General features: G+C 47.5%; 1 protein-coding gene across 1 annotated transcript; it reads right to left on the minus strand.

The window, feature by feature from the left end:
- Window positions 1-10,453: 10,453 nt before the first annotated feature.
- Window positions 10,454-93,401, minus strand: zhx2a (zinc fingers and homeoboxes 2a). The gene is given in 15 exon segments (XM_038810325.1): window positions 10,454-10,550; window positions 10,553-10,626; window positions 10,629-10,695; window positions 10,697-11,106; window positions 11,109-11,141; window positions 11,144-11,525; window positions 11,527-11,885; window positions 11,888-11,955; window positions 11,957-12,140; window positions 12,143-12,522; window positions 12,524-12,947; window positions 12,950-13,052; window positions 13,055-13,277; window positions 22,762-22,850; window positions 93,086-93,401. Coding segments are annotated over 13 exon segments (2,622 nt in total). The 5' UTR covers window positions 13,097-13,277; window positions 22,762-22,850; window positions 93,086-93,401; the 3' UTR covers window position 10,454.
- Window positions 93,402-144,179: the final 50,778 nt, after the last annotated feature.

The raw sequence follows: 144,179 nt of genomic DNA on the forward strand, positions 1-144,179 counted from the left end.
CTGGTTTTCCTGAGGTTATTGAACTTAAAGACAGTGATTGACTGAGTGTGTGAAATGATTGCATTTTTTCAGGATTTGAAATTTAAAATTTATCTAAAGAAGGTGAGAAAAGTAGGGATAATACAAGCCATAGATCAGTATTTACATTTGTCAGACAGCCTAAATCATTAGAATGTTTCAATGACAAATGAAACAATTGGAAATGCAGGAGAAAGATGAACAGAAAGAAATAGATATGAAGTAATTGGAATTAGAAAGAGAGAGATCATCCATCATTATGAAGTGCTTCGAAAGGTTAGTCATGGCACAAATCAACTCCAGCCTCCCGGATTGCCTACCGCTGAAACAGGTCCACAGCAGACGCCACCTCCATGGCCCTGCACTCTACCCTGGAACACCTAGATAACAAAGACACCTATGTCAGACTCCTATTTATTGACTACAGCTCAGCCTTCAACACTATTATTCCGACGAAACTCATCTCCAAACTCCGTGGCCTGGGCCTCGGCTCCTCCCTCTACGACTGGATCCTGAACTTTCTAACCCACAGGCCACAATCAGTAAGTATAGGCAACAACACCACCTCCATGATCATCCTCAACACCAGTGCCCCACAAGGCTGTGCCCTCAGCCTCCTACTATACTCCTTATACACCTACAACTGTGTGGCTAAATTCGCCTCTAACTCTCATTTTCAAATTTGCTGATGACCCCACTGTAGTCAGTTAGATTTCAAACAATGACGAGACAGAGTACAGGAATAAGATAGAGAATCTGGTAAACTGGTGCGATGCTAATCATCTCTCCCTCAATGTCAAAAAAACGAAGGAGATGAAAATGAAAATCACTTATTGTCACGAGTAGGCTTCAATGAAGTTACTGTGAAAAGCCCCTGTCGCTACATTCCGGCGCCTGTCCGGGGAGGCTGGTACGGGAATCGAACTGTGCTGTTGGTCTTCTTTAAAAGCCAGCGATTTAGCCCTGTGCTAAACCAGCCCCTTAATTGTCATCGACTTCAGGAAGCTTAGAGGAGAACATGCCCCGTCTACATCAATGCAGGGGCTGTTTAGCACCGGGCTAAATCGCTGGCTTTGAAAGCAGACCAAGGCAGGCCAGCAGCACGGTTCAATTCCCGTATCAGCCTCCCCGAACAGGCGCCGGAATGTGGCGACTAGGGGCTTTTCACAGTAACTTCATTTGAAGCCTACTTGTGACAATAAGTCATTTTCATTTCATTTCAATGGGAACGAAGTAGAAAGGGTCGAGAGCTTCAGGTTTTTAGGTGTCCAGATTAACAACAACCTGGTCCCCCTCATGCCGACACTATAGTTAAGAAAGCCCACCAACGACTCTACTTTCTCAGAAGACTAAGGAAATTTGACATGTCAGCTACGACTCAACAACTTTTACAGATGCACCATTGAAAGCATTCTTTCTGATTGCAGCACAGCTCGGTATGGTTCTTACTCTGCCCAAGTCTGCAGGAAACTACAAAAGGTTGTGAATGTAGCCCAGTCCATCACGCAAACCAGCCTCCCATCCACTGACTCGGTCTATAATTCTCACTGCCTCGGAAAGGCAACCAGCAAAATTAAGGACCCCACGCAACCCGGACATACTCTCTTCCACCTTCTTCCGTCAGGAAAGATACAAAGGTTTGAGGTCACGTACCAACCGACTCAAGAACAGCTTCTTCCCAGGGCGGCTTGCGGCGCAGTGGATAGCACTGGGACTGCGGCGCTGAGGACTCGGGTTCGAATCCCAGCCCCGAGTCACCGTGTGGAGTTTGCATTCTCCCCATGTCTGCGTGGGTTTCACCCCCACAATCCAAAAGATGTGCAGGTTAGGTGGATTGGCCACGCTAAATTGCCCCTTAATTGGAAAAAAAAATAATTGGGTACTCTAAATTTATTTTTAAAAAGAAAAAAAACAGCTTTTTTCCTGCCATCAGACTGTTGAATGGACCTACCTCGTATTAATTTGATCATTTCCCTACACCCTAGCTATGACTGTATTATATTCTGCAGTCTCTCCTACCCGCCGTTGTATGCATTGTTTGTACAGCATGCAAGAAACAATACTTTTTACTGTATACTAATACATGTGACAATAATAAATCAAATCAAGAGAGAAGGAAGAAGGGAGGGCAGAAAAAGGAAAAAGAGGGCTTTGCAAAGGGAAATGGAAAAGAGGAAGACTGAGGCAGAAATGGAAAGATTAGCAAAGGAAGAAAGAGATAAGGAGAGAGAGAATTTGAACTTCGGAAACTGGCACTGCGGGGAGAACCTCAACTTTAAAAGGTTGGAGTTGAAGGCAGAAGCTGAGGAAGGCCAAAGGAAGAAGCAATACTTGCGAGTCAAAGGCCTAGTTGGGAGATGTTTAAGTATATTCAAGCATTGCCAGGATTTGATGAGAAAGTTGTGGAAGCCTTTTTCATCTCATTTTAGAAAGTGGCTAAACAATTGAATTGGCCAAAGACCATGTAGGTACTGTTGGTTCAAACAAAGTGGGTAGGTAGAGCTGGTGAATTGTTTGCCTCACTATTAGAAATAGTATTTAGGGATTATTATGATGTGAGGAAAATCATATTGAGGGCATATGAACTAGTGCCAGAAGCCTACAGACTGAAGTTTAGTAATCTAAGGAAATAACCAGATCAGACCTTTCTAGAATTCAAAAGAATTAAACAAAATAATTTTGATAGGTAGATAAGAGCATTAAACATCGACCAAACGTATGAAGCTATGAGGGACAAAATTATTTTGGATGAATTTAAAGATTTAATTCCCGCAGTATGCGGAAGAACAGAACAAATAATTAAAACTGCTAGACAGGCAGCAGAAACGGCACATGATTTTGAATTGATTCACAAAGCAAAGTTTAGTTTTCGACGTGAATTTCAATCTGCGAAGGATAGAAACAGGGAAATGAGAAATTCACAACAGGTCAATACAAAGGAGGTTTAGTAAGGAGAGTGTGCCTCAGAGTAGGAAGGAAACCTATGATAGTGGCAGAGAGGAAAGAAAACTTAAGTGTTTTCATTGCAATAAAATTGGACACATTAAGTTGCATTGTTGGTTACTTAAGCAAAGTACTGGGAAAACAGACTTGGTAAAACAGGATAAGCCAGTGGGGTTCATGAAAGGGGGAGGAAAAACCATTGTCCCAGTGGAAGAGGTGCAACAGTGTACACAGCCTGTTCAGAGGTTGGTGGATAGGTAAGTACCAGGACTGTTTAAGGATTTTATTTGAGAGTATTTGTGAGGGTACGGTTTACCTTGTGTGCAGCAGGTGGAGTGGGTAAGGAGATTAAGATCTTTAAAAAAAAATTTTTTTTTTTTTTTTTAAAAAGAGTACCCAATTACTTTTTTCCAATTAAGGGGCAATTTAGCGTGGCCAATCCATCTAGCCTGCACATCTTTGGGTTGTGGGGGCGAAACCCACGCAAACACGGGGAGAATGTGCAAACTCCACACGGACAGTGATCCAAGGTCGGGATCGAAGCCAGGTCCTTGGCGCAGTGAGGCAGCAGTGCTAACCACTGTGCCGCTCGGAAATTAAGATCTTAACAGAGACAGGAGAAAGTCAGTTTTTAATGTTGGGGGATAGACCTCTTAGCTGTAATGTTTCTTAATGGAAGTGCCTCCGGAAATCTAGTATATACATCCGTGTGCAGCATGGTAGCACTGTAGTTAGCGCTGTTGCTTCACGGCGCCAGAATCCCAGGGTCAATTCCCGCTTGGGTCACTCTCTGTGCGGAGTCTGCACGTTCTCCCAATGTCTGCGTGGGTTTCCTCCGGTTGCTCTGGTTTCGTCTCACAGGTCCTGAAAGACATGCTTTAGGTGAATTGGGCATTCCGAATTCACCATGCGTGTATCCGAACAGGCGCCAGAATGTGGCGACTCGGGTTTTTTCACAGTAACTTCATTGCAATGTTAATGTAAGCCTACGTGTGACAACAATAAAGATTATTTTTACTAGTATTGTTACCAATGGTAGGTGAACCATTAAAAGCAAGACTGAGTGGGCCTTATTAAATTGAAAGGAAATAGAGGGAGGAGAATTATTTGAAAAGAACACCAGACAGGGCAGCATGGTGGTGCAACCCTTAGCACTGCTGCCTCACGGCACGGAGGTCCCAGATTCGATCTCGGCCCCGGATCACTGTCCGTGTGGAGTTTGCACGTTTTCCCCGTGTCTGCGTGGGTCTCACCCCCACAACCCAAAGATGTGCAGGGTAGGTGGATTGGCCACGCTAATTGCCCCTTAATTGGAAAATATGAATTGGGTACTCTAATTTCTTTAACAAAAGAATACCAGACAGAAAAAAAACTCTGTCATGTTAATATGTTTAAAAGGTATTTCGATAGAGAAGGAAAGGAGGAGGAACTGTTAATCATTGTAACACAGGAGAGATGATCCAGACAATTGTGAACTTGACATTCTTCAAATTAAAATCGAATAATGAGGAAGTATTTAAAAAAATTGGGATAAATTATTGAGTTACCTTCCAGAGGAAAATTAAAATGACCTAAAAAAAATACAGTCACATAGAACTGTATGTGGGAATAAATTGGGAAGTACAAAAGTAAATGCTATTCCCATTAAACACATCCATACAGACTCAATCCACTAAGGTAGCACAGGTACAAATGCGATGATTGACAACATGCTTAAAATGACATAAGTCATTAAATTAAAAATGACGTGAGTTGCAGCAATCGAGCTCACTGAAATGTCATGGCTACCAAAACCGGATGGGACACAATGATTGTGAGTGGACTATAGAAAGCGTTCAACTCAGTTGCAAAGTCAGATTCGTACCCTATTCCTCATCTGGAAGATTGTATTGAAAAGGCGGACAAGCACGTTTTATGACCAACTTGACTTAATTAAAGGATATTGGCAAGTACCTTTATCAGACAGGGGGTGAAGCAAGTTTCAGCCTTTGTGATGCCAAATGGCCTTTATTAATTAAGTCATGCCAGTTGGAATGAAGAATGCACCAGCAACTTTCCAAAGATTAACCATCAAGGTAATCTTGGGGCCTAAACAATTGTTCAGTGTACATTGAGGATTAGGTGATGTTCAATGAAACACGGAAGGAGCATTTGGAGGATTGAAAAAATATTCGATCCATTAAAGAAGCTGGATTGATGGTAAATTTGGCTAAGAGTGAATGTACAAAAGCTCAAGTCACTTCTCTGGGCCATACTATTGCGACATGGTCAGATGGCTCCTTGGAATGTGAAGATGAAAGCTATTGGGGAATTTCCAATACCATCAACTAGGAGAGATATAGTACCGAGATTCTGGGCAGGAGTGATTTCTACCGGAAATTTGTGCAACTTTCAGCAGCGTGATTGCTCCCTGAACTTCTTTTTTTTTTTAAATGCAAAAACTTTCTTTGGCGTTGGAGTGTCAGGAGGCATTCGATAATCTGAAGACTGTATTAACCACGGCACCAGTGTTGATGACATGTAATTGTGCTGAACCATTTACGATGGCGATTGATGCAAGTGATGTGGGTGCTGGTTGCTGTACTGCTGTACAAAGACGACAAAGAAATCGGGTAGTTTTTTGGAAACCCCAATATTCACCAACGGAAATACTCGACTATCAAGAAGGAAACATCGAGTTGGTATTGGCGTTACAGCATTTTAACATTATGTTAGCAACAATTAATCTGACAATTGTATATATGGACCATAATCCATTAAAATTCTTAGACCAATTTAAAAGTCAAAATGCAAGACTATTCAATTAGTTTATTGCTACAATCGTTTAATTTACAAATTCTACATGTGGTAGGACGAGAGAATTGATTGCTGATATTTTATCACGACTGCACCATGTGCGAAGACTAAAATGGACTTTATTTATGTTGATGTTGGCCTATTTAAAAATGTAAAGTGATATATCATATAGGGTACAAGTTGTATGTAATCTTAAGAAATGTTTTAACGTTTAAAAGGATTTTAGAAAATGAAGTCTACGTTGCTGGGATTTTAAAGGGGAGGGGGAAAGAGGTCTAACGACTGGAAGACTTTAGGAACATTGGATTGGGCAATTTAAGAGTTTAAAAGCCTGGGTTAGAGCGTTGTTTGACTGCAGTGGTCATGTTTTTAAAAACAAATCTGTTTTGCAGCTTTTAGCAGACAAGGTAAAATTGACAACGGAATGTGTTTTTTCAATCTGGACTATTGGACTGTGGGTTGACTGGGAAAGTCCCTGGGGAGCTGACATGAATTTCCGGGTAGAGAAATCACTCAAGCCCAGAAATCTCAGTACTTCTCTCCTAGTTGATAGGTGTTGAAATTCTCCAATCGCTTACATCTTCACATTCAGAGGAGATCATTTGTTTTTTGTTGTTAGCTTGCAGAGATAATTTGTTTTTTTGGCTTGGGGAAGATGATTGTAATTACTGGGCGGAGTCAAGGAATGCCGAGAGGACATTATGAAAAGCTTTAGAGAGGCAGTTCTATGGAGAGAGGGGAGGTGACTTCTGATCTGCCTGATGCCGAATCCACAGTTCATCCACGGTAAAATGAGATTGAGGGCTTGTATGTTTATTTTCTATTGCTTAATGGGAAATTGAGTAGAGTGTTATGGGGTAATTGTAAGCTGTTATTTTTGGGTGTGAAGTTAAAAAATTTAGTATTGTCTCCATAATAAAGATCTGTTTAAAAATAACTGAGCCCCTATTTTACTCATGCAATCATTCTTCCTGCAATCTTTAAATATTGTAGTTTTGGTCCAGTATCCTGAGGCCACTGTGGGGTCTCATCTGGGATCGTAACAAAATCAGTGCAATACGGAGGCAATTGGTATGTGGAGGTCAGTACATACAGAGGGAACTGGAATGTGGAGGTTGAGTGGAATCTGTTTAATCTCTCGTTGTTTAGTATTAGACTAGTTTCTTCCTCCCTCTATTGAAGACGTTTATTTCTCTAATGGGCATGGTTCCATAGGCAATAACAGTCTTTCGTTGTCTCACACAATTGGCCATTTGAGCCAGGAGACACTTGGACCATCTAGGATGGCGACATCACAACGACGCACATTCCTATCCCCAACCTGCATCCTTATACCTCCTTGCCGGGTAAAGTTATCTGCAAGCATTTGCGAACAGGAACCAACGCCCCAAACCCCACGGTTCAAACCCACCAGGGTCAAATGCATGCAAGGAGAAGTGGGTGGGTCCATGAGTGAATGGAGAAATAGTGCGACATTTTGATGGAGTGAGATGAAGCAGGGTGGGAAGGGGTTTGTGTCAACCCAGGAACAGAGTACCTGGGCTAAATGGCCAGTTTGTGCTTTAATTTCGATACAATTGCTGGATGCCAGAATCATTCTTCAAAAGAAGAAATTTATTTCTGCAACAGGATTTTACCTTCCCACTATTAATAATGACCCAATGTTTCTTAGAGAAAGGGGCAGGCTTCTTCTATTGTATCTTTTTTGGAACACCACAATACACATTTGAAACTGCTATTCATAGACCTGGCAGATAGAATGAAAAGGGTCCAGATCATCACTGGATTGTACTGATCGGCAGAGAACCTTTAAGGTTTTGATTGTTAAAGGTGTTTCCTATTTCACCATGACAGCCAAGAAGCAAAGATTGCGATTCAACCTATACATTGAAGGGAAATCTCAAGAGGAGTTGCTGCGGCTGATGTTTTCTGTTCTGGGTTCCATTTGTCCGATTTGTTTTTGTGAAGTCCTACCCAAGGCGTTCTGGTGGAGGAGGGGAGCAGGTACCCAAACTATTGCTGGACTTGCATTCTATAGCACCTTCGATGACGAGAGGATGCATCAAAGTGCTTTACGCCCAATGCCAAACTTTCGAAGTGTAGTCACTGCTGTAATGTAGGGAAACACGGCAGCCAATTTACATACAGCAAGATCCCATAAACAGCAATGTGACGAGGAGCAGGTGATCTGTTCCTATGGGGTTGTTAAAAGGCTAAATATTAGCCAGGGTACAGAGCATAACCTCCAGTCCATTCTCTCCTTCCAAGTAGTGCCATACGAGGCCTGGGATTAACATCTCATTTGAAAGACGGCATCTCTTAACAGTGCAGCACTCCCTCAACCAGAACCGTTGTACTCAAAAGTCTCTGGAGTGGGTCCAGTACCCACAACCTTCCGACTCAAAGAGGTGAGAGAGTGTTGCTTGCTGAGCCACCGTCACCACCTTTCTCCCACCATATAATGAATGCCATGGTCAAAATATTCAAATTGCAGAACGACACTGAACATTTTTTGCAGAATGCACATACGGATCATATCGAAAGTTGAAATTGCAACATGTATTATGCAGGATAACCCAAGGGCTTAAATGTTTTTTTTGATGGTGTAACAATGCCGTGGTGCAATCTTTGTAAGGTGTCAAGCAGACAGAAAAATAATTTAACTCGTCCTTAAAAAAAGAGAGAAACATTACATTGTCCACACCCAGGTCTCCAATCGGACAACTCATTCCCCTTCCACCCCCGATAATGCTCCAGTGAAGCGCAATGGGGCATATACTAACTGTATAAATCTTGGTCTGAGGAATTGCCAGAAATCGGTCACTGCCGGATCAAAATCCTGAATGTCTTTGCTAACAGCAACGTGGATGTACCTATGTCATGTGGGCTCAAGGCGGCCACTCACCACCACCACCTTCCCAAGGGCAATAGGGATGGGTAACAAATGTAGACACCCACACCTCATGAGAACACAAAGAAAAAATGTCAACACAATTGATGAATATGGGATGACACTTCTCCTAAATGATTTTAGTTTTGGGCTTGGGGGTGACCTGCACCGGATTCAGTACCAATACAAGAGTGCCAAAACGTATTTTTTTGGAGGCGTATTCCAGCCTGCAAAGCAAGGAGTTGTTTGTCCGCTCCGTCTTTCCATGGATTCAAATCCAACGGCTATGTCGTTTTTAAAACCCTTTAAACTCTTCTGCCATTTGGTTCAACAGCTTGCTTCAAGCAATATTCAGATTTTAACGGAATGGGGATTCACACAAACTAAACAAATTGTACTCTGCGTACCATCGCTGGCAAAGGGTGGTGGTGGTGGGGGGGGGGGGGGCCGGCGCGACGACCAGAGGATCACAGATTTAATGTGATTGGTTAAAGAGCCAGAGGTGACATGGGGGAAGGCCACTTTTTTAATACAGGTAGAGGGAGCTACATACTGTCAGAAAGGGAAGTGGAAAACAGATTCAATAATAGCTTCCGAAAGCGAATTGGATCAATAGCAGAAGGCAGGAATTGTTACAGGGTTATGTAGGAAAGGGCAGGGGAGTGGGACAGGTCTCACTGTGCTACCAGAGAACCAATTCAGTCATGGTGGGCAGAACGCATGCCTCTGTGTTCTATGGTTCCGCGATGCAATACATGTCAGTGCAGCTCTCAAGGAGCTCATCGGCCAAGAGGTCCAAGACATTTATTTAAATCGCTCTTCATGCAGGTTTACCATCTACAATGCTGGGGCACCAAACCCTTCCGTCCCGGTCAAAAGAATTCCATTTTCAGTTTTAACCGATACACTCTGCCAAACAACAAGGATAATGCCAAAAAAAAAAAAATGAACTGGACTCACTGATGTCACCACAAATGCCATTTTGTAAAGAAAATGGTATGTAACCTTTATTATAGAGAGGTTAGAGTACAGGAGCAAAGTCTTGCTACAATTCTGGAGGGCTTTTGGTGAAACTACCCCTGTCCAATACGGTGTACCGCTATCCAATACTGTGCATCTATGGTCAGATCTCCTTGCCTGAGAGGGAGTGAAACAAAGGCTCAATGTGGAGATTATCCTACAGGAAGAGGTCGATAGAATGGGCTACATATTCCTTAAGAGTTTAGCAGAATGAGGGACGATCTCAGTAAAACATATAGAATTCCGAAGGGGCTTGACAGGGTAGATGCTGGGATAATGGTTCCATTCCCCCCCCGACAGGAAAACGGGGTTCACAATCAACAACCCTGCTAATTTTATTTCTGGTGGGTGTGGGGGTGATTTGGGCACGAGGGCCCTTTAAACATCAACTTAAAGGGGCCAACCTGCATCATGATTGCACAGCTCAGAGGGAACATTTGTCACATTCTCAGGATAAAGGGTCAGACAGAGAGGAAGGGAAATGTCTTCCTCAGAGGGCTGCGGACCCCTCTGCCCCAGGGAGCTGTGGATGTGGAGTATATTCCAGACCAAGATCAATTGATTCTCCAGACGCTAAGGGGATCAAGAGGTATGGGGAATAATGCAGGAACGTGGAGTTGAGGTAGAAGATTGACAATGACTTAACCGAATGACGGAGCAGGTGTGAAGGGCCAACGTCTACTCCTGTTCCTATCTCTTAACGTTCTCATTCATGCCACCTAGAGTCTCCACACACAATTCTACCCAGTGCTGGTGGATGGGAAATTAAATAATCAAGTCCGTTACCTTAGCTATATTGTGGAATTTTCAGCAGACATTCTTCAGAATCCAGTTCATTAAACTCAGTTGAGCCACATTGTGGTGTGTGCGCCCAGCTGCCCGTGTGTACTCAGAGACAACATTTTCATCTCTCTCACTGATGTCCTCTACCTCACCCCACTCCTCATCATCGTCACTATATGGCCGTCTCTGCTATTGCTCTCTGACGTGTCCATGGCATCCTCCGTTTGTTTTTCTGCAAACCAGTCCCCTGACCTGTTCGTAGCTCATGTTGGACTTTGAAACCAACTCATCAAGGTCTTCCTCCCTGAGCTGCCTGTGCCGCAAGTAATATTGGAAAAGGACGGTTTTACCGGCCCGGCTGTGCGTGGAGTGCCCTATTCCACCCCAAACTCCAGCTGTTTTATGTCCTTTGCTATTCCCCCGTCGCTCATTGCCATTGAGATTATTCTGGCCATTGTGACTTTCTGTGTTTGCTCTTTGGTAGTGGTCAAGCCATTTCAAGTTGCCGTTTTTAATTGCATATCTGTTGTCGCCAAACCAACGGACAATGTCATTTCTTGGCAGCCCGCTCTGCACCGCTAAACTGTCATATTGCTCTACCGATGGCCACTGCGTGCGCACAAACGCACTCTTTAGGATGTGCAGCTGCTCCTGACTTTTTTATGAGATTTGTCAATTGGACTTGTCGTTTAATATGCTGCAGTCCTGCGCTTGGCGGAGGGGTCCCAGACTTGACTGGACAATTTGCAACCAAAAGAGAAGTTTTTGTGTGGCTGGTGTCAGCTGCGTCTTGTGCTTCTGATTTTATGGTCTCTGGTTTCACATCCTGATAGAAGAACTGTTTGCTCGTTTCGACGAACGTTCCTTCCAGCGAGTCTCTCAGCTTCCTGCGCTCAGAGAACCAGGCGTCGATCTCCCTCCTGGTTAGTTTGGACTCTGACCGCAATCTTTCTTTCTCCTCGTCCGTGGGGAAGGAGCTAGATTGAAAGCTCTCCTCAAGCACCTTCAGCTGATCGGTACTTTTTTCTTTGAACTTCTGCGGCCCAAAATCAGAGAAGTTGTTCCATCCAGATTTTCCGATTCACGTGGCACGCCGCGGGAGGGTCCTGGGGGATGGTGACCACGATTTCATTGGCAGCGTGGCTGGAGTGGCCCCTCTGTGTGCGGTAGCGATTGTCACTGAACCACTTCTTGATCTCGGCCCGGGAGAGTTTGGTCACCTGCACCAGCCGGAAAACCTCTTCGTCGTCGGGGAACTGGCTGATGGCAAAGCTGGCTTTCAGTTCCCTCATTTGCTCCTTGGTCTTCTTCCGGCTCGTGTTGGCATCGGTGACACCCGGGGAAAACACAACGGAACTCCCCTGCGAGGCGAGCTGACAAACCTGGACAACGTTGGCGCGCTTCGGGTCTACGGCTACTTGTGAGGGTGGCAACTCCGCTTCTGAGACTGGGCTTGGCCTGCGCTGGCAGCTACCGTCAGGGTGATGGGAGAGCAGGACACTGTCCGATCCGTTTGTGACTTGTGTCCAGACGATACCAGTCTGACCAACCAGCTGGCACGGCACTCCTGTCTGGATAATCTGGTTCGTTGTGCCTTTGGTGGCCGATGGCATCGGTGCCGGCACAACGGTGATGGTTGGCGTCTGAATGGTGCCGTTAAACATCATTTTTCTGGCCTCCTCCACCTCCTCGGAGCCCAGCTGATGCCATGTTTAAGACGCTGGGTCGAGAACCACATTTTAATTTGTTCTTCCGGGTGCTTTGAGACAGCTGTTAGCCAAGAGAGTTCTGCCTGTGTAGGGTAAGGGAATTTATTGAAGGAACCGATGAGCCTTTTGTTGACATCCATAGCAGCGTTATATTTAGAGCCGTGCATGGGGATCATGACCTTGGGTATTAGGTTGATGTTTGGCGGTGGCTGTATAGATGGCATCACGTGAGGCACTCCATCCTTGAGCACAGTTTCTGGAATAAGTAACCCACCATTGGCATGATGGACGATGTCAGCGTTATTCCCTTCCGTCTTGCTTTCTTGTTGAGCATTATACTCATCTTTCACTCGTGCCAATACATGATTCTTTTGCCGTCTGCTTTGCTTTGATCATTTTCATGATTGGCGTTTTACTTATCGAGATTCCAGCAGGAGTTATTTCCTCTCTATCTGCATTCCCAATATTAGTGGGATCTTCAATTGTTTGTTCAAGGATAGTCTGATTATTGCGTTTTATCAACTTCAACTTGAAGTTACTTTCACCTTGATGATGCTTGCCATTATGATCAGTAAAGGTGTCGTACCTTTTGGTGGTAAAGTTACAAACTGCGCAGACATAAAATGGATTGAGAATAACATTTGGATGTATTGTATCAACATGTTCTGTAAACTCATTCAAGTCCTGTGATTCAAAGGTGCAGTATTTACATTCATAGCCTCCCTCTAGTTTCTTGGTCTGTTGATTGTCTAAGGCAGTTTTCTCTACAGTCTGATCCCCGTCGCTTACTCGTTATCCGCCGGCCAGCTTTCCTCCGACAACGGATGGGGAGACTGGTCGCCCTCGTTTCCATCCATCTCCAATTCTGGGTCCTGCTCCAAGACATCGGTGGCGCCCGAACCATGCAAGGGGTTGTTGACTTCCGTTTACTAGCCATGAGCGGTCCGATGGCGGGAGCAGCAGTTGGCTAGGGGCCTTCGTGAAACCTCAGTGGACCAGTGCCCTCCCTCAGGGAAAGCGTACCCAAATTTACTCCAGATTGCAGCAACTCCGATTTCACCGATTACCATCAGCTCCAGCCAGCAGCTTCATTGGCCCACATCACTGGAGAATTTTACCTGCAATACAGAAAAGTTGATTAGGAGCTTTAAAAAAAAAAAATACCCGTACAGCATTGAAAGACGGATCAGAAATAGGTCCAGCCCCACCAGCCGAAGGTAGTGAAAGTTTTAAAAAGCAACTTCTTTATTTTATTTTTTTAAAATTTAGATTACCCAATTATTTTTTCCAATTAAGGGGCAATTTAGCACGGCCAATCCACCTACTCTGCACATTTTTGGGTTGTGGGGGCGAAACCCACGCAGACACGCGGAGAATGTGCAAACTCCACACGGACAGTGACCCAGAGCCGGGATCGAATCTGGGACCTCAGCGCCGTGAGGCGGTTGTGCTAACCACTAGGCCACCGTGCTGCCCTGCAACTTCTTTATTAATGCCAACTGAATTTCCTCAGGACTATTTAAAGTTACATAGGTGCCAACTTTGATTGGCTTTCTTCTACTTTAAGTGGAGGCCAGCACTGAGGAATGGACACATATGGCCGGCCACCTGTCGTATGGGGGACACAAGTGGGGCAGAGTTAGCTGGAGAGTTTTGCATCCTCCGAACAGGCGCCGGAATGTGGCGACTAGGGCTTTTCCACAGTAACTTCATTTGAAGCCTACTTGTGACAATAAGCGGTTTTCATTCAGGGGCTGTTTAGCACAGGGTTAAATCGTTGGCTTTGAAAGCAGACCAAGCAGGCCAGCAGCACGGTTCGATTCCCGTAACAGCCTCCCCGAACAGGCGCTAGAATGTGGCGACTAGGGGCTTTTCACAGTAACTTCACTTGAAGCCTACTCGTGACAATAAGCGATTTTCATTTCATTCACACTTAAAACCTGCCCTAACCTCTATTTCAAAAGAACAATCTTCACCGTTGCGATATTCAGATTCATCAGCTGTTATATTTGTTGCCTGAGGAGGAAACTTGGCGAATTTTGTGACTTGAAATCAATCATACCCAATATACTGACTGAAATGTTCAAAATAAATTTGACATAACAGAATCAAACAGGATAAAACGGAGAGGAAATGCCTCCACTGGTGAGTGGTGGCCAAAACGTGGACACATAAAAACAGGGTCATTAATTCATTCGGGAATTCAGGAGACACCTCTGTGGGTACAGAGTGATGAGAACGTGGAACTCGCTACCTAGTTGAGGTGAATAGTAGAGCTACATTGACTGGAAAGTGGGATAAATACATGAGGAGGGAGAATTAGATGAGGATATTAGTAGAGCTATATAAAAGACACAGATGGCAGTGATGTAACCAGTTGTCAGAGTTGAATTTGAATCCACTTGCAATGTCGCAAGTACACTTGTACCAGCTGCTTTGCTGCATTCAAAAACATTAGGAGTCAATTCAGGTTGGATGTATCATCATTGACCCAGCATCACTTTTTTTTTTCTTTTACTTTAAAATTTTTTTTAGAGTACTCAATTAATTTTTTCCAATTAAGGGGCAATTTAGTGTGGCCAATCCACCTACCTGCACATGTTTGGGTTGTGGGGGCGAAACCCACGCAGACACGGGAAGAATGTACAAACTCCACACGGACAGTGACCCAGAGCCGGTATTGAACCACGTGACATGACGGAAATCTCGAAACATCAAAAGTAATTGATTTTGACTGTTAAGCGGGGAGGGGGGTTTCTTGAACCCAAAAAGAAAATGGTTTCAGATTCCAGGATCCACAGTAATTTGCTTTTATTTATGGGGGGGGGGGGGGGGGGTCCTATTGGGTGGAGCGTTATATATGTTGCGTGCGTTCTTTTAGTAAAATGTTGAAAATTGGAATAAAAATGCTTTTTATTTTAAAAAAAGTAATTCAACAAACTCTGGAAACACAGCTATGAGGAACTTTAACAGACACTAATTAGCACCCTGAATTTAAGATTAAAAGTTAAAACAAAGATCCCAAAAGGCCAAGTTCAATTGTAAAGTGTTCTACGAGTGTCCTGCTTCGGAGCCAATTATTTTGGAATGGCAGGGAACCAGTAATAAAGTATTAGGCCTCATTAGACGTTTTATCTTTGAATGCGTCGCAAATAATCTTTATTCTTTTTTAATAATATCCAATTATGGGACAATTTAGCGCAGCCATTCCACCTACCCTGCACATCTTTGGGTTGTGAGGGCGAGTCCCACACAGACACGAGGAGAATGTGAAAACTCCACACGGAGTGACCCGAGCCCAGGATCGAACCCGGGTCCTCGGTGCCGTGAGGCAGCAGTGCTAGCCACTGCGCCACCGTGTCGCCCTTAATTCTGCAAGTCTCCAATTAATCTTTAAATTTTCCAGTAGAGGGCAGCACGGTGGCGCAACGGTTAGCATTGCTGCCTACGGCGCTGAGGACCCGGGTTCGAATCCCGGCCCTGGGTCACTGTCCGTGTGGAGTTTGCACATTCTCCCCGTGTCGGCGTGGGTTTCACCCCCACAACCCAAAGAAGTGCAGGGTAGGTAGATTGGCCACTCTAAATTGCCCCTTATTTGGAAAAATAATTGGGTACTCTAAATTTATTTTAAAAAATAATAAATTTCCAGTAGCACTAGAAAACGAGATGACGAGAAATGTTCTTTAATGTCCTATTTTGGATCAAAGGCAGATCAACTGATTATTTTACTATTGCTAACTTTCACATTTAAATAGATTTGTTATTTGCTAGTTTGAAAAGGGGGGGGGGGGGGGGTGTGAGGGAAGAGAATATATTTTTACGGGTCTTGCGTTTGCAGTGAATCAGCTGCGAAGTTGCATTGCCCTGAAGCCAACAGTCAAGTCTGTAGCAGATGCAGCCAGCTTGAGCCAAATTGTAAAGAATCGCCACACTCGCGTGTGGCGGGACTGCCACTTTACATTTCATTTTCACTGAGCACGTCACAGAAAATAATCTTAACCTCGCCAAGCACAGCTCGAGCAAAATAAGGTTTTCCAAACTGCGGGATACATCAGAACACACAGTTAAGTGGGTGTTCACCAGAAACATACTGCGGAGTCACAGGAATAAGAAATAAGCTCCCACAAGAGGGAAGAGTTTGCATGTTATGAATTGCGGATTGCTTACTTGGGGGACCAAGAATGACAAAATAAGTCATTGGCTGGCTGACAGGCATCAATGTTAAAGTGGCCAAGCCACAGGTAGTTCATTTTTGTGCAAAGCACCGCTTGATGGCAGGGGAACTGCAACAGTCACACTATGAGAGTTACTTAGCATAACCTGCCAGTCTCAATAAGTGCCTTTCTTTATGCTTTTATTGAAGAGTGACAAGAATAAGAGGATGTCATTTGTGTCTGTCAGAAGGCAAAATAACCTGTTTCAGGATGATGTTCCAATGCAACAATGTAACAGAGAGGGTAAATCCAGAACACTCCCTCAGGTTAAGAATATAAAGCAAGGACTTACATTTACATTGAGCCTTTCATAACCGCAGGATTGTCAAAGAGCAATACCCGTACACAGCCTCCCCGGACAGGCGCCGGAATGTGGCGACTAGGGGCTTTTCACAGTAACTTCATTGAAGCCTACTCGTGACAATAAGCGATTTTCATTTTCAAGTGCTATGGACCTTTACTACATTATAAGACATTCATATAGATGGTGTTCTTCACAGCCAATTAAACATTTGAGGTGCAGTCACAGTTGCAACGCAGTGAACAGGGAAACCCATTTGCGCACAGGCAAGCTCCCACAAACAGCAATGTGAGAGTGACCAGATAATCTGTACATTGTTGGTGTGAGGGATAAAACATTCAGCCATCCATCAGGGAGATTTCTTCAACAGCAGCGTGAGATTTTTTACATCCAGTTACGGGACAGACGGAGCCCCTTGGTTTAAGTCTTGTCCCAGAGATGGCAGCACGGACAGTGCAGCGCTCCCTCAGTACTGACCCTCTGACAGTGCGGCACTCCCTCAGTACTGACCCTCTGACAGTGCAGCACTCCCTCAGTACTGACCCTCTGACAGTGCAGCGCTCCCTCAGTACTGACCCTCTGGCAGTGCAGCACTCCCTCAGTACTGACCCTCTGACAGTGCAGCGCTCCCTCCAGTACTGACCCTCTGGCAGTGCAGCACTCCCTCAGTACTGACCCTCTGACAGTGCAGCACTCCCTCAGTACTGACCCTCTGGCAGTGCAGCACTCCCTCAGTACTGACCCCTCTGACAGTGCAGCACTCCCTCAGTACTGACCCTCTGACAGTGCAGCACTCCCTCAGTACTGACCCTCTGACAGTGCAGCACTCCCTCAGTACTGACCCTCTGACAGTGCAGCGCTCCCTCAGTACTCAGGGTGAGCAAAAAAACGGCCGTTAAAAAAAACAGCTGAAGGTCCGTTGGGGAGTGGAAAGGTCACCTCTGGGTCACCAAGGAAAATGGAGGCTGGAGCACCAGGGGAGGCCGCATTGCTTACGGTTGAAGAAATGACTAAGGTGATGGCTGCAGAATTCGAAAGGCAGTTTACAAAACACCTGGAGGCAATGAGGAAGGAGATGAGGGAGGTTTTGAGTGTGCTGGTGGAGGAGGTGATTTCCCCAGTGAGGACGGCGGTGGCGAGCGCAGTGGCGGAGGTGTGGGAGCAAGGTGAGGCGCTGAAGGAAGTGGAGGAGACATTATTGCAGCATGGTGATTAACTTACCTCGATGGGGAATGAGATGCGGAAGGTGATGGAGATTAACAAGGATCTGCGAGGCAAAATGGAAGACCTGGAAAACAGATCCAGGCGACAGAATTTGAGGATTGTGGGGCTGCCCGAAGGAGTTGAAGGGCCGAGGCCGACGGAGTATTTTGCTGCGATGCTGGCGAAACTATTGGGGGAGGGGGAGGATCCCTCCCGATATGAACTGGATCGGGCTCATCAGTCGTGGAGGCCTGTACCAAAGGCGTGAGCCGCCAAGGGTAGTGACTCTGTGCTTCTGTAGGTACAGTGCGAAGGAGAAGGTCCTGTGCTGGGCCAAGCAGAAGCGGGTGGTGCAGAGGGCTGGAGCTGGTATACATGTATACCAGGACTTTACGGTGGAGCTGGCGAGGAGGTGGGCTGCTTTCAACCGGGTGAAGAGGGCACTGTACATTAGCAAGGTGCAGTGCGGCACTGTATATCCAGCGAAGCTGACGGTGACGTACAAGCTCAAGGACTTTTATTTTGGAACAGCGGAAGCAGCGGAGGAGTTTGCGAAGGCAGAAGGACTGTGGCAGAACTGAGAAATTGAGAAATGGCCATGTGCCGATGTAACCTCATGATTGTATTTTCTTTTTTGTTTCACTGTGTGCGGGTGTATGGGCTAAAGGAGCTGATGTTGATGTTGTATATATTTGGACAAGGGGAGTGATAGGAATTTCACTCGAAGTGAGGGCTCTTTGGGGTGTAGGTGGATATGCGGGGGTGTGCGTGCTAAAAGGGGATTTCTGGGCTTTCCTAGCACGGGCAAGAGGGAAAGGGACCCGGGCAGGGGCCTCCGCGCTGGCCGGTTTAAACTGGCCAGTGAACGGGAGTGAGGTGTGGGGGGGGGGGGGGGGGGGGGGGGGCTGCGGCCATCGGCGCCTGGCGGAACAGGGTCCCGAGTGGTCTAGCCGGGGTGGAAAGTTGGGGGGGGGGGGGGGGGGTTTACAAGAGGCAGTGGACAGGAGGAGTGGAGGAGGGGGGGGGGGGGGGGGAGTGGGTTTACAAATCTTGGCTATCATGTATGGTACTCCTGCAGAGGTTGGACGGCGTTGAGTGTGTGTGTGTGGGAGAGTTTGTTTTATTGGATGCTTATATTGACAGATGGGCCGTGGATTGGGGTGGTGGGAGGATGGGATTGTTGTTATTGTTAAGGGGATTGATTTTGTATTTGTTACCGTTTACTGTCTGTGGGTGGGGTGTAAATTTTGAAGGAAAATGTGAAAATGGAGAATAAAAACATTTAATTAAAAAAAATATAGGTCTTGTGGTAATGGTTAGAGGGGGTTGAGAATTATTAAGACGGTGGATTGTGGTCACTGGGAGCCAGGGTTGCTGCTCTCCTCCCATACCGGCATTAATTAGTTTATATTCGGCACCACTCAAATTGATACTTCTTTTAAATGACCCAAAATTGAAACCCATCAAACCATTTTTTCTTTCGACATCTGTATTGAGGTGTTCCCAAGAATAAACCAGCTACCCATTGTGCCTGCTGACCAGTATTGACATCTGGCCCAGCAACACCTCAGTTTAAAATTCTCAACACCTTGGTTTCCAATCCAATCCCCTCCCTCCTTGCCTCTGGTCTAGTTCTGTATTCTCCTCCAACCCCATGATCCTCCAAGATTTCTTTGCTTTGCCAATCCAGGCCTCTTGCTTTTAGTCACTCCACCTCTGGCACTGCCTTCAACTGCCTGGCTCGTAAACTCAGGAATTTCATCCTTAAACCACTCTCCCTTTCCCTCTGAGACTCCTTAAAATCTATTGCTTTGAAGTAGACTGGGAGCCGGTTTAGAGCAGTGGGCTAGACAGCTGGTTTGTGATGCAGAGCGAGGCCAGCAGCGTGGGTTCAATTCCCCGTACCGACTGAGGTTATTCATGAAGGCCCCACCTTCTCAACCTTGCCCCTCGCCTGAGGTGCGGTGACCCTCAGGTTAAATCACCACCAGTCAGGCCCGCCCCCCCCCCTCCTCAAAGGGGTAGGGGCTAGTTTAGCACAGGGCTAAATCGCTGGCTTGGAAAGCCCAAGGCAGGCCAGCAGCACGGTTCAATTCTCGTACCAGCCTCCCCGAACAGGCGCCGGAATGTGGCGACTAGGGGCTTTTTCACAGTAACTTCATTTGAAGCCTACTTGTGACAATAAGCGATTTTCGTTTCATTTTTCATTTCAGGGGCAAGCAGCACACCTCGGACTACAACAACTTTACTTTTTTTTTAAGTCTCTTTCTCTGACCAAAGTTTTGGTCACTCCTCCCAAGGTGATTCGATGTCAAAACTTGCATGATTAGGACGGAGTTGAGGAGAAATTTCTTCACCCAGAGAGTGGTCGGCCAGTAGAATTTGTTACCACAGAAAGCAGTTGAGGCCAAAATACTATGTTTTCAAGAAGCAGTTGTCCAGCGCACTGCTCTAAACCGGCTCCCAGTCTATTTCAAAGCAATAGATTTTAAGGAGCCTCAGAGGGAAAATGACGGAGTGGTTTAAGGATGAAATTCCTGAGTTTACGGGCCAGTAAACAGCACATGGGGCGCAGCGATATGGGGGAAAGGTGGGATTAGGCGATCGAGTTGGATGATCAGCCACGCTCGTAATGAATGGCGGAGCAGGCACGAAGGGCTGAATGGCCTCCGCCTGCTCCTATATTCCATGTTTTTAATGTCGATAACCCCCCTCCTGGGATGCTTTGCAGTGTTAGAGGTGCCGTATAAATGCAAGCTATTGTTGCAAATAGCTGAACTCAGCTTTCTGCCGAGGAGCGAATCAATGTCAGTTTGCATTTTTTCTTTGTTCAGTTCAGCCGAAGTGGACTCCACCAGATAGAACTCAGACCAGATGTGAACAATGGAACCCTCTGTGCCAAAAGCAAGACAATACTTGGACCCTGCTCTAACATCACCATCAGCTTTAGATTTCTTCACAAAATTGAAAATGTGCCCTCTTTAAAAAAAAAAAATCAGAAATGTGGCTGATTGGAACGTAGTTTCGACTTAGTCCAATAAACTTAGCTTAGCTGGTGTAGGCTCAGCATTTGACCATGTTTAACCCTCTACCCTGTGCAAGTCCTTTTCTTGAACTTAATAACTTTCCAGCTTGATATTTCATATTATGCTCTCAGCTCCTTGTAATGAGAGGTTTTGTACTGTCCCTCTTCTCGGTTTGGGGTTCCAGCATGTATTCCCAACAAAAATAATCTATTCTTCTGACTAGTGCAGCTCCTAGATTTATCCCAGGTCTTCACAAAACCCTCCAAATTGTTGAGAGTGGCAGAGGGGAGACCGAAACAAAATTTATTAAAACAGAAAGCAAACAACTGAACATCATTCGTACTACATCTCTACAGTCGTTATATTGACCTCCTTATGCAAGGAACAAATGGCCCTCTGTAGCGGAATTAAGATGACTCTGTAAAATCTTTGTACAGACAAATGAAGTTGTTATTTTAATAGTCTCGCTAACTTATGGTTAACTAATCCTCACCAGAAGGCTCTCTTCAGAGACTCCAGTTCCAACTCAAAGAGATTGTTCAACACCTCAACGTTAATAAGCATCCCCAAACACAGTTACTGCAGGCTTCGGGAATTAAATTGCCATCGCTTTAATTCAAAACCCTTTGCTAATTAGGCACATTTCTGAACCAGTCATGTAGCCTTGTTTATGTCTGGAATATGTGGTCGAGGACGATCCCTCAAAGAAATTCTCTCCCCTGGCAGGATACGGCAACTACATTTCTGCTTAGCACCACCCCCCCCCCCCCCACCCCCCCCCCCCCCCCCCCCCCCCCCCCCCCCCCCCCCCCCCCCCCCCCCCCCCCCCCCCCCCCCCCCCCCCCCCCCCCCCCCCCCACCCCCCACCCAATGTCAAACCACAAAACCATTTGGACCAGTGATCAAGGGGAAATCAACAATGTTTGTGTCGATTTAGGCGGGTTTGGGTTTTCTGTGAAAGCATTCTGTTCGTCACGGTTCTGGTGACGTTGAATAAAACCAGAGCTCGCAGCAGGATATAAATACGTTTAAAAAAAAAAGAAAATGCTTCAGTTTTCTCATTGCCCGCCTCCTTCAGCTACCGTACCCTTAAGTTGGCAAACACGGACTTACACTGGATTGGTCCATGATCATCCTTGCCCAAGTGCTGTCGCGGCCTTCTGCTGTACGGGTGGCCGGGAAATTGTCGTTCTTCCCGTTTGCCATCAGGCGGATTTAAAGGATTTACAGGATGACGATCAACCCGTTTGGCCACGTTATTAACACGCCTCCTGTGGTCCGCCAGGTCCTGAAATGGGACTTGAACCCGGGGCTTCTGGCCCGGGGGCTGTTTAGCACACTGGGCTAAATCACTGGCTTTTAAAGCAGACCAAGGCAGGCCAGCAGCACGGTTCGATTCCCGTAACAGCCTCCCCGAACAGGCGCCGGAATGAGGTGACTAAGGGCTTTTCACAGTAACTTCATTCAAGCCTACTCGTGACAATAAGTGATTTTCATTTTCATTTCAAGAGGTAGGGATACCACCTACCGTGCCACAAGACCCCCACTTGCTCATAGTGGGCTCATTCTAAGACATACGATTTTAAAAATTCCCTGCGCTAGAGAAAGTGTACATGCACCTCCCTGTCTGCCATTTTATGTTTTTTTTAAAATTTAGAGTACCGAATTATTCTTTTCCCCAATAGAGGGCAATTTAGCGTGGTCCAATCCACTACCCTGCACATCTTTGGGTTGTGGGGGCGAGGCCCACGCAGACACGGGGAGAATGTAGCCATTTTATGTTTATGACAGTAACAGTGTTTTAGACAAAGAAAGTAATCCATATTGGGACAATTAGACACCAATAAAAAAATCTTACCTGTTCATACTCTTAATCGGCTCTTCTCTCCAAGTCTGTGATGGAACCCGTTCCGTGTTATCAGCAGGAGATGACAGGACTCATAATTGCTAAGAGAAAGAAACCCAATTAATTGGGGGGGGAAACTTACATACAAGATGCAACTTTATATACATTAATTGAAATTAAATTCCAAAACCCATTTCTATTCTTCTGTCACAGTATACTGCTGAAAGCCATGGAGAAAGATTATAGGTTCACATACTAGTGTGTTCCAAGATTATTTCTTTCACCTCCCGTTTCCACCCTTACAGCTGCTGGTTAGAGGCAGACATTTTGGAGAGAACTTTGCTTGTTGCAACGTGGGCTCTCTGTGATCTCATGAATGGGAACAATGGGACGGTTGCACTACTTCACACTGCGGCTGTCACTGGAGCAGAACTTTGTTCAAGGGAAAGTTCTACTCTGAACACCTACTGTCTCATCAGAGGAGCCTCCTCGATGGAAGTTCCTGCAGCATTGGATGTGGTGCTTTGAAGCTGAAAGCTCCTAGACTTACTGAGCCTATTGGCCAAGATAGTGCCAAACACAGGAGCCACCATTCAAGACCCATCATGCTTGTGGCAGCTATCCCTCCTCCACTGTCCTGTGCATGTTTCATTTAAGTTTAGAGCCAATTAGCTTGCCATTGAACCTATTTTTGAAAAGTGGTGTTACTGTAATTGGTTATTTAGATATTTGGGTTTTATGGACTGGTACAGGGGCTATCATAGGTTCCAATAACCGAGAACATTGAAAGGATTATAGCCAGCACTGTGATCAGTGAGCTTAGTGGAATCAGCGAGTAATGCTCCTTCAGTCATCGGTTCTTGACAGGGAACACTAGGATATTGATTATGTTAGTGGACTAGTGACCCAGATGCTTGGACCAATGATCTGGAGAGCACGGGGCTCAAACCCCATCTTGGCAGCTGGGAAATTTAAATTCAATTAATGAACTAAATCACGAATGAAAATCTATCAGTAATGGTGACCACACAACTACCAGATTGTCAAATATACCCATTGGTTTTAACAGTAACAAAGTTTATAAGATTGTTAGCTGACGGTAAAATGGAGGACTAAAGTAGTTTGCTTCAAATTGCACCCAATAATAAGCCTCCGCAGTTTTGTTGATGAAAGTCAATTAAAGGGGGCCCAGGTCATCTTACTGGGAAGAAGGTGCAAGACGTTTACCGCCACAGACAATGGTAGCAGCTAACGGTGGATCGACTTAAGTTTCCAATTCTGCCAGGGAGCTGTCAGGTTTTATAAATGGTTATACTTTGAACTGCCTGTGTAATCCCAAGTTAGAATGGAGTGGGGGGGGGGGAGAGAGGTCTAGGGGATCGCACTTCCACCTGCACACATGGCTCATTTGATTCACGTTACCATGGAGATAAGGTAAGGGAAGAGTCCATAGCCAGCCATTATTGTTATTGGATCACAGGGATTTGAGTGTTTCAGGGGTATCTTAGAAACTGTCTGCAGCTGAGAGACAGATACCGAGATAGAGGCAGCCAGTCCTGCACATTAAGCAGAGAAAATGTTGATTCTTTTGGTCACTGCACAGAATGCAAATGAGGGATGAAGTTTAAAATGACGAGATCACTTTCCTGGGGATTTAAGGGCTAGAAGGCTTGCCTAGCTTGGGCTAGAGGGAAGCAATTGCCACAATAACCCTCAGTGAAAGTCAGTTCTGGGATTAGAGGTTACTTACCTGGGAAAGGACAAATGAAGCAAGCCAGTGGGAACGGAGACTAATTTTAGGCAGTTTCCTGGAGAATCAAGTGGCAACTTAAGGGACACTAATGTATAACCGTAGCGGGAGATTTTCAGTCACGATGTAAATTAAAGGGGAAATTATTTTCTATTGTTTAGAGTAAATTGCTGACAAAATAGCATTCAGTCACGGTTGCTTATAGTTTGTTTGTTGCAGTAAAAGTCTTAAAACCCCAAATCTTGTTGCGTGGTTCTTTTAGTCAGTCACTTTTTAAAGGATATTGGTCTCTATAGAGATAGCAACATCACTAATGTCCTATAGGGAAGAAAATTTGCTGTCTTAGTCCGGTCTGTCCAATACGGGACTCCAGACACGCAAAGGCACTCTAAAATGGCCTAGCAAGCCAATCAGTTACGGGCAAGTAGGAATGGTTAATAAACGCGGGCCGCAGCAGCAATCCAATGACCACAAGTAGATCAGCTTTTCTGCTGAAATGTTTTTTTTGAGCTGGATCAATTTAGCAATATCATTCCGCTTGCATTTTATATAGTCGTCCATAAATAACACACAGCACACTCTTTAGTATCCTCCTCAAAATTGGCTCCACTGTATCTTGTAACAGACCTTGTAAAATGTTCCCAATACTCTGTTTTGAAAATCTGAGCACTGTCCCTCAAAGCACAGTTGTGCTTTTGTCTCACAGCGACTAGCATTATTCATGCTACTGCCAAATGAAATAGAAGGCAGCTGCAAGATGCCAATATTGGTGGCGACAATCGAGTAGGAGATAAATTAAAGAAGCCTTTGCCCTTACACGTGTTTACCGGATAGTGGATTAGAGTGGCAGTGTTTAAAGGCGCAAACATATCTGGAGCTGTTTCTCCCCTCAATCTTACAGCCCTGAATTTATGATCTCAGGGAAGGGAGTTGGTAACGGTACTGACTAGATTAAAGTGCACTGCCCACATTTTCAGACGCAAGATAAGCAAAATAAGCAGCTTCAGACTGGATGGACAAAAGTCTTGCTTCTTTATTCAAAATTACTCAAATGATACTTAAACGCCACTCTGGAGCAGTAAATTCCTGCTTTGCTGATAAATTATCGGATAGTTCAATTTCACCCCCCCCCCCCCCCCCATGCAAAGAAAAGTACTTAAAACCATCAGGTCTAGATTGCACTAGCAATCTGGTTTCTTTAAATATATAATCACAGAAAGCTGAATTGAATTTCTCTCAATTAAGGAGGGTAGCATTTTGCCCTAGTAGTCGTGTCTCTAAAATAGGGAACGTTCCAGATCCAGCGTAGTACAAAAGCCAAGCTTTCCAAAAACTTTGAAACTTTTCCTAACCTCTATCCACATTAGTGACCATTTAAAAGCCATGACCTCCTGCCATTGAATCCCCAACTAGTGGAAATTTCATTCAGGGTCTGTGTTGAATTTAACCACGTGAGCAGATGTCAATGATTAGCCTCAAATTCCTGAGCGAAAAGACACCGGGAAAGAGGAAGAATTCACCAGCGTTAAGAAAGAGGGGGGGTGGGGTTAGGCCATTCAGCCCTTCGAGTTTTCTCCACCATTCAAGATCTTGGCTGATCTTCACTACCCTCCCGAGTGAAGAAATGTTTCTTCATCGGAGTCTTGATGTTCAACCCCCTTTATCCTGCGACTGTGACCCGATGTTCTAGGTCCCTCGGTCAAGGGAAAGTCTCCCAGGATCCACCCTACCAAGCATATATGTTTGATTGAGACAACTTCGCATTCTCCTAAACTCTAGGGAACATAGACCCAGTCTACTCAATTTCTCCTCAGAACCATCGCAGGAACGGGTCTAATCAACGTTTTGTTGCAACCCTTCAAGGCAAGTACCTTGTCCCTTGGATAAAGGGACCAGAACGGTGCACAGCGAGGTTCTTAATCCCGATTGCTTAACACTGACTTCCACTGTGAAAGCGTGTGGAGGCTAGGGGAGGATTGGATCACCTCAGCTTTCTGTGGATGGAAACCCCGCCTGGGGTCAATGGGGCAAGACATCAGAGGATTTCCAGTAAGAGTCAGGAGAGGCAAGATGTTCACACAAAAAAAAAACTTTGTGAGAAATTGAAATGGCTGTGAATTAATGTTGCCCTCTCTGATACGAGTGATTACCTGATTCATCTCGACAACGGTGGTAATCAGTCCCATGCAAATTACTGTCAGGTCTCGGATTACAGCCTAGACACAATATTTTCACTTGCAATGTCAACTTGTAACTGGAATCATAAAGGAGAAACCGGAGACAAGGGGCTATTACCGCTGGGATACAGAAGGCAAGAAGATTTAATACAAGTTTTTAAAATTACAAAGATATGGATTGAAGAGGGAACATTTATTTTCTCCGGTTGGGGATCCAATGGCAGGAGGTCACGTGCTTTAAATGGTCCCGAATGTGGATAGAGGTTAGGAAAAGTTTTAAAACTTTTTGGAAACTGGAAACTTTTTTTAAAAGACAAATCTCTTACAGCACAGAAACAGGCAATTTGGGCCAATCAATCCATACTGTTGCTTATACCTCACTCGAATCCCCTTCTCTCTTGCATTATATAACTGTTAGTATATCATTCTATTCCCTTCTCCTTCATATGCTTCCCCTGAAATGCATTTATACTATTTGACTCAATAGCTCGCTGTGGCAGTGTCAGGTAGAGAGGTTACACCTAAATTCCCTTTGAGACCGTCTTGGCCCAGAGCATGGCCGAATCAAAGAGCTTTTCACATTAAATATCTAATCCGAGCCAGTAAATACTGTAGCCAAAAGAGGTGATCAGAGGCGGGAAATTCGCAGAGGGTAACTCACCACCTGATTCCCCAAAGCTTGTCCACCTTGTCCTTGTCCACAAGGCAGTCAGGAGTGTAATGGAACACCCTCCACTTGCTTGGATGAGTGAAGCTCCAACAACACTTGACACCATCCAGGACAAATTTGGCCTTTACCTCCTCCACCACCACCACACTGTGGCGACCGTGGGCACCATCTACAAGATGTACTGCAGCAACTCACCAAGGCTCCTTCGACAGCACCTTCCAAACCCGTGACCTCTACAATCTAGAGGAACAATGGCAGCAGATGCATGGGAACACCACCACTTCGCATGTTCCCCAAAAGACTCACACCATCCAAGACTTGGAAACAAATTCACTGTCGCTGGTGTCAAATTCTGGAACTTCCTCGGAGCACTGTAGGTATACCTACATCACATGGACTGTAGCGGCTCAAGGCAGCAGCACACCACCACCTTTTCAAAGGCATTTAGGAATGGGCAATAAGTGCTAGCCCAGCCAGGGAAGCCCAGATCCCTTGAACGAATTAACGACAAAATAAAAGAAAGGAAGATAAAGGCCAAGGGCAGGGAGTTTGGGGCATTTAACCTTGAGATTGCCCGAGTGAAGAGCTAGCACAACAATAGTGGACCGAATGACCTCCAACTGCACTGCAAAACTGCACAGGTCTGTTTCCATTTGTGAATGCTTTGATATGACTGTTGCAAGAGTGGTCACTGCATGCAGTAATAAAAACAGAGTTGGCTTAATACTGGATGTCTATAATTAAATAGAATTCACCGCTTCAACTTTTGTTAACAGCAGAAGCATTTGTATTTTTTTGTACTTTATCACAAATGGAAGATGTAGCGTGTAAAAACAGCAAGGCAAATGGTCAGCAAGAATCCCTAAAAATCAGAAGAAAACAATCATTTCACCGTGAAATCAATATCCTGTTCCCCATTTCAATAAGATCACAGCTTTTCTACATCTACGTCATCCCCCTTAACATCCAAAAATCTCTCGACTGCTGTCGTGAATCGACTCAATGACTGTGCATCCACAGTTCTCTGGAGTTGTCAATAGCTTCCCTTTAAAATAAAAATTGGGTTATAGCATTCGGGATGGGGGATCAATCAAGTACAAAAAACAGCAACCAGTGGAGGTACACAGCAGATCAAACGAAACATTAAATCGAGTTTTCTTCAGATCTCACGGGTAGCTGTACAAGGTCCCAAAGCACTACTGTGAAAACAACAGGGGAGTTCTTCCCAGAGCGTCGGCGTTCAATCAGCATCACTAAAACACATTATCTGGTCTTAATCACACTGATGTTTGTAGGAGTTCACTGTACACTGTTGACCTGCTGTTTTTACTATGTGGTGATAACCACCACACTACTACATTGGCTGGAAAGTGCTTTGGGACATCGCAAAGTCATCAAAGACGCTATAGAAATGCAAGTCGTTCTTTATCTGTAAAGAAAAAGGAGGCGCTAATGTTGCGGGTCTAGGTCCTTCTATTTTTTTCAAAGAAATGTACAGACAGATGTAGAGATACCTGCTGTTGGGGGGGGGGCCTTCAATTCCCAAAGATAGGTGCAGTCACAGGGCAGTTTGTGATGCAGAACAAGGCCAGCAGCGTGGGTTCAATTCTCGTACCAGCTGAGAATTCTGAATTCTCCCTCTGTGTACCCGAACAGGCACCGGAATGTGGTGACTAGCGGCTTTTCACAGTAACTTCATTGCAGTGTTAATGTAAACCGACTTGTGACAATAAAAGATTATGATATTATGCTGGTTTCTAGTTGAGAGCTGTCCGTTAAGTAGGAAACATGTTGAAAAGTGTTTGAAAAACATGCCTTTCAGGAAAACCCTACTGCCAGGTTTCATATCCAACTGTCCCACCCTCCTCATGATTGTCTTTTCCTGCCCCACCCACCCTCTCCTAATTGGCCCATCTACTTCCTTTGGGAACTCTTGCAGTTTTATGAATGTGATTCATTTTTATTATTGCTGGTGTAGAATCATAGAATTTACAGCGCAGGAGGCCATTCGGCCCATTGGGTCTGCACCGGCCCTTAGAAAGAGCACCCCACCCAAGCCCAGATCTCCACCCCATCCCAGTAACACCACCTAACCTTTGTTTTGTACACGAAGGGCAATTTATCATGACCAATCCACCTAACCTGCATTATCCGATAATAATCTTTATTAATAATCTTTATTGTCATAAGTAGGCTTACATTAACACTACAATGAAGCTACCGTGAAAATCCCCCAGTTGCCACATTCCGGCGCCTGTTCGGGTACACAGAGGGCGAATTCAGGATGTCCAAATTACCTAACAAGCACGTCTTGAGGGGCTGGTTTAGCTCTCTCAGCTAAATCGCTGGCTTATAAAGCAGACCAAGCAGGCCAGCAGCACGGTTCGATTCCCGTACCAGCCTCCCCGGACAGGCGCCGGAATGTGGCGACTAGGGGCTTTTCACAGTAACTTCATTGAAGCCTACTCGTGACAATAAGCGATTTTCATTTCATTTCATTTCATTTCTTGCGGGACTTGTGGGAGGAAACCAGAGCACCCGGAGGAAACCGCACGCAGATATGGGGAGAACGTGCAGACTCCGCACAGACAGTGACCCAAGCCGGGAATCGAACCTGGGACCCTGGAGCTGTGAAGCAACTGCGCTAACCACTGTGCTACCGTGCTGCCCAGTACTCAAGAATTATTGAAAGGTGAGACATGGGGCGACACAGTGGTTCGCACTGTGCTTCAGCGCCAGGGACTCGGGTTCAATTCCAGCCTTGGGAGACAGTCTGTGCGGAGTCTGCACGTTCTCCCCGTGCCTGTGTGGGTTTCCTCCGGGTGCTCAGGTTCCCTCCCACAGTCCAAAGCTGTGCAGGAGAGGTAAGGTTACAGGCATAGGGCGGGGGAGTGGGCCTAAGTGGGGTGCACTTTCAGAGGGTCGGTGTAGGCTTGATGGGCCAAATGGCCTCCTTCTACACTGCAGGGATTCTATGATTACAAAGTTTTCATCTTGCACTCATCATGACCAATGAAAGAATGTCAACAATCACAATTTGTACACTGGGAAAAAGGGATGTTGATTGGTTGTCGATTGATTTATTCATATACGGGGACCCGTTCTCTCAAAGAAATGATATATGCCCAAACCATGCACCTTTCTTAAATTACCCAGATGCTTGGGGAACACAGCCCCTTTCTCCATGTCAACTTCTCAGCACTTTTCCTAATGCAGTATAAATTGTGATCACCTGAAATTTGGCATTTGTGCATTTGTCCTGAAGAATGCACGATTTAATGCATCAGCAACATGTCTCTCTTTTCAGCAATATTCACGGAATTCACCACAATGTGTCACGGTTAAGCAGCGGGTTTATAAACATCGCCACAGACGCAGCCAGTTACACGAGACTTAAGAATGACGTTCGTCATATCGCAGCGTGGTGACAATATATTGGCGGGGATTTTGTAATGGCGCCGACTGGAAACTTTCACCCCTCACAACTTCACTGAAACTGGACAGAAGTCTTTGGAGTCCGCTTATGTGCAGAACAACACAGAAATTCAGAAGTTATTATTGGTGATTTCAAGCTTCCCCAGAGGTTGCGCTGTTGAGGCACCTTCCCCACATAACCCACACCTCCCCACAATCTCTCCCCACCCTCAAACGGCAATCAGTGAGAAATCAATTGAATTGGATAAATTTCCACTCGCGTTCCGTTAGTCTCACTGTAAAAACCTTAGAAAATGCCCTTGAATAGGGTCGAACTGGGTTTCTAACCGTGCACTATTTTCATAATTACAGCTTAACACCTTCACTGGCCCTGATGTTTTATTTGTAGGATGTCAAATTTCTCCATTGTGATAAAGTGCATATTTTAAAAAAAAGTTTATCTTTCCTTTAGCTTTACCGTAATCCAATAACATGCATTTATTTTGTCACTTGAAAATATTCTTCACTGTAATTGAAAAGTTTTTGCCTTCCTGCTTTGCTGTCTGTGAGAATACTTCGGTGTTACTGGCTGTTGATGGACTTGATGACACCACTGGTGACTTGACGTAGTGCCAGATTTAAACCAATGTTGGGATAGGGGAATTCCGCACCACAGAAATCTTTGTGGGAAGCTTTCTTTGAGGTTATTGGCTGCACTACAGACTGTCAAATCTGGCTGAATGTATTTTTAATGCTCAGAGCTCTCAATTTTCATTCATTTTCCATTGCTACTGGTGGTCTCCCACCTAAGGGAGCCCCTCCCCTCCTTTTCCTCCCACCCCCCCCAGTTGCTGCTGCTGCTGACCCAGTTCCCTATCGTTGAGCCAGAAAGTCGAGGAAAGGTTGCCACTGCCTAAAGAACCCTTTGTACTGATCCTCTCGGGGCGAATTTGACCTTCACCAGCTTAATAAAACCCGCCATGTCATTGATCCAGGTCTCCACGCTTGGGGGTCTCGCATCCTTCCACTGTAGCAAGATCCTCCGCCGGGCTACTAGGGATGCAAAGGCCAAAACACCGGCCTCTCTTGCCTCCTGCACTCCCGGCTCATCTTGCAGCAATGTTAACTGACCAATTTCTCTCGAGTTTTGTAAAAGTCAAGTTTTGCTCAATTCCGCTGTCAGTAATATTGCCAGCAGCAGTGGGCTACATTTCAGGCAGCTTTTCCAAAATTAATTCCAATTCTAAGTCTTATCGTGCGATAAAACTAACAGCAACATCACCACTGCCCACAGCACAGAAAGAGGCTATTCAACCTGCTGCCTCCCCTCTTCCGTCTATCCCATCAACACTTCCTTCCATTTCTTTCCCCCTCGTGTGTTTTTCCAGGTTCCCCTTAAGTGGACCAATGCTACTCACTTCACCTCAAATACTCCCTATGGTAGCACGATCCACATTCTCATCATCCTGTGGGGAAGGAAGTTTCTCCTGAATTGCCTATTGGATTCATGGATGATCATCTTATGTTCATGGATGATCATCTTATGTTTGTGGCCATAATGTTCTGGTCTCCACCACCGCGATAAACATTTTCGCTCTGCCTATCTGCTTACAAACACTTTTGTAATTTAAAGACCTCTGTTAGGTCACCCCTGCACCTTCTCCTTGCTCGAGATGTGGAGATGCCGGCGTTGGTATGGGGTGGGCGGGCACAGTAAGGACTCTTACAACACCAGGTTAAAGTCCAACAGGTTTATTTGGAATCACTAGCTTTTGGAATGTAGCTCCTTCATCAGGTGAGTGAAGAGGTAGGTTACACAAACACAGCATATAACGACAAAGTCAATGATGCAAGGTGATACTTTGAATGCGAGTCTTTGCAGGCAATTAAGTCTTTACAGGTCCAGACAGAGCGACTGGAGAGGGGAATAATCACAGGCTAAAGAGGTGTGAATTGTCTCAAGCCAGGACAGTTGGTAGGATTTTGCAAACCCAGGCTCTTTGCTAGAGAAGAAAGGCTCAACCTGTTTAATCTTTCCTGGCAAGTATAACACCTCATTTTTTATATCATCCTAGTATATTAATTCACGATATCCTTTTTTAAAATAACATGGAGACCAGAACAGTCCACAATACTCTTGGCGAGGTCTAACCACAGCTATGTGCTAGTTTCTGCAACTTTTCAATTCCATCTCTGTTCAACTTTCAGTGATACGTGTATCTGTAGCCCAAATCCTCCTGCTCCTTCACCCCATTTAGATACTTATTTTCCAGATGGATCTGTATTCCTACGACCAAGTGGTATCGTTTCACATTAATCTACATTTGCAGATCGATGAGGTGACCTGCACTTATCCTACATTAGCATTATGTCACCTGCAATTAAAAATGATTTTCATCTCCACTTAGCCATCAATTAAATCCCAATCCTTAAACAAATAAATAAAAAAAAATTCCCCAAAGCACTTGAAGGTAATGATTTTAAAATTTCTGTAAATGGTGTCCCTGGACAGTCAAGCTTTTGAAATTAGACCCACATATTTGCTTTTACTCATGCATCCCAACACATGGTTTGAAAACAAACCCAGCCCAATAGTTTGCATGTGCGTTTGTTTGCATTCTGTCACACTCTCTCCTTTTAGGTTCTTAAGAATCATACTTACAGGTTGGGGCTAGAAACTGCTAGGAGTCCATTTGATTCGAGTAGAATGTACACTTTTGGATCAATTTGATAATGCAGGTAAGCTAGTTCGTTCCAGATCAGAACTGGCTGAATGTAAGGAAACACCAGAAAGAAAATAAAATGCTACCCATAAACGGTACTGGATTTTAAACATCCATCAACTAACTGCCAGGTCCAAGCTTGTTAAGGGCACGTTATGCCATCCTAACGTAGCAAATTATTATCGAGACATGTGCAGCCGTTGCGCTGGGAAAATGAACGGCCTCGAGCCTTCAGAGCAACAACAGGCATAATGACCTTTTCCCCCCACCCTCAATGTCACGCCATCTTATGTCAAGTCAGGTTTCGCTCCCCGCGACAATTCATTACCAGTTAACAGTCCCCGCAGGGAAAATGCAGGTTATGGAGCACTTTAGAACAACCACAATTGGTCAGGACAGGGTGCTGTCACGCGACACAGTTTTCTTCACCCTTTCGCCACCCCCCCCCCTTCCTCAAATCATATTGTGCGGAGCTGCCAAATTATGTCCAGCAGCCTCCTTGGGGTTGGGGATGGGGTGGGTGTTGATGGAAATACGTGAAGCTAGAGAATCACTTTGGGTTTCTGAGGATGTATGTGTTAGAAGACCTTAAGCTGTAGGAGCAGAATTAGGCCACTCGGCCCATCGGGTCTGCTCCGCCATTCAATCATGGCTGATTTTTTCTCTCATCCCCATTCTCCTGCCTTCTCCCCATAACCCCTGATCCTCTTATTTAAAAAAATAAATACATTTAGAGTGCCCAATTCATTTTTTTCCGATTAAGGGGCAATTTAGCGTGGCCAATCCACCTAGCCTGCACATCTTTGGGTTGTGGGGGTGAAACCCACGCAAGCACGGGGAGAATGTGCAAACTCCACACAGACAGTGACCCAGAGCCGTAATCGAACCTGGGACCTCGGCGGCGTGAGGCAGTAGTGCTATCCACTGCACACCATGCTGCCCTCTGATCCCCTTATTAATCAAGAACGTATCTATCTCCGTCTTAAAGACAATCAAGAGTGATTTGGCCTCCACTACCTTCTGCGGCAAAGAGTTCCACAGATTCACCACCCTCTGGCTGAAGAAATTTCTGTTTTACAGGATCGTCCCTTTAGTCTGAGATGGTGTCCTCTGGTTCTAGTTTTTCCTACAAGTTTTTCCTCTCCACGTCCACTCTATCCAGGCCTCGCAGTCTACTACAAGTTTCAATAAGATCTCCCCTCATCCTTCTAAACTCCGAGGACAGATCCAGAATCCTCAACCGTTCCTCATACAACAAGCTCTTCATTCCAGGAATCATTCTTGTGAACTTCCTCCGGACCCTTTCCAAGATGTGGGTGGCATGGAAGAATATAGGTCACAAACGTAGCAAAGTTTGTTCACGTAACAAAATAGAATCTATAGCACAGAACCCTAAACTCAAAGTCAACCAAAAGAACTGACTTAACACAAACTACACTGGTGAATCATTTATCATTTACAATCCACACATAGATACAGAAACCAATTTTCAGGAAGAGAGCGAGTATGTGGAAGGAGTGGCCTGAAAGGGTGATCGGATGAGATTCAATAGGAATTTTGAATAGGGAACTGGACAAATCCTGCAGGAGGAAACATTAGCAGGGCCATGGGAAGGAGCAGGGGAGTGGGACGAATTGGATAACTTTTCCAAAGAGCTAGCGCGGACACGATGGGCCAAATGATCATCTTTAGTGTTGCATCATTATGATTTATTTCTGTTGATCACCAAAACGCTGGACAAAACACTGTCAAAATTTTTTCAGGAGGGGGTTTATAAAAAACATTGTGGAAAACCTTTTTACCCTTATAATACAGGACGAGTTCTGTATCGAAGCTAGCTTGTCCTTCAGTTGCCTGCTGCACCCTTCTACAGATATTATGTTGATTATACTATGGGATCTTGTCATGGTGTTACAGTTAAATAAAGGTAATTACGAGGGCATGAGAGAGGAACTGGCGAAAATCGACTGGAAGCAGACCCTAGTGGGGAAGACAGTAGAGCAAAAATGGCAGGAGTTTGTATGCATAATTGAGGACACTGTACAGAGGTTCATCCCCAAGAAAAGAAAGATTATCCGGGGAGGGATTAGACAGCCATGGCTGACAAAGGAGGTCAGGAAATGTATCAAAGAAAAAGAGAGATCCTATAAAGTGGCCAAAAGCACTGGGAAATCAGAAGATTGGGAAGGCTACAAAAACAAACAGAGGTTAACAAAGAGACAAATAAGGAAGGAGAGGATCAAATATGAAGGCAGGCTAGCCAGTAATATAAGAAATGATAGTAAAAGTTTCTTTCAATACATAAGAAACAAACGACAGGCCAAAGTAGACATTGGGCCAATTCAAACTGATTCCGGAAGGCTAGTGATGGGAGACGAGGAAATGGCTGGAGAACTTAATAAGTACTTTGCGTCTGTCTTCACAGTGGAAGACATGCGCAATATCCCAAAAATTATAGAGGGTCAGGGGGCTGAGTTGAGTATGGTTGCCATTACAAAAAAGAGATGGTGCTAAAAAAGCTAAAAGGTCTTAAAATTGACAAATCTCCTGGCCCCGATGGGCTACACCCTAGAGTTCTGAGAGAGGTGGCTGAAGAAATAGCGGAAGCGTTGGTTGAGATCTTTCAAAATCACTGGAGTCAGGGAAAGTCCCAGATGATTGGAAGATCGCTGTTGTAACCCCCTTGTTCAAGAAAGGATCAAGACAAAAGATGGAAAATTATAGGCCAATTAGCCTAACCTCGGTTGTTGGTAAAATTCTAGAATCGATCGTTAAGGATGAGTTTTCTAAATTCTTGGAAGAGCAGGGTCGGATTAGAACAAGTCAACATGGATTTAGTAAGGGGAGGTCGTGCCTGACGAACCTGTTAGAATTCTTTGAGGAGGTGACAAGTAGGTTAGACCAGGGAAACCCAGTGGATGTGGTCTATCTGGATTTCCAAAAGGCCTTTGATAAGGTGCCACACAGGAGGCTGCTGAGTAAGGTGAGGGCCCATGGTGTTCGAGGTGAGCTACTGGCATGGGTTGAGGATTGGCTGTCTGACAGAAGGCAGAGAGTTGGGATAAAAGGTTATTTTTCGGAATGGCAGCCGGTGACCAGCGGTGTCCCACAGGGTTCAGTGTTGGGGCCGCAGCTGTTCACCATATATATTAATGATCTGGATGAAGGGACTGGGGGCATTCTAGCAAAGTTTGCCGATGATACGAAGTTAGGTGGTCAGGCAGGTAGTGCTGAGGAAGTGGGGAGGCTGCAGAAGGATCTAGACAGTTTGGGAGAGTGGTGCAGGAAATGGCTGATGCAATTCAACGTGAGAAAATGTGAGGTCTTGCACTTTGGAAAAAAGAATCCAAGCATAGACTACTTTCTAAACGGTGAGAAAATTCATAATGCCAAAGTACAAAGGGATCTGGGAGTGCTAGTCGAGGATTCCCTAAAGGTAAACATGCAGGTTGAATCTGTGATTAAGAAAGCGAATGCAATGTTGTCATTTATCTCAAGAGGGTTGGAATATAAAAGCAGCGATGTGCTACTGAGCCTTTATAAGGCTCTGGTTAGGCCCCATTTGGAGTACTGTGTCCAGTTTTGGGCCCCACATCTCAGGAAGGACATACTGGCACTGGAGCGTGTCCAGCGGAGATTCACACGGATGATCCCTGGAATGGCGGGTCTAACATATGATGAACGGCTGAGGATCCTGGGATTGTATTCATTGGAGTTTAGCAGGTTAAGGGGAGATCTAATAGAAACTTACAAGATAATACATGGCTTAGAAAGGGTGGACGCAAAGAAACTGTTTCCGTTAGGCGAGGAGACGAGGACCCGTGGGCACAGCCTTAGAATTAGAGGGGGTAAATTCAGAACAGAAATGCGGAGACATTTCTTCAGCCAGAGAGTGGTGGGCCTGTGGAATTCATTGCCGCAGAGTGCAGTGGAGGCCGGGACGCTAAATGGCTTCAAGGCAGAGATAGATAAATTCTTGATGTCGCGAGGAATTAAGGGCTACGGGGAGAATGCTGGTAGGTGGAGTTGAAATGCCCATCAGCCATGATTGAATGGCGGAGTGGACTCGATGGGCCGAATGGCCTTACTTCCACTCCTATGTCTTATGGTCTTATGGACTTGAAGCATTAGCTCCCTTCTCCCCTCACAGATGCTGTGAGACCTGCCGAGATTGTCCAGCATTCTGTGTTTCTGTTTCAGGTTCCAGCACCCGCAGTAATTTGCTTTAAACCTCAACACCATTGTTCTCCATGCCTTCAGCTGCCTGGGCCCAAGGCTCCGGGTCTCCCTCCCGAAACTCTCTCCACCTGCGTCTCCTTAAAACCTTCCTCTTTGACCAAACGTTGTGCCATTTGTGCAAGTATCTCCTTACATGTTGCGGTGTAAAATTACATTTGACGACGATCCTGGGACTTTTTACGATGTTAAAGGTGCGACATAAATGCAAGCTGTTGCTGCCTCATTACAGAAAATAACTTAAGAACACTTGCAATGCGCCAACCCAGACATTCAAGTGTAACGCCTCTTACCAGGTTTATTCATTCATTCATTCAAGGTCCACATGCAAAGGGCTTTGGCACAGCGATGTTATCTGCTATGAGGCTGATTTCCACTCCAGGGTGCTGAGCTACAGACTCTGCCCTCTCAGCACCGTACTGGACCTTGCCATGGGCAGCTCGGCTGTTGCATTCATAGAAACAAACAGCGGGGACCAAGATTACCATGATTTGCAGGCAAGGTGAATTGGCCATGATAAATTGCCCTAAGTGTCCAAAAAGGTTAGGTGGGGTTACGGAGATGGAGTGGGCTTAAGTGGGGTGCTCTTTCCAAGGAAGGTGCAGACTCGATGAGCCGAGTGGCCTCCTTCTGCACTATAAATTCTATGATTCTAGAACGTATTGCCCGTGTCAGCGTGGGTTTCCTCCGTTTTCTCCAACAGTCCAAAGATGTGCAGGTTAGATGGACTGGCCATGATAAATTACTCTCAAGTGTCCAAAAAGGTTGGATTGGGTTACGGGGATAGGGTGGAGGGCGTGGGCTTAAGTGGGGTGCTCTTTCCAGGGGCTGGTGCCATCTCGATGGGCCGAATGGTCTCCTTCTGCACTGTAAATTCTATGAAATTCTATGAACACGGAAATATGTCGCCTGTTATAGACGTTACACATTGCGTTTTCTCAACGGGGCTGGATCATTCCACTCAACTAACAGCAGGCAATCATTTATTTGTAGATTTGTGAAGTTGAAAAGCACAGCCAATCTAGAGTTTGGAACAGTACGAATATTTGCCCTCCAGCATTGGAAATTTTGATGGTTATTTTTGGCAGATTCCTACATACGAACACATGAATCAAAGGCAGGTGTACACAGTTTGGTTCTTCAGGTCTGCTCAATAAGATCATGGCTGATCGGAATGTGGGCTCAATTCCCATCCTTCCTGCCCCCAAGACTCCCTTCTCAATCAAGAATCTATCTAACTCAGCCTTGAACCTATTCAATGAACAAGTCTCCATTGCTCTCTGACGAAGAGAGAGTTCCACAGACTCGTGACCCTCAGAAGCAAGTTCTCCTCTGTGACCTAAAGGGGAAACATCCTGTCTGTTTCCACTCCGTCAAGTCCCCTCAGAATCTGGTGTTTCAATAAGATCACCTCTCAATCTTCTGAACTCCAATGGACACTGGCTCAACCTGTCCAATCTTTCCTCATACAATAGCACCCCCTCCCCTAATCCCCGGGCATCAGTCAAGTGAACATTCTCTGGACTGCTTCTTTTAAAAAAAAATAAGTTTAGGGTACCCAATTATTTATTTTTTCCAATTAAGGGGCAAGGAAACCGGAGCACCCGGAGGAAACCCATACACACACACAAGGAGAACGTGCAGACAGAGAGTGACCCAAACCGGGAATCGAACCTGGGACCCTGGCGGTGTGAAGCCGCAGTGCTAACCACTGTGCTACCGTGTCACCCATAATAAACATTATTATTATACCTCTTAAATTCAGAAACCATAACTCAACACCGTACTCCAGACGCAGTCTCAGCAATAATACCCTGTACAGCTGGAGCAAAACATCCCTGCTTTATATTCCTTTCCCCTTGCAGACAATGACAACATTCAGAGATTGCTGTCCTGGTCTCTTATTTCAGAAGTGTTTTTATCTCAAGTAAATTGTTATCCATTACAAGTGAAAATGATGGTGGGTGGCAATAGCCACTGTACAATATATAAAATGCTCAATGCTCATATGAATGAGCTTTATTGCTCTTACTCTCTCAACCGGGGACAACGATGCCTAACCTGCAGTTACTGGGGGATTCGCTTCTACAGGACGGATTTAGAAAGAGAAAATGTGTTGAAAAACAGCTCTTAGCTTGTCGGTTTCACCCTGTAACCTTCAGAATATGGACCGAAGCTTTACCGCGTTAACCTCATCAGCTCTAAGCCAAGCAAACCGACTACAAGATCGGAGGGAAATGATTCTCAAACACACACGCAAGCCATAGTTTAAAGATAAGAGGCCTCCCATTTACTAGAAAGGCGAGCAGGATTTTTTTTCTTTGCATTTCTCTTCCTCAGGACAGTGGAGGCTGGTTTATTAAATGTATTCCAGGCTGAGTTAGACAGGTTTCCGATCGTCAAGGGAGTCGAGGGCCATGGGGAACAGGCCGGAAACTGGTGCTAAGTACACAGCCAGATAAGCCATGATCATATTGAATGAGAGAGTAGGCTTGATGGGCCGAATGGTCTACTCCTGCTCCTATTTCTTATGAAATGCATAAAATGCAAAATCCAGCACGCTCCCAAATAACTTTTGCAAGGCTCGTAATACAAATTTCAATAATCTACAAGGCTCTTCCACATAATCAACTAATTTATAATTGAACATTATACACCTAGTCCCATTATGACCTACGGTGACATATTACGCAGGACAATGGATAGAATCATTGAATACAACATCCAAAACGCTTGAAATCATTCAGAAAATTCCCTGTAATGGAAACAAAATTTGATGGGCAGCACTGGCTGAACGATCCTGAGTGAGCTCAGCTACACTAACAACAAATTTCTAAAACTCATGACATGGTTAATTTACAGTTCCTCGAAGTGTAATACATTGATAGGAGAGATCCATTCTGTGCAACAACAACAAATGTTCAAGCCTTGTGCCTTTTTTGGTGAATTACCCGGGAGCCTGTGCAGCCTATAGTTCCCTGTCGCTTTCTTCATGGCAAACCCAGAGAGTCAACTTGCCAACAATCAGCACCTATTTCCCCCCCGTAGTATAAATTGTTGTGTTAATAACTGCAGCTAAACTGGCCCTAAATTACATTTATGCAATGGGAAATTTCTGGATTAGAAATAAAAATATATATTTTTTTACAAATTTCCAATTAAGGGGTGATTTAATGTGGCCAATCCACCTACCCTGCACATGTGTGTGTTGCAGGGGTAAGACCTACACAGACACGGGGAGAATGTGCGAACTGCATGTGGACAGTGACACGGGGCCGGGAACGAACCCAGGTCCCCAGTGCCGTGAGGCAGCAGTGCTAGTCGCTGTACCGCCATGCTGCCCTTAAAAATGCCAGTTTTAAAGTATATATTATGGTTAATGATTTTTAAAAATAATAATTGAGTGTACCCAATTTGTTTTTACCAACTACGGGGCAATTTAGCGTGGCCAGTCTACCTACCCTGCGCATCTTTGGGTTGTGGGGTCGAAACCCACGCAGACACGGGAAGAATGTGCAAAACTCCACACGGACAGTGACCCAGGGTTGGGATCGAACCTGGGACCTCGGCGCAGTGAGGCAGCAGGGCTAACCCACTGTACCACCGTGCTGCCTTTAGTTTATGATATTTTAGCTTCTATCTTAATCCAATCACAATTATTTATTTTGTTCTCTGAAAATGTGACAGGATAATCAATGGTTTTAAATTTCAGGTTTGCAGTCTGTGAGAATACTTCAGGGTGATCAGCTGCTTACCCTGTTTGATGACGTCACTGCTGATACATGCCTAGAGATCCCCTCGACCTGGCACCAGATTCAAATCCAAACCATGAAATTGAGAAACTCAGGCCACAGAGATTGCAAGATCCTCGCGGGAACCTTTATTCGAGGTCAGCGGCGAGTTTCAATCCTTCGTCACCGACTGTGAAATCCAGCCCCACATCGATAGGACTGGAGGAAGAGAAGGGGGAAAATAATATTGGCGAGCTTCCGCGATGGCTTCAATCGGTAACGGTGGGCCATAAAGGCAAGGCCCAAAGTAGGCCCTGGGTTTCCTCTGGCCCCAGGACGAACTAAATTAAAACGTGTGGCAGAAGCACTGCTCAACAACAAGCCAAAGCCATCCCAAAGCATAGGCTGGAAAGCTAGTCCACTGGGTTTCCACTCATGAATCAATCTTTGTACTCAAACGTTCACTGAAAAGAAGGTTGGGAGGAGGTTCGACAGAGGTGTTCAAACTCACCATGGTTCCGAAATAGCAGACAGCGGGAGGCGGGGGAGGGAAAACTGTTCCCGACTCTTTCGTCAATGGGAACAGAGAGCGTTGATTTAAAGGTGCCAAGGGCGAAATGAGGGAAATTATCTTTTTTAAAACGCGAGTGGTTAGGATCCGGAAGTCACTGCCCAAAGGCGCAATCGAAGCCGAATCAATTGTTACTTTCAAAGGGAAATTGGATGATTATCTGAAGAGCAAACATTTGAAGAGTTAAGGAAAAAGTGCAGGGGGAGAGGGACTCGTCAACTTGCTCTTGCAGGCAGTTAGCATGGACACAATGGGCCAAATGGCCTCCTTTAATGCTGTAACCACTCTATGATTCAATAATGCCCCAGCAAGGGGTAAATAAAATTGGGTCAGGAAGAGGAGAGAGGAAGACCTGTTGAAAAGCAAAGTTCAAAGGAAAGGCTGGTGGGATTAAATAAACTGTGAAACATCTTCATTTGCGAAAATCAGGTTTTGAAAACCGTCTCATCTTCACACCAGCTAACACAGTACTGGAAACAGCTGAATCTTCAGAGTCCCATGCACTTGACAGCCTGCACTCCAGGTTAATTAAAGCGTCACCTAGCAGTAACAGGAAGATCGATAATGGGTGCATGAATATGATCAGCATGGAAAAGGTGACACGGTAACACAGTGGTTAGCACTGCTGCTTCACAGTGCCAGGGTCCCAGGTTCGATTCCCGGCATGGGTTACTGTCTGTGCAGAGTCTGCACGTTCTCCCTCCGTGTCTGCGTGGGTTTCCTCCGGGTGCTCCGGTTTCCTCCCACGAGTCCTGAAAGACGTGCTTGTTTGGTGAATTGGACATCCTGAATTCTCCCTCTGTGTACCCGAACAGGCGCCGGAGTGTGGCAATTAGGGGCTTTTCACAGTAACTTCATTGCAGTGTAAATGTAAGCCAACTTGTGATAATAATAAAGATTATTATTAATAACAATAAACGTGAATGTGAGCTGAAGAGAGAAAAATAATTGAGAGGGGGTGAGAACAAAGCTATTAAAAAGAAACATTTGCAATGGCAAGGAGACAAAATCTTTTCCGTCTGAGGGTCAAGAGTCTTTGCTTCGACCACCTTTCCAGGAACAGAGTTTCAGAGTCTTTGGCCATTTTTTAAGGTGGAGATAAACAAGTTCCTGGTAGGAAAGGGTGTGTGAAAGGTTATCAGGAGGGGGCAGGTTGCAGATTTGAGGTTACTATCGGATTAGTTGTGATCTTATTGAATGGCGGGGCAGGCTCGAGGAGATGAATGGTTTGCTCCTGTTCCTCGTTTATATGCACGTATGCTCTGTAGCAGCTTTCATGAATTCAGCGCGTCCCAAATCACCTTCAAATGAAGTACTTTTGAATGAAGTACTCTTGAAGTGTTAAATTGTAGGATACTCGTCAGCCAATTTGTGCGCAGCACAATCCCACAAACAGCAATGTGATTTTGGTGACACCGGAGAGAACTCCCCTGGCTCTCCTTCAAAATAGTGCCATTGGATCCTTTTTTATCCAAATTAGTTCTTTCATGGGATGTGGCGGCAGAGCAAGCATTTGCTGCCCATCACTAATTGTCCTTGAATGGAGCGGCTTGTTCGGCCATCTCGGAGGAGTCATTGCCTTTGGTCTGGAATCACAGATTGGCCAGACCAGGTAAGCACAGCAGGTTCGTGAAGCAGGTGGCTTTTTTTTAAAAAACAGTCAATGATAGTCTCATGGTCACCATTACGGAGATCACCTTTATAATTTCAGGTTTTATTAACTGAATTTAAATCCCACCAGCTCCCGTGGTGGGATTTGAAGCCATGTCTCGAGCATTAGCCTGGGCCTCTGGATTACAGAGAACATAGAACATACAGAAGGAGGCCATTTGGCCCATCGAGTCTGCACCGACCCACTTAAGCCCACCCTATCCCTGTAACCCAATAACCTCTCCTAACCTTTTTGGTCACTATGGGCAATTTTAGCTTGGTCAATCCACCTAACGTACACGTCTTTGGACTGTGGGAGGAAACCGGAGCACCCGGAGGAAACCCACGCAGACACGGGGAGAACGTGCAGACGCCGCACAGACAGTGACCCAGCAGAGAATCGAACCTAGGACCGTGGCGCTGTGAAGCCACAGTGCTAGCCACTTGTGCTACCGTGCTGCCTAGCGACATTACCACTACATCACCATCTTTTACACCTAACCAAGACAGACGGACGGCTAGGGCAGCACGGTGGCCTAGTGGTTAGCACAGCTGCCTCACGGCGCCGAGGTCCCAGGTTCGATCCCGGCTCTGGGTCACTGTCCGTGTGGAGTTTGCACATTCTCCCCGTGTCTGCGCGGGTTTCGCCCCCACAACCCAAAAATGTGCAGAGTAGGTGGATTGGCCACACTAAATTGCCCCCTTAATTGGAAAAAATAATTGGATAATCTAAATTTATTTAAAAAAAGACAGACGGCTCTCCAAAGTCTCATTGGAAAGGAGACATCTCCCTCAGTGCAGCACACTTAAGAGTTTCAGTGTTGACGTATCTTCAAGTCCCGGAACAAACTCACAACTTTCTGACTCATAGGCAAGAGAGGGCCAGCCACTAAACCACGGGTGACACTGATTAAACAAAAACAACCTTGATAATAAAACAGTTGTTTTACATATAGAGGTGAGGATAAGAAAACAAAGGAAGTATCTCAAATGGCAGCATTGCTCACGGTTATGTTTAACTGAAATCTTAGTGACCCCCTTGCACACTTCCACCTCCGATTGACCGCGAGTGTTCTATCTTGTGCAAACTGGATGTTATCCAAAATTCTGCTGCCCATTGCCACAACCCATATCACTTCCAGCTCAACTCTGTTCTTGCTAACCTACATGGGCTCTTGGTTAAGCAAGGCCTCCATGTTAAAGTTGTTACCCTTGTTTCCAAATTCCTCTGTGTACTCCCCTGCCACCAGGTTCAAAGGGCCGAATGGCCTACTCCTGCTCCCAAGTCCTTTGTCCCACTTTTCCTATAATGCTTTGAGGCCTGGTGTTAACTTTTTTTTAAAAAGGCCTTCAAAGCGTCTGGAGACATTTCATTACGTGAAAGAAGCTACACCAGTTCAGGCAGCTGTAGTTGGTGTTTTGTTCTTGGTAAGTAGGGCAGGATCCAGAATGTAATCTTAAATTGACGGATATTGGTAGAATCATAAAATCCCTATGTGCACGAGGCCATTCGGCCCATAGAGTCTGCACCAGTCCTCTGAAAGAGCCATTCGCCCATGCTCACTCCCCCGCCCTATCCCATTAACTCCTTAATCTAACCTACACATCCTTTTGGACACTATGGGACAATTTATCATGGCCAATCCACCATGGGGAGAATGTGCAAACTCCACACAGACAGTCACCCGAGACCGGGTCCCTGGCATTGTGAGGCAGCGGTGCTAACCACTGTGCCACTGCACCGCCCAAATTGTCAAAGAATAAAGCAACTATAGTACATAGCTGTTTCGCAGGTGCCAAAACATTCAACATACTCGAGAATCACCTACTGCAAAAAATCAGGTAAATCAATTCTATGCATCTCCATGTTGAGACAAAATCAAAAAGATATGAAAAATAATTTTTGAAAGAAATTTCACCGAGGCATCTAACTCGCGCAGTTTTACAATGAAAATTTCATTTGCACCATTTAAAAAAAAAGCTTGGGCAAGAAACATTCAATTCAGAAAAACACAAATGTCAAAAAGCAATCATTGAACAAACACATTTAGGTTTCAACATGCACAGCAATAACTAAAAGTTACGGTTCTCGGACTTAAGGATATCCATATTCTGAAATATTCCAAAATGCAAAAATGTCAAATATTGACCACTAAAAGTGCAAATAGGTTTACTCACAACTAGCTCGGATTCGGTGCCTTTGAACTTCTGCCCAACGTTGGATTTGGAGTACATCTTTATCCTTTATTTATACATTATTTAGTTTGTCAGGGACCCATTAATTCCTAACCTTAGGAGTGGAAGGAAGTCTAAATCTAATATGACAAAAACCATCTTTACCTACTTGAATGGAATACTTTGGACTAGAATGGCAGGATTAGATACGCCATACAGTGAGACTTACAGACAAAATTAATGAACCACGAAAAAATCCACTAGTCAGGTCAAGGCTTGCAAAGATGACTCTTAAGTGACAGATACTGACACTGATTGACAACAAAAAGCCTTAAGGTTGGTTCCCTGCCAAGACGCGCACAAAACCAACCATTTTTAAAAACAAAATTCTTAACTCCGTAGAGACACAGTACAGTTGTAAATCAAAAAAGATAGCTTACATTTGAACATTGCTCAAAAGACTAACCTATTCTTCCACTTTTCAGTCTTCAGCTCAAAGGGGGTTGCTTTTCGGATTGTGTCCTGTTACAAGTGTGAGGTTTGTAGGGTTACGATGTTTTAGGACTGTCACTTTTGGTTTGTAAGTGTTATAATCGGAGACTGTATCTTCAAATGCAGGTTGACGAAAGGAGTTGTGCGACTCGAGCTAGAAATCTGTCTGACAGTAAACCTGGGTGAGCCGATGGTTAGATCAAAAGGAGAGTCACATTGTGTTATTGAAAGGGAGGTGCCAAATGTTAACACCTGGGGACAATGACAGCTGTTTCTAAATCCACCACGAGAAGACCCAAAGTCTCCACACACACACGCACACACAAAGAAAACCCACGCAAGGTGTCACCGGTCTCAGGTTGTAAACAATTGTACTGGAACCTTTTGTTTCTAGTCTGGAGAGCTGCGGCGTTCAGAGATAGTTGGTTGACATCGCTACTTAGATACAAGGCTAGTGTGTTTCCCGTTGCCATGGAGAGGAGGGCAGAGGGAACCATTCGGAGATCAGGTTGCACGCTTTACTGTAAACCCAGGGATATCACAGACAGACGGGCAAGTTGCAGTTTTTGGTCTTTGCACACTGCAGCCGGCTGGTGGTCAGGGAGCAAAAGGATGAATGTGAATGTACTCCATCCCCCCCCCCCCACCAGAGACAATGCTGGCTCTATCGTTCATCATTTGGAGGTGGGTGGGTGGGGGCTCACGTGCAGTTTGAAGACCACATTTGTGAGGCGTTAACCTACATGTAGTTTGAGTAAGAATTCTCACTGAAAACTCTCAATGTTGGAGACAGTATTGGGAAAGGAAACTAACAGAAGTAAACCCTTGGGAACTGCTACTTAAGGAACCTATTAATGTAACAGTATTGGGGCTTTTGGCTATCATTAAAAGCAGGAACTGGCAAATTCTGTTTTAAAGTATAAATTGCCCACAGAAAGTTAATAGTGTTTAATTAATAGTGTTTTACCTGATCAATTTCAAGTTCCTAACTTAGAACTACATCGCCAATTGTTTACTGTCGCTAGCTCGAAATCCTGGAGCTCCCTCTCTAACAGCACTGTGGATATATCTACACCACACAGATTACAACAAATCAACGCGTTTCACCACCATCTTCTTGAGGGCAATAAATGCTGGCCTTGGCAGAGATGTGAATGGAAATCCTATGCATATCCATCCATATTTGATATTCAACCAAATGCAACACATCCGCATGCTTATACTGTGGCCGGCGATTCAAAGAAACTTGCCTCATCATGTAAACATCCTTGTTCTTTCTGCCTCAAATATTCATCTACAAAAACGTTTATAAACGTTCAGCCCCGAGCCGCGCTGTTAATCGCTCGTGCAGTCCATAAGAGTTTTAGCAAAGATGAACCGACTTTGACCCAAGATTCTGTAGTAATAGTGACAATGAAACTCTCAGCACTATTATTCCTGTGAAACTAACAACTGGAATCCACGTGTGCAGTTAAAAATGCAGAAATCCAGAATATAATAATCATCTTTATAAGTGTCACAAGTAGGCTCACATTAACACTGTAATGAAGTTACTGTGAAAAGCCCCTAGTCGCCACATTCCGGCACCTGTTCGGGTACACAGAGGACGAATTCAGAATGTCCAATTCACCTAACAAGCACGTCTTTCGGGACTTGTGGGAGGAAACCGGAGCACCCGGAGGAAACCCATTCAGACACTGGGAGAACGTGCAGGCTCCGAACAGACAGTGACCCAAGCCGGGAATCGAACTCGGGTCCGTGGCACTGTGAAGCAACAGTGCTAACCACTGTGCTACCGTGCCGCCCATATGCTGCCAGTGATTCGAGGCTTCTCAACTAGGGGGACTTTGGTATTGCCCTCGAACTGCAATAGAGTAAAAAACAAAATCACAGAACTGGCAAGAACGTACATACCCAAGCCCCAGGGACTGCAGTGGTGCAAGGTAGCTCACCACCTTCTCATGGGCAACTAGGGATGGGAAATAAATGCGGACCTAGCCAGCGACGCTCACATCCTGTAAATCAAACAAAACTTGTCCTTGTATTTGCTAGTCTTGCTGAAACAAAATGTGAACCGTTACACCTTGTATAGTGATGTGTAACTGTACTAACTTCAATTACTCAACAGCCTCAACTGACTGTACAAAAAAACTAAATGTCAAATTTCTCTAAAATGATAAAATAATGAATATTTTAAATATAACCTTTTTTTTTTGTTAAGGGTCCACGACATTCAGCTTCCACTATCATCCCACATGTATGCCCCAATCGTTTATTTCGCTCCCTGAAAATTTTCAATTTGAAGTGCACCTGACTTCCTGGTTTGATGTCTATGAGAATGCTTCAATGCAATTGGCTGCCGACCCCGCTTGATGACAGGTGCCCTCGAATTGGCACCAGGTTTCAGCTGATGCTGGACAAGGGGAAATCCACACCACAGAGGTTGCTGAATCTTGGTCGCAACCATGAAATCTCGGCCAGTTTAACACTTTTGGCATTCTTCTGGTATTGATTTTGAGCAGTATTACTGCCTTGTCCGGTGCCAAAAGAGGATTCGGGCCTGATCTAATTCCAAGGTGTTACAGCACACCTCCAATGGTGGGTAACGAAAACGTTGAATCTTGCAATGTTTTCTCAATCAATCAAAATACTTGTACATGATGGTTTCCGATAAAGCAGAATTGTGACAAAATAGGAACACAATGTTGTGGCTAACTACAGGGAGTGATTTTCATGGCTTAACCGTAATGATTCACCACAAGAATCATAGCAAATATGCAGAGAGCTTTGTGAATAATGACTACCCATGCAAGCCTGTCTAGACATTTCAAACCTTACATGGATTTCTTTTCATATAAAAAGGCGGTTGCTTAAATGGTGACAGATTTTTAAAAAGATTAAATTTGCGCAAAAGCAAGATCAAACCAAGTCAAGGTAAAGCACTACAATCCGTCACTGCCACCACGGAATGTATCATTAATAATAGGAATAATGTCATAAAGTGTAATTTTTATAACGTTACTTTCGTATCGTGATAAGAGTTCTTTATTCTCCTCTGCCCTTTCTTCAACAGGGGAAGCTTTGTTTTGGTTTTCAGATGACAACCCAATATTTCTTGCGGGGGGGGGGGGGGGGAGAGAGAAACAATGCACTCTTAAGGACCATGTAATTAAACAAAAGGGATTTTCTCTGCCAGTGAGGCTGGTGCATACGGCCACGTTGCTCCTTGGGGATTACAAAGGATTGCTCACTTCCAAAAGTATTTTGTTCTTGTGCGCGTTGTCTCACCCCACTCACCAAGCCAAATTTCAAATGTCAGGTGCAGTGGCTTTCAGTGACCCTCGCGCTGAAGGAATTTGGGGGCTTGGGAGGGGCGATCAAACCACGAGAGCCACATCCCTGCATGTCAAAATTAGAGGATCTTTAAGAAAGGACAGGTTCGTTGAAACAACCAGTCGGCTCAGTTTTTTTTTGTTAAAGTAATTCTGCCCCTCCCTTGGCTTCGAACCTCCACAACTTCTTTCGACTGGGTAATGGAGTAATGGTTACATCACCCCGATGACAGTAGGGGTGGTGTTTTCACCCCACCCGTGTCGCCAGCCCTGCCTCAAGCTCTCTCCAGCTTCTGAACTAACCTAGCCAGCCCCCAAACCCCAACTAACCTACCCAACCTCTCTAACCCTGCAACCTCTCCCCCTGCCCACCCACACCCCTTCCAACACCTCCCCCCTGAATCAAAACCAACTTGTCCTCATTGTATAACACTGGGGTATGGAACTGGTGGGCACAGGTCTGTCACTGTATAACACTGGGCTACAGTACTGCTGGGGACAGTTTTTAAAATGGTTACGTAGAACATACAGTGCAGGAGGCCATTGGGCCCATCGAGTCTGCACCAACCCACTTAAGCCCTCCCCCCCCCCCCCCCCCATCACCCCATCCTAACCTTTTTGGTCACCAAGGGCAATTTATCATGGTCAATCCACCTAACCTGCACATCTTTGGACTGTGGGAGGAAACCGGAGCACCCGTAGGAAACCCACGCAGACACAGGGAGAACGTGCAGACTCCGCACAGACAGTGATCCAGTGGGGAATCGAACCTGGGACCCTGGCACTGTGAAGCCACAGTGATATCCACATGTGCTACCGTGCTGCCCCGTTCTGTCACTGTATAACACTGGATACAGTCCTGGTGTGGTCAGGTCTGTCACTGTATAAAACTGGGGTACAGTACTGGTGGCCACAGGTCTGTCTCTAACTACAATCAAATCCCCTGCAACATGCAATCCTCCAAACCGCCCCCTCCAACCTATTCCCAATCTCCTGCTAACCAACCTCCAAATCCTAATCTCCCCAACCCCAAACAGCCCCCACCGAAACACACCAGTCACCGTTCTGGCCCTTGACCCACTGCGAAAGGGCAGCATGAATACATCAGTCTATCGTCAAGTTAGATGTATCTTTCCTCCATTTGCCACAAGTACATACAGTACATCCAAGCCTTTGCAAAGGAAATGACAAATGTTAAAAAATAATAAAAATGTTCTGGGTGGAATCTTCCTGAGCTCTATACACATTGTGTGTTAATATTGTTTGGTAACAACGATGTACATTCATATAGCACCTTTAATGTGAAGAAAATCCCCCAAGGCTCTTCATTCACAGGTGTTCTACAACATAAAATACAGGACCAAGCCACTAAGATCAGATAATGACCAAAGTTGGAGGCAGACGGGTTTAGGGCGAGTATGTCAGAGATTCGGATCCCGCAGCTGAAGGTAATCTTTTCTGATAGAGCAGTGACAACCAGACATGTCCAAGAGGCCAGAATTATATTAACTCAAAGGGTTCTGGGGCTGGAGGGGATTACAGAGATTGGGGGGGGGGGGTTTGGATTGTTGGCAAGAGTGAGGGATTTTAAAATCAAGGGACTGGTTTAGCACACTGGGCTAAATCGCTGGCTTTTAAAGAAGACCAAGGCAGGCCAGCAGCACGGTTCAATTCCCGCACCAGCCTCCCAGAACAGGCGCCGGAATGTGGCGACTAGGGGCTTTTCACAGTAACGTCACTGAAGCCTACTTGTGACAATAAGCGATTTTCATTTCATTTCAGCATTTTAAAATCAAGGTGTTGCTACACAGGGAGCCAAATTAGGTTAGCGAGCTCAGGGGTAATAAGGGAAAAAGACACAATACAGTAATAATAATAATAATCTTTATGGTCACAAGTAGGTTTACATTAACACTGCAAATGAAGTTACTGTGAAAAGCTCCTAGTTGCCACATTCCAGCGCCTGTTTGGGTACACAGAGGGAGAATTCAGAATGTCCAACTTACCCAACAGCACGTCTTTCCGGACTTGTGCGAGGAAACCGGAGCACCCGGAGGAAACCCATGCGAAACGGGGAGAACGTGCAGATTCCGCACAGACAGTGACCCAAGCCGGGAATTGATCCTGGGACCCTGGTGCTGTGAAGCAACAGTGCTAACCACTGTGCTAACCACTGTGCTACCGTGCCGCCCGTAAGTGCGAGGTTTGGACACAGGCAGTGGAGTTTAGGTGGAGGTCAAGTTTACATGGTGGCAGAGCAGCCAGGAGTGCATCGGAATAATCAAATCTAGAGGTATCAATGACAATGATGAGTGTCTCAACGACAGATGAACTAAAACAGGGACAAAGCCAGGCAATATTATGGAGGTGTTAATAGGCGCAATAAATGGAGTCCTCTCGTGTTAAATGTAACTACCATTAATTTGATTATATTGATGTATAACGTTCATCAAATGTTAATCTGGCAAAGGGATCAAGAAGGCATTTCTGCTTTAATTTTAGCCTTGCTTGAGGCTTTAGACATACTCTTGTGCGAGCATTCAAAGGCAGCAGGAAATAGGGCCAGAGTTAAAGCTTTGTAGTTGACATATGATCGCTGAAGCCAGGTTGAACAAATGGAACTTCAAAGCACTCAATCCTCCATTACAGCTCTATTCATCCATCCTTTAAAACCCCAACTCATATAATAGTCAATGGAGGTTACGCATGGTTAGAAACTATTAACAATAATAGCACAATTTAGCAAAGAAAGGCTCATTTTGCACACCGATTGCAATTTTTAATATCGCCAATCAATGTCCTGATTGCAAATTGCGCAAAATGATTTTACTCTGAAAAGTTTTATAATCTTGTCAATTAAACTGCATCTTACAACTGCATAATCAATTTGCTAAAGAAATGTTAGGCTTGGAAGGAATGACAGTAAAACAGGAATGAATTGCTAGAATTCCAAGCTATTGAATGAACATTGGAATAGACCCATCTGCATGTAAAAGAAAATAAAAGTTTGCAATCTACAATACTAATTAGCCTGAAGTAACAGTCATTTGATTTTGGTACTTAGGCAACAGTGTTGAAATCATAATTTATTCATCGGTACCAAATGTGGGCAATGGCCCAAAATAATAAACGCGAATGTTTTTGCCTGCAATAGGAGAGAATGCGTTTTAAAATGTATTTTCTCCTGTATCACTGGTTTAAATTTGGCTGCTGCCTTCTGCCACTGTTCCCCTAGTTTCACAAGTGGAGAGCACGTGGTGGAGCTTGCGCAAACATCCATGACGCTGTGTACGATCGAAAATGGCAGAGATGGGCCTGGTCATGCCAGCTTTATCCCTCCTCCACCCTCCCTACCCCCAAACAGAGGGAACTGAACGGCTTTCTGCAATAACAAGTTCCATTTAAATCGCCCGGCCGGGAAACTGGCAGAAGGTTTGCTTTCTTTGTGGGGGACGTCAGTCAAGGCTGGAATTTGAACTCCGGCATTGTGGCTGGGATTCCAGCAACATTTTGCTAAGGCTGCCCAGCACAATGCTTCGCTTGACAATGTGTCTGTTTCCCACGTAGCGCAGTTCAGACAACAAATGCAGCCACCTTAGGAAACCGACCCTCACGCCTGGGGGGGGGGGGGGGGGGGGAAAGCATTTCCATAAATGAGACATTTCTTCCCCATTTTCTTAAAACGTGGGGTACAATGGCATAATAGTCATTCTGTTGCTTTATTAGTCCAGAGACCCGCACCAGTCATCTGGAGAAATTAGTTTGAATCCCAACACAGCAGCTGGAGATTTTTAATTCTTTTTTTAAAATATAAATTTAGAGTACCCAATTAATTTTTTCCAATTAAGGGGGCAATTTAGCGTGGCCAATCCACCTACCTTGCACATCTTTGGGTTGTGGGGGCGAAACCCACGCAGACACGGGGAGAATATGCGAACTCCACACGGACAGTGACCCAGAGCCGGGATCGAACCTGGGACCTCGGTGCCGTGAGACGGCAGTGCTAACCACTGTGCCGCTGTGCTGCCCTGGAGATTTTAAATTCAATTCGTTGAATAAACTCGAGTAAAAAGCTGGTTTCAGTAATGGTGACCGCAAAACTAGCAAATTGTTGCAAACACCCATCTGGTTGAATAATGTCCTTTAGGGAAGGGAGTCGGCCATCTGCATCCCACCTGATGACTCCAGACCCACTGCAAAGTGTTTGGCTCTTTAACTGCACTTTGAAATGGTCTAGCGATCCACTCAGTTGTACCAAACCACTGTAAATATCTATAATGATTCTCTATCCAACAGCACCATGGGAATGTCTATACACCACGGGCTGGAGTGGTCCATGTCAGCGGCTCACCGCCATTTTCTCAAGGGCAATTAGGGATGGGTAAGAATGCGTGAAAGTGAAGAAGCAAAATGGTACAGGACAGAGGCTGGTAGATAACTTTCAGAACAGATTTGTCTACAGAAAACAAATGTGCAAGAGTAAAAAAAAAGGTAGACACATGAAAAAATCATCAGAAAATAGAATGCTAAGAGGTGAATTAATGGAATTTCATCGTAACTTTAGAATTCTAAGCACAAGCAGAAAGATAGAACATAGAACATTACAGCGCAGTACAGGCCCTTCGGCCCTCGATGTTGCGCCGACCTGTGAAAGCCCTCTAAAGCCCATCTACACTATTCCCTTATCATCCATATGTTTATCCAATGACCATTTGAATGCGTTTAGTGTTGGCGAGTCCACTACTGTTGCAGGCAGGGCATTCCACGCCCTTACTACTCTCTGAGTAAAGAACCTACCATTGTTTCCATTTATGGGGGGAAAGGGGGAAAGACAAAAACCAGAGGTCATAAATACAATACTCAAACCTAATAGAGAATTCAGGAGAAACCTCTTCACTCGGAGTGTGGAACTCACTATCAAAGGCAGGGATGGAGGCGAAAGCAGATGCAGAAGTAAAATTGGACAGATTCATAGAAACCCGACAGTGCAGAAGGAGGCCATTCGACCCATCGAGTCTGTACTGACCCTTCGAAAGGGTCCACACCCATGTCCACTCCCCCATCCACCCCTCCCCTATCCCCATAACCTGCACACCCCTGGACACGAAGTGGCAATTTAGCATGGCCAATCCACCTAATCTGCACTTCTTTGGACTGCAGGAGGAAACCGGAGCACCCGGAGGAAACCCACGCAGACACGGGGAGAGAAAGTGCAGACTCCGCACAGGCAGTGACCCAAGGCGGGAATTGAACCCGGGTCCCTGGCCTCTTGAGGCAGCAGTGCTAGCCATTGTGCTGGATAGAAGGATGTGCTGACAGAGTTTGATTAAGGAGAGTAGGAGGAAGGGAAGAGAGTGGAGCATAAATTATGGCACTCATCAGTTAGACCAAATAGTCTGTTTCTTTTCTGTGAATTCTGTGCAAAACAAAAACACAAGATGAGCTAAAGCTGCAGGTGTCATGGAAGGATTTCTGCCTCCAGTTATTCCCTCTTTGTTTCAACCAGGTGAAGAGTTATTTGGGGGGGGCGCTCCCTGAATATTCGACCAGTTAATTCAATTAATTTAATAAAATAAAAGCAAATTACTGTGGATGCTGAAATCTGAAACCAAAAGAGCAAATGCTGGAAATTCTCAGCAGGTCTGGCAGCATCTCATCTGTAGGGGAGAAAAGAGCTAACGTTGAGTCCAGATGACTCTTTGTCAAAGTTAGTAGTTGAGCTGTACAGGCAAATACCACAGGTTCAAACCCAGTTCTTGGTTGACTTAATAATCTCAGCTAAGACAGCAATAAGTGACACCACAATGTTCTGGGCTCATTAGGGAAACGTAGCTTGGGTATTAGCTCCTGGTTGACATTCACCAGCCGCTGCTGGAAGTGCAAGTCTGGTGATTCGGGAGTGGCTCAGATGCATGTTGCATTATTACAACATTCTCAATGCTGGAAAATTGGCCAATTCCTGAAGGTCCTGTTCGGTATTTGCTGAGAAGATGGGAATGATTACGCACAAAAAAAGCTTCCAACCCCAGAGGAGAATGCTTCAAACCGAGCTGGCGGACTGACCATTAGAGCGTCAATAATCGGATTCAAAAAGATTCAAAAAAACTACAGCAGATCGGTGGAGGGAAAGGTAACAATAAAACATTTATGATCTACCTTTAAGGATCAATGGTTTCCAGAGGTATCAATCAGAATGTACCACCTTTGATTAACTTTGGTACATTCATTACCATCATTAAACTGGCTATGACTTGATGCAAGCTTTTTTTTGGTGCACACTCTTAGAACAACACAGCACAAAGTGGGGGCCTTACGGCCCATAGCGTTTGTGTTGGCTCTTTGAAAAGACGATCCATTAGTGCCACACCCCTGCTCTGCCTCCCACTGCCCTTTTCATGTATTTACCCCGTTCCCTTTTGAAAATCATTGAATTTTTTCAGGCAGCACATTGCAGATCACAAAATTTACCGCGTGTGGGGGTGTGGGGGGGGGGGGGAGAGAAAGTTTCCCCATGCCACTCCTGGTACTTCTGTCAAGTTTCCTTAAATCTGTGACCTCTGGTTGATGAAAATGGCTTCTCCTTATTTACACTTTTCGAGATTCTAAACACCTGTATTGAATCTTCTGTCAGCTTCTCTGCAGTTCTCCACATCCCCGGTGCCATCGCAGTCAATCTCCTCAGCACCCTCCCAAGGACTTGACATCCTTCCCTAAAGTGCGATGCTCAGAACTGAACACAATCCTCCAAGGCTTCAAAAAAGGTTTTGCTGCAGCTTCTTTGTATTTGTTCGCCATTCCTCCATTCATAAAACTGAAGATCCCATCTGCTTTATTTTAGAACAAGCAAGAAAAGGCTTCTCAATCTCGCCACCGTCTCCCCCCCGCACAAAAAAACAAATCCTCGCGCACAGACACACACCAACGGTACTACCACCAATCCTCTCCGTTACTTCAAATAACTCAATCGTTAAACACTCATTTCCCTTTAAAAACAAATCTGAGCTGTGTTTCATTTATTTGCTCATAGAATCAAGAATTTAGTGCTGAAGGCGGCCATTCGGCCCATCGAGTCTACAACGGACCCTGAAAGAGCAGTGCACCCAAGCCCACACCTCCACCCTATCCCCGTAACCCAGCAACCTCATCTAACTTATAGACTCTAAGGGGCAATTTAGCATGGCCAATCACCTAACCCGCACATCTTTGGACTTGTGGGAGGAAACCGGAGCGCCCGGAGGAAACCCACGAAGACACGGTGAGAATGTGCAGACTCCGCACAGACAGTGACCCAAGCCGGGAATCGAACTTGGGACCCTGGAGCTGTGAAGCAACTGTGCTAACCACTGTGCTACCATGCCGCCAATTATTGTCTCTGGGTTTCCCTGCCACCGACATTAGGGGCTGATCGAAGAGTCAAAAATGGTAGACCTTCACCACCAACCCGCCCAACAGGGAGAGCTGCTTGACGCATCAGAATTCTATCGTCAGTTTTGGAGTATGGGTTGTTCTTCGACAGGTCTCGACTGTTTCGTTGAATACACGAGCAAACTGAAGTATCGCAAGTGCGTTAATTTGACTGGGAAACAGGCAAGTAGTTCACAAATTCTCGCTTCGGGGTGGGGGGGGCGGCGGGAGGAGTAACGCCAGGTTAATTCTTATGTTGAACAGTGTTACAGCAAGTTAAAGAATCGCTTTATCGCAAGAAATCACTTTGCCAGTGACGCATCCTTTGGATTGTATCGTACCACACAGTTTATCTTCATATTTACAAAGCTTCAGAGTTTCCGGCAAGCCAGCCAAAAATCAAAGTTTTGAGAATCTAACGCCATCAGCAGTGAAGGAGGAGGAGGAGGAGAATGGGGCTTTCAGCTTTCAAAATTATTACCATCGGGACCGTCTGTTATCACCTGATAGCGTATCCTTCGCAAGCCTTTAAAACGCACCAAGATATCTCCTCACAGCGGCCAGATTTTGTAGCTATATTTGTGACCATAAAACACAACCTCTAAGGCACCCAGCGTTTGGAGGACTGAGGGCCGAGAGATGCTTTTGGTTCAAAGTTCTCAATTCAATGGAAAAATTTGAGAAGGTTGAAAAGGTGCTGGACAGGGTACAGCAAGGGCCACCGGGGAATCAACTGGCTCGGAAACATAATCCTGCATTTGGTTTAAATAAGGGACTAGGCTTCTCCTCCTTATAGGTATTTCTGTCTTTCTTACCAATTTTGCCCCCCCCCCATCCCAAATGAAATACATGTGGGGTGGCACAGTGGTTAGCACTGCTGCCTCAGTGCCAGGGACCCGGGTTCAATTCCAGCCTTGGGTCACTGCCTGCGCGGAGTCGGCACGTTCTCCTCCGGGTGCTCCAGTTTCTTCCCACAGTCCAAAGATGTGCAGGTTAGGTGGGGGGGTGGGGGGGGGTTCGGTTCACAGTAGACGAACTTTGTTTTTCTGCGCTGGAGTTTGCAAAGTTAAGGTCCTGTTTCCCATGCAGCACAATCCCTACCCCCATGCCCCCCCCAATTGTGATTTCTTAATGTTTTTCATACTTGGGCCGAGGAAAGTCTACCTTTTGGTGCGACCGTAACCCGTTTCACCAATACTGCCTGTTTTAAAACACCCCCCCCCCCCACCTTCATACCTCTGCACTAGTACAAAGCTGCTTTAATGGTACCTCAAGTTTATCCGAGCGAGCCTTAAAAAGATCAGTCGGGGACAAGATGGTGCAGTGGGCTAGGAGGCATCTTTTTCACCACTGGAACTGGTATCTACATACATACATTTCATTCTGATTAAAGAAAGACCTGTGTTTGTCTGGTGCATTCCATGATTACCAGACATTTTGAAGCACTCAAAGTCAATGAAATACTTTTTGAAGTGCAGTCACTGCTATAATGTAGGAAATGCAATAGCCAATATGTGCACAGCAAGATCCCGTAAGCAGGGTGATAATGACCCTGGAATGGGACTTGAACCGAGAACCTTCGTGACTCAAAGGCGAGAGTGCTACCAACTGAGCTGACAGATGATGGGGTAAAAGTATCCTCTCCTGGGTCACTGTCAGTGTGGAGTTTGCACATTCTCCCCATGTCTGCGTGAGTTTCACCCCCACAACCCAAAGATGTGCTGGCTAGGTGGACTGGCCACGCTAAATTGCTCCTTAATGGAAAAAAAAGTAATTGGGTACTCTAAATTTTTTTTGTTTTTAAAGTTTCCTCTTGTTGTTGTCTTGTCAGGTCCTGTGTGGAAATACCTTTGGCACTCAATTCAGACTTATGCCGTTCCTAGCAGGGGTGGGCAAAATTAACTGCTGTCAGGGGTGTTACAAATGGAAAAACATCACACCGGTACAATATATAGAGCTCTACATCAGTCAGGGTTGAAGAACATCATTAACGAGGTTCAATGATTTTCACTCGAAAGCTAACTGGACTCGGCCTGACTGGACAATACACAAGTTTTCAGAAAAACCATGCTTAAAAATCTTCGAAAGGTGATGGGAGTTATTTTACATAAACCTTTGCACCTCCCACAAAGATCATGCACAAAACAGGCTCTTTGGAAGGTAGTTTCTCCCCCCTCAACCTACCCAACTAATAACTTCAGTGCTCCAGTGTTAAAGAGTGTGTTTAATTTAGTGAAGTTAGCTGCAAAATGAGACTACATTGCAGTACTTCTAAGTTGCACCCACTGTGCAGACTTCGTAGCCAAGGTTTGCTTTTCCTGTAAAAGCAGTTCATTTGTCTTGGAACTTTGCCAGAGAGCAAAGACTCAACTCTGAAAACTCCTGTGGTGCAGAAGTGTAGCTTCTGCTCAAATCAAGTTCAAGGCACAAAACAAAAACACACCAATGCCTGCAAAAAGAAAAATTAATAATCCTGGTCCTATTTCCCTCGTCTTGCTCTACCAATATACTCCATTCAAATTGAGCTGCCAAAAATGTTAAAATACCAGGTCTACAGTCGAGAACAGACTGACCTGAACTCGCTGCAGTATTCAACCATTTTATTTGCAATGCTTAATAAGTAACTATCTCCTCTTTCCATCAAAGCTCTGCTCAAAAGGACAAAATTTGCTAAAACGATGGGCTTTTTGAAAACCTGGCATTTCAATGTTTGAGTTAACCAATTAATTAAAGCAATGGAAACCAAGTCTGCACTGCCTGCCCTATTCCAAAGTACTCCAAAGTACAAGGATTGAAACTTGCAACAGTAAAAAGGGTCTTTTGTTTAGAAGTAGCTATGAATTCCATTTTGGGACCCTCAATCCTGTTACCCATAACATTAATAATAATCATTATTATTGACACATGTAGGCTGACATTAACACTGCAATTAAGTTACTGTGAAAATCCCCTAGTTGCCACACTCCGGCGCCTGTTCGGGTGCACAGACGGAGAATTCAGAATGTCCAATTCACCTAACAAGCACGTCTTTCGGGACTTATGGGAGTAAACCGGACCACCCGGAGGAAACCCACACAGACACGGAGAGTCAATATGAGCCAATGTACATCTCAAAACTCTCATTACAAAAATGTAAAATATCCATGAAAAATGGATGATGTCATAAGACATCTTTATGGTGGGGGTGAGCACGTGGAGGCGTGTTGGTTTAATAATGCAATTTATTACTGAAGAAAAAATACATTAATGGCATCAAGGCAACTAATTAGATCTATTGATCTATTCAGTTAATTCAATCAGTTTAACAAGGCAGCATTTGAACAAGTATAATAGCAGTTAGGGCGGCGCAGTGGTTAGCACTTTTGCATAACGCACCGAGGTCCCAGGTTCCATCAGGCCCTGGGTCACTGTCAGTGTGAAGTTTGCACATTCTCCCCATGTCTGCGTGAGTCTCACCCCCCACAACCCAAAGATGTGCAGGGTAGGGGTGGATTGGCCACACTGAATTGCCCCTTAATTGGGGGGGGGGGGGGGGGGGGGGAGAATTGGGTACTCTAACTTATTTTCAAAAAGTATAATAGCAGTTGCAGCAAAACCTGGGGTCAATAAAGGTCAAGGGGAAACCCCTTGACACAAGCAATATTGTTTGTGGTTTGTGAATACCACTCATTGTAGCACAACACTGCAGGAATTCGGAGATTCCTTTTTGGATAACCGTCTTAAACCACTTCATCATTCCTCTGCCAGGAAGACACGAGGTAGGAATATTCGTTGATTATTCTTGTTCATGTCCATTCTCGACTCCTTCCGCAAAGAAGCAGCCCATGAAGGCAGGAACTAGACCAGTCATTTTCAAAGTCGGGGTCTTGACCCGTGGTTGGTTCGCGGCGGGGTGTCGGGGAACCATACGTCACGGCGTTCCTGATCACAGAAATTACCGCGCAACGGCCGCAGCAGCCGGCTTTTAAAAATGTCAGCAAGGGCAGCACGGTGGCGCAGTGGGTTAGCACTGCTGCCTCACGGCGCCGAGGTCCCAGGTTCGATCCCGGCTCTGGGTCACTGTCCGTGTGGAGTTTGCACATTCTCCCCGTATTTGCGTGGGTCTCACCCCCACAACCCAAAGATATGCAGGGTAGGTAAATTAGCCACGCTAAATTGCTCCTTAACTGGAAAAAAAATGAATTGGGTACTCAATATATATTTTTAAAATGTTGGCTGCAAGCGTTTTAGAAATGACGGCCGCGACAAGCTTTCAGAATGCGTGCGCGCTGCGCATGCGTGCCCGCTCATCAGTGCATATGCCCAGAGCCCGTCTCCTCCTGACATCAGCACGCAATTCAATCAGTCTTCTTGCCTGAAGCGAGGCAGAGAGCAGTTCACGCGCCTCGAAAGCTGACGTCACGTGATCTGGGCACGATAGTGAATCCTCCATTTTGCCAGCAGCGAACAAGCAACAGGACCGAAATTTTTTTTAATGGATTATTTTGTAATAAGAAAGAGAAGTCCAGAGACACAAACAGGCCAGGATCCCAGAACTAAACCTGGAGAGAGTGGCTCAGGAGAGTCCACAACAGGACAAAGCAGTGGTGGTGTGAGCTCCAGGACCTCTGATGAATAACCCATGCAGAAATGTACCATTGAATGTCAAAAAGTGAGATCGTGAGGACCAAGCAGGCTCTCCTGTCGCATAAAAGGTCAGCGAAAACGGCGGGTCATGAAGTTTGGGCGGCGTGGGTCGCGAAGGTCAGCTGGCGTGGCTCCCAAAAGTTGGCCAGTCGGTAAAAATGGGTCCCCGGAAAGAAAGTTTGAAAAACACTGACCTAGACAATATTTGGACTTGCCCCTGACAAATGTTAGATAACATTTAAGTTACGGGTCAGGTAATGGCCATCTCAAACAGAAGGAGGTCCATTCATTTCCCCCCCCCCCCCCCCCCCCCCCCCCTAAATTCCCCACCAACACATCATTCTTTGGTTACAACTGAAAAGGTTGAACTGGTCAAGCCATATGGACAGGAGATAGGCACTCAACAGCTGTGCTCTCCCAGACTCCTCAAAGCTTCCTCGCTTTCTACGAGGCCAAAATCAGAAAATGCACCACTTGCCTGAATGGGTATAGCACAAGATGCACGACAACATAGGGCAGCACGGTAGCATGGTGGTTAGCATAAATGCTTCACAGCTCCAGGGTCCCAGGTTCGATTCCCAGCTTGGGTCACTGTCTGTGTGGAGTCTGCACGTCCTCCCCGTGTGTGCGTGTGTTTCCTCCGGGTGCTCCGGTTTCCTCCCACAGTCCAAAGATGTGCGGGTTAGGTGGATTGGCCATGCTAAATTGCCCATAGTGTCCTAAAAAGTAAGGTTAAGGGGGGGGGGGGGTTGTTGGGTTACGGGTATAGGGTGGATACGTGGGTTTGAGAAGGGTGATCATTGCTCGGCACAACATCGAGGGGCGAAGGGCCTGTTCTGTGCTGTACTGTTCTATGTTCTAACAGCCAGGACAGAACAGTTTCCTCAATTTGTTCCTCTGTCACTCAACTTAATATCCACCCTTCCAGTACCAGGCACACCTGTAGGTTCAGCATGTTCAATCTCTGCAGCAACCCACCAAGATTACGTTGCCAGCAATGTTCACCACTTATGACCTCTACCGACAAGTACAGCAGCAGCAATGTTGTGGGAGCTCCGTCACTTTCAGCTTCCCCCTCAGAGTCACGCACGCATAGCCTGATTTGCACAAATATCTGGGTTTGTCCAAAGTCCGTGGATCAAAAGGTTGGGAGTTCCCAACCCAACAGCATTGTTGGATCACCATCGTCGGAGGACCGCAGCGGTTCAAGTGAAAGACCCATCACCACCTTCTATGATTAGACAACAAATCTGCCTGTGACGGCATAACTCAAATCCGAGGAAAGGCGAAGAAAACTTACACTGCAGAGCGAGCCCTCTAAATAGGTGACAGGAGGATTTCGGACATATACCGGGTGATGCAGGAGGTAGACGAGGCCTCGGTGGAGGAACTGAAGGGTAAATGGGAAGAGGAGCTGTGTGAGGAGATTGAGGGGGGGACGTGGGCGGATGCCCTGGAGAGAGTGAATTCCTCCTCTTCCTGTGCGAGGCTTAGCCTCATACAGTTCAAGGTGCTGCATAGGGCCCACATGACTGGGACGAGGATGAGTAGGTTTTTCGGGGGCGAGGACAGGTGTGCTAGGTGCTCGGGGAGCCCAGCGAACCACGCCCATATGTTTTGGGCGTGCCCAGCGCTGGGGGAGTTTTGGAAGGGGGTAGCAAGGACGGTGTCGAGGGTGGTGGGATCCAGAGTCAAGCCAGGCTGGGGACTCGCAATTTTTGGGGTTGCAGTGCAGCCGGGAGTGCAGGAGGCGAAAGAGGCCGGTGTTCTGGCCTTTGCGTCCCTAGTAGCCCAGCGGAGGATTTTGCTTCAGTGGAAGGATGCGAGGCCCCCAAGCGTGGAGGCCTGGATCAATGATATGGCGGGGTTCATTAAATTGGAGAAGGTGAAATTTGCCCTGAGGGGATCAGTACAAGGGTTCTTTAGGCGGTGGCAGTCTTTCCTGGACTTCCTAGCGGAACGGTAGGGAAATAGGCCGGCAGCAGCAGCAACCCGGGGGGAGGGAGGTTTGGATCGGTGGGAGGGAGAACTGTGTACATGGGTTTGTGGGATGTGGCGGGTGTAATCTCTTTCCCTTTTGTTGTTTGGGTGTTATTTTGTTTTTTTCTTTTGTTTGTAGTTGCTTTTGAAGTTGGGTGGGTATTGTTCTTGGGGTGTTACCGCGGTTGTTTTGTTAATAGAGTTGAGATGTTTATATTTTGTAAAAATTTCAATAAAAATTTTTTTTTTTTTTAAAGACAGGACTGTGCACCTGGCATTTGATCTGGGTGTGCATTTTTGAACATATTTAACATGTGCCACCAGGTTAGCGAAACATCGCAGATTTCATTAACACCTGATGAAGCTGCCAAGTGAAAATGCATCCCAGTCATTGGAGGGGGGAGTGACTCACCAGAATATTTTAATTCATTGAGAATATTATATGCAAATACAATAAGAAACATGTAAGCACAAATCATTATCCAGAGGCGCCAGTTAATGCTGACTGAATATGCTAACCTCGATTTTCACAACAAAGGGTAGTGGGATTTTGAAGCATTATTTCGGGAGGTGGATGCCACAACTCTGTCCATGTGTAGTCTGTAAATCATACGATCAATGGCTTAAATCCTGGTAATTTCTGAATGGCTGCCCACCTGCAGCAATTTGGCTGGCTGGTTTCATTCTATTTTTTAATGTGTAATACAAAACTGATTTAGAGTCATGACTCAATAATTTCAAGAGGGGGGCGGGGATAAAATCTTGTTGTTCGAGGTGTACCTGGAGCACACAGACAAAGCCAGCAATACAGTCAAACGGGTTACGCTAGCTTTTGACACTTAAAAGCTAACTTTTGCTTCGGTGTCAACTCCGCTTCCTGCTCTGCTCCACGGGTACCGTTGGTAGGTGGGGTGGCTGGGGTGGAATACCGGCCCGCGCTGTATTTACCCTGCGGGAGGCTGGCCAGTCAAATTCATCCAAACCATCAGAGGAGCGGAGTGGGTGAGCAGAGTGGGAGAGTGAGCGTGAGTGAGCGTGAGTGAGCGAGAGTGAGCGAGAGTGAGCGAGAGTGAGCGAGAGTGAGCGAGAGTGAGCGAGAGTGAGCGAGAGTGAGCGAGAGTGAGCAAGAGTGAGCAAGAGTGAGCAAGAGTGAGCAAGAGTGAGCAAGAGTGAGCAAGAGTGAGCAAGAGTGAGCGCCCGGTCTTCCTTTTCCAACCACCATGGAAGTTGGGAGAAGCATAAAAGTCCAAAAACAAAAAAAGACCGTTTTCCAGCTGCAGGTGAACTCGCACCACAGTTTTTAAGTTGAGTAGAAAAGGGAAATGTGGAGGGGGAGAAGGCAGGCTGGAAGCAAAGGCTACTTCAGGAAATATGCCTCAAGACTCCCAAATTTGATTACCCGATAATCTGTGTCACCTGTAACATTGTTCAGGGCCTCAACAATGACGTGGAGAAGGGTTCTGGAATTCGCTTCCTCTCACATCGTTCTAATCCAGCCACATTATAACACTGATGGGAAACAGTGGTGAAGAGGAAAATGGTTAATCAAGATGATTAGATGGGTAGCACAAGTGGCTAGCACTGTGGCTTCACAGCGCCAGGGTCTCAGGTTCGATTCCCCACTGGGTCACTGTCTGTGTGGAGTCTGCACCTTCTCCCCGTGTGTACATGGGTTTCCTCCGGGTGCTCCGGTTTCCTCCCACAGTCCAAAGGTTAGGTGGATTGGCCATGATAAATTGCCCTTGGTGTCCAAAAAAAGGTTAGGAGGGGTTATTGGATTACGGGGATAGGGTGGAAGTGAGGGCTTAAGTGGGTCGGTGCAGACTCGATGGGCCGAATGGCCTCCTTCTGCACTGTATGTTCTATGATTCAGTGTCTGATTGAACCATACAAGCTCAGGGGATTTCATGCCCGCATTCAGTCTGAATGACCTCTCAGCATCCACGCGAGAGGGGGACAATTGTACAGCTGCCCTGATTAGGAAGAATCGGGCTTCACTGATTCGCCTCCTGATTCTCTATATCAAGGATCACAATAAATGAAGGCAACTCCACATCACCAACTGGTGTGCAACGGAAACTTACACAGGAACAGGAGGAGGCCATTCAGCCTGTCCAAATCTGTTCCACCATTCATGAGATCATGGTTGAAATGCAACCCAACTCCAAAGATCTACCTTGACACATATCCTTCAATACCTTTGGCTAACAAAACTCTCATCAATCGGAGGTTTAAAATTAACAATCGATCTAGTGTCAGTTCCCATTTGCAGAAGGGCTCCAAGTTTCTACACCCTTTGTGTAAAGTGTTTCCTAATTTTACTCCTGGCAGGTCTGGCTCTAATGCCCCAGGGTGCGAGACGCCCCAACTGTGGTGGGCTTAGTTTTCTCCAATTTTCCCTACCCATTCCCCTTAAAAAACCTTCAACCAATTCATCCCTTTATCTTCTAGAATTCAGCAAATATAACCCTAGCTGGTGTAATCGTTACTCCTAAATGACCTCTTATGGACTGCTCAGATTAATGCTACCCTCCTGTATGCCTCGCCCGATGCTGGTGACTATGTATTTACATTGTGTACCTTGTGTTGCCCCATTACGTATTTTCTTTTCATGTACTAAATGATCTGTTTGACCTGCACGCAGAAAAATACTTTACACTGTGCCTCGGTACAATAAACAAACCCAATCCAATCCTCAAAGGAAACTTGGTGTGCACTTGGATTTCCAAAAGGCATTTGATAAGGTTCCACGGAGTTTATGACAAAAGGTAATAATGGCACATGGTGCAGGGGATAACACAGTAGCATGGACAGAGGATTGGTTGGCTAACAGGAAGCAGAGAGTATGGATAAATGGGTCATTTTCAGGTGGGCAAGCCATAGCTAGTGGGGTGCCACAGAGATCAGTGCTGGGGCTATTTACAATCTATATGAATGACTTTGATGAAGGGACCGAATAGGTGGATGATGCAATGATAGATTGTGATGTGTTGGGTACTCTGGATCTGTGGAGACTCCGTTTACCTTAGCAGTAACACATACAGGCTACCAACACTTGAAATAGTACAACAAAAGGGGCAGCACGGTAGCATGGTGGTTAGCATAAATGCTTCACAGCTCCAGGGTCCCAGGTTCGATTCCCGGCTGGGTCACTGTCTGTGCGGAGTCTGCACGTCCTCCCCGTGTGTGCGTGGGTTTCCTCCGGGTGCTCCGGTTTCCTCCCACAGTCCAAAGATGTGCGGGTTAGGTGGATTGGCCATGATAAATTGCCCGTAGTGTCCTAAAATGTAAGGTTAAAGGGGGGGTTGTTGGGTTACGGGTATAGGGTGGATACATGGGTTTGAGTAGGGTGATCATTGCTCGGCACAACATCGAGGGCCGAAGGGCCTGTTCTGTGCTGTACTGTTCTATGTTCTAACACTATTTTGTTAAGCTAGAAACTCTTGAACATACTTTCACTGTGGGTCGACACTATGTTAGATTAGCCTGAAGACCTATGCCTATCCTAACCAGTCGAGACTATCAGCACATGGTGAAGATCTGTGCTACAAGCTGTGAGTTCTGTCCTTCTCAGAGGCTGCATCCCGAATGAGTGGGAAAACTAGTGCCCTCTGGCTTTATATTGAGCGTGCTCTAACTGGTGATTGGCTGCTGTATTGTGAGTGTTGATTGGTCTTGCAGTGTGTGTCTGCACCATTATATACTGGTGTGTATATTATGACAGATTGGAAAGTAAATTGTGAGGACGACATGCGAGTTTACAAAGAGATTTAGATAAGCTAGTGGGGAAAATAAAAGGAAAAATGACATATAGGTTATAACATGCGAAATGTGGCCACTTTGGCAGAACAAACGAAAAAGCAGCATATTATTTTTAAATGGAGAAAGATTGCAGAACCTTTGCGGTCCAGAGGGACCGTGGCGTCCTTCTCCATGAATCACAAACAGTTTGTATGCAGCTACAGCAAGTGATCAGGAAGACAAATGAATACTGTCGTTGACTGCAAGGGAATATAAAAGCAGGGCGGTTTTGCTACAGTTGAACAGGGTGTTGATGAACCCACAGCTAGAGGACATGGCACAGGTTTTGGTTCCCCTTACTTGAGAAAGGATGATAGCAGTTCAGGAGGTTCACTTGACCGACTCCTGGCTTGGGGTGGTTATGCTATGAGGAAAGGATGGACAGGTTGGTGGCCTGTATCCATTGGGGTTTCGGAGAATGAGAGCTGATCTTATTGAAACATACAAGACCCCGAGGAAACGTTACAGGATGGATGCCGAAAAGATTTGTCCCCGCGTGGGAGAGACTAGAACTTGGGGACACAATGTAAAAATAATGGGTCTCCCATTTAAGATGCAGATGAGGAGAATTTTATTTTCTCTCGAGGGGTTGTTAGTCTGTGGAACTCTCTTTCACGAACAGTTTTGGAGGCTCGGTCATCGAATATTTTTAAGGTTAAGTTAGACAAATTCTTGATTGACAAGGGAGTCAAAGGTGATCGGGGGGGTGGACAGGAAGGCCAAGTTGAGACCAAAATACGATCAGCCACGATCTTGTCAAATGGCGGAGAAGACTCGAAAACCCCATTCCTGCTCGTAATTTGAATGTTTATCATTTAAGCAGGGGTTGTCTACTGAGTCAGTATGGGCGGAAGTCAGAAACAAGAAAGGAGTAGTCACTTTATTGGGCGTTTTCTATAGACCCCCCCAATAGCAGCAGAGAGATAGAGGAACTGATTGAGCGGCAGATCTTGGGAAAAGTGCAGAAGTAACAGAGTTTTTTTATAGAACTAACAGCACAGAACAGGCCCTTCGGCCCTCAATGTTGTGCTGAGCCATGATCACCCTACTCAAACCCACGTATCCACCCTATACCCGTAACCCAACAACCCCCCCCCTTAACCTTACTTTTATTAGGACACTACGGGCAATTTAGCATGGCCAAGCCACCTAACCCGCACATCTTTGGACTGTGGGAGGAAACCGGAGCACCCGGAGGAAACCCACGCACACACGGGGGAGGACGTGCAGACTCCACACAGACAGTGACCCAGCCGGGAATCGAACCTGGGACCCTGGAGCTGTGAAGCATTTATGCTAACCATCATGCTACCCTGCTGCCATGAGTTGTTGTCATGGGTGACTTCAACTTCCCTAATATCGACTGGAACCTCCTTAGTGCAAATGGTTTGGATGGAGCAGATTTTGTCAGGCGTGTGCAGGAAGGATTCCTGACTCAATATGTAGGAAGGCCAACTAGGGAGGAGGCCATATTGGACTTGGTGCTCGGCAACGAACCAGGCCAGGTGTCAGATGTCTCGGTGGGAGAGCATTTCGGTGACAGTGACCACAACTCCTTGACCTTTACCATCGTCATGGAAAGGGATAGGAACAGACAGTATGGGAAGGTATTTAATTGGGGGAGGGGAAATTATACTGCTATTAGACAGGAGCTGAGGAGCATAAAGTGGGAACAACTGTTCTTAGGGAAATGCACAGGTCGAATTTGAATGCTGAATACAGGGTTAAAAGCAGGATTCTTGGAAGTGTGGAGGAACAGAGGGATCTTGGGGTCCACGTACAGAGATCCCTCAAAGTTGCCACCCAGGTTGATAGGGTTGTTAAGAAGGTGTATGGTGTGTTGGCTTTCATTAACAGGGAGATTGAGTTTAAGAGCCACAAGGCTTTGTTGCAGCTTTAGAAAACTCTAGTTAGACCACACTTGGAATATTATGTCCAGTTCTGGTCGCCCCATTATAGGAAGGATGTGGATGCTTTGGAGAGGATACAGAGGAGATTTACCAGGATGCTGCCTGGACTGGAGGGCATGTCTTATGAAGAAAGGTTGAGGGAGCTAGGGCTTTTCTCACTGGAACGAAGAAGGCAGAGAAGTGACTTGATAGAGGTGTACAAGGTGATGGGAGGCATGGATAGAGTGGATAGCCAGAGACTTTCCCCCAGGGTGGAAATGGCTAACTCCAGGTGTAATCTAGTGAAGGGCAGCACGGTAGCACAGTGGTTAGCACAGTTCGTTCACAGCTCTAGGGTCCCAGGTTCGATTCCCGGCTTGGGTCACTGCCTGCGCGGAGTCTGCACATTTCTCCCCGTGTCTGCGTGGGTTTCCTCCGGGTGCTCCGGTTTCCTCCCACAGTCCAAAGATGTGCAGGTTAGGTGGATTGGCCGTGCTAAATTGCCCCTTAGTGTCCAAAAAGGTGGGGTGTGGTTACTGGGTTACAGGGATAGGGTGGAAGTGTTGACCTTGGGTAGGGTGCTCTTTCCAAGGGCCGGTGCAGACTAGATGGACCGAATGGCCTCCTTCTGCACTGTAAATTCTATGATTCGAACGAGGGCTTTTTATAGTTGAAGCAGGACATCCACCCCTTCCAACCTTGTCCTCTGGATATATAGGTCAGTATTCCATTAACTTTTCTGTTTTTGAAATAAATTTAGTGCATCCAATTCATTTTTTCCATTAAGGGGCAATTTAGCGTGGCCAATCCACCTACCCTGCATATCTTTGGGTTGTGGGGGCGAAACCCACGCAAACACGGGGAGAATGTGCAAACTCCACACGGACAGTGACCCAGAGCCGGGATCGAACCTGGGACCTCAGCGCCGCGAGGCAGCGGGGCTAACCCACTGCGCCACCGTGCTGCCCTCCATTAGCTTTTCTGGTTAGCTTCTGCCACGTTCCATGACATGTTAATGATCACCTGGAGTCCGATGTCCCTTTTGAAATGGATTGCGATAAGACCACAAGCAGGTCCCAGTCCCCTTACCGGCTGGCAGCTTAACTGCTCTCCAATTGGCTTGCAAAGTCGACACATTAAACATTACAGATGGAGTAAATCAACACTTTTATAAAAGTGAGAAATCGCATTTAAAGAGAATATTTTAATTGGAATGTTGCAAACATTTTTTTTTTTTAAATGGCTCAACTTCAAAAAGGTAGCAACCTCATATTTGAGGCGATGCTTTTGGGGGTGGGCAACAGTGGGTTTACAATATTACTGGGGGTTTGGTTGGGCCGGGAAAATAATGAGGCAAAAATCCACTTTTGTGGGTGAAACATTACCAGCAGCGCACTCCAGGCACTGATCCAAATCAAGATAACTAGGTAAACGAGATTGGAGCCGCATTTAGCTATTCAAAAAACAGGATTACAAATGTTGAAGAAAATTTGGTTTGCAAAATTTAAAAGTGCAAAGATGACAGTTTTCCCCCCCTCCCACCCCCGTTAGTCCTGCAATTTGTCTGCAATCACAGGGCAAACACTTGATCATCAGTTAGTTGGGGGGGGGAACAGAAGTAAAACTGGCCTAGTCAGCTGAAATTTAAATTGTACAGTAAATTGTTCTGCCGGTTTCTATCTAATCATTTTCACTCATTTTTTAAAAATAAATTTAGAGTATCCAGTTCATTTTTTCCAATTAAGGGGCAATTTTAGTGTGGCCAATCCATCTACCCTGCACATCTTTTGGGTTGTGGGGGCGAAACCCACGCAAACACGGGGAGAATGTGCAAACTCCACACGGACAGTGGCCCAGAGCCGGGATCGAACCTGGGACCTCGGCGCCGTGAGGCAGCAGGGCTAACCCACTGCGCCACCGTGCCGCCCAACCATTTTCACTCATGACTGTTTCAATAAAGCCACCACTCGCGTTCCTGCTTCGGGAACAAGAGCTCGTTACTATCTACACAGGTCCAGCTTCATCTCCTCATCAGCTGCCGTTGCTTTCTTTTCCAAAAACGGTGCAAAGAAAAAGACACCGCGGTTAATAAACATTAAAAGAGGAAATAAATTATTCCGCCCACAGTTTAAAAAAAAGGACACACACACGGGAAGAAAGGTTGGCAGACCTATAATTAATGAAACAGCGACAAGAGCCAGAGGTTTACTTTACATTTCAAATGTTGAAAAGGACTTCAGATTCCTTGTTTACAGAAATATGAAAGAACATCAGACAAAAGATCCCCAGCCGTTCCAAATTCACACCAACAATTTGTATTTGTATAGCACCTTCAACAGGTCAAGATATCCCAAGGTGCTTCACAAGAGGCAGGCATTGTAAAATAAATGACAGCAAGGTGATATTAGGCGGATGAGCGAGTTTGGTCACGGGTAGGTTACACGGGGCAGCTTAGTGGGGGGAAAGCGAGGCAGGGACGTGGCGAGGTTTAGGGAGGGAGTCCCGGAGCCTAGACACTTGGCGGTTGAAGGTGGGGCGAGCGATGGTGGTGATTAAAATCAGGATGATCAAAGAGCTGGAATTAGAGGAGCGCAGGAAGAGGGTCGAAAGGCTGGTTGGGGGAGGGTGGTGAATTTGAAAACAATAAGAATTTGAAAATGGAGGCACTGTTAAATCGGTGTACAATGTACCTGTGGGTCGCAGGGTACACTGTCTTTTCAGCACCAAAATGCATATTTAAGAAATAAATGTTTCAGGTCATAGAATTTACAGTGCAGAAGGAGGCCATTCGGCCCATCGAGTCTGCACTGGCTCTTGGAAAGAGCACCCTACCCAAGGTCAACACCTTCACCCCATCCCCATAACCCAGCAACCCCACCCAACACTAAGGGCAATTTTGAACACCAAGGGCAATTTATCATGGCCAATCCACCTAACCTGCACATCTTTGGACTGTGGGAGGAAACCGGAGCACCCGGAGGAAACCCACGCACACACGGGGGAGGATGTGCAGACTCCGCACAGACAGTGACCCAAGCCAGAATCGAACCTGGGACCCTGGAGCTGTGAAGCGATTGTGCTATCCACAATGCTACCGTGCTGCTCTCCTTTTAAGACGTGCCACTGAACAGACCGCACGTAGCGGCCAATGAACAGAAATGGTCAGTCCTGCAGCAACACCCGCGTTGTGTTTTATACTCGGCATAAAAGCCGACCCCTGTTTTTGGGGGAATTAATTCCCAGCTTCATTGGTTGGCTTGTATGCACGGTTGTCGATAGGTGAGAATTCGCAGGGGTGATGGATGAACAGCATTTGGGGAGAGCTTGGATATCCTCAAATCCACGGAAGGTAAGACATGGCTGTCTGGCCAGGGTTGCGTTAGAATAATCAAGTCAGGGCGGCACGGTGGCACAATGGTTAGCATTGCTGCCTACGGCACTGAGGACCCGGGTTCGAATCCCGGCCCTGGGTCACTGTCTGTGAGGAGTTTGCACATTCTCCCCGTGTCTACATGGGTTTCGCCCCCACAACCCAAAGATGTGCAGGTTAGGTGGATTGGAGATGCTAAGTTGCCCCTTCATTGGAAAAAATGAATTGGATATTCTAAATTAAAAAAAAAAGAATAATCAAGTCTGGCGGTGCAATGGTTAGCACTGCTGCCTCACGGCTTGAGGACCTGGGTTCGATCCCAGCCCTAGGTCACTCTTCCGTGTGGAGTTTGCACACTCTTCCCCCTGTCTGCGTGGGTCTCACCCCCCACAACCCAAAGACGTGCAGGGTAGGTGGATTGGAGACGCTAAGTTGCCCCTTCATTGGAAAAAAATATGAATTGAGTACTCTAAGTTTATAAAAAGATAGAATAATCAGGTCTGGAGGCAACAACAGCAAGGATGTGGGTTTCAGCAGCTGAGGACTAAGGCAGAAATCGGTCACATTACGTGCAAAGATATACAATTTAAATGGATTGTGCGCCATAACTCGAAAATCCATCCATGAGCTCAAACCTATTGCCTGTACGGATCTGTTCTACATCACTATTATATATATTCAATTATTGATTGAAAATTGACAATTAGCATCACAAACAGCAGACCCTCTTGTTAAAAGCAAGCACACGTCTGTACGTTTCTATGTAAAGCACTGTCGTTGCAGGCACAGAATATTCTGGGGCAGATTCTCCACTGGTGGGATTCTCCGTTTTGCCGTCACCCGGGGGTTTTCCGATGGCGTGGGGCTGTCCCATAATGGGAAACCCCCACTGACCAGCTGGCGTAACGGAGAGTCCCGCCGGCGGGTCGAGGCAGAAAAGTGGCAGGGCGGAGAATCCAGCCCACTGGATCTATTAAAAAGGTCATAAATGGCAACTTTGATTTCTATTTTTGTTTGCATGAATCCTTGTCCCTCGAAACATCACGGTTGAAAGAAGAGTGATTATAAATCCCACGTTCCAAGGGTGCATGTTTCTAGCCCTTCCTAGAAGCGGATAGTGAATCTGTGGAATTCTTTCCCACAGAGAGCTGTGGAGGATGGGTTGCTAAGTGTGTTCAAGGCTGCGACAGATTTTTAATCAGCAAAGGAATCAAGGGTTCTGGGACGGGAAAGTGGAGTTGAGGATGATCAGGTCAGTCACAATCTCATTGAATGGCGGGGATGGGGTCGAATGGCATCCTCCTTTTCCCACGTCTTGTAAATTCCACATTTTAGAAGGTGGTTGCTTTTGCCCCATCTAGAAATATACTTTTTTGAAAAATAAATTTAGAGTATCCAATTCATTTTTTCCAATTAAGGGGGCAATTTAATGTGGCCAATCCACCTAACCTGCACATCTTGGGGCTGTGGGGTCGAAACCCACGCAGACACGGGGAGAATGTGCAAACTCCACACGGAACAGTGACCCAGAGCCGGGATCGAACCTGGGACCTCAGCGCCGTAGGCAGCAATGCTAACCACTGCGCCACTGTGTTTTTAGTCTTTGTTTCCTCTCTTCACCTGTTGCTTATGGGTGACAGAACAAACAGGACACTTGGGACACAAGGTAAGCAAGAGGCCATCCAGCCAGGCCATGGTTAATTGGTACCATTGACAATTGAATCATTTGTCTATCATTTGCTGTCCTTACCTAATAAAAATCTATCAATCGCTGTTTTGAAATTTTCAATGTTTCTTTTCATTTTAAAACAGTGTGATCAAGTCACCCCTCAAACCTTCTCAACTAACGGAAAGGCAAGCTAGGCTGGTGCAAACATTTTCATAATTTAACCCTTTAAGCCCCCAATACCTTTCTGGTGGTATCGGCTGCTGGACCCAATCTCAAGCCAATATATCCTTCCTGAGGTGTGATACCCTGAGGTAAATGTAATGCTCCAGTTAGCGTCTGATCAAGGCTCTGTTCAGGTGAAGCATAACTTTCTCCCCCTTGTCTATCCCTTGCGACAAAGGCTAACATCCCATTAGCTTTCTGATTACTTTTTGTACTTGTGCACTGACTGTACTTGTGCACTGACTTCAGCGATTGGTGTACATCAATTCCCAAAATCGCTCTGCTCCTCCACAATTCCTGAATTTCTCACCATTTTTTAAAATTTGGTTTCAATTAAGGGGCAATTTAGCGTGGCCAATCCACCTAACCTGCACATCTTTGGGTTGTGGGGGGTAAAACAAACGCAAACACGGGTAGAATGTGCAGACACGGGTAGAATGTGCAGACACGGGCAGAATGTGCAAACTCCACACGGACAGTGACCCGGGGCCGGGATCGAACCCGGGAACTTTCTCACCATTAAGAAAATATTCCGACCTCTTCATTCAATCCAAGTGGACGACCTCAGGCTGAAATTCATCTGCCACCGTACCCCAATCCCCAAGTCCGTCTCTCTGTCCTTCGTAACTTCTCACTCCCATCTGCACAATTTTGTGCGTCTTTTAAACTTGAACGTTCAACTCCACCCCATCACTTCCAGCATTCTCTATGTCAGTGACAGTGACGAAAAGCTGAAGCCCCAGTACCGATCCCCCGGTGGCACCACTTGTGGCATCCCGTCAATGAACATGTTCACTTCAGCCTTACTGACTCCCTCCCGACTCCAGTCGCAAGGTTGCATCTAATTCCCATTTGTTTTCATTTTTTTGCTGGCCTGTTTTCCTCCTCTCTATATGGACTTAGAGATGTTTGATTTTTGATGTCCTGTGGGGTGCGGGCACCAGTGGCAGAGCCAGCATTGGGTGCCCATTCTTAATTACCCTTGAACTGAGCGGCTTGCTGGGCCAGTTCAGAGGGCAGCTCAGAGTCAACAACGTTGCTATGGGTCTGGAGTCACGTGTCGGCCAGACCGGGCAACGACGGCAGATTTCCTTCCTTAAAAAAGGAGCATGAGTGAACGAGATGGGTTTTTGACGACGATCGATGATCAGGCCACCATTACTGCGATTAGCTTTCAATTCCAGATTTCTAGCAGCTGGCATTTTGAAACCCAAGCCCTAAAGTATTAGACTGAGACCCTGGATTACTAATCCAGTGACATTACCTCTACCCCACCAACTTTACGCACCATGTAAGCGTCCAATGCACGCTCCAGATATTAGGGGCATCTCCAGACTCTCTGACCACTTTGCTGGGTATACGAAAAGGCAAACCTAATTGGAAGCTCATGCTCTTCATTATTCCCCCATTTCTCCTGAAGTTAAGCTTTAACATTAAACAAGGTTTAAACCCAGGCCTCATTAAATTCAACAGGCTGCTCCTCTGGTCTCAGCAACCCCCATCTGATGTTAAAAAAAAGTTTTATTTTCCACAAACTTTTATGCCCCCCCCCCCCGCCAGAGAAACGCAACCCTCCGATGCTAACATTTGAATTTTGTGACGTGCAGGAATGGGCACAGCAGAATGGAAGTCCCTAACGGAATAATTAACATGCATTTTAAACTCAAACCGTTTCTACAAAAGTATTTTGCGTCTTTTAGTTATCTGCACCCCGAAGAGGCATCAAAGCCACACTTTTAAAAAGGTGTAAAACACTTGCATATTGGACATTAGAGTGAATGATGTAGTCTTCTTTTTTTTTATAAATTTAAAATACCCAATTCTTCCCCCCCCCCCCTTTTAATAAAAGGGGCAATTCAGCATGGCCAATTCACCTACCCGTCACATCTTTTTGGGTTATGGCAGTGAGACCCACGCAGTCATGGGGAGAATATGCAAACTGCACACGGACAATGACCCGGGGCGGGGATCGAATCCGGGCCCTCAGTGCCGTGAGGCAGCAGTGCTAACCACTGCGCCTCCGTGCTGCCCTATGCTGTTGTTTTCATAAGCTCACCACCAGTTTCCATGTCTAACATTGCCAGACACTGCCCCTTCATCAACTCATCTGTCACTGAAACACTCATACGTGCTTTTGTTACTTCTAGACTTAAAGACTCCAATGGCAACTCGCACAAACTCTTATTCAACCATCACCCCTCCTGCCAACGGAGCTATACTGGCTCCCGGTTAAGCAATATCACAAATTAAAACATTCTCAATCTTGTTTTCATATCCTTCTGTTCCCTTCTGCAATTTCCTCAGATTTTAAATCCACGATTTTAAAACGACTCCACAATTGGTGGCTCTCTCCACTTCTCTCTCTCTCTCTCTCTCTCTCTCTCTCTCTCCCCCCCCCCCCCCCCCCCCCCCCCCCCACCCCAAATCTCTGGCTCCCTAAACCACTCTACCCCATTCCTCCTTGAATACACTTCATAAAATTTTACTCTTTGGGTGGCGCAGTAGTTAGCACTGCTGCCTCGCGGTGCCGAGGGTTCGATCCCAGCCTCGGGTTACTGTCCGTGTGGAGTTTTTACATTCTCCCGTGTTTGCGTGGGTTTCGCTCCCACTAGCCCAAAGATGTGCAGGGTAGGTGGATTGGCCAGGCTAAATTGCCCCTTAATTGGAAAAATTAATTGGGTACTTTTAAATTTATAAACAAAAAATGTTACTCTTTGACCATGGTTTTTGTCACCTGCCCTAATGTCTTATGTGTCTAGGTGTAACATTCTGTCTTACAACGCTGCTGCGTCTTGGGACATTTTATTAATTTAAAGGAGTGGCTGTTGTCATTATAAACTGGAATAACACATGATGGGGCAAACCCGCGTGCACCTTCCCCCCTCCCCCCTCCATCTCCGAGCTCCGTAACCAATGCAGACAAACCCTCTCCCTTTATCTCTGTGTAGCACTGTGAAAGCCTGCGCGTGCACGTCACCTGCAAGTGCAACTCCGAATTGGGGCTCTATCAACACGTCTCAGTAATCGTGCTACCAACCTAAAAAATAAATACTTAAACCCTCCATTACCCTTTCCAATCAAGTGGCAAGGCTCTCCAATCTAAACTACAAAATCCAAATGCGCCTCCCTGTCACTTGTCTTTCTTGCCCATTGATAATTTATTGTAACCTTTCCTCTGACAGCTGAAAGTCAGTACAGCAAATACAAAAAATTGATTTTGTAAAAAAAAACACAGATCTAACACACCTGTTGCGATTTTCTTAACATCTAGTGTTCCAACCAAACACGGACAATCATTTTTTTTCCATCATGACAATTTTGTATATATATATTTTTTTAAATGGTTGGCGAAGGAATGTGACCCAAATCACTTCGGGAATAAATGTATAGGGCAGAGAAATAAAACCTTCACACCAAAAAAAAAATGATAAATGTACTGGAGAAGATTGGCAGACCGCACTGCCTCTTGCCTGGTGGCATTGGAATAAAGACAGTTGGACATTTCTCTTTCACAATCAAGGTTTAAAAGGCTGAGAGCTTGTTGAAGTTCGGAGTTTCTCTCTCTTAAATCAACTTCAATGGAATACATTAAAAGATCCAACTAGCAGTCGCTGTACACTTTGACTAATTGTGACTTGGCTGCAAGTGCCACTTTTTTTTTTAAGTGACTAATAAATCAACATGAAACAGAAGACACTACTATTTAATGACCTATAAAATACGACAACTTTAAAAAACAAAAAGATACGGTTGGACTATTTAAGATGAGAGGTAAGCAAACACAGAAGGAGCACTGACTTCTTAATAGCACATTTTGCAGCATATTACATAATTACATCTATTTCGTTGTTCCTCTGAATTGTTAAGCCAATTTTCTCCCTAATGCATGGGTATTGAAAAAATTTATTTCCACAATCATGCAGTCATAAACATCTGACAACTTGTACCACATCTTAATGAAGCCATTTACATCCAAGTGTACAATCTCAAAGATCTGTGTCACGGTGCTCGACATGAATTATGCTTGCCTGATGCTTAAACCATGTGGGATGATGCTGGCACAACACAATGAGAACAGGTTCATCTTGGCTTCTAAAATCAGTCCGCTCAGTAGAATGTTGTCTTTTATCATTAATTTTTAGGCCATGAACTTGGGGAGCAGATAGAGGACGGGACTTGGGCAGATGCCTTGGAGAGAGTCAACTCTTCCTCTTCATGTGCGAGGCTTAGTCTCATCCAATTTAAGGTGCTGCACCAGGCCCACATGTCTGTGACTAGGATGAGTAGGTTCTTTGGGGGTGAGGACAGATGCACCAGATGTTCGGGGAGTCCAGCGAATCATGCCCATATGTTCTGGGCATGCCCAGCACTGGAAGAATTCTGGAAGGGGGTGGCGGGGACGGTGTCGAGGGTGGTTGGATCCAGGGTCAAACCGTGGGGGGGACTCGCGATTTTCAGAGTTGCGGTGGAGTCGGGAGTGCAGGAGGCGAAAGAGGCCGGTGTCCTGGCCTTTGCGTCCCTAGTAGCCCGTCAAAGGATTCTGCTGCAGTGGAAGGATGCGAGGCCCCCAAGTGTGTAGACCTGGGTCAATGACATGGCGGGATTTATAAAGTTGGAAAGGGTCAAATTTGCCCTGAGAGGATCGGTACGAGGGTCCTTTAGGCAGTGGCAACCTTGTCTGGACTTCCTGGCTCAAAGATAGGTATCTTGGTCAATAGCAGCAGCAACCGGGGGGGGGGGGGGGGGGGGGGTTCCTTATTATAGTTTTATAGTTTCTATTTTTTTTTTCTCTTGTTACGTATATGTAACTTACCATTGTGTTAATTTAAGTTGTTGCTAATATGTTGGGTTGTTCATTGAGGAGGGGCGAAGGTTCATGATTGTTGTCATTATTGTTATTGTTGGTATTTTAGTATGGTTTGATGTTGTTGGATAAATTCAACATTTTTCAATAAAAATTATTTTTAAAAGAAAATAAATAAATGTTTAGGCCATGGGTAGCGCTGGTGAGGGTGCATTTTATTACCTGTCCCTACTTGCCTCGAGAAGACGAGCTTTCTCTTCAAACTACTGCAGGCCCCTTCAATGGCGGTCCACTCACGGTGCTATTAGGAAGCAAATACAAGTGCATTTATTCACTGATGGGATGGCAATGATGTGTGTCCAAGTCAGAGACTTGGGAGGGGAATCTGGAGGTGATGGTTTTCCTCAAGAGCATTGCTGCTCTTGCCCTTCTTGCTGGAAGGGTTCACAGGAGGAGGAGGATTCTGTGGATGTAACCTTGGTACTTTGTTACAGTGCACATGATAGATCGCATGATTATTGGCTATCCCTCACCAGTCAGAATGATCGTCTTTCACAATTCTGATGATTGCTGATGAGACCAATTCCGGATCTGCAGATTTTCTGTCACGTCAGGCATTTGTTGTCATGTCGGATGTCTGGTTGTACATGGTCAGTTTGGGTGGTGGAATGTTCTTTTTGCCGCTTTTGTTTCCTCTCCGTTTTCGACACATCCTTGAAGTGCTTCTGTCCTCCTCCGGTGCCTGGCCTGACTGAGCTCGGATAAAACCAACTGCTTTGGGAGCCTTGCACCCCACATCCGAACTGTGTGACCTGCCCAACGAAAGTGATGCCGGATGATCATAGCCTCAATGTGTGTGGTGCCTGCTGGTGAAAGGGCACTGATCTTGGTGCATCTGTCTCCCCCCCCCCCCCCCCCCCCCACTTAATACGCAAAATCTTCCGCAGGCTAGTGGTCAAAGGATTGTTATGCAGTCCAGAGGCACTGAGGTCAAATCGTGAGAACTGCTCTGTCCAGGATGGTGATTAACTTGCGTTGTTGTGGTTCCCATCCAGGCATCTAGTGATAATTTCAACGCAGCCCAGACAAGCCTTACAGATGGTAGAAAATTAGGTGAGCTACTCGGGGTGTACACTTTGGTGTGAAAAACAGAAAGGAGAGTATTCTATAATTGGTGGTATTTTGGGACGTGTGGATATACAAAGGGATCTGGGTGTCCTTGTACATCAGTCATTAAAGTGGGGAGGCAGATGTAGCAAGCAATTAGGAAGGCAAATGGCATGTTGGCCTTTTGTAAGAGGATCTCAGTTCAGAAGTAGGGACGTCTTATTGCAGTTATGCTGTGAGACCACAGCTGGAGTAGTGTGTGCAGTGTGCAGAGTTGGTCTCACTACCCAAGAAAGGATATACCTGCCATAGAGGGAGCGCAGCAAAGGTTCACTGGGCTCATACCGGGGTTGGCGGGACGGTCCTATGAGGCGAGATTGGTTAGACTGGGCCTCTATTCACTGGAGTTGAGAAGGATGAGAGGAGATCTGATCGAAACTTTAAAATTCTAACAGGGCTGGAGAGACTAGATGCCGGGAGTATGTTTTTCCTGGTTGGGGAATCTAGAACCAGGGACACAGTCTCAGGATACGAGGTAGACCATTTAGGATTGAGATGCAGAAACATTTCTTCACTCAGAGGGTGGCGAACCTGTGGAATTCTCTGGCACAGAAGGCCGTGGAGGCCGAGTCGCTGAGTGTATTCAAGAAAGAGACAATTTTTGAGATTTTAGCGGAATCAAGAGGCATGGAGAGAAAGTGGGAATTATGGCAAGAAAGCGGGAATATGGCATCGAGATCGAGGATTAGTCATGATTGTATCGAATGATGGGGCAGGCTCGAAGGACCGAATGGCCTCCTCCTAATCCTAGTTTCTATGTATGTAGACTCTGCCCCAAACACAGCCATGGCGCTGATTTGACTTGGTCCAATTAAGTTTTTGATTAGTGGTGGCCCCCAAGGAGTTGAATGTTCGTGCTGGCTGCTACTATTGAAGATCGGGGGAGGCGGCGGCTGGGTTTTTTTTCTGTTGAAGATGGTGATTACCGCAGCACTTTGTTGGCATAAACAATACATGGCAACTACTCAGCCCAATCTGGGCTTCTATCCAGGTTCTGTTAGAAGCTGTCAGAGACTCTCAGCCAAACTATTCATGGATCCGAACGCTCGTACTGTCAGCGAAGAATTTCACTTTTGGCGAAGATGCTCACGCAAAAGGACATTTCTCAAATTAATCCAAAGCCACCGGGGCACCTTCCCTCCACCACAAGGTCAGAAGTGGGGATTGCACAATGTTCAGCACCACTATCAACCCCACAGATACTGAAGCTGTCCATGTCGCCGTGCAGAAAGGCCTGGACAACGTTCCGGCTTGGGACTAGGACTTGGTTATTCCTTGGCACAAGGGAGAATCTAACCGTCTGCTCTTGACATTCTGAATTCCCCGCCATCAACATCCTGGGTCAGAAACTGAGCTGGAGCTGCCACACAAAATACTGTGCCCAAATGAACAAATTCAGAGGCTGGGAATTCTGCGGTGAGTAACTCACCTCCCGACTCCCCAAAGCCTGTCCACCATCTACAAATGTGATTGCAGAGGATTTTAGGAATATTGGATTCCACCCACCACCCATGCACAGAGGCAACTATGTGTACCGTCGACAAGTTGCATTGCAGCCACTCACCAAAGCTCCGATGAGAGCACGTTCTAAACCTACTACCACTACTGCCTAGAAGGACAAGGGGAACAGACATGGGCGGCACAGCAGCTACCGCCGCTGCCTCACAGCGGCTACCACCGTGGCCTCACAGCGGCTACCACCGCGGCCTCACAGCGGCAGAGACCCGGTTTCAATTCCGGCCTTGGGTGACTGTGTGGACTTTGCACATTCTCCGGGTGCTCTGGTTTCCTCCCACAATCAAAGGTTAGGTAGACTGGCCATGCTACATTGCTCCTTAGTTTCCACAGATGTGCAAGTTAGGTGGGGTTCTGGGGTTAAGGGGATGGGGGGGGGGGGGGGGGGGGGGAGAAAGAGTAGGCCTAGGTAGGGTGCTCTTTCAGAGGGTTGGTGCAGACTCGAGGGGCCAAATGGCCTCCTTCTGACACGTACGGATTCTATGATTCTATGGACACATTGGAACACCAATGCTGTCCACCAAGCCACACACCATCCTGACGTGGATCCATATTGTTGTTCCTTCACTGTTGTGGCGTTAAATCCTGGAACTCCCTCGCCAGGAACGCCGTGGGTGTACCTGTATCAGGTGGATTGCAGCGGTTCAAGGAAGTGGCTCATCACATTTTCAAGGGGAATAAAAGTTGGCTTTGCCAGTAATACTTAAAATCCCCAAAACTAATATTTTAAAAATCTACTTCTGGGCAGCACGGTGGCATAGTGGTTAGCACAGCTGCCTCACGGCGCTGAGGTCCCAGGTTCGATCACGGCTCTGGACCACTGTCCGTGTGGAGTTTGCACATTCTCCCAGTGTCTGCGTGGGTTTCGCCCCCACAACCCAAAAAATGTGCAGAGTAGGTGGATTGGCTGCGCTAAATTGCCCCTTAATTGGAAAAAATAATTGGGTAATCTAAATTAATATTTTTTTTTTTTTAAATCTACTTCTTGAGCCATCTTGCTTTGCATCTGCAACAAAGAAGTTGAGAAAACTGGTTGCTCCCTGCTATTTTTCAGACCTTGGGGGAGAAGAGATGAAGATTTACAAGCAGTTGCTATGCTATAGAATCCCTCACTATCATCACCATTATAGTTGTCATTGATCAGGAGCTGAACTGGACCAACCGCATAAATACTATAGCGCCAAGCAGAGGTCAGAGACGGGGAATCCTGCGCGGAGTAACTCACCTCCTGACTCCCCAAAGCCTGTCCACCATCTACAAGGCACAAGTCAGGAGTGTGATGGAACACCCTCCACTCGCTTGGATGAGCGCGGCTCCAACAACACTCGAGAAGCTCCACACCATCCAGGACAAAGCAGCCCCGCTCGATTGGCACCCCTTCCACAAACATTCACTCCCTCCACCACCGGTGCACAGTAGCAGCCGTGTGCACCATCAACAAGATGCGCGGCAGTGACTCACCGAGGCTCCTTAAGCAGCACCTTCCAAACCCACAACCTCCATCACTTAGAAAGACAAGGACATCAGGCACCTGGGAACACCACTGCCTACAGGTTCCCCTACCAGCCACACACCTGCAAATATATCACTGTTGCGTCACGGCCACAGGATCAAAATCCTATGACTCACTGCCTAACAGCACCACGGGTGTACCTACACCATACAGACTGCAAGGATTCAAGAAGGTGGTTCACAACACCTCAAGGATATTATGGATGGGCAAAAAAAGTTGGCCGCACCAATGACACCCACAACCCATAAAATAATTTTAAAAAACGGATAGACCAAGTTCTAAGCTGGAACAAAATTTAAAAAGCATTATTTTTTAAACGGTCACGTCCTTAGACTGGCCATGAAGGAGATCCACTTCCCAAATAAATTCAGTATTGTGTGTGACTTATTCAAGCCATCATTCATAGATAACCCTTGCCCTGAACATTACATCATCATGTCCTGAGCCTTGCCCCGAACATTACATCATCATGTCCTGAACCCTTGCCCCGAACATTACATCATCACGTCTTGAACCCTTGCCCCGAACATTACATCATCACGTCTTGAACCCTTGCCCCGAACATTACATCATCACGTCTTGAACCCTTGCCCCGAACATTACATCATCACGTCCTGAGCCTTGCCCCGAACATTACATCATCATGTCCTGAACCCTTGCCCCGAACATTACATCATCACATCCTGAGCCCTTGCCCCAAACATTACTTCATCACGTCTTGAACCCTTGCCCTGAACATTACATCATCACGTCCTGAACCCTTGCGCTGAACATTACATCATCACGTCTTGAACCCTTGCCCCGAACATTACATCATCACGTCCTGAGCCTTGCCCCGAACATTACATCATCACATCCTGAACCCTTGCGCTGAACATTACATCATCACGTCCTGAACGAGCCTCATTAAAGATGGGGACCTATTGGAATTAAATTGGTTTCCAAATGCCACGATAAGCTTTTTTGTCAAGCAGTTGTTTAACCGACTTGACGGACCGGTGCTCACGTGGTTTCTGCAGGGGGGAAAAAAAGTCGCTCTATTCAACGTCTGACTCTGCCCCAAGCACAAAGCAATTCGACCTTGGATTTCATTCGAGGTTCCAGGCAAACCCTATGGGTAAAAAGGCGAAACAGCATCAGGAGGCCGCAAAAATAAATTTGCGATGTGATAACAGGGCAAGCCATGGGATAAACTCACAAACGCAATCCTATCTTTCAAGAATCAACTTATAATAAACCTTTACGGCGCAAATTACGGAGCTTGGAATGTGAAAGAAGAGTTCAACTCGGGCCATGCTCGCCCGGTATTGTAAACACAGAACACGGGGGTAGAGTGACACTCTGCAAATCGTCAAAAATAAGTATAATTGTGAGAGCAACAACCTGAGCAATGTTTTGTTATGAAAATAAGAACACAAGCAGTGAGGTTTTAGTGCGACTGTTTCCAAGGCAACAGTACATGCACTGTAATGTGAAACTATCCAAAACTCTCATAACTGAGCGCACACGATCCCCTTTTCATTCACTGGCCTCCTTAGAACTCCAGGCGAACAACAGTAAACCTGAATGTTAATTTGTATTTACTCCCCCGCCAAATCGTGAAAACTTTTGAACTTGTTTTAAATAGTTGGCAAAGATTTTTGTTTTTTAATTTAATTTTTTTTTTAAATTTAGCGTACCCAATTCATTTTTTCCCCCCCAATTAAGGGGCAATTTAGCGTGGCCAATCCACCCACCCTACACATCTTTAGGTTGTGGGGGTGAGACCCACGCAAACACGGGGAGAATGTGTAAACTCCACACGGACAGTGACCCAGAGCCGGGACCGAACCTGGGACCTCGGCGCCGTAAGGCAGCAATGCTAACCACTGTGCCACCGTGCTGCCTGCAAATAGTCGACAAAGGTATCGATCAAATGATTTTGGGTGGCTCTGGCTTCTGTCAAATCTACAACATTAAATATAAATGGTACATTAAACGTGTCCACACCAAGTGTGCATCTATGCAAATTAATGGAAGTTGACAGTTCTTACTGGTACAAATGATGATGTGAAAGAGTTGTACGTAAGCACGCCATTTCCTAGATTCAGGCAGGTGATTGGAGGGAAACTCTTATAGCAGCACAGAATATTTTTTGAAGTCTATGTAGATCTAAAGTTGTGAGGCCCATGAACAGATTGGGTGAAACTGAAGCAGGAAAGTGGTGAATTTTTAAAAAGTATATCATTCCCAGGATGGGGCGTGACCATCTAAGTCAGCATTTATTGCTGTGGAGGTGAGCTGCTTTCTTGAACTGCTGCAGTCCCCAAGGTGTAGGTACACCCGCAGTGCTGTTAGGCAGGGATTTCACGGATTTTGATCCAGCAACAGTGCAGGCACGGCGATATATTTCCAAGACAGGGTGGCATGTGGCTTGGAGGGGGAGCTTCCATGTGGTGGTGTTCCCATGCATCGGCTGCCCTTGCCCTTCTAGGTGGCAGAGGTCACAGGTTTGAAAGATGCTGTCAAAAGAACCTTGGTGAGTGGCTGCAGTGCATCTAGCAGATGGCACACACAGCAGTCACTTGGTGCATTGGTGGTGGAAGGAGCGAATGTTGAAATAGGTGGATGCCATGCCAATCAAATGGCTTGCTTTGTCCCAGGTGGTGTCAAGCTTCCTTTGAGTGTTGCTGGTGATGCACTCACACAGACAGGTGAAGAGCATTTCAGCACGCTCCTGGCTGGTGCCAGGTAGATGGCGGACCAGCTTTGGGGAGTTAGAGGGTGAATTACTCGCTGCAGAATTCCCAGCTCTTTGTAGCCACAGTATTTATGCATCTAATTCAGTTACATTTCTGGCCAATGATGACCCCAGGATACTGATGGTGGGGAATTCGACCAAGTTAATGTCCTTGAATGTCAACGGAAGGCTTCCCAGCTTGGCTGTCCAATCTTTGTGTGACAGCTTTTGATCCATTTAAAACTTGACACCTGGCCCAGTGCGGCCATGATGGATTAGATCAGTTGTTAGCCCCGGGAACCAAAAAGAATCAGCCGAGACACAGCGAGTGCAGTGAAATAAATAGCTATACAGTACTGGGTGGGCAGGAAGACAGAGAACGCATGTAAACATTTTTTTCAACCACTTGAAAGCCGGATAATCTTTTCCGCTTTTATACTGAAACCACAAGCTTCTCGATCACACACACCTCTGCAGAAAGCCTTGCTGAATGTTTCTCATATTAGCTTTCATCGTTGAAAGAAAGAAAGACACCAAAATTATTTCACATTCAAATGCAATGTCACTACTGTTGTTAAATAACTTCTTTGCCTTGCTTTCAACAAAAGCATGGCAAGCTCATGACGTGCCATGGCTAGTCAGTCATTCTCACAGTTACTCATGATTGCCATATTGGAGTATTAAATAATAAAAAGATCACAGGCAAATACTGCTTAGAGGCACAGGGCAGCAAGCATTTTTAAAAGTGGGGATAGGAGGGAATGAGAGGAATGCCATTGCAGACTCCCCTCAATGCGCAGCAAGTCTGCAAATCGAGATTCACATTATGCACGTTATAGAGAGAAGAACACAGCCATTTTTTTTTTTTAAAAGGCAGTGGAAATTATGACACCAAACAATCTTTTACACAAGATAAATGGCCGAGGCGGTGTTTAAAGTGTTGTGCGGAATGACTTCAAAAGCTTATTTTAAAATGGGGTGGCACGGTGGCACACAGCAGTTAGTGCTGCTGCCTCATGGCACCAAGGACCCGGGTTCGAACTTGGCCCCGGGTCACTGATGTGTGAAGTTTGCACATTCTCCCCGTGTCTGCGTGGGTCTCACCACCACAACCCAAAAAGATGTGAGGTTAGGTGAATTGGCCACGCTAAATTGCCCCTTAATTGGAAAAAAAAAAGAATTGGGTACTCTAAATTTATTTTTTTAATAATTATTTTAAAAAGAAGTTTGTTGCTCAGAACTTTGGGTTTCCAGCTTTTGCAAAAGTTGACATCAGCACGCCGACGACCTTTTCTGAGCTCCACTGAATTCACACAAATCATCCCATTTCGGCAGGAAGTGTTAGTCACTGAGCATCACGGAGATGAAGAAACAATTGTAACAGTTTTCTTCAGAAGACGGGGCAACGTTTCGCAAGTTGTAAGTTGCCACATTCATTATGAAATAACATTTATTTTCCCCCTCCCCCCAAAAAAAGGTAAATTGCAGGTGAGGAAAAGAAAAAAAAAGCTCATCTCGCAACCCATTATGTTGCCTTGGTTTCAATCTATTTGCCAACCCTCAAAAAAACCTCAGTTCACACAGTAACCAGGTCACAATTTTTGTCACAACAAAATCTGCTACTTTAAAGATAGCCAAACAACAACAATAAACACAAAGTCATAACGTGCCACATGTAAATTACAAGACGTCTTGCAGTTGTTGTTCAGAAAGCTACAAACTTATTTCAGTCAGGACTTGAACCAAACTCCAAATCACATTACACAGCGACTCCGTCATCTTGCGAATGCACAGCCAATTTGTAATAAAATTCAAAATTAAATGCGATTTTTAAAAAGCTCATAGAAGAACATAATGCCTATAAAAGCAATAAATAATACATATAAATCTAATCCAGTTTCAAAGAAAAAAATTAAGGAAAGCGCTACACAAGTTTAATTGGTAATCTAATGCTACCTGGCACACAAATTGACCGGGGACTGCAAACACGAGATGGGTGCATTAAGTGCAGATTGCCCCTAATCAGACACGAATGCTTAGTAGTTAAGATTCAGATTGTTACATGCAGCGCCAGGAATTCCTAAAATGACAATATTCACTTACATTTGCTCACAACTAGTCATTTGAGCAGAAAAAGTGATATACTAGCAAAAGCTGTAAAATTCAATTCATTGTTGCCTGGCCATTTAGCATTTAGAATATTGCAATTCTCTGCATCACAAACTGTGCATTTCGTTCAGGTACGAGATATTTTAATCACGCTACTTCACTAATTGGCACCAGCAATATTTTATTTTGCTTCTGAACATCAGATTTTCCTGTCGTTCAGCAGTAAAAAGATTAGAAAGAGAAAATGTTAATCAAACTTGCATCAGGTTTAAGGAACCTTCAAATTCCAAGACCCTGCCCCCAAGTTACAACTCCCCTGGATTGACTCATCACCCATTGGTTTGCTCTTCTTTCTTCCTTTAAAACCAAAAAACCCAAGTAACTTGGAAAAACAAAGTAACGTGTCCCAGCTCTCGGTGTGGATCCCAATGTTACATCGGCCAGCATTTGCCTTTTATTTTAAAACTTTTGAAATTCCAATCCACATTCTTTAACATCACTGACTAGTTATCCAGAGGCCTGGGCCTCATGGGCTCCATGGACACGGGTCAAAACCCACCACGGCAGCTGGTGGAATTGGAATTCTATTAATAAATCCGGAATTGAAAGTTAGTCGCCCTAATGTTGACTGTGAAACCATCATTGATTGTTTGAAAAACCTTCACTAATGTAATAATAATAATAATCTTTATTAGTGTCACAAGTAGGCTTACATTAACACTGCAAAGAAGTTACTGTGACAATCCCCTAGTTGCCACATTCCGGCGCCTGTTCGGGTACACAGAGGGAGAAATCAGAACGTCCAATTCACCCAACAAGCATGTCTTTTGGGACATGCGGGAGAAAACCGGAGCACCTGGAGGAAACCCACGCAGACACGGGGTGAACGTGCAGACTCCGCACAGACAGTGACCCAAGCCGGGAATCGAATCTGGGACCCTGGAGCTGTGAAGCAACAGTGCTAACCACTGCGCTACCATTCCTCCCCCTTTGGCAAAGGAAATCTGCCATCGTAACCTGGTCTGGCCGTCATGCTCTTCACTGCCCCTCTGAAGGCCAAGCAAGCCAGGCAAATTAAGGATGAGCAAAGATTGGCCTCACCAGCAGCAACCACATCCCAATAATTAATAAAGATCGTCTCGCAGAAAAATAGATGATGTAGTTAAATCGCACGTCCAGAGCTACAGCAACATATTCAACAAAGGCTCCTCACCTTCAAAACCAAATGCTTGTTTATTTAAATGTAAAAACTCAATTTAACACAGCTATCCTGCCAACCTTTGTACTCATCCACATAAAGATAGTGTGGGTTGTCAATAAATTTAATCCAGCCCCTGTGTAACAACAGGGTAAACCAGGCCAGGGAAGTGTGCAATGCTCAGGTGGTTCAACTCCAAGGTCCCTTACAAACACAACCAAGGAGCACAACATATTTTTTGAATTAATTTTTGGTAAAAACATGCAGTGCCTTTTCTTAAAAACAGAATTTAATTTTGGCAGAACTGCACCTTAAAATGGCCAAGAAGACGCTGTAAATTCAACATTAATGTTTACACTCAATGCACCCTGCACTTGGGGGAGTTAGTATGCATTGCCAAAATACAGGGTAGAAGGGAAGCTGTATAAAAAGCTGCTCTGCAGATGGGGGCAGCGATCTGATACAAGTTTTTTTGCTCTGCACATTCATGACTTCACAATAGTTTTGTTCTGATTGACTGCTCATTAGTTTATGTTTTGTGTAATTATTGTTGTACAACATAATTTTGGGCTGCTAAAATTCGTGACGAAGCAAGTGAGGTAAAAAGAACAATGGTGCTATATCGCCACAGGGTTCATATAATTTTGAAATTGTCTTTTTAAAAAGTATATTTAAAAAGTCTGCACATTACCAGACTGACCGGACCCCCCACCCCCGTTTCCATTAAGATTCATAGTTTTCACGAAGGACTCACTCATGGCAAAACTCTGTCCTCTCTTGGCAACAAAAGAGAGCCCTCTCCCTATTTCAGTGTTCTCCAAAACCTTGCAAAACACCGACATTAGCTTTACAAACACAGCTCATTTCTCTACACGCAAGGTTGCCAAAGGGCCCGAACAAGAAGATTTTAAGAGTCTCATGTTAAGTAACCCATACATACTTGCACATTATACGGATACAATGGCAGAACCATTTCAGAAAAGCACACAAAATGACTCGCCTTTTGTGAATAATTATGAGCCAGAAAAGACCGGATAAAATCAGACATTTAAAGTAAGGAATTTACCCTCTTTCACCAAAAGCAACTGGGTTTGATGATTCTGGCAATACTGAAATAAATAAGTCAATTCTGAAGCACAGGGGTGAAGGAAGAGATTATGAGGGGAGGGGGGCTTAGCTGCCTCCCAGTACAGTTAGGAGGGGGAGGAGGTGCTTCTCTTTAAGCAGAAGTTTGGGAAATTTAAATCACAATCTAACAAAAGACAGATTCCCCAAACCCGTCTTTCCAAGTTTCAAACCCATGGTGGCCCTTGGTGCAGAAAGAAAATGACGGACCGCTTACTATCTCTGGGAAATCGAGCCCAGTCATTCCAGCTCAGGATCAATTATTTAATTAAAAAAGCCCAACACACAAAAAAACAGGAACATGAGGTCTGAGTAAGCTGCGTCCATCTCCACAGCAACCAGCAGCAACGTCCCTCCCCTCGCCCCCTCTCTTCCCTTGGAGCCTCCACCCCCCCCCCCCCAGCACCCCACCCCCGCTCAGCACCCCCCCCCCCCCCCAGCACCCCTCCCCCTCCCCGCCTCAGCACCCCTCCCCCTCCCCACCTCAGCACCGCTCCCCCTCCCCGCCTCAGCACCCCTCCCCCTCCCCGCCTCAGCACCCCTCCCCCTCCCCGCCTCAGCACCCCTCCCCCTCCCCGCCTCAGCACCCCTCCCCCTCCCCGCCTCAGCACCCCTCCCCCTCCCCGCCTCAGCACCCCTCCCCCTCCCCGCCTCAGCACCCCTCCCCCTCCCCTCCTCAGCACCCCTCCCCCTCCCCGCCTCAGCACCCCTCCCCCTCCCCGCCTCAGCACCCCTCCCCCTCCCCGCCTCAGCACCCCTCCCCGCCTCAGCACCCCTCCCCCTCCCCGCCTCAGCACCCCTCCCCCTCCCCGCCTCAGCACCCCAACCCCTCCCCGCCTCAGCACCCCTCCCCCTCCCCGCCTCAGCACCCCAACCCCTCCCCCCGCCTCAGCGCCCCAACCCCCCCCATAGTGCCCCAATCCCCTCCCCAGCACCCCAGCCCATCCCCACCTCAGCACCCCCAACCCCCCTCAACACCCCAACTTCCCCCCTCAGCACCTCAACCTACCCCCTCAGCACCTCAACCCCCCCGCCCTCAACCGCACCTTCCTCACCATGGCACCTCAACCCCCTCCCTCCCGTCAGCACCTCAATCCCCCTCCCTCACCTCAACATCCCAACCGCTCCTCCCTCGCCTCAGCACCCCATCCCCTCCCAGCACCTGATCCCTCCCCCCTCAGAACCCTAACCCCCCCTGCCCTCAACTGCACCTTCCTCCCCTTAGCAACCCAAACCGTCTCCAGTCAGCACCTCAATCCCCCTCCCTCACTTCAGCACCCCAACCGCATCCCAACCCCTCCCTCAGCACCCCAATCCCTCCCCGCCTCAGCGCCCCAACCCCTCCCCGCCTCAGCGCCCCAACCCCTCCCCGCCTCAGCGCCCCAACCCCTCCCCCGCCTCAGCACCCCAACCCCTCCCCCGCCTCAGCGCCTCTACCCTCCCCCCTCAGCGCCTCTACCCTCCCTCCCTCAGCGCCTCTACCCTCCCTCCGCACCTCAACCCTCCCTCCCTCAGCACCTCAACCCTCCCTCCCTCAGCACCTCAACCCTCCCTCCCTCAGCACCTCAACCCTCCCTCCCTCAGCACCTCAACCCTCCCTCCCTCAGCACCTCAACCCTCCCTCAGCACCTCAACCCACCCTCCCTCAGCACCTCAACCCACCCTCCCTCAGCACCTCAACCCACCCTCCCTCAGCACCTCAACCCACCCTCCCTCAGCACCTCAACTCACCCTCCCTCAGCACCTCAACCCACCCTCCCTCAGCACCTCAACCCACCCTCCCTCAGCACCTCCTCACCTCAGAACGCACAGCCCGCCAAATGACCACCAAATCTGCACCCCCCCCCCCCCCCCCCCAAAAAAAATCTCCTCATAATTACCGCCAAATGTCTCCCGCCCGGATCCCCGCCGCAGCTCCGGCTGAACTGCGCCGGTCTCTCCCCTCCGCCGGATCCGCACATTTCCTGCTCGCAAGTCGGCGGCCCCATTTGCACCAACGCACACTCGCTGCTCACACTCACTCAGTGTTTGTGTTCACCTTCCACTTTTGTTTGTTACCCGGGAGAAGGGGGAGGGGGTAGAAACGCCGGCTGATTGCAACAAAAATCCCTCGCCGAAAATTAAATATAAAAGAGAGAGAGAAACAAGAGGGACAAACACACTTTTTTTGCTGTAAAACAACAGCTGACAGATGGGGGGGGGGGGAGCCGCCGCCATGTTTCGCTCTACTTACGATATGGGAGACATGTTTAAGTTGGATTTGATTGCTGGCTCCCCGGGCGGAGGGGGTTAACATCTCCTTACCTGTGGCTGTGAGGAGGGGATACCGGCCCCAGCCGCCGCCACACTGTAACTCTTTCTTGGCTACAATGAATCCAGCAGCGAAATGTAGCGAAGGCCGGCCCGGAGGCACAGGGAACCCTCCACAGGGGCACATCCACCACAACACATGATCGCCAACGTCAGCAGCTGCTATTTGCATACGATACCACAAGCACTTTTCCACCCCCCCGTGTCTGGGATTCTGTCTCCCCCTCCTTTGGGTGCGGGTAGGGGGTAGGTGCAATTCCTGTCCCAAGCTCTCTCCCCTGAACTCCATCCACCACCACGTGTGCTGGGTCCTTCCTCTTGGAGTAAATAATGAAAAACAAGCGATCAGGTCTCATCTCACCCCATGGGGTGGGGGTGGGGGGGGGTGGTATTAGGGGAAGGGGTGTTGGGGGGCGGGGGGCAAGGGATGTGGGTGTTGGGGAGGGATGTGGGTGTTGGGGAGGGACGAGGGATGTGGGTGTTGGGGGTGACTGGAGAAGGGGTGTATTAGGGGTGAGTGGGGTGTTGGTGGATGAGGGGGTGTTAGTGGGTGAGGGTGTGTTGGTGGGTGAGGGTGTGTTGGTGGGTGAGGGAGTGTTGGTGGGTGAGGGAGGTGTTGGTGGGTGAGGGGGTGACTGGTGAAGGGGTGGATTAGGGGGTGAGGGGGGTGTTGGTGGGTGAGGGGGTGACTGGAGAAGGGGTGGCTTAGGGGTGAGTGGGGTGTTAGTGGTTGAGGGGGTGTTGGTGGGTGAGGGAGTGTAGGGGGGTGTTGGTGGATGAGGGGGTGACTGGAGAAGGGGTGGCTTAGGGGTGAGTGGGGCGTTGGTGGGTGAGGGGGTGACTGGTGAAGGTGGATTAGGGGGTGAGGGGGTGTTGGGTGAGCGGGTCACTGGAGAAGGGGTGGATTAGGGAGTGAGGAGGTGGTGGGTGAGGAGGTGTTGGTGGGTGAGGGGGTGACTGGCGAAGGGGTGGATTAGGGAGTGAGGGGGTATTGGTGGGTGAGGGGGTGTTGGTGGGTGAGGGGGTGACTGGCAAAGGGGTGGATTAGGGAGTGGGGGTGTTGGTGGGTGAGGGAGTGTTGGTGGGTGAGGGGGTGTTGGTGGGTGAGGGGGTGACTGGAGAAGGGGTGGCTTAGGGGTGAGTGGGGTGTTAGTGGTTGAGGGAGTGTTGGTGGGTGAGGGAGTGTTGGTGGGTGAGGGAGTGTTGGTGGGTGTTGGTGGGTGAGGGGGTGTTGGTGGATGAGGGGGTGACTGGAGAAGGGCTGGCTTAGGGGTGAGTGGGGCGTTAGTGCGTGAGGGGGTGTTGGTGGGTGAGGGGGTGACTGGAGAAGGGGTGGCTTAGGGGTGAGTCAGGTGTTGGTGGGTGAGGGGGTGACTGGTGAAGGTGTATTAGGGGGTGAGGGGGTGTTGGTGGGTGAGGGGGTGCCTGCGAAGGGGTGGATTAGGGAGTGAGGGGGTGTTGGTGGGTGAGGGAGTGTTGGTGGGTGAGGGGGTGTTGGTGGGTGAGGGGGTGACTGGAGAAGGGGTGGCTTAGGGGTGAGTGGGGCGTTAGTGCGTGAGGGGGTGTTGGTGGGTGAGGGGGTGACTGGCGAAGGGGTGGATTAGGGAGTGAGGGGGTGTTGGTGGGTGAGGGGGTGTTGGTGGGTGAGGGGGTGTTGGTGGGTGAGGGGGTGACTGGTGAAGGTGGATTAGGGGGTGAGGGGGTGTTGGTGGGTGAGGGGGTGACTGGCGAAGGGGTGGATTAGGGAGTGAGGGGGTGTTGGTGGGTGAGGGGGTGTTGGTGGGTGAGGGGCAGTTGGTGGGTGAGGTGGTGACTGGCGAAGGGGTGGATTAGGGAGTGAGGGGGTGTTGGTGGGTGAGGGGGTGAAAAAGGGATTTGGGTATTAATCCTAAATTTCTCTGGACAAAATCAGAGGTGGTCTCATATAAACTATTTTAGATTCTCTAAGAGGTGATGCTAAGAGATTGTTTCTGCTGGGTGGGGGAAATCAAACACGTTGGATAAGTGTCTGGATAAGGGACTGACTGGTCATTTAGGACTGAAATGAGGAGAAATTTCTTCACTCAAGAGGGTTGTGAATCTTTGGAACTCTTTACCCAGAGGGTTGTGGATGCAGCTTCGTTGGATACATTTAAGGGATATGGGGAGCTGGCAGGAACGTGCAAGGGGCTGGTTTAGCTCACTCAGCTAAATCGCTGGCTTTTAAAGCAGACCAAGCAGGCCAACAGCACGGTTCAATTCCCGTACCAGCCTCCCCGACAGGTGCCGGAATGTGGCGACTAGGGGCTTTTCACAGTAACTTCATTGAAGCCTACTCGTGACAATAAGCGATTTTCATTTCATTTCATGTATAGAACCCATACAATTCCTACAGTGCAGAACGAGGCCATCCGGCCCTTCGAGTCTGCATCGACCCTCTGAAAGAGCATCCGAACCTAGGCCCACCCCTCGCCATAACCCCACCTAACCTTTGGGCACAAAGGGACAATTTATTGTGGCCACTCCACCTAACCTGCACATCTTTGGACTGTGGGAGGAAACCGGATCACCCGGAGGAAACCCACGCACACACGGGGAGAAAGTTCAAACTCCACACAGACAGTGACCCAATCCGGGAATCGAACCCGGGTCCCTGGTGCTGTGAAGCAGCAGTGTTAACCACTGTGCCACCGTACTGTCTAAGATCAGCTATGATCTTACTGATTGGCGGAGCAGGCTTAACAGCCCAACTGGTCTACTCCTGCCCCTACTTTTGTGTTCGTGCGAACAGATGAACATAAGAAATAGGAGCTGGAGTTAGTGATGACAATCAACATTACCATAAAAAAAGTCCTGTCCGGTCTTTTAACAAAGATTTAAAATGGCCCTTTTTTCAACCTACTTGTTCTATCAAACCCTGTGTAATATTGTTTATTAACCACTGCATTTATAGATCACCTTGCCAGACACCCCAAAGCCTCATAACCAGTGAAATTCTCTTTTTGATGTGCAGTCATCACAGACAGTGACACATCACAAGCCAATTTGCTCACAGGGAATTCCCACAATCGAATAATGACCAAATCATCTGGGTTTTTAAAAAAATTCCAGTCAAGGGGCAATTTGGTGTGGCCAATCCACTTACCCTGCACATCTTTTGGGTTGTGGGGGTGAGACCCACGCAGACACGGGAAGAATGTGCAAACTCCACACAGCCCACATATGGGCAGCATGCACAGTGGTTAGCACAATGGCTTCACAGCGTCAGGGTCCCAGGTTCGATTCCTGGCTTGGGTCACTGTCTGCGCGGAGTCTGCATGTTCTCCCCGTGTCTGCGTGGGTTTCCTCCAGGTGCTCCGGTTTCCTCTCACAAGTCCCGGAAGACATGCAGGTTAAGTGGATTGGCCATAATAAATTGCCCTTAGTGACCAAAAAGGTTAGGAGGGGTTATTAGGTTACTGGGATAGGGTGGAAGTGAGGGCTTAAGTGGGTCGATGCAGACTTGATGGGCCAAATGGCCTCCTTCTGCACTGTATGTTCTATGTTCTATGACGTGCTTGTTAGGTGAATTGGACATTCTGAATTCTCCCTCTGTGTACCCGAACAGGCGCCGGAGTGTGGCGACTTGGGGATTTTCACAGTAACTTTATTACAGTGTTAATGTAAGCCTACTTGTGATAATAAACGATTATAAAGATGTTGCTCGATGTAATAAATATTGGCCATGGTACCACAAATAATCGCCTTTGCTCTTCTTCAAAATAGCACCATGGGATCTTCTGCATCCAGCAGAGGGGACAGGTTACGGTCTTACCTGAACTCAGCAAGGAGTGAGGTTCACTCAGTACACCCACTGGGTTTGCTACCCTCCCTGGAGTGGAATTGTACTCAAATTGCTTTTATTTTAGGGGCTGGTTTAGCACAAGGCTGAAGAGCTGGCTTTTAAAGCAGTCCAGGCCAGCAGCGTGGGTTCAATTCCCGTACCAGCCTCCCCGAACAGGCGCCGGAATGTGGCGACTAAGGGCTTTTCACAGTAACTTCATTTGAAGCCTACTTGTGACAATAAGCGATTTTCATTTCATTTCATTTTACCCATTGCACATCTGTGCCCCAGATTCACCCCCAAGTGTTAATAGAGGTTAGGGTACTGCATAATCGGTCTAAATTGGTTTAAAAGGTTTGTTGAACCGGACCCCAAAGTGTTGGGACATTCATTTCCTCCCCCCCCCCCCCCCCCATCCCCTTTCACTGCTCCTCTTCCGGGTCCAGCATTTGGGGGGTACAAATGAAACGTTCTTCATTTCGATTTAAAATGCAGCTTAGATGGTTGAAAAGGTGCAACATTCGGCATTTACAATCCGATTTAAGACTCCGGCCGCCCAGAACCTGGTCTAATGCAACATTGCAAAATAACTTAAAGAGCTGACTTGAAGATGCAATGTGCCGAGGTTTCCTGCAGAGTTGGGATGACTGATTCCCCCCCCCCCCCCCCGTCCGATAGGGTGAACTTTCCCAGTTCACTGCACTCCGAAAAAACCAAGTGGCCTTTTCAATTCCTGCAGCTCTGCTCACTGGATGTGACATCAAGGCTGATGTGCCGAGAGATTGGAGTGAGATGTACAGTCGGGGGAAGCCCTGTAGTTAGAGAAACTCACACAGGGGATTTCTCATGACGGGGAGGAAATGACACACATCGTCAAACAGCCCCAACACCGGCCTCACAGTCACACCCACACCACCCTTACACATCTCAGTGGTAAAGCGGCACAAATTACAACATTTAAAGGGACTTTCATTTTCATCGTTTTAACCCAAACCTGCCGTAAGGAACCCCTCCCCCACCTTTGGGGCGGAAAGGCAGGACTTTTTTTTTCATAAAGGTAAATCAACTCGTTTGCAAGTGCATAATGCAGGCAGTCACCGTATACATGTGTGCACAGTGAGATCCCACAATGACCGGATCACCTGGGGTTTGGGTCTTTTCACAGTAACTTCATTGCAGCGTTAATGTAAGCCTACTTGTGACAGTAATACAGATGAGTATTATTATGATTATGCGAGGGGCAGCACGGTGGCGCAGTGGGTTAGCACTGCGGCCTCACGGCGCTGAGGTCCCAGGTTCGATCCCGGCTCTGGGTCACTGTTCGTGTGGAGTTTGCACGTTCTCCCCGTGTTTGCGTGGGTTTCACCCCCACAACCTAAAAACGTGCAAGCTAGGTGGATTGGTCACTCTAAATTGCACCTTAATTGGAAAAATGATTGGGTACACTAAATTAAAAAAAAAATAAAAAAAAATTATGATTATGCGAGAGAAACTTGCTACTCCAAATGATAAGCCACAGGGAATGCACCTTCGGAAACCTCTTGCTTCACCCCCCCCCCCCCCCCCCCCCAGTGAACCATAAATGAATCACGGTCCTGCAATGTTTCAGGACTTTTGTCACCAGAGAAGCAAGTGTGACAGTAATTTTCTTTTTTTTAAAATAAATTTAGAGTACCCAATTATTTTTTCCCCCCAATTAAGGGGTAATTTAGCGTGGCCAATCCACCTAACCTGCACATCTGTGGGTTGTGGGGGTGAAACCCACGCAGACACGGGGAGAACGTGCAAACTCCAGACGGACAGTGACCCAGGGCCGGGATTCGAACCCGAGTCCTCAGCGCCGCAGTCCCAGTGCTAACCACTGCGCCACATGTAACCGACGGTGATTTCCTTTAAGCACTAAATGCATGTCACCTCTTCTGTAATCATCTTCTCTAATATGAATGTCTGGCTATGTGAGCGAGTGCGGTTGCAAATACATTTCACGTATTGAGTAACAAACTTTTTTCTAAAACTTACATGGAAACATGTCATTTGCACATAAGTAACAATCACAGCACTTAAAACACTTTTTGTCCTTTTCAGAGCACATCTGTCTTCGTCAGTCAAGGGGTGGGAAAAGGGGGCATCATCTTACCATCTCTCCCCTGTCTGTAACAATGGATATCAGATAAGCTGGGATCAGACTTGACTGACATGGTCCCTTACATTTAACTTTCTGTTAACACTCACTATCAAAACTGATTTTCTCAATGCCCATTTCTCAGAGGAATGCCATCATTCATGGGACCATAATACCATAGTAAAGAGTTAGCACATATAGGAGGGGAGAGGCTAATAATAATAATAACCTTTATTATTGTCACAAGTAGGCTTACATTAACACTGCAATGAAGTTACTGTGAAAATCCCCTAGTCGCCTGTTCGGGTACACTGGGGGAGAATTCAGATTGTCCAAATTACCTAACAAGCACGTCAAGACAGGAGACTTAAAGCAGTCAACAAGTCGATGCTTAATAAATGGGAACCCCACCATCTTTATGCTCCTCTCCAAGACACACACCATCCAGACTTGGAAATATATTGGCCAGTTCCTTCACTTTTGTTGGGTCAAAATCTGGGAACTCCCTCCCTAACAGCACAATGGGTGTACCTACACCTGCAGGACTGCAGCGGTTCAAGAAGGCAGCTCGCCACTGTGATGAGTGCAGACATTTCTGATATATTGATGTATTTGCTGCAGTAAGGGTTAAAAACCTGGGATAGTGGTGTTTGTAAAAATCCTGGTTTGCAAGGCAGCTTGGCTTTTTGGGAGCCAGAGGTGTAATTAAAGCATCGTAAAAGCTGAGGCTAATGGGTATTTGTTTGGATTAGGAGGGTTCCCTGTGGAGTAGTTCATTAGAGACATTGGGCACGATCAAAGAGCTCCATCGTGTCTGACTCAAGGCGCAACGAGGCGATTAGAGATGCTCAAGATGCCTCGCAAGATCTTACAAGATCTCACGAAACGTCGCGATCTGGATCTCGCCCTCAGTGGGCGGATCCAAATTTGCATATTTAAGTGAGCAGTTAGGTGTCTCCTAACGCTTGGCATTGAATGCCTGCACACTGTGATTCCACAAATGTCGGCAGCATGGTAACACAGTGGTTAGCACAATTTCTTCACAGCTCCAGGGTCCCAGGTTCGATTCCCGGTTTGGGTCACTCTCTCTGCGGAGTCTGCACGTTCTCCCTGTGTGTGCGTGGGTTTCCTCCGGGTGCTCCGGTTTCCTCCCACAGTCCAAAGATGTGCAGGTTAGGTGGATTGGCCATGATAAATTGCCCTTCGTGTCCAGAATTGCCCTTAGTGTTGGGTTGTGTTCCTAGGTTATGGGGGTAGGGTGGCGATGTGGGCTTGGGTAAGGTGCTCTTTCCAAGAGCCGGTGCAGACTCAATAGGCCGAATGGTCTCCTTCTACACTGTAAATTCCATGAAATCTATGAAACAGCACCTAAAGGGTTCGCCCAGGCCATCGGAGGCCCCCGGGTGTTCAGGCTCTGGGCAGGGTGGTACCCTGGCACTCCTGCTTCCACCTGGGCACATTTGCAGTGCCAGGGTGCCTGCGTGGGACTGAGAGGCTGGCAGGGGCACCCCAGAGTGCAGCGAGGGCTGAGACATTTAATATATTCAAGGCTGAATTTGACAGGTGGCCTAGTTAGCACTGCTGCCTCACAGCGCCAGGGACCCAGGTTCAATTCCGTCCTCGGTTGACTGTGTGGAGATTTCACTTTCCTCCCATGTCTGTGTGGGTTTCCTCTGGGTGCTCCAGTTTCCCCACACAATCCAAAGGTGTCCAGGTTAGGTGGATCGGCCATCATCAATGCCGGGCTGGGGCGAGGAAGTGAGCCCAGTTGGAGTGCTCTTTCGGAGCGTCGGTGCAGACTCAATGGGCTGAATGGCCTCTATGGAAACAGAATTTGGATCGTCAAAACTATGGGTACAGACAGGAAAGTAGAGATAAGACCACATCAGATCATCCATGATCTTAGTGAATAGCAGAGCAGGCTCGATGGGCCGAATGGCCTACTCCTGTTCCTATTTTGTGTGTTCTTAAAACCTTGCTGGTGACATTTTGCATTGTGACTTAACCCTCTCAATTTACTTTCTTCATCATCCTTCTTCAAAAGTTAAATGGCTGTCACCTTGAAAGTCTGCTAAAGCAATTGTATTTATTAATGAGATGACCTGGGAATTTAAATATTAAAATTGCGCAGTTATCTCATTATTGAATGTGGTCTGCTTCAACAGTGAGTCATGGAGTTAGCATAAAAGGCAGGTTCATGACTTGATATAAACACATTCAAAATAATTAAATATCCATTAACATTCACTGTATGTCAAGGCAGGGAAATAAAATCAGTGCTTATTACTCCAGTACCATTCAGTAGCCAGCAAGACAAGAAGCTACGTGATAAACCTGCTGTAGTCTACGTTCCTTTGATGGCCGTAACGCAGCACTTTATGACAGGGAATAAATGCACTGAATTACAAAACATGATGATGAATTGAAACGGATATTGAATCAAAAGGAAACATATTAGATCAATGAAAAGCAAAAAAAAAGTTTGTATTACTGGTCTACTGGTAAACTTAAACCACACTTAATACCAGCATGGTCCAGTGATACCTAATTTGGGTGATTTAGGCCTGGAACTATCTCCTCTCCTGCTGGCTGGTGAGGGGGAACTCAAAACCTAACAGTGTGAACTTGCCCTGGTCTGTGTTACTAAATAAATAATTTATTCCTTCATTTTAAATTTATTTTAGGCTTCTCATTGAGTCATAGATGTTTACAGCATGGAAACAGGCCCTTTGGCCCAGCTTGTCCATGCTGCCCAGTTTCTATCACTAAGCTAGTCCCACTTGCCCTGCATTTGGCCCATATCCCTCTATACCCGCCCTGCCCATGTAACTGTCTAACTGCTTTTTATTAAAATAAATTTTGAGTACCCAATTAATTTTTTCCAATTAAGGGGCAATTTAGTGTGACCAATCCTCCTACCCAGCATATCTTTGGGTTGTGGGGGTGAGACCCACGCAGACACAGGGAGAATGTGCAAACTCCACACGGACAGTGACCCAGAGCCGGGATCGAACCTGGGACCTCGGCGCCGTGAGGCAGCAGGGCTAACTCACTGCGCCACCGTGTTGCCCATCCAACTGCTTTTTAAAGGACAAAATTGTACCCACCACTATCACTGCCTCTGGCAGCCCGTTCCAGATGCTCACCACCCTCTGTCTATGTGAAGAAATTTCCTCTCTGGTCGTTTTTGTATCTCTCCCCTCTCATCATAAACCTACGCCCTCTAGTTCTAGACTCCTCTACCTTTGGGAAAAGATGTCTACTATCTATCTCATCAATGCCGCTGATTATTTAATACAGCGTTCTTCAAAAAATTTTTTCGGGAACCCATTTTTACCAACTGGCCAACCATTGGGACCCAACCCGGCCGACCTTCGTGACCCACGCCGGCCGAACTTCGCGACCCACCATTTTCTCTTACCTTGTTTGCTGCTGACAAAAATGGAGGAAGTGGTTTTGGGTCCCTTTGGCCCTCGTACACGCTCCTCCAATGGAACCTGTCGGATGAAGGTGAAGCCTCCCTGTGTCGGAAAGTATGGAGTCTCCATCTGTCCAAAGTTCTGCATTTTTTTCCTGTAATATTTGTCAAATAAAACCCCTCCGAACTTGTAAAAAAAAATAAAATGATTAAAATAAATTTAAAAAATAAAAATTAAATGAATAAAATAAATGAATAAATCCCCCCCCCCCCCGAACTTGTAAAACGAAAAGCTGTGACTGTTTAAAATAAAAGCGGCCGCTCTGCGCATGCGTGCCTGATCATTGGCGTGCAAGTGCATAGTTTTGCGCATGTGCGCCGATGATCTGGCACGCATGTGCAGTTCGGCCGCATTTGTTTTACATGTTTGCGGCCATTTTGAAGGCTGCTTGCAGCTGCCGTTCTTAACAGCCGGCTGCTGTGGCTGCTGCGCGCAGATTTGCTCCGCGACTCTCCCGACACCCACCCGCGGGTCCCACCCCCGAGTTTGACAATGCCTGATTTAATAGATCTCTATAAGATCACACCGAAGCCTCCTCGGTTCCAGGGAAAAAGTCCCAGCCTATCCAGCCTTTCCTTATAACTCAGACCATCAAGTCCTGGTAGCATCCTCGTGAATCTCTTCTGCACTCTTTCTGGTTTAACAAAATCCTTCCTATAATAGGGTGGCCAGAGCTGAACACAGTATTCATAGAACATAGAACAGTACAGCCCCTTCGGCCCTCAATGTTGTGCCGAGCCATGATCACCCTACTCAAACCCACGTATCCACCCTATACCCGTAACCCAACAACCCCCCCTTAACCTTACTTTTATTAGGACACTACGGGCAATTTAGCATGGCCAATCCACCTAACCCGCACATCTTTGGACTGTGGGAGGAAACCGGAGCACCCAGAGGAAACCCACGCACACAGGGGGAGGACGTGTAGACTCCACACAGACAGTGACCCAGCCGGGAATCGAACCTGGGACCCTGGAGCTGTGAAGCATTTATGCTAACCACCATGCTACCCTGCTGCATTCCATGTGTGGTCTTACCAATGTCTTGTACAACTTAGTAAGAAGTCTTACAATACCAGGTTAAAGTCCAACAGGTTTGATTCAAACCTCAAAGTGCTCACCCCAGTCCAACGCCGGCATCTCCACATCATTGTACAACTTTAACAATGATGTGGAGATGCCGGCGTTGGACTGGGGTGAGCACAGTAAGAAGTCTTACAACACCAGGTTAAAGTCCAACAGGTTTGTTTCAAACACGAGCTTTCGGAGCACGGCTCCTTCACCTGAAGAAGGAGCCGTGCTCCGAAAGCTCGTGTTTGAAACAAACCTGTTGGACTTTAACCTGGTGTTGTAAGACAACTTTAACAAGGCATCCCAACTCCTGTATTCAATATTCTGACCAATAAAACCTAGCATGCTGAATGCCTTCTTCACCACCCTGTCCACCTTCAAGGAGCTATGAACCTGTACCCCTAGATCTCTTTGTTCCATACTCTCCTCAACTCCCTACCATTAACTGAGTGGGTCCTGCCCTGATTTGATCGACCAAAATGCATCACCTCACATTTATCCAAATTAAACTCCATCTGCAATTCATCGGCCCACTGGCCCAATTGGTCAAGATCCTGTTGCAATCTTATATAACGTTCTTCACTGTCCACTTTATGTGTCATCTGCAAACTTACCAACCATCTGTACATTAATTGGATGTAAGCCAGATAGTGAAGTATGAAACCAGACCATTTTTTGATAGTAGGTTTATTCACAGAACCCAGCATTGTTTTTAACATATTTTATTACAAACATGTATCAAAGCAGGTTACAGTGAATAAACACCCTGGGAAACATACTTCCCAACAATCAACTATATAGACTGTACAGATTTTTCCCTTTTTCACCCCCACTTCCCCCATCACCCAACCCCCCCAACACCCTGCGACAAATAGCTCCTTAATCACAGTCACAAACATCCCCCGCCTTTTCCCAAACGCCCCTCCTGAGCCCCTTAACTCATACTTTGTCTTCTCTAACCGCAGGAAGTCGTACAGGTCACCCAACCATGCTGCTACCCCCAGTGGCGATGCCGACCGCCACTCCAGTAAAATTCGCTGCCGTGCAATCAGAGAGGCGAAGGCCAAGACATCGGCCTTCCTCCTCTACATGAGCTCCGGCTTCTCTGAAACCCCAAATATCGCCACCAAAGGGTCCGGGTCCACCTCCTTCTCCACTATCCTGGCTAAGACCTCAAACACTCCCGCCCAGAATCTTCCCAATTTTTTGCAACCCCAAAACATATGCGCATGATTCGCTGCCACCCCCCACACCTCTCATACTCATCTGCTACCCCCTGAAAGAATGCATTAATTCTCGCCCGAGTCATATGCATCCTGTGCACCACCTTAAACTGTATCAGGCTCATCCTTGCACAAGAGGAGGTCCGGACCCATTTACCCTTCGCAGTGCCTCACTCCATACTCCCCAATTGATCTCCATTCCCAACTCCGCTTCCCATTTCTCCTTGATCTTCACCACCCGCTCGCCTCCCTGCTCCCTCAGCCACTTGTATATATTCCCAATTCTTCCCTCCCCTTCCACATCCGGAAGCAGCAGTCGCTCCAGCAGGGTGTATCCCGGCAATCTAGGGAACCCCCTCCAGACCTTTCGTGCAAAGTCCGTAACCTGTAGATACCTGAACTCACTCCCCCTTGGCAGCTCTACCCTCTCCCTTGACTCCTCCAGACTGGCGAACCCTTCCTCCAAATACAAATCCCTCACCTTGACCCAGCCCCACTTCCCTCCACCTCCTGTATACACTATCCAACCCCCCCCCCCCGGCTCAAACCCATGATTCTCGCACAGCGGCGTTAGCACCGACATCCTTTCCACCCTAAAATGCCTCCTCAGCTGATTCCATATCTTCACCGTGGATTGCACCACTGGGCTCCCTGACTACCTACTCAGAGCCATTGGCAATGCTGCCCTCAAACTAGACTCCTTACAAGATTCCTCACAGAACGCAGCATTACACATCTCTGCCTCCCGCTGTCCAACACCGGAGTGGCCCAGCCGCCGCTTATTATCGCCTTTTAATCAAGCACTTTAAACAAAAATGGCAGCCTCGGGCGGGGCACCGTAACTAAAACAAAACGTCAATGGAAATGTAGCTAATTAAACTAAAATATAATTTCTGTGTGCACCCCAGCCTCCTGCCACACCTACCAGTTACAGTGTGTGCTCAAGTTATGGAATCAATTAATACCCTCCAACTGTTCTTCCTCAATCTTGACAATGCAATTAACATAACATTCACCAAGGGCAGCACGGTGGCCTAGTGGTTAGCACAACCACCTCACGGCGCTGAGGTCCCAGGTTCGATGCCGGCTCTGGGTCACTGTCTGTGTGGAGTTTGCACATTCTCCCCGTGTCTGCGTGGGTTTCGCCCCCACAACCCAAAAATGTGCAGAGTAGGTGGATTGGCCACGCTAAATTGCCCCTTAATTGGAAAAAATAATTGGGTAATCTAAATTTATTTTTTAAAAAACATAACATTCACCCTCTATACCAGCGCTTCTCATACCTTTTTGGTTGAAGGACGCCTTTTCAAATCGATTAGAATTGGCTGATTTGTGACCTAACTCCATATCCCTGCCTTTGCCCCATATCCCTCAATATCTTTGCTCAACAAAAATCTATCTTGGATTTAAATTTAACAACTGTTCCAGCTTCACCTGCTGTGTGTGAGAGAGAATTGCAAACCTCGACCACCCTCTGAGTGAAAAGATTCTTTCTAACATCTCTACTGAATGGTTTGGCCCTAATGTTTCGACCCCCCCCTCCCCCCTCCAGTCTTAGAATCTCCAACCAGTGGAAATAGTTTAACTTTATCTACCCTGTCTTTTCCTTGAAGACTTCAATCAGATCACCCCTTAACCTTCTAACTCCGAGAGAAAACAGACCTAATTTGTGTAATCTCTACTCGTAACGTAACCCTCGAAGTCCAGATATCATTTTTGTAAACCTACGTTGCATTCCCTCCAAGGCCAAAATATCCTTCCTAAGGTGTGGTGCCCAAAACTGCTCACAGTAACTCCAAATGGGATCCATAAGATCATAAAACATAGGAGTAGGATTAGGCCACTCAGCCCATCGAGTCTGCTCCGCCATTCAATCATGGCTGATATTTTTCTCATCCCCATTCTCCTGCCTTCTCCCCATAACCCCTGATCCCCTTATTAATCAAGAACCTATCTATCTCTGTCTTTTTTTTTTTTTCTTTTTTTTTTTTAAATTTAGATTACCCAATTATTTTTTCCAATTAAGGGGCAATTTTAGCGTGGCCAATCCACCTACTCTACACATTTTTGGATTGTGGGGGCGAAACCCACGCAGACACGGGGAGAATATGCAAACTCCACACGGATAGTGACCCAGAGCCGGGATCGAACCTGGGACCTCAGCGCCGTGAGGCGGTTGTGCTAACCACTAGGCCACCGTGCTGCCCGCTCTATCTCTGTCTTAAAGACACTCAGTGAATTGGCCTCCGCAGCCTTCTGCGGCAAAGAGTTCCACAGATTCACCACCCTCTGGCTGAAGAAATTCTTCCTCATCTCTGTTTTAAAGGATCATCCCTTTAGTCTGAGATTGTGTCCTCTGCTTCTAGCTTTTCCTACAAGTGGATACATCCTCTCCACGTCCACTATATCCAGGCCTCGCAGTATTCTGTAAGTTTCAATATGATCCCCCCTCATCCTTCTAAACTCCAACGTGTACAGACCCAGAGTCCTCAACCGCTCCTCATACGACAAGCTCTTCATTCCAGAGATCATTCTTGTGAACCACCTCTGGACCCTTTCCAAGGCCAGCACATCCTTCCTTAGATACGGGGCCCAAAACTGCTCACAATACTCCAAATGGGGTCTGACCAAAGCCTTATACAGCCTCAGAAGTTCATCCCTGGTCTTGTATTTTAGCCCTCGCGACATGAATGCTAACATTGCATTTGCCTTTCTTTTGTTTTTATAAATTTAGAGTATCCAATTTATTTTTTTCAATTAAGGGGCAATTTAGCATCGCCAATCTACCCACTCTGCACATCTTTTTGAGTTGTGGGGGTGAAACCCACGCAAACACGGGGAGAATGTGCAACCTCCACACGGACAGTGACCCAGAGCCAGTATCGAACCTGGGACCTCGGCGCCATAAGGCAGCAGGGCTAACCCACTGCGCCACCATGCTGCCCTTCATTTGCCTTCCTAACTGCTGACTGAACCTGCACGTTAACCTTAAAAGAATCGTGAACAAGAACTCCCAAGTCCCTTTGTGCTTCTGATTTCCTGAGCATCTCCCCATTTAGAAAATAGTCTATGCCTCCATTTCTCCTTCCAAAGTGCATAACCTCACACTTTTCCACATTGTATTCCATCTGCCACTTCTTTGCCCACTCTCCTAGCCTGTCCAAGTCATTCTGCAGTCCGCCTGCTTCCTCAATACTACCTGTCCCTCTACAGATCTTTGTATCATCTGCAAATTCCACTGGGGGGGTTGTGGGGTGGGGAATATCCTGTGGGTTGTGGGGGGGGGGGCAAGGAGGGTTGGGGGAGGTGGGATTCCCCTGGTGCGTCAGGGGTGTGTGGGGGGTGGGGGGGGGGGGGGGGGGGGGGGGGGGAGGCCTGTGCGGAGATCGGTCTGAATATTTGAAATAGTTACACAGAAGGTAGAAGAGATTGTATTTACAGAAATGCATGAAGTTAATGATTTAAATTGTCGTGTTGGATGGTTCCAAGCGTAGCATAATTGTCCGGGGGAAAGTTAGCTCTTCTGGACAATTCTGTAACCCCCCCCCCACCCCTCAAATCCGATGCTGCTGAGCCAGGAAGTAATGGGCTAAGTTATGAAATTGCTGCATGCAAACTATTTAATAGTTGCCCAGATCCCGTTAGCGGTGAAGAGGAGATATTTGCTGCTGAACCTGTGAAACAGCACCGTCCTGGCCTTTGATGTGCCATCAATTGTACGAGAGGCGAGTTGCTTTACAAAAGTTAGGCTTTAATAAACTAGAATTTAGCCCTGCGGTCGTCTACAATAAAATGGACGACCGCCGGACGTTTGACTATTTATACCTCGGCAAGGAGGCGCGGTTAACTCAGCCTCTCGACCAATCGGTCGAGAGGCACATGACCGACCAGGGCCAATGGTAAGCCGGTGTTCTGCCCCAATGGCAGACAGGTATGCAAATCATATCACCACAGCCTTTCTGTAGGTTGCAGTGGGAACTTACGCGATTGGCTGCAGTGTGGGTCCAACAAGGGATGGGTTGGAGATGCTAGTGCCACACGTTTGGCCCTCTTTTTTTAACGGAATGAGCTAATTTGCTGTGTAAAATGTGAGTAAGTGTACAAATGGTGCTGGACAATAAAGTCCTCATTGGGTGGGCTTGAACACCATGCTATTCAAGCATTTGGGGCAAGATTTTCCGAGACCTCTGGTCTCCGAAAAAGTTTCCTTCAAATACTCTTTGTTACCTATCGACTTGACTATTCCAAAGCTCTCCTGGCGAACCCCATACCTCACGTCTGATGTAAAACTTCAGCTGATCCATAACTCTGCAATCCATATTGTAACATGCACCAAATCCTACTCACCCTTCGCTTATTGACCCACATTTACTCCCAGTATGGCATTGCCTCGATTTTAAAAATCCTCATCCTTGGTTTCAAATCCCTCCATGTCCCACGTCCCTCCTCATCCCTGGAACCTCCTTAAGCTCTGCACTCCTATGAAATTCCTGGGTTCCTCCGAATGCTGTTGCGCTCCACTCATTTTAACCCCTTCACCGCTTGCAGCTACCCCTTCAGCAGTCTGCTCCCTAAGCTCTTCAGTTCTCCTCCTGAAAGTCTTTGCCTCTCTGTCTAATGGTTCCGAGAGAACCACTGGCTCAACTGAATCCCAACAGCACGGCAGCATAGTGGTTAGCACAAATGCTTCACAGCTCCAGAGTCCCAGGTTCGAATCCCGGCTTGGGTCACTGTCTGTGCGGAGTCTGCACGTTCTCCCCATGTGTGCGTGGGTTTCCTCCGGGTGCTCCGGTTTCCTCCCACAGTCCAAAGATGTGCAGGTTAGGTGGATTGGCCATGATAAATTGCCCTTAGGGTCCAAATTGCTCTTAGTGTTAGGTGGGGTTACTGGGTTATGGAAATAGGGTGGAGGTATGGGCTTGGGTAGGGTGCTCTTTCCAAGAGCCGGTGCAGACTCGATGGGCTGAATGGCCTCCTTCTGCACTGTAAATTCTATGAAATTCTATGAAATGTGAAGGAAATTAGTCAGCGAGCTGCAGATATTGAGGGAACGGCCGCTTTCTCATCCCACATTCATTTCATTTTCATTTTCATTTCATTCCGCAGTACCTCATGCTGAAACCCCAGTGAAGGATGATCCTCAGCTGGCTGTGCCAATTGAATCAGTCAGGCTGCTCAACCTTTAATGGTCTACAGAAGCAAAACGTAAAGTTTGTTAACTATGGGCTGAAAATGCAATTGGCCGGTTGCCAAACTGTGGCCGTAGTTGGGTAGTGGGAAGATATGAAAAGGTGTTGAAAAGTTTGGCCTACCCAATGCACAGAGCATACAGCAGCGCAGGCTGCAAGCAACACATCTTCACTTGTACTTCAGGCAATTTGCGTATGTTGGACAAGTGCACCGATTATGCAAAAGTGCATTAAGGCCACATATTTCCAGGTAAATGAAGGGAGATCATCACAGTGAGGTTGCAACATCTGAAGGACAGCAAGTCCTTCATTGCCCCTTTTCAAATTAGTCCTTCAAAAGAGGGCTGTCCAGAATTTGACCTTTATTCCCCGAGGAATGACTTCGATATGGGGGTAGTCTTTCATCGCACTACTTTTGGCCAGGCCAGTTTCCTTACATAGAACATAGAACTTACAGTGCAGAAGGAGGCCATTCGGCCCATCGAGTCTGCACCGACCCACTTAAGCCCTCACTTCCACCCTATCCCTGTAACCCAATAACCCCATCTAACCTTTTTGGGCACGAAGGGCAATTTATCACGGCCAATCCACCTAACCTTCACGTCTTTGGAGTGTGGGAGGAAACCGGAGCACCTGGAGGAAACCTACGCAGATACAGGGAGAACGTGCAGACTCTGCACAGACAGTGACCCAGCAGGGAATCGAACCTGGGACCCTGGTACTGTGAAGCCACAGTGCTATCCACTTGTGCTACAGTGCTGTCCATAAAGCTTGTGGCACAGCTTTAATGACAACGCGCAGCCCTTCAATAGCTCTCGGTGCCCAATAGTCTGGCTACCCATAGCAATCCCAGTCAACGTAAAAGTAAAATCCCACGGTTCTAGTTGGAGAAGAACAGGGGAGTTCTCCCAGGTGCCCTTTCCAATATTTATCCCTCAACCAACATCACTATAAACAGGTGATCTGGTCATTATTGTGTTGCTGTTTGTGGGATCTTGCTGTGCGCAAATTGGCTGCTGTGTTTCCACCATTACAATGGTGATGACAGTTAAACATACCTCACTGACCCTAAAGTACAATTGGACATCCTGGGCGGGATTCTCCCTCTGGACTTTTTCCTCGAAGGTCCAGGGTGATTCTCCGTTTTCAAGGGGGCTAGCAGAGCCCCGGCATGCATCCCGCAGCTCTGGCTCGGCCGGCGGGGCCCTGCAGTTAAGCCCGTGTGGCCGCGCATGGTGGCCGGCCGCAGGTCCGCACATGTGCGGCAGCTGTCTTCGTGCCGACCCCCGCGCAACATGGTGGGGCACGGCGCAGAGGAACATAGGCCCCCCCCCCCGGAATGAGCGCACCTGCCGATCGGTAGCCCCCGATCGCGGGCCTGGCCACCGTGGAGGCCCCCCCCCCCCCCCCCCCCGAGTCGGATCCCCCTGCCAGGACGGCCCCTGCAGCCAGAATGCCGAGGGTGAACCACGCCGGCGGGACTCGGCGGGCACGATGAATCAAGTTAAGAGAACACAAGTAACAATCATCTATTGAACATTTGACTCGCAGACAGTGAAACCTCAAAAGCTTCCAGTCATTTTTTATAGTTAAAAATAACAACAGAACCATCTTTGAAATTGTAAAATTTGCATTATTGGCTGGGAGTTTTGCATGGAAGTCATGGATTTTTGGAAATTTCCGACTTGCTGATGTTTATGCATATTCAGTGAGTGTTTTGTTGTATTTAGATGGTGGGAATTAATGGGGGATTGACATGTGCTCCTATATAGGAGTAGAGTCCCTTTAAGAGACTATTCACCTCCATCCCAGTCCCAATTTATTTGATTGTTGAATTTGTTAATTTGATCCCATTCTTGTTGATCAAAAGAGTATAGGAACAGACTGAAACTGTGCTTGTTGGGTTTGGAGGCGTATGCTTGCAATGTGTGTCTCTGTAAATAAATGTGACGGCTAGGCTCCTTTTGCATCCTTCACTGCCTGAAATTCTGAAACAGAACACTGACATGATTTCAAAATTCATGAAAGCAAAGCATCAGAGAAATTGGTTTGGATACATAAAAAATACCTGACTGAAGTCGTCAGTACTCCTGCTGTATGAATACCTATCTCACCTTTACATCAGCAACAGAATTTCTCCCCTTGAGACTCCTGTGCCAGTCTTTGGGGGTGACACTGAAGATGTTCTGGTTCCCTAAGGTTTGTGCATGCATCAAAGCCTGAGCTACTGTGATGGCTTTCCAAGAATTGCTAAAGCAAGTGTAACTATCGGCAGACTTTAAAAAAAATCTTTATTGCCACAAGTAGGCTTACATTAACACTGCAATGAAGTTACTGTGAAAAGTCCTGAGTCGCCACACTCCGGCGCCTGTTCGGGTACAGAGAGGGAGAATTCAGAATGTCCAATTCACCTAACAGCACGTCTTTCAGGACTTGTGGGAGGAAACCGGAGCAGCCGGAGGAAACCCACGCAGACACGTGGAGAACGTGTAGACGCCGCACAGACAGCGACCCAAACCAGGAATCGAACCTGGGACCCTGGCGCAGTGAAGCAACAGTGCTAACCACTGTGCTACCGTGCCGCCCAATGTTTCAACCTCTACCTTTTCCCTCCTTTAGCGTGCTCATTAAAACCTACCTGGTTGACCAAGTTGTTGGTTATTTGCCCTGATATCTCCTTATGCAGCTTTGATGTTGCATTTTGTTTTAAAATACTCCTGTTTGAGGGTCACGAAGGTGAGCGCAGGAGCAGCTGCGTTTTCGCAAGCTCTGGTCTACTCATCTTTCAATCCTTTATTTTAATCCTGATGCATATCCCATAATCACTTGCTTTCAGTGTACATGCCTTGTACTATGTCCCAATTCCTCCCCCCCCGCCATTTCAACCCGCAGGCTCCACAAATACCCCTATCTGCAAAGATGGAGGAGCCCAGCACGTCTGTGCAAAAGGCTGAGACATTTGTAACAATCTTTAGCCAGAAGTGCCGAGTGGATGATCCATCTCGGTCTCCTCCGGAGGTCCCCAGCATCACAGTTGAACCCGCGCTGCTGGCCTTGTTCTGCATGACAAACCAGCTGTCTAGCCCACTGAGCTAAACCAGCCTCTGGTGGAATCAACCTGGGAATGACATCTGCTGCCCAAACTGAAATCTATAGAGCAATAGTCCTGCCCACTCTCCTCTACACATGTGACACTTGCACTGTGTACCAGCATCATGCCAAGAAGGTCAACCACTTTCACTAGAGCTGCCTTCGGGAGCATCTGAAGATCAGATAACAGGATAAAACTCCAGGCACTGAGGTGATCACTCAAGCTGGCATGTCAAGCGCTCACAGCATATTGAAACTGTCACAACTGAGTTGGGCTGGTCATGTCACCAGCATGCCTGACATTCGTTTACCATAAGACCAAAAGACATAGAAGCAGAATTAGGCCACTCGGCCCATCGAGTCAGTTCCGCCATTCAATCATGGCTTATATTTTTCTCATCCCCATTCTCCTGCCTTCTCCCCATAACCTCTGATTCCCTTATTGATCAAGAACGTATCTATCTTTGTCTTAAAGACGCTCAGTGATTTTGCCTCCACAGCCTTCTGCAGCAAAGAGTTCCACAGATTCACCACCCTCTGGCTGAAGAAACTGCTCCTCGTCTCTGTTTTAAAGGATCATCCCTTTAGTCTGAGATTGTATCCTTTGGTTCTAGTTTTTCCTACAAGTGTAAAAATCCCCTCCACATCCACTCTATCCAGGCCTCGCAGTATGTTGTAAGTTTCAATAAGGTCCCCCCTCATCCTCCTAAATTCCAACAAGTACAGACCCAGAGTCCTCAAGCTCTTCATTCCAGGGATCATTCTTGTGAACCTCCTCTGGACCCTTTCCAAGGCCAGCACAACCTTCCTTAGATACGGGGCCCAAAACTGCTCACAATACTCCACATGGGATCTGACCAGAGCCTTATACAGCCTCAGAAATACATCCCTGGTCTTGTGTTCTAGTCCTCTTGACATGAATGTTAACATGGCATTTGACGTCCTAACTGCCGACTGAACCTGCACATTAACCTGAAGAGAATCGTGAACAAGGACTCCCAAGTCCCTTTGTGCTTCTGATTTCCTGAGCATTTCCCCATTTAGAGAATAGTCTATGCCTAAATTCCTCCTTCCAAAGTGCCTAACCTCACACTTTTCCACATTGTATTCCATCTGGTTTAGCTCACTTGGCTAAATCGCTGGCTTTTAAAGCAGACCAAGCAGGCCAGCAGCACGGTTCGATTCCCGTACCAGCCTCCCCGGACAGGTGGCGGAATGTGGCGACTAGGGGCTTTTCACAGTAACTTCATTGAAGCCTACTCGTGACAATAAGCGATTTTCATTTCATTTTTTCATCTGCCACTTCTTTGCCCACCCTCGTAGCTTGTCCAAGTCCTTCTGCAGCCCCCTTGCTTCCTCAATACTACCTGTCCCTCTCAAATCTTTGTATCATCTGCAAACTTAGCAACAGTGCCTTCAGTAACTTCTTCCAGATCATTAATGTATATTGTAGAAAGTTGTGGTCCCAGTACCGACCCCTGAGGCACACCACTAGTCACTGGCTGCCATCCTGAAAAAGACCTCTTTATCCCCACTCTCTGCCTTCTGCCAGTCAGCCAATCCTCTATCCATGCCAGGATCTTACCCTGAACACCATGGGCTCTTAACTTATTTAACAATCTCCTATGCGGCACCTTGTCAAAGGCCTTCTGGAAATCTAAATAAATCACGTCCACTGGTTCTCCTTTGTCTAACTTGCTTGTTACCTCCTCAAAGATCTCTAATAGATTTGTCAGACATGACCTCCCTTTGACAAAGCCGTGCTGACTCAGTCCTATTTTACCATGCACTTCCAAGTACTCCGCGATCTCATCTTTAATAACAGACTCTAAAATCTTACCACTGACCGAAGTCAGGCTAACTGGCCTATAATTTTCCTGTCTTCAGCCTTTCTCCCTGCTTTTTTAAAAATAAATTTAGATTACCCAATTATTTTTTCCAATTAAGGGGCAATTTAGCGTGGCCAATCCACCTACTCTGCACATTTTTGGGTTGTGGGGGCGAAACCCACGCAGACACGGGGAGAATGTGCAAACTCCACACGGACAGTGACCCAGAGCCGGGATCGAACCTGGGACCTCAGCGCCGTGAAGCGGTTGTGCTAACCACTAGGCCACCGTGCTGCCCGCCTTTCCCCCTTCTTAAACAGTGGTGTTACATTAGCCACTTTCCAGTCCTCTGGCACTCTTCCTGCCTCCAGTGATTCCCGAAAGATCATCACCAATGCCTCCACAACCTCCTCAGCTATCTCATTTAGAACCCTGGGGTGTAGTCCACCCGGACCAGGTGACTTATCCACCTTCAGACCTTTCAGTTTCCCCAGAACCTTATCCTTAGTGATGGCCACTGCACTCACCTCCGTCCCGATTCTCCTGGAGCTCTGGCATCCCACTAGTGTCTTCCAGCATGAAGACTGATGCAAAGTACCAATTCTGTTCCTTTGCCATTTCTTTGATTCCTATTATTACTTCTCCAGCCACGTTTTCCAGTGGTCCAATATCTATTTTTGCGTCTCTCTTACCTTTTATATATTGAAAAAAACTCTTCCTATGTTCTTTTATATTACTAGCTAGCTTGCACTCAAAAGTCATCTTCTCTCCCCATATTGCTTTTTTTGTTGTCCTCTGCTCGCTTTTAAAGGCTTCCCAATTCTCTGGTTTCCCACTAACTCTCGCCACTTTGTATGCTTTTTCTTTTGCTTTTGTGCTGTCCTTGACTTCCCTCGTCAACCATGGGTGCCTTATCCTCTCTTTAGCATGTTTCCTCCTCCTTGGGATGAATTTCTGCTGTGCCTCCCGAATAACTCCCCAAAACTCCTCCCATTTCTGTTCCACTGTCCTCCCTCAAGTCTTGGTAGTTACCCTTATTTAATTGTAATACTGTTACATCTGATTCCAGCTTCTCCCTCTCACACTGCAGAGTAAATTCTATCATATTGTGGTCACTGCTCCCTAAGGATTCCTTCACCTTAAGATGCCCAAATCAAGCCTGCCTCATTGCACATCACCAAATCCTGTACATAACTCCCATCAGGGTCTTTTTACCTTTGCGATTCCTCAACTTTATCCACAGAGATTCTATGCCTTCTGATTCTACATCTCATTGCTATCGATTTAACTTCATTCCTTACTAACAATGCAACACTGCCCCCTTTGCCCATCTGCCCGTCCTTTTGATAGGACACATATCCTTGTAGAGTTAGATCCCGGCCCTGATCCCCTTGCAGCCACATCTCTGAGATGCCCACAACATCGTACCGGCCAATTTCAATGTGCGCAACAAGCTAATTTACCTTGTTCCGTATACTGCGCGCATTTAGGCACAATGCCCTGGCCAAAGTAAATGTCCGGTGGAGAGGTAAGTCTGGGGTGTGCCCTCATGGCGGTCAAGGGAAGTTCTCTAAGGATACTCAGGCTTCACTTGGGAGTTTTGATATCGACTTTGAGTCCTGGGAGCAGCTTGTCCAGGGTTGCTACACCTGGCACACCTGAATAACAAACAGCGAAGCCCCCTTTGAGAGCAAGTGCATATCAGAGAGAAATTGCAAGGAGAGGAAATCCTGCACAAGGAACTTGGTCGAAATGCTACTGTCTGTAATATTCTGTCCAACTGCAGAAGAAACTTATCTATTGTCATCTTAGGAGGTTTTAGATGAGGCTTTGCATACTCTGGGTTTACGGTGCTGCTGGAGGCTAGGTTGTTGGTAAACTTGACCTTTTATTGAACATTGCCCTATGTACAATACAGGCTTAGCACAAGGCTCGACATAGAATTATCTCTCAGCATACACTGTTGTCATGTGATCTTACATCACTAATGATGTAGACCATATATTTATGTAATTGATATTAAACCTTTGCACTAGGGTGGCACGGTGGCAAAGTGGTTAGCACTGCTGCCTCACGGCGCTGAGGACCCGTGTTCAATCTCGGCCCTGGGTCACTGTCCATGTGGAGTTTGCACATTCTCCCCGTGTCTGTGTGGGTTTCACTTCCACAACCCAAAAAAATGTGCAGGGTAGGTGGATTGGCCACGCTAAATTACCCCTTAATTGGGGGAAAAAATAATTGGGTACTCTAAATTTAAAAAAAGACTGTAAATGTTGCTCTCTGACACGTAGTGACCTCCTTGACCACCTCATGGTAGAATCACTGTAAATGAGGAAATAAAAGTTTTAAATTTCATGTCTGCGTTTTCTTTCTGACCATGTTACATCCTCAGAGTTTCCCCATGTGCTTCACATCCAATGACTCATTTTTACTTTGAAGTGTTCTCATTGTTAAATACCTGAACTTTAATTATTTAGTAAAAATGAATAGAATATAAAATCAGTAAAAATGAATAGCCTATTATTGTTAAAGCTGCAGTATCCCTCTGTGTAAAAGCAATGAAGTGTGAAAACACAGCCAACCGTTTCTAATGGGTCCGGTTAAATGTCAGTGAGCTCCGTCCTAAATACAGAGCTAATTTCTGGATGGGTGATTTTGAATTTCTAATATTGCATTACACGCATTGTTCTCTGGTTCCAGCTTATGAACCATTAAAGTTTGCAGCTAGAGTTACAGTATGAACAGTGCTAAGAAGGGAATAATAATGTCAGATACTTTCAGAGAGGTGCGATTTCATCATCATTCAAATTTTCTAAAGTACATTAAGCGCAAAACTGCAGCCGATTCCAACATTGCAAATTTTCACAACTGGCTTTAGAGACAGCATCAATTTATAATGGAGAGGTTGGCTACTTAAACCCAGAGTGTAATTCAACTGAAAAAGTGTGATTTTGCACGTGATTGGCGGGGTGTTTCTTGGTGGCTGCATTGGCGTGATCGCGGAGCGTATTTAGTGCTAAAAATGAGTCCCCATGAACGTCTCGCCATTACTGGCTGTCTCGCCGTCTGACTTGCCAGACCCGTGCCTCAGCGACTCGCCGCTAACAAGGGGGAGCTGCTTTTAAACGCTCCCTCGCCACTCGCTCCCAGTCAACACACCAACACGGCACTGGACAGGCCTGCTTCTCACTTTGGCAATGCCGACCTGACCAGGCTTCTCCAAGCTGTGGATGAGAGACGGGGCGTTTTGTTCCCCTGAGGGGGGTCGGAGGGCCAGCAGCAGGGTCACCAATACTGCCTGGGAGGCAGTGGCAGCGGCTGTCAGTGCGGGCAGCATGACCAGGAGGACCAACGTCCAACGTAGGAAGACCAACAACCTCCACCTCGCTGCATGGGTAAGTTACCACCTCTCTCCTGGCACCAGTTCTGCCCGCCACCCCACAAAATCACTCCCCCCCCCCCACCCACAAATCACTGGCTGACACCTCGCACCCCCTCCCCCACATCCAATGTTTGTGGTTGTTTCTCAGAACCCCCTGGCACCCACCAGCACAACCCCTTCATGTCCAGATGAGGTGTCCACACATCCCACCTGCTATAGACCCCCCCCCCCCTTCCCCCACCGATCCATCAAACGCATGGCTCACAAAGACCTCGCTTTGTCCCCACAGGAGAAGATAGCTCATAATAAGCGGGAAAGTGACAAGATGGGGAGCGGAGTCCCAGAGATTCAAGTCCCCAGCCGCTTTGAGGAATCGCGGGGTTGTCCGAGGAGAGAGCAGTCACTGACGACGAGGTTGGCCTGCTCGGCACAGGTGAGAATCCATTGCCCCATCACCCAGGTGACCTGCCTCATTGTTCATGTCAGATAAAGCAACCCTTCCCTCTCACTGACCACATCTCCATTGTCTCGCGGGACCTCCATTTAATGGGGTCGGGCCTTCCGAAGTCATTCCGGAGGGGATGTCAGCAACATTCTAGCGAGTGCATAGCCGAGTGGAGGAGTCCCGAAGGCTATGGGCACAGGAGATGGTGCCGACAATGTGTGGCACTGAGACGGTGACCGCAGTGGAAAGCCTGCAGCGTGAGGTCAGCAGTTTGAGTGGGGGGTGTCCAAGGCATGATTCAGTCTGTGAGGACCACGGCTGAGCGCCTCGACATCATGTCCCAGTCACTGAGGGACGTGTCCCAGACGCAGGTGGACATTGCCGGGGAACTGCAGAATGTGGCCCGGTCACTGAGGAACATCGCTGAGGGCGCCAACACCAGGGTGCAGGCAGTGGGCGGTGTCCGGACTGGCAGAGCCAGATGACTCAGGGACCTCTGGAGCTCACTCCAGCTGCTCCTCTGTCCCGTAGAGATGTCCAGGGCCCAATGGGCACCGTCAGGGATGAGGAATCACTGGGTCTGCTCCCAAGGAGACGGCGGCAGTGCCCGGTCCTTCCAAATCCCCCACCCCTGACACTGGGGCATCTCAAGGGCAGCGGGCAGAACAGGTTGGCACGGCAACATACGGCAACATTTGCAGAAACTGAGGAGCACCAGAGCTTTCCTCACAGCGAGTGGTCATCGCCCTTCTGCCTGGTATATTGACCCACTGACAGTGCCGACACAGTCCCATCACCCTGGGAATATGTTACACAGCGTCTGGGAGGCTGTAACAGGGTGGCTGGTGGGAGGGGGTTGGGAGGGTCGGCGGGGAAGGAGTGGAATGGTGGGGGAGGGGGTGAGCTGACGAACAAAGCCTCGTCCTATGAGAATCGAGCGAGGACTCCCTGGTCCTCTGGGAATGCCGGGCATTTGCCTCGGCCTGTCCTCCGTCCTCTTCACGAGGCTCCTCCCTGGGTTCGTCCACCATCCGCTCCTGGTCCGCCTCCTCCTCAGATGAGGCTGCATGCCCCTCCTCCTCCAGCATGTCGCCCCGCTGTTGTATCAGGTTGTGGAGGACACAGCAGACCACCGCAAAGTGGGAGACCCTCTTGGGGTGTACTGCAGTTCACCAGAGCGGCCAGGCACCGGAAGCACAGTTTGAGCATCCGATGCACCGCTCAATGACAAAGCCTGAGAATGTGTTATCATGTCCAGAACCTTGTGGTAGAAATGATCTGTCCATCAATGTGTGACACGTTCCACGTATCAGAGCCATTCTCCGTCCAGGAGCTGCAGCTGTGCAGGTCCCTCCCACACGGCCCAATCTCACTGCAACCAAATCCTGGCATCCACATATTCCACTGACGCTCAAGGTGCAGCTGAACATCCTTAACCTCCAGCGTGTGTAACCCGCGGTGACGTGCCAGTTACATGCAGCACTCACCACACCAGCAACAAAAGCATCAACAATCAGCAAAAGCATTTCTTCAATGGCTTCATCAGGTGGTCCATTTGGATCAATGTCGCGCACCAGGTCCCGCAGCATCTTCTTGCTTCAATCCGGATTGCATTCTGGACTCCTACATCCCCCTGAGCCCAGTGTTCCAGGACCCAGGTGTCCTTCTTTCCGGCCACAGAAAAGGAAGGAAACAGCAACAGCGGCCTTCAGGCATCTGCAGCCACCAGCAGGAGCAAGCAGCAAACACTTTTTTTTTATAAATTTAGATTACCCAATTATTTTTTCTATTAAGGGGCAATTTAGCGTGGCCAATCCACCTACTCTGCACATTTTTGGGTTGTGGGGGCGAAACCCACGCAGACACGGGGAGAATGTGCAAACTCCACACGGACAGTGACCCAGAGCCGGGATCGAACCTGGGACCTCAGCGCCGTGAGGCGGTTGTGCTAACCACTAGGCCACCGTGCTTCAAGTAGCAAACACAACCTGCAGCTGTGAAGCGCTCTCACAACTAACATGGCCAATTCCTCATGAGCAACAGCCTTCAGCTGTGAAGCCGGAGGCTGCTCCCAGTCAAAGGGAGTTAAAGTGACCTTCAGCAGAGAACCAAGAGCAGGACTCTGTCCTCCGTGTTTGGTAGGACAGACAAGCAGCAGCTGTACTGCCCCTCTTATCAGTCTCCACAATATTTAAAGATGGCTTGAAGGCCCCGCGGATGAAAATACCAGCACCTCCCCCCCCCCCCCCCAAACCAGGCCCAGGGGTGACCCCCGACCTGCAATGTTTCAGCCACCCCCCGACCAAGCCCCACCCCCCTGAGAGGTGTGTGCCCCCCCCCCCCCCCCCCCGGGGCAGCAGCTCCTGTGACCTTGGGCTACCTGTCGGAAAATGGAAATGGCTCCTCACGTCCTCCCATCCCCTCAGCAGCCGTTGTGCCGGCTTCAGTTTTTAAAAAAGGAACGCTAAACGAGGCTCGCGTGTTCCCACGCTGTGGGGGGGGGGGGGGGGGGGGGGGGGAGGGGAGGCGCAGTTAATCCCAGGAGGCCGCTACATTCAACTTCAATCCCGTGAACGAGATGGAAATGAATCCCAAATTCGGATTAATGATCTGCTCGCCATATTTGGGTGTGATCCGGAACTCCCCGTCGGGAGCAGCCAGTTAGATGGCAAACTGAGTGTGATCCGGAACTCCCCGTCGGGAGCAGCCAGTTAGATGGCAAACTGATTCCCGCCCGACACGAACCTCGATTTTGGCCCTTCCCGCAATTTAACCGGTGCGTCCAGGTCCCTGTCGGCCGCAACGTGGTGCTTAAATCGCACCCCCTATCTCATATCTGAATATGTGTGGAATATTTTCATAACCAGTTTTCCTGTAAGATTAAACTGTGTGACAGCGAATTGTATCTGCTGTCCTGCTCTGCCTAGTTGAACCATTGCTCCTGCAACCTGAGCGGATATTTTGAAATGATTATGTTTAAACTTTTAAAAACCGAAAACCTTGTTTTGACTTCCATCTAGTGGCAGATCACGGTGCTGCACTTCAGTCAGCAACCAGCACCTTTGGGCAAACTGAACGTACCGGTTTGCCAGAGGTTTACACTGTCCAGCACTAAAAACCCAGTCACTCGTCTGCCGGGGAATTCCAAAGGCAAATCACCGTTGTGAATTCCCTGTCCCCCCCACAAAATCCACTGGCTCAATCATGAGTGACATTTTGTGGTCACTAAATCAGCCCAATAAGGGGCTGGTTTAGCACACTGGGCTAAATCGCTGGCTTTGAAAGCAGACCAAGGCAGGCCAGCAGCACGGGTTCGATTCCCGTACCGGCCTCCCCGAACAGGCGCCGGAATGTGGCGACTAGGGGCTTTTCACAGTAACTTAATTTGAAGCCTACTCGTGATGATAAGCGATTTTCATTTCATTTTTTTTTCATTTTTCAATTAAATGCGTCCAAAAAAAAAACCTCTCCCCCCCCAACTTATAACCAGTCCCACCTGGAACGTGGTTCTGCTCCTTTCTCCTGTTCAGCTCGATAGATACGTGTCATCTGCTGTGTTCGATCTGACACAACATGGAAAGGGTACCGACAGCTCTGAACTCTTCCCGAAAGAATGTTTCCATTTTTGTCGCACCTAACCCTTAAAAAACTTCTTTAAATGCCCACCGTGCAATTGTGTTGTTTGTTTACGCAGCCTTTTTTGTCCGTAGCAATATCCCACAATGAGCACCGAGATGAATGACTCATTAATTAGATTTGGGCCAGGATTCTGTTTCCTGCTGCCCGATATCGTGGGTTAATTAAATTGGCCTTTAATTTGCGGGGCCTTAATATCCTGGCTTTGGCTGTTTTATTGTTCTTTCCTGGGTTGTGGGTATCGTTGGCAAGGACAACATTCGTTGCCCATCCCTAATTTCCCTTGCACGGAATGGCTAGCTCGGCCATTTCAAGGGCATGTTTAAGAGTCTATCCCGTGGGTCTGGAGTCACATGTAGGCCAGACCAGGTAAGAATGGCAGATTTCCTTCCCCGAAAGATATTACTGGGCCTGATGGCAATCAATGAAGGTCGCCATCTCGGAGACTAGCTTTCGATCCCAGATTTATTAATTGATTGAATTTAAATTCCACCAGCTGGGATTTGAACACATTCTCCACCCCACCAGCCCCACCCCGAGCATTAGCCATTGCCGGTCCTTTGACAATACTGGTCCATCGCCCGTTAAAGGAGGAATGTTGGTCTGGACAGTAGTACCAGCCTCCCTGAACAGGTGCCGGAATGTGGCGACTAGGGGTTTTTCGCAGTAACTTCATTTGAAGCCGATTTGTGACTATAAGCGATTTTCATTTTCAAGGGGACCCTGTGCTCTTCTTCAAATAGTGCCGTGGGATCTCAACAACCAAACAGTTAAAGACGGACATTCTTTGATCCACCGTAAATCTGTTGGGTTGCAAAGTACTGCCAATGACGGAATGTTGCAGGCTGGCACACTCCAAGGTCCAGGACTATGTGCTGGGGGACCCACTGAAGCTTGGGGCAGCCGCTGCAGAGGTGCAGTGGGGAAAGGCCACTATTAAGGCCCTCCCACTGCAGAACAACTTCAGAGTAACACATATGGCCGTGAAATAAATTGATCATGAGTGAACTCTATATAATGTCAACTTTGAACTGTCACATAATGTACTTCAATACGTTTTAAGAACAAAGTATATTTTGGGAGGGGGCGGGGGGGAAACAGGCATCTAGGACTTCAGTTTTCTGTGTCATCAGAAGATCAGTACCTTGCTCCCTCAGTACTGCATGGGCCTCTCTCTTACTGACCTCAATTGTGGCGTGGCCTTTCCCAAGAACCACCACCACTTTTGGAGCAGGTTTGATTTGGTGAAGACAGCCAAATGCCCTCTGGAAGGCGACCCTGTGTTCAAACGGACACTGAAAAGTTCCCCACATCTGAATATCCCTCCTAAAGACTGTCAGTTCCAGTTTAGGCATGACAGAGGCCCCATCTTATTGAGGGAAGGGAACATGGCTAAATACAGCACTCCAAATGATTCCTGCCACTTTAATACCGACGGTTCTGCAGGATATTCCTGCCAGTGATATTAAGGAGGCCGTTTTGTGCATCTTAAGCTGCTTGGTACTGGATAGTGTCGAGCTTTGTGAGCGCTGTTGGAGCCGCGCTCATCAAGGCAAGTGGAGAGCGTTCCATCGCAGCTCTGACCTGTGTCTTGTGGGCAAGCTCTGGGGAGTCAGGAGGAGAATTACTCACCTTAGAATTCCCAGCCTCTGACCTGCTCTCGTAGCCACAGTATTTAATTTGGACTCAGCGGCTAAGGCTGTTTTAACTGGCAGGTTAAAGTGGGACGGACGGGGTTAAAATCCGCACTTTAACACCAGGATCACAAAGATACCTCTAGCCTGCACATGCACACTCACCAGGCTCCACAGCGAAGGCCAGTCTTTGGCTCTGTGCTGTACAAGGAAGAGAGAGGGAGTGAAATAGGAGAGACAACGGACAACTGAGCAATGTTACACCAGCATCCCCCATGATGACGGCATTGCTGCAACAGCCTCAGTACTCAACAGCGACAACTACCAATCTCCAGATACAATTCCACAACTCATCCGCTTTATCCTGGATCACGTCTTCATCGTCGACAACAAGTTCTTCATCCAGACACACGGAACAGCCATTGGGACCAAATTCACACCTCAATACGCCAACATCTTCATGCACAAGTTCAAACAAGCCCACTTCACCGCACAGGACCTTCAACCGACGCTATACACCAGATACATCGATGACATCGTTTTCCTTTGGACCCACGGCAAAGAATCACTGAAACAACACCCGAGGAAGGAGCAGTGCTCCGAAAGCTGGTGATTCTACACAAACCTGTTGGACTTTAACCTGTTGTAAGACTTCTTACTGTGACCACCTGTTGAGTTTTCTTTGGCTCTGCGGTAACTATGGCAATCAGTGAAGTTGCCCTCCTTTCTTTTGATATCTATGTTCTAATGCTCAGAGTCGCCAGGTATCAAATGATACCGCCACAAAGTTCAACCGGCTAACGATCAAAGAGCCAAACACCAGTTAGTTAGTTCAAGGTCAATGGTACTTTATTTACACACACAATTAATCATGCAACATAAACACTACTAGTTAACTACACCTATCGACTAAGACAACCTGTACTTAACTTCAGGCACCCGGCTTAGGTCAGAGGAACAGTGGGCGCTGTTCGATTCTGGATCTATCGGGTCTGGAGAAATAACTGCTGTTCAGTTGGGCTCATCCATCTGGTAGCGGGTGATGAACCTGGACTTGCTTCTGGTGGTGCTGCAATTGGAGATGGTCGTAGCCAGGGCGCAGGTCCAAGACAGGAAGAACACATGTCGGACTCTTTTCTTATGCTTGGGGGTTTTTGCGCACTTTTGGGCGGTCCTTCAGTTTGGACCCCACTAATTGGTGATCCCCGATCACTAAGTTCGATTTCAAACCAATAAATGGGCGGGTGCCTGGATGGCTGGCCTGTCCCAAGCGGTCACTGACCCTGTTGTTTACATTTCCCTAGAACAGGGAGTGGCGCCGAAATGTCTGGGATTGTCCCGGTTGCTCAAGTACCAGTTCTTTGTCTTGGTGGAGATGGGCCATCAGAATGCCAATTGGTCGGAGTTTCGATACCGTCTGGATTCCTCACTCGCAAATATACATTTCAGGCTCTGAGCCCGCCTGAATCTGTCTTTGTCCATTTTACCCACTAGGCTTTGCGAGTTGCTCTGTTCCTGGTTGTAAGTGGCCATCCCAGATGGCTACACATCCCAGTCCAACGCCGGCATTTCTACATTCTTAAAAGATAGACTTGCATTTATCTAGCGCCACTCACAACTACAGCTAATGAAGTACTTTTTTAAAAATTAAAATTTAGCGTACCCAATTCATTATTTCCAATTAAGGGGGCAATTTAGCCTGGCCAATCCACCTACCCTGCACATCTTTGGGTTGTGGGGGCGAGACCCACGCAGACACGGGGAGAATGTGCAAACTCCTCACGGACAGTGACCCAGAGCCGGGATCGAACCTGGGACCTCGGCGCCGTGAGGCAGCAGGGCTAACCACTGCGCCACCGTGCTGCCCATGAAGTACTTTTTAAGAGTGTATTTCCTGTTCCAATGCAGTAAAGGGGTCAGCACCGCACGTTCCCACAACCAGCAACGTGATAATGATCAGATTAGCCGCTTTAGTGTTGTTGGATGAGGTATAAATATTGGCTCCAGGATGCTGGGAAGAATTCCCCGTGTACACCACAAAAACCCCATGGAATTGGAGAATTTTTTTGTCGCTCAGCCACATTATTTTCAAGTTTGTTTCCCCCCCCCCAGGTCCTTTATAAATAACACGAATCACGGTTATTCTACCAATCAGATTGCAGGTATGAAGCAAGGACAAGATTTAAAAAGTTTTTAAAATATTAAAAGCTGTACGTGGAATGGTTGAAATAGTTCCAAATAGGTCCAATTTTCAGATAGAAATTGCAACAAGGATATTCAAACTGAAAAAGAAATTGTTCTTTTTGAATTGTTTCTCAAACTGGCGTCTCTTCAGTTAGCCCGCAATATTAAGAGGCTCCCTTTAATTTATGAGTTCTTAAGCAAACATTACAGGCAAAGAAAAGTGCACAAAATTGTTTAGCGCCATACCCAAGAATTGTATTTGTGATAATTGAAAGAGCAATGTACTGACAGGTAGATATTTTATGTAAAACATGTTCGTCCGACCGACAACGAAAGAGAAAATGCTGGAAAATCTCAGCAGGTCTGGCAGCATCTGTAGTGAGAGAAATGAGCCAACGTTTCGAGTCCAGATGACTCTTTGTCAAAAGCTGTTCAAGGTTCCAAAGGTTCAGCTTTTGAACCTTTTGAAAGGTTAACCTTTCAGTCAAAAGGTTCCAGCTTTTGACAGAGTCATCGGACTCGAAACGTTAGCTGTTTTCTCTCCTTACAGATGCAGCCAGACCTGCTGAGATTTTCCAGCATTTTCTCTTTTGTTTCAGATTCCAGCATCCGCAGTAATTTGCTTTTAGCCCTACCTACATACGGATGCCAACACTTGATGGAAAGTCAGCCAGTCAGGTACCCCAGGTAAGGCCGGTGCTCTGCTGGTCTGTAAGGTCATAAGTAATAGGAGCAGGAGTAGCCCATTTGGCCCGTTGAACCTCCCCCCGTTCAAGAAGGCTGATCCTCTCCCTGTGCTACACTTTCCTGCTCTCAAAGCAACGCGAGTACAGTCATTGTGAGGGTGTTGGTGAACTCTGGAGAGATCACGCCAGATCGGAAGTAGCTCCACATGGTGTCCAGTTTTATAAGAGGCCAATAAACAAACCCAGATGGCTACAGACATAATGAGTCATGAAAAGGTTCCTTTTTGAGGATACGGTTCACCTGCAGGCAGGCAGGCAGCATGGAAATCCCGTGCTTCCTCTCCATATATTGTGCCGGTCCAAGCAGTTCCTGAACAACTGACTGGGCATTCAGCAGGGGGGCCCAGAAGCATTGCCCTGATACAACAGGAATTAGCCAATGTGCTGCGCTTAAAGGCACCCCCCCCCCCCCCCCCCCCCCTCGGTACCCCCACCCACCACCCTTAAAGGGGAACAGCAATCAGGACCGAAAGCAGCTTCTGGCTCCCTATACTGACCCTGGCTGTACCATTGTGCTGGAACCATTTGTGTTGACCTTCCCTTGTGGGACTGGCACTCCTCCTAGTTGTCAAACCCAAAGCTGAATAGAATTAAACAATTCAGCATCGACTGAAGCTTGAGCTTGGCAGTGACAAGTTCCATTGTGTTTTCGAAAGGTGCAGAATGTACAAGGGATCAGAGAGCTGGGAAAAGACTAACCCCTTGGACTCCATCAGGTTGCAGAATTAAATTCTGCTGGAGGTATTTGAGGACGTGGTGTCCATCGAATTGATGCAGCTGGTTGCTGAGGGCGTTAAAGACGAACAAGGCGGGCAGCACGGTGGCACAGTGGTTAGCACTGCTGCCTCACGGCGCTGAGGTCCCAGGTTTAATTGGAAAAAATTAATTGGGTATGCTAAATTTTTTTTAAAAAACAGATGAACAAGGCCCCTTCCCAGCCGGAACATTCCATCAACAAAACTGGTGGTGTGGTTGCATCTTTAAATTCCAGAATGCAGGAGTTTGGTGCCAACACTGGGGAAAGTGTACGTAAACCTTCTCCATTATTGTCCCACATTGCACTGTCAGCTTCAGGATTGGTACAAATGTTGAATTACATTTGCATCAGCTCTCTCTCGTTCCTAACCGAAGCTGTGCTGTTTGAGTGGCATTCAACAGGAGGGCTGAGGGAGGAGTGAGGGTCAGGGGCGGGAGGGGTGATGGTGAGTGCTGGGAGGGGAGCTTAGAGTGAGGTAGAGGGAGGGGAGGAGCGATGGACAGGAGGGGGTGAGGGATGGGATCAGTGCAAGAGGAGGGAGAGCAGTGAGAGTGAGGGACAGGAGGAGTGAGGAGGTGGTGTGAGAGGGCGGGGTGAGGGTGAGGGGCAAGAGGGGTGAAGGTGAGGAGTGAGGGATGGGAGGAGTGAAAGGGGAGGGGTAAGAGTGGGGGAGAGGTGGGACATCTGGACAGCTAGAGGGAGGGGCAGGAGGGGATGGAGGGGTGCAGATGGGGGGTGGGAGGAGAGTTAAGAACATAAGAAATGGAGCAGGAGTAGACCATCCGGCCCCTCGAGCCTGCTCTGCCATCCAATAAGATCATGGCTGATCTTTTTGTGGACTCAGCTCCACTTACCCGCCCGCTCACCATAACCTTTTATTCCTTTTGCTGTTCAATAGTTCAGAGTGAGGAGAGGGGGAGGGGAGGAGTGAGGGGCAGAAAGAGTGGAGGAAAGGAGGAGTGAAAGGGGGGGTGGGGGTGAGGGTCAGGAGGAGTGAAAGGGGGGGTGGGGGTGAGGGTCAGGAGGAGTGAAAGGGGGGGTGGGGGTGAGGGTCAGGAGGAGTGAAAGGGGAGGTGGGGGTGAGGGTCAGGAGGAGTGAGGGGGTGGAGTGGGATGGAGGGACGAGGGGAGGGGAGGGGAGCTTCACAATCCTAGGAATGAAGCGTTCCGCCATTCTTGTTGGATAGGCACTCCCCTGGGCGGAGCCTGAGGAGGCCTCACCGTGTGTGACCTTCGCTCAGTTGACTTGGCGAGGTGGCAGACCCCATCAGGAACACAGATCAATGCTGCCCCCTCATGGTCACCCAGCACGAAGCTAACCGAGCTCCGCTCCCTCCACCCTCCCACCTGCCACCAGTTATGGTGAGGGGGATTGGGCGGAGCAGCGATTAAAATGCCGGTCAAGTTCTCCTCCTGCAACAGTCAATAAGATGCGTACAACAAAATGTGAAAAAGCAATGTGTAGGCCAAAGGGGTTGTCCATTTCAGACTGAGATGAGGAGAAATGTCTTCACTCAGAGGATTGGGAATCTACCCCTGAAGGTTGTGGAAGCTCAGTCATTGAATACTCAAGACAGAGTTTGATAGATTTTCGGACATTCAGGAATTAGCGGATATGGGGGTTAGTGCATGTTAGTAAAATGGTCTGACACACAGGGTTAATGTACGATGAGTACCAAGCCCTCCACACAGTGATGTCAGAAGGCACACGATCCAGTCCTAGGGTCAGTGTGGTGTTGAGCGGAGACGTGTAAAATCCTGGACATGGAAATAGCTCCTCGCCTGTACACTTTACTGTATATATGTAGGTGCAAGGAGTCAACAAAGACTTACTGTTAACATGCTGAAGACTACAAATACTTCCTTAACAGACACATTCCCAAAGCAATACCCGCCCAACAGTTCAGGAAGGTGGAAGTTAGAACAAAGAACAAAGAAAAGTACAGCACAGGAACAGGCCCTTCAGCCCTCCAAGCCCGTGCCGACCATGCTGCCCGTCTAAACTACAATCTTCTACACTTCCGGGGTCCGTATCCCTCTATTCCCATCCTATTCATGTATTTGTCAAGATGCCCCTTAAACGTCACTATCGTCCCTGCTTCCACCACCTCCCCGGCAGCGGGTTCCAGGCACCCACTACCCTCTGTGTAAAAAACTTGCCTTGTACATCTACTCTAAACCTTGCCCCTCGCACCTTAAACCTATGCCCCCTAGTAATTGACCACTATACCCTGGAGAAAAGCCTCTGACTATCCACTCTGTCTATGCCCCTCATAATTTTGTAGACCTCTATCAGGTCACCCCTCAACCTCCATCGTTCCAGTGAGAACAAACCGAGTTTATTCAACTGCTCCTCATAGCTAATGCCCTCCATACCAGGCAACATCCTGGTAAATCTCTTCTGCACCCTCTCTAAATCCTCCACATCCTTCTGGTGGTGTAGCGACCAGAATTGAACACTATACTCCAAGTGTGGCCTAACTAAGGCTCTATACAGCTGCAACATGACTTGCCAATTCTTATACTCAATGCCCTGGCCAATAAAGGCAAGCTTGACTACCTTCTCCACCTGTGTTGCCCCTTTCAGTGACCTGTGGACCTGTACACCTAGATCTCTCTGACTTTCAATACTCTTGAGAGTTCTACCATTCACTGTATTTCCTTACTTGTATTCGACCTTCCATAATGCATTACCTCACATTTGTCCGGATTAAACTCCATCTGCCATCTCTCCGCCCAAGTCTCCAAACAAACTAAATCCTGCTGTATCCTCTGACAGTCCTCATCGCTATCTGCAATTCCAATAAGAATGTTTGACTTCACCTTTTGTACCAGTCTACCATGAGGGACCTTGTCAAAGGCCTTACTGAAGTCCATATAGACAACATCCACTGCCCTACCTGCATCAATCATCTTTGTGACCTCTTCAAAAAACTCTATCAAGTTAGTGAGATACGACCTCCCCTTCACAAAACCATGCTGCCTCTCACTAATACGTCCATTTGCTTCCAAATGGGAGTAGATCCTGTCTCGAAGAATTCTCTCCAGTAATTTCCCTACCACTGATGTAAGGTTCACTAGGCCTGTAGTTCCCTGGATTATCCTTGCTACCCTTCTTAAACAAATGAACAACATTGGTCCTCCAGGACATCATCTGAAGACAGTGAGGATCCAAGGATTTCTGTCAAGGCCTCAGCAATTTCCTCTCTAGCCTCCTTCAGTATTCTGGGGTAGATCCCATCAGGCCCTGGGGACTTATCTACCTTAATATTTTTCATGACGCCCAACACCTCGTCTTTTTGGATCTCAGTGTGACCCAGGCTATCTACACACCCTTCTCCAGACTCAACATCCACCAATTCCTTCTCTTTGGTGAATACTGATGCAAAGTATTCATTTAGTACCTCGCCCATTTCCTCTGGCTCCACACATAGATTCCCTTGCCTATCCTTCAGTGGGCCAACCCTTTCCTGGCTACCCTCTTGCTTTTTATGTACGTGTAAAAAGCCGTGGGATTTTCCTTAACTCTATTTGCCAATGACTTTTTGTGACCCCCTTCTCGCCCTCCTGACTCCTTGCTTAAGTTCCTTCCTACTTTCCTTATATTCCACTGGTGGAAGACCAACCAAGTTCTTATTGAATGGCGGAGCAGGGTGGAGGGACCAATTTGCCAACTCATGCTCCCATTTCTTATGTTTTTATGTTACTACATAAATATTCACAGGAAACAAACCAGCCTAAATGACAGTTCAACCAACACCGACATATTTATTTCCTTAAATTAAAATCCATTACTTATAATTGGAAAGATTTTAATACTTTGTTTCTGGGTTTAGTGCATCCCTCATGGGACTAGTAATCCAAAGAGCTCAAGTTTATTGCTCTGTCGGAGCCTCCATGTGACTCCAATCCCACAACGTGATTGACTCTTATTGTCCACTGAGTGCCGCAGGAACATAGGAACAGGAGGAAGCCACTGAACCCCTTGATCTTCTTCATTAAATTCATTCATGACCTAACTCCATACACCCGTCTTTGCCCCACACCCCACAGATTCCTGTTAGCCAAAGGTACTGTCAATCTCACATTTAAAATGAACAATTGATTTGACCTCAATTGCAGTTTCTGGAAGAAAATCCCAAACTTCTATCAGCCTTTATGTTGAGATGGGCTTCCTAATTTCACTCCTGAAAGGCTTTAAACTGTACACGGTGAGCTGTGCTGCATATCGGAAAGGATGCAACCCCTTGGAGGGGCATGTTAGGCAGGGAAGGCGTGGGGAAAACAAACGCCAACGGAGTCATCCTGACAAAATGTTTAGAACATGGCCTGGTCATCACAAACACCCTGTTCCGCCAGAGGGACAAGTGGAAGACTTCATGGCAACGCCCTCACTCCAAGCATTGGCATCTAATAGACATAATCAGCACTGATAGGTTCACTTAAAAAGTCACCATAGTCAGCACCGGCGAGAAGAGAAAGCTCAGGAGATCCAGTTTTGAAGAGAAAGCTCAGGAGATCCAGTTTCTCCTTAACCGCAAACACAAGGCATTCCTGAACTAGCAGCTCCACCAAAACCCAAGTGAGAGGAGACAAGCCTCCAGGGAACTGAAGACCGAGGTGCAAGAAAGAACTCATGACCTAAAGAACAGCTGGTGGGTGGAAAGAGCGCAGGAGACTCAGAAACTCAATGACAACCACGATGTGAGCGGCTTCTTCAATGCAATTAAAACCATCTACAGTCCGAGTACCCAGGGACCCACCCCACTGAGAGACAAAAATGGAAAGGCAGTCAACACCTGTTGGAGAGAGCACCTCGAGGATCTCCTGAACCAAGCACACCTTTCGATGCAAATACCGTCGACAACATCTCACAACACGCTACCCGCCACCGTCTCAGCGTAACTCCAGCTCACAGTGAGGTTGAAAAGCTGAAGAACGACAAGGCCCCTGGCCCAGATGGTATCACAGAATCACAGAATAATCCATCGCAGAAGAGGCCTTTCGGCCCATCGACTCTGCACCGACACATGAAAGGCACCTGACCTGTCTACCTAATCCCCATTTGTCAGCACTTGGCCCATAGCCTCGAATGTTAAGACGTACCAAGAGCTCGTCCAGGTACTTTTTAAAGGATGTGAGGCAACCCGCCTCTACCACCCTCCCAGGCAGTGCATTCTAGATCGTCACCACCCTCTGGGTAAAAGGGTCTTTACTCAAATCCCCCCAAAACCTCCTGCCCGTCACATTCAACTTGTGTCCCCTCGTAACTGACCCTTCAACTAAGGGGAACAGCTGCTCCCTATCCACCCTGTCCATGCCCCTCATAATCTGTTCACCTCGATCAAGTCGCCCCTCAGTCCTCTCTGCTCCAGCGAAAACAACCCACCCAAGCCTATCCAACCTCTCCTCATAACTGAAATGTTCCATCCCAGGCAACATCCTGGTGAATCTCCTCTGCACCCCCTCCAGTGCAATCTCATCCTTCCTATAATATAGTGACCAGAATTGCACCCAGTACTCCAGCTGTGGCCTTACTAAAGTTCTATACAACTCCAACCTGACCTCCCTGCTTCTGTAATCTATACTATGATTGAGAAAGGCAAGTGTCCCTTATGCCTTTAGCACCACCATATTAACCTGCCCTTCTGCCTTCAGCGATCTACGGACAAACATGCCAAGGTCCCTTTGTTACTCAGAACTTCCCAGTGTCCGGCCATTCATTGAATACGTCCTTTTCAAATTGCTCCTTCCAAAGTGCGTCACCTCACACGTTTTAGGGTTAAATTCCATCTCTCATTTTTCTGCCCGTTTGACCATCCCGTCTGTATCTTCCGGTATCCCAAGACACACAATCTCCCTGTTTACAAACCGGCCAATCTTTGGGTCATCCGCAAACTTACCGATCCTGCCCCCCACATAGTCATCTATGTCATTTATATAAATGACAAACAATAGGAGACCCAGCATAGATCCCTGTGGTACACACTGGACAGTGGCTCCCAGTCACTAAAGCAGCCGTCTGACATCACCCTCTGTCTCCTACAGCTAAGCTAAATTTGAATCCACCTTATCAAGTTCCCCTGTACCCCATGTGCATTTGCCTTCTTTGTAAGTCTCCCATGGGGAACCTTGTCAAAGGCTTTGCTGAAATCCATGCAAACTACATCAACTGCACTACCCTCATCTACACACCTGGTCACATGCTCAAAAAATTCAAACAAATTTATTAGGCATGACCTCCTCTGACAAAGCCATGCTGACTGTCCCTGATCAAACCGAGCCTCTCCAAGTGGAGATAGATTCTCTCCTTCAGAATCTTCTCTAATAGTTTCCCTACCACTGATGTGAGACTCACGGGTCTTAAGGGCATCCTTAAGAAACAGAACCACAGCAATATAAAACATAAACCACGGAACAGAAAATAAATCAGCCCCCACTCCCATCCCCTCACTCCCTCCCTTAACATTCAAGGCAACCAACTCCCGAAAGTGTATAATAAACAAACCCCTCCTTCGCCCCCCCCCCTTCACCTCAAACTTCACCTTCTCCAGGGTCAGAAACTCCAGCAGGTCCCCCACCATGCCAAGGTACAGGGCGGAGATACTGACCTCCACCTCAACAAGACCCACCTACGAGTGACCAGTGAAGGGGTGGTTAAGACGTCTGCCCCCCGCCTGCAACTTGGGCCGGTCCGACACCCCGAAAATGGGGGTTCAATTTATACCCCGGGAACGGCCCGAATCTCAGGAGCAGCTCCATTATATTCCCCACTGTTCTGAAATATACAGCAACAGATCATCAGCACATAAAGATGCCCTATACTCCATCTGCCCCACTACCACCTTCCACAACCCCAAGCTGTTTAGCACGATGGCCAAATACTCTAAACCCAGTGCAAACAACAGGGGGCGACAAAGGATACCCATGCCTCATACCCCGGTGCAGAGCAATGTACCTCAAATTCATATTATTCATGTGAACACTTGCCATCAGCTCCTTGTACAACAGCCGTACCAACGCTGTGAACTTCAGCCCAATTCCAAATCTCTACAGTACTGCCACAAAATGACCCCACTCTACCCAATCAAAGGCTTCCTCTGTGTCCAGTCTCACCACCACCTCCATCTGCTTTCCCTCTGCCGGAGACAGGATCACATTTAGCAACCTCCTCACATTCAAAAGCAGCGGCCTTCCCTTCACGAACCCCGCCTGATCCTCCCCAACCACCTACAGGAGACACCCCTCCAGTCTTGCCACCAAATATCTTGGCATCTACATTCAATAGGGATATGGGCCTATATGACCCACACTCCACCATCCGTCCTGATCCTTCTTTAACAGCAGGGAAATCAAAGCCTGCCCAATGTCTGTGGCAAGACACTCCTGCCTATCGCATCCTCACACATTCCATCAACGGGAATATCCTTGAATTTCTTACAGTATTTCAATGGGAACCCGTCAGGTCCCGCCGCCTTCCCTGGCTGCATTCTCCCAATTACCTCCTTCACCTCCTGCTCTCCTCCCGGCCCCTCCAAGCTGCCCTGCTTCTTCACCCAACCTCGGGTACTCCAACCCATCCAGGAACTCCCTCATCTCTCTCTCCTCCCCCGCTGGCTCCTCCCCCGCTGGCTCCTCCCCCTGTGACTCCTCCCCCACTGGCTCCTCCCCCACTGGCTCCTCCCCCATGGCTCCTCCCCCACTGGCTCCTCCCCCTGTGACTCCTCCCCCACTGGCTCCTCCCCCACTGGCTCCTCCCCCATGGCTCCTCCCCCACTGGCTCCTCCCCCTGTGGCTCCTCCCCCACTGGCTCCTCCCCCTGTGACTCCTCCCCCACTGGCTCCTCCCCCGCTGGCTCCTCCCCCTGTGACTCCTCCCCCACTGACTCCTCCCCACTGGCTCCTCCCCATGTGACTCCTCCCCCTGCTGGCTCCTCCCCTGCTGGATCCTACCCCATGGCTCCTCCCCCACTGGCTCCTCCCCCTGTGGCTCCTCCCCTGTGGCTCCTCCCCTGCTGGCTCCTCCCCCTGTGGCTCCTCCCCTGCTGGCTCCTCCCCCTGTGACTCCTCCCCCACTGGCTCCTCCCCCACTGGCTCCTCCCCCATGGCTCCTCCCCCACTGGCTCCTCCCCCTGTGGCTCCTCCCCCATGGCTCCTCCCCCACTGGCTCCTCCCCCTGTGGCTCCTCCCCCACTGGCTCCTCCCCCACTGGCTCCTCCCCCTGTGGCTCCTCCCCCTGTGGCTCATCCCCCACTGGCTCCTCCCCCATGGCTCCTCCCCCACTGGCTCCTCCCCCTGTGGCTCCTCCCCCTGTGACTCCTCTCCCACTGGCTCCTCCCCTTGTGGCTCCTCCCCCTGTGGCTCCTCCCCCTGTGGCTGCTCTTGCTCATGTATTCACTTTGTTTGGCCCCTTGTTCCGCACTGTAACCAATCACTGTTTGTCGATGTACCATTTGTCAATGTTCTCCGTTGATTATTCTCTTTGTCTACTATGTACGTACTGTGTACGTTCCCTTGGCCGCAGAAAAATACTTTTCACTGTATTTCGGTGCATGTGACAATAAATATCAATCAATCAAACCTATATAAATTCTTATAGAAAACTTCAAATACTTATTGATCTGTTCCAGGGCCACCCCCAGCTTCCCCGTCTTATCCCGCACCTGAACTATCTCCCTCGCCGCCTCCCTCCGGATCTGGCCGGCCAACATGCACCCTGCCTTCTCTCCATGCTCATAGACCTCCCCCTCACCCTTCCCAACCGGTGCACCCCTTTTCCTGGGGACAACTGGTCGAACTTCGCCTGAAGCACCTTCCTCCTGGCCAAGAGGGTCTGGGTCCCCCGCGTACGTCCTATCCACCTCCAGCATCTCCTCTACCAATTTTTGGTGCTCCTCTCTCCTCCCTGTCCACCTTAGCCTTGAACAAAATCACCTGCCCCATCACTACTGCCTTCAGAGCCTCCCAAACTACCGACTGCGAAACCTCCCCTCTGCAATTAAACCCCACATAATCCTCCATCACCTTCCCGATATCATGGCAAAACCTCCGGCCCCCTAACAACCTCTGAGCCACCCCCTTCTCCAGAACCATATCCACCCAATGCGGTGCATGGTCCGAAATCAATATCGCTGAATACTCCGACCCTTTGATCCTGGCCAATAGAGCCTTCCCCACCATGACACCATGAAAAAGTCTATTCTCAAGTACACTTTATGCACCGGGAAGAAAGGCGAATACCCAGGGTGCAGGAACCTCCACAGGCCTACCCCTCCCACCTCTCTCATGAGCCTTTGTGGGGTTTGTGGAAACAAATGATGACCATCCTTAGCAGCTCGTTTGACTTTGGCTTGGGCCTGAGTGACCGATGAGTCCGGCCCAGGTCATACCGGGAGGGTCCTTCCCCCTCCCCCAAAGGCCTCTCCAACATCTCCACAAAGTACTCAGTCGGCCTCGGGCCATCCACTCCCTCGGGCAAGCCCACAATTCTCACATTCTGCTCCCTCGACCTATTCTCCAGGTCCTCCACTTTGGCTCTGAGCCCTTTGTTGGCCTCCGCAGCTCTTGGGCGAAGGCCTGTGAAGTATTCGTTCAACACCCTACCAATCTCCTCTGGTTCCATCCATAGATTTTACCCTTGGTCCTTAATGGACCTTAATCTTTCCCTGGTTATCCGCTTCCCATTGATATCTTGGGATTTTTCCTTCTTTTACCAGCCAGAGATTTCTCATATCCCTTCTTTGCTCTCCTAATCGCTTTCTTAAACTGCATCCTGCATTTCCTGTGCTCCACTATTGCCTCTGTTGAGTTGCTCTGCGGCAGGCTCCGCTGCTGCCCGCTCCGCTGCTGCCCACTCCGCTGCTGCCCGCTCCACTGCTGCCCACTCTGCCGCTACCCTCTCCGCCGCTACCCTCTCCGCTGCTGCTCTCTCCGCTGCTGCCCACTCCGCCGCTGCCCACTCCACCGCTGCCCTCTCCGCCGCTGCCCACTCTGCTGCTGCCCACTCTCCTGCTGCCTACTCCGCTGCTGCCCACTCCGCTGCTGCCCTCTAAGCTGCTACCCGCTCCGCTGCTGCTCTCTCCGCTGCTGCTCTCTCCGCTGCTGCTCTCTCCGCTGCTGCCCACTCCGCTGCGGTACGTTCTGCTGCTGCCCACTCCACTGCTGCCCACTCCACTGCTGCCCACTCCGCTGCTGCCCACTCCGCTGCGGTACGTTCTGCTGCTGCCCACTCCACTGCTGCCCACTCCGCTGCTGCCCGCTCTGCTGCGGTACGTTCTGCTGCTGCCCACTCCGCTGCTGCCCACTCCGCTGCTGCCCACTCCCCTGCTGCCCGCTCCCCTGCTGCCCGCTCCGCTGCTGCCCACTCCACCGCTGCCCACTCCGCTGCTGCCCACTCTGCTGCTGCCCACTCCACTGCTGCCCACTCCACTGCTGCCCACTCTGCTGCTGCCCACTCCGCTGCTGCCCACTCCACTGCTGCCCACTCTGCTGCTGCCCACTCCACTGCTGCCCACTCCGCTGCTGCCCACTCCGCTGCTGCCCACTCCGCTGCTGCTCTCTCCGCTGCTGCCCACTCCGCTGCGGTACGTTCTGCTGCTGCCCACTCCGCTGCTGCCCACTCTGCTGCTGCCCGCTCCGCTGCTGCCCACTCCGCTGCTGCCCACTCCGCTGCTGCCCACTCCACCGCTGCCCACTCTGCTGATGCCCACTCCGCCGCTGCCCACTCCGCTGCTGCCCACTCCGCTGCTGCCCACTCCGCTGCTGCTCTCTCCGCCGCTGCCCGCTCCGCTGCGGTACTTTCTGCTGCTGCCCTCTCCGCTGCTGCCCACTCCGCTGCTGCCCACTCCGCTGCTGCCCACTCCGCTGCTGCCCTCGAAGCTGCTGCCCACTCCGCTGCTGCCCACTCCGCTGCTGCCCACTCCGCTGCTGCCCACTCCGCCGCTGCCCTCGAAGCTGCTGCCCACTCCGCTGCTGCCCACTCCGCTGCTGCCCACTCCGCTGCTGCCCACTCTGCTACTGCCCACTCCGCTGCTGCCCACTCCGCTGCTGCCCACTCCGCTGCTGCCCACTCCGCTGCTGCCCACTCCACTGCTGCCCACTCCGCTGCTGCCCACTCCGCTGCTGCCCACTCCGCTGCTGCCCACTCCGCTGCTGCCCACTCCACTGCTGCCCACTCCGCTGCTGCCCACTCCCCTGCTGCCCACTCCGCTGCTGCCCACTCCCCTGCTGCCCACTCCCCTGCTGCCCACTCCCCTGCTGCCCACTCTGCTGCTGCCCACTCCACTGCTGCCCTCGAAGCTGCTGCCCACTCCACTGCTGCCCTCTCCGCTGCTGCCCACTCCGCTGCTGCCCACTCCACTGCTGCCCACTCCGCTGCTGCCCACTCCGCTGCTGCCCACTCCGCTGCTGCCCACTCCCCTGCTGCCCACTCCGCTGCTGCCCACTCCGCCGCTGCAGCTTCCTCCTCCTCGAGCAGCAGCAGCTCCTACAGGTGCCTGGCATCCCCCAGGGCTGCAGCGACCAGCAGGAAGGCCACTATTGCTGGTTGTATCCCAATTTCCATTGCCTGCAGGTTGGTGAAAGGCCGCTGGCGTGGTGCGTATCCCCATGCCCAACCAGGTCCAGCGGGCTGCACGGTGGCCCCGGTTGGCACTGCGGGCACTGCCTCTGCATGATCCCCCCCCCTCCATCTCCACATCCCTGTTGTTGTCCAACACCGTGGGGACTCTGGGCCTGGTGCCCGCCCCCTAATGCCAGGGTACTGTTGACTGGCGCCGCCCATGACAGCGAGATGCTCTGCAGCACCCATCCAGTGCCCCCCCGTAGGGGCTACTGTGGGCGCTGCCCTTGGGTGGGCCGCCTGATGCCCCGCCGGCGAGTGTCGGCCAGGTGGGGAAGGCAGAGGGTGGGGTGCGGGCACCTCTATGGCTGGTGTCACTCTGAAGAACCAGTGGCCAAGGTGGGTGGTCTCTGGGTGGCTGCCTTGCAGTCCGCGGCAATGGCGGTCCGTGACTGGACAACACCCCAGTCCTCAGCCCCCCCCCCCCCCCTCCCCCGGCTCTGCCAGTGTCCGGCCCGACAGCCCACAGTTGCGCCTCTCTGTGTCCTACCCCCTCTCTCTCCCTCATCAGCCACGATGACGGTTTCCCGATTTTTAAAAGCACAAGTGAACCGTCAGGAACTCGGCCCGTCGGAGGAGGAGAATGGCGGAGGCCCCGGAGAATACCGGGTCAGGCCCGCTAATGATATGCAAACAGTGTTTACTGTACGTATGTTCCGGAAGGCATTGACGCCGCTGTCAAGGTGACGGTAAATTGCGATTTGCCGTCAAATTGGCGCCGCCACGATTTCGGCGTCGGAACCTATTCTCCACCGATATCCCTGTCAGCCACAGGAGAATCCGCCCTTTGTCTTGTCGTACTGTCTTCTTAGCTCACGAGATTCGCACTCGTGTTTTTTTGAGGAGGAACGTTAAGTGCAGTTGTAGGATTTACCCCAGTGGGGATCAATCCTGTGGTAATGATGGGGAATCTCCTGCCTGAAACTCTCTGCCTCTCTCCCTTCCTTTACCATACACCTTAAAACCCGTCCGGGCATCTCCCTGTGTGGCTTTCTGACAACGTTTGTCTCTCGGTGCTCCTGTGAACATCCTGGTACAATAAACTCTCTTTAAATTAGAGCTGAGACCACACTCCAATAATATTTCATTGGTCGTAAATGTTTTGGGCGCATCCTGCGGTTGTGAGAGCTGCTGAATAAATATACGTCTCTCTTTCTTCCTATCGAAACGCCAGTTGTTGTTTTTGTGGATTTATCTGTTGCAACTCCCAGGCCATTGCCATTTTGAAAGAAAACGAGAAAATTATTGATCCCCCGAAAATGCCAGCTCCGGGTTCGTCCATTTCAGGAAAGTGGAGACACTGGTGGAACTCAGCTTCAGAAAGCCTTTTTTTGTTCTGAATGTTTTTGTTGTTTTAACTATGAGTTTATAAATTAAATCTCTGGGCAGCACGGTGGCGCAGTGGTTAGCACAGCTGTCTCACGGCGCCGAGGTCCCAGGTTCGATCCCGGCTCTGGGTCACTGTCCGTGTGGAGTTTGCACATTCTCCCCGTGTCTGCGTGGGTTTCGCCCCCACCACCCAAAGATGTGCAGAAAAGGTGGATTGGCCACGCTAAATTGCCCCTTAATTGGGAAAAATTAATTGGGTACTCTAAATTTATTTTTAAAAAGTAAAATTAATCTCTTCAAGCATTTTGCTGGGAGGTTTTCCTAAACGTCTTAGGATGAATTCAATCCAATCGTGAGGGTGGAATTTAATCTTTGAATGAGTTACAGAGGCATCTCCGCTTTCCCAAGTAACTCCACCAAGATAAAATCAGTTGAGGAGTTTGGGAATTACATGTACAACTAGGTCATGCTCGTCTGCATGGACACGTTTAAAACAGTCCAGATTTTATTTAGGCTGAGTCACTGTCTAGGAAACTTCCCTTTCGCTCAGTAGCTCAAGGAGGCGGCTGACCTCTGGAAAGACTCGAGCAGAACATCTGAGTAAAATTCCGAGCTAAGTAAACACTTTCTGAAATGCTTAAAATGAATCCACTTTCCAATAATCACTGTCTGAATCAGTAAGCATGTTGGTCTTCAGATTATCATCAGCTGGACCTGATCCCATTCCGCTTGAATTGGAGCTATCCTAACTTATCGTTTGTGAGGATTTGTCACTGATTTTGCGTATGTGTGTGTGCATATATGTGTGTGTTTGTGTTTGTGTGTGCGTGTGTGCGTGTGTGTGTGTGTGTGTGATGTTTGCATGCATGTTTGAGGGTGTGTGTGTACAGGTGTGTATGTGCATGTGTGCGTGTGTGGTGTTTGCACTTGCATTTGCGTGTGTGTGTCCGCGTGCATGCACTTGTGATAAACAAATGGCCTCAAACGGGAGGGAGGAATGAGCGATCTAACACTGGCAACAACACCCACAATTAGCAGTTTGAGACGGAACACAAGATTACTGTAATACAGTCCACAGGAGATGGAGCATGTACTGGTCTGTTGCGTTTTTTCAGCTCATGACTTAGCTGTTGGTGGAAAAATAATAACCCACGTTCTTCTCCCACTGCAATTAATTAGCCCTCCTGTGATAACGTTCATTATTTTAGCACTAAAATGAATATTTAAATTCTGATAAAAAGAAATATTTGCATTCTATAGCAACCTGCACAAGCTCAGGTCGTCCCAAAGCAATTTACTTGCTTCAAGTGTACTTGCAGACAGAACGGAATCTGTGCACAAAAATCATACAGTCTGTTGTGCATCAGACCTGCTCGGTAAAGGCACTGTGTGGATAGGTTCTCCTTCCCAGAGATCTCCTCCCCCTCCCTCTTCCAGCTTCTTTTCATGCTCTGTGTGACCTCTCCCATTCATGCTCTATGTGCCAAGCGGAAGTTCTACTGGTTCCGACCCCCCTATCTCAAAGAGAAGAAGGGAAAGGTCTTGTCCAGAAAATAAGCAGTTTCTCCCTCGTGCATGAGGGGGCATGGGTTGGCATTGATGGGGTGTGGGGAGTGTGGGAAGTGTGCAGGGTGAGGGCTGGAGAGCTGTTTTGTGTTTTATTGTTTTTATTGCGACTGAGACAAAGTCCCTGACCACCTGTGAAACAGCCTACCTGTGGACTCCTCTCAACTCTTTTCAGGGGTGGTGGGCTCGCGTCTTGGTAACACTCAGCTCCCCCAGAATGGGAATCAGACTATCTGGTGCACTTTCCCCCAAGTTGGGTTTGTGGAGACTGGACTTTTCCCGGATTTATACTCCTGACCCGGGCAGTAAAAATCAGGACCCAAATACCCATTGTAGTCAATTCTTTCCCTTTCTTCCCTGTTCTAACACTAAACTTAATTATGTTACAAATAATGTGCATTGCATTCAGTAAGATTTAACACATGCAAACTGCAGGCAGTCTTTATTGAACTAACTTTATTTACACCTCCCCAACAGAGAGGGCAGCAGAGAGGAGAGTGTAACAAAATGCTCAGCTCCTGCAATGTGCAACAATACATACTGTCTCTCTTAAATTCCCCTACTTTCAAACCCCTTTCTTGTTGCCGCTGCATACATTGACACACTGTGAAAATCCTTCTCTTCCTCAGCACAGCATATTTCTTATCCCTGTCTATTTTTATACAATTAAAATCACCTCCAATTATTGTACGCTTGTGCAAATCATCTTTCCTCCCACAGTTACACATAGATTAATCATTACAATAATACTTAAAACAAAATTCTGTCTTGGTCCCTGCTTCACACTTTGACCGATCTCAATACCACAGTCGTTTCCTAAAAATTAATTTAGAGTACCCAATTCTTTTGTTTTTCCCAATAAAGGGGCAATTTAGCGTGGTCAATTCACCTACCCTGCACATCTTTGGGTTGTGGGGGTGAAACCCACGCAGACACGGGGAGAATGTGCAAACTCCTCACAGACAGTGACCCAGAGCCGGGATTGAACCCGAGTGCTCGGTGCCGTGTGGCTGCAGTGCTAACCGCTGCGCCACCGTGCCGCCCACCCATACCACAATCTTATCAATATCTGATTTCACTTGAGTTACATCCTTGGTTAGCTTAAGTTCTTGCAAATGGCCTTATGTCATGTGTTTTGTGAATGGCCAGTCCGGACACCCAACTAACCATCTTTGCACAGAATCCCCAGCGTTGAGGTGAGGCCAGTTTGTCCAACAGATCCATACCCGTGTTTATGCTCTACATACGTCTCCGTTCCATCGCACCCTGTCAGCATACCCCCGATATTCCTTCCCCCCTCATGCAGCTTCTCAATAAATGCATCTGCATGCGCTTTGGCAAAGAGTCATCCAGACTTGAAACATTAGCTCCTTTTCTCTCCACAGGGGCTGTCATACCTGCTGAGGTTGTCCCGTATATTCTGTTTCTGTTCCAGGTTCCAGCATCCGCAGTAATTTATAATGCAGATATATTATTCGGCTCAACTCTCAACTACTGTTTGTAGTAGCAAGTTCCATAGCTAACCACTCACTGGATAAAGAAGTGTCTCTGGAATTTCCAACTGAATTAGTGACAATGGTTTTGGTTCCCCCACAGTTGGAAATATCTTTGCTACGTCTAACCTATTAAATCCCGTCATAATTTTAAAGGCTTCTCTGAGGTCACTCCTCAGAGCTATCTTGTCTAGAGGGAAGGCCCTCCCTCCTTTCCTGAGATGTATCCTTCTCTGCTTTGGTACCATCCCTGTGAATCTTTTCCAGCGACAGAGTCAGTGCTCACACCCCTCATCTGTGATACATATTTGCGGAAACCCAGAGGATTTCGTTCCCTCAAAGATCATCTCACAAACGGCAACATCTGGAAGATCTTCAAAGGCTTTGTGCCCGGGCGGGGTTGTTGAATCTTCTGTTTACACTCAAAAGCCATATGACACGGCAAGATTGTCTATAATTATCCTGCAGTGTGCATCTCCTGGAGAAAGCG

Source organism: Scyliorhinus canicula, chromosome 10 (assembly GCF_902713615.1).
Source record: "Scyliorhinus canicula chromosome 10, sScyCan1.1, whole genome shotgun sequence".
NCBI lineage: Eukaryota > Metazoa > Chordata > Chondrichthyes > Carcharhiniformes > Scyliorhinidae > Scyliorhinus > Scyliorhinus canicula.